Here is a 144,179-nt window from a genome sequence, read left to right on the forward strand (position 1 = left end):
TGACATTTTCTTCAAATTTTGAGCTCTAGTTTCAGATTTTTGAACATAGCGCCCTTCGATACCTAGTGCAAAAGAAGCGCCTGTTTCTCCTCTACAAGACCTATATAGTCATACCCCGTGACACCCCTCATTATTTTTCTCTAGAAGTCCTAGAATAGGCCGACCCCCCTATTTTTTTGACATTTTCTTCAAATTTTGAGCTCTAGTTTCAGATTTTTGAACATAGCGCCCTTCGATACCTAGTGCAAAAGAAGCGCCTGTTTCTCCTCTACAAGACCTATATAGTCATACCCCGTGACACCCCTCATTATTTTTCTCTAGAAGTCCTAGAATAGGCCGACCCCCCTAATTTTTTGACATTTTTTTTCAAATTTTGAGCTCTAGTTTCAGATTTTTGAACATAGCGCCCTTCGATACCTATTGCAATAGAAGCGCCTGTTTCTCCTCTACAAGACCTATATAGTCACACCCCGTGACACCCCTCATTATTTTTCTCTAGAAGTCCTAGAATAGGCCGACCCCCCTAATTTTTTGACATTTTTTCCAAATTTTGAGCTCTAGTTTCAGATTTTTGAAAATAGCGCCCGTCGATACCTAGCGCAAAAGAAGGGCCTGTTTATCCTCTACAAGACCTATATAGTCGTTCCCCGTGACACTCTCATTATTTTTCTCTAGAAGTCCTAGAATAGGCCGACCCCCCTAATTTTTTGACATTTTTTTCAAATTTTGAGCTCTAGTTTCAGATTTTTGAACATAGCGCCTTTCGATACCTAGCGCAAAAGAAGCGCCTGTTTCTCTTCTACAAGACCTATATAGTCATACCCCGTGACACCGCTCATTATTTTTCTCTAGAACTCCTGGAATAGGCCGACCCTACCCCCATTTTTTGGACATTTTTTTCGAATTTTGAGCTCTAGTTTCAGATTTTTGAACATAGCGCCCTTCGATAACTAGTGCAAAAGAAGCGCCTGTTTCTCTTCTACAAGACCTATATAGTCATACCCCGTGACACCCCTCATTATTTTTCTCTAGAAGTCCTAGAATAGGCCGACCCCCCTAATTTTTTGACATTTTTTTCAAATTTTTAGCTCTAGTTTCAGATTTTTGAACATAGCGCCCTTCGATACCTAGCGCAAAAGAAGCGCCTGTTTCTCCTCTACAAGACCTATATAGTCATTCCCCGTGACACCCCTCATTATTTTTCTCTAGAAGCCCTAGAATAGGCCGACCCCCCCAATTTTTTGACATTTTTTTCGAATCTTGAGCTCTAGTTTCAGATTTTTGAACATAGCGCCCTTCGATACCTAGTGCAAAAGAAGCGCCTGTTGCTTCTGTACAAGACCTATATAGTCATACCCCGTGACACCCCTCATTATTTTTCTCTAGAAGTCCTAGAATAGGCCGACCCCCCTAATTTTTTGACATTTTTTTCAAATTTTAGCTCTAGTTTCAGATTTTTGAACATAGCGCCCTTCGATACCTAGCGCAAAAGAAGCGCCTGTTTCTCCTCTACAACCTATATAGTCATACCCCGTGACACCCCTCATTATTTTTCTCTAGAACTCCTGGAATAGGCCGAACCTACCCCCATTTTTTGGACATTTTTTTCGAATTTTGAGCTCTAGTTTCAGATTTTTGAACATAGCGCCCTTCGATACCTAGTGCAAAAGAAGCGCCTGTTTCTCCTCTACAAGACCTATATAGTCATACCCCGTGACACCCCTCATTATTTTTCTCTAGAAGTCCTAGAATAGGCCGACCCCCCTAATTTTTTGACATTTTTTTCAAATTTTGAGCTCTAGTTTCAGATTTTTGAACATAGCGCCTTTCGATACCTAGCGCAAAAGAAGCGCCTGTTTCTTTTCTACAAGACTTTAATGGTCATTCTCCGTGACACCCCTCATTATTTTTCTGTAGATGCCCTGGAATAGGCCGACCCCCCTAATTTTTTGACATTTTTTTCGAATCTTGAGCTCTAGTTTCAGATTTTTGAACATAGCGCCCTTCGATACCTAGCGCAGAAGAAGTGCCTGTTTCTCCTCTACAACCTATATAGTCATTCCCCGTGACACCCCTCATTATTTTTCTCTAGAACTCTTGGAATAGGCCGACCCTACCCCCATTTTTTGGACATTTTTTTCGAATTTTGAGCTCTAGTTTCAGATTTTTGAACATAGCGCCCTTCGATACCTAGCGCAAAAGAAGCGCCTGTTTCTCTTGTACAAGACATATATAGTTATACCCCGTGACACCCCTCATTATTTTTCTCTAGAAGTCCTAGAATAGGCCGACCCCCCTAATTTTTTGACATTTTTTTCAAATTTTGAGCTCTAGTTTCAGATTTTTGAACATAGCGCCCTTCGATACCTAGCGCAAAAGAAGCGCCTGTTTCTCTTCTTCAAGACCTATATAGTCATTCCCCGTGACACCCCTCATTATTTTTCTCTAGAAGTCCTAGAATAGGCCGACCCCCCTAATTTTTTTAAATTTTTTCAAATTTTGAGCTCTAGTTTCAGATTTTTGAACATAGCGCCCTTCGATACCTAGCGCAAAAGAAGTGCCTGTGTCTCTTCTACAAGACCTATATAGTCATTCTCCGTGACACCCCTCATTATTTTTCTCTACAACTCCTGGAATAGGCCGACCCCCCTAATTTTTTGACATTTTTTTCGAATTTTGAGCTCTAGTTTCAGATTTTTGAACATAGCGCCCTTCGATACCTAGCGCAAAAGAAGCGTCTGTTTCTCTTCTACAAGACCTATATAGTCATTCTCCATGACACCCCTCATTATTTTTCTCTAGAACTCCTGGAATAGGCCAACCCTACCCCCATTTTTTGGATATTTTTTTCGAATTTTGAGCTCTAGTTTCAGATTTTTGAACATAGCGCCCTTCGATACCTAGCGCAAAAGAAGCGCCTGTTTCTCTTCTACAAGACCTATATAGTCATACCCCGTGACACCCCTCATTATTTTTCTCTAGAACTCCTGGAATAGGCCGACCCTACCCCCATTTTTTGGACATTTTTTTCGAACTTTGAGCTCTAGTTTCAGATTTTTGAACATAGCGCCCTTCGATACTTAGTGCAAAAGAAGCGCATGTTTCTCCTCTACAAGACATATATAGTCATACCCCGTGACACCCTCATTATTTTTCTCTAGAAGTCCTAGAATAGGCCGACCCCCCTAATTTTTTGACATTTTTTTCAAATTTTGAGCTCTAGTTTCAGATTTTTGAACATAGCGCCCTTCGATACCTAGCGCAAAAGAAGCGCCTGTTTCTCCTCTACAAGACCTATATAGTCATACCCCGTGACACTCCTCATTATTTTTCTCTAGAAGTCCTAGAATAGGCCGACCCCCCTAATTTTTTGACATTTTTTTCAAATTTTGAGCTATAGTTTCAGATTGTTGAACATAGCGCCCTTCTATACGTAGCGCAAAAGAAGCGCCTGTTTCTCCTCTACAAGACCTATATAGTCATTCCCCGTGACACCCCTCATTATTTTTCTCTAGAAGTCCTAGAATAGGCCGACCCCCCTAATTTTTTGACATTTTTTTCAAATTTTGAGCTCTAGTTTCAGATTTTTGAACATAGCGCCCTTCGATACCTAGCGCAAAAGAAGCGCCTGTGTCTCTTCTACAAGACCTATATAGTCATTCTCCGTGACACCCCTCATTATTTTTCTCTAGAACTCCTGGAATAGGCCGACCCCCTAATTTTTTGACATTTTTTTCGAATTTTGAGCTCTAGTTTCAGATTTTTGAACATAGCGCCCTTCGATACCTAGCGCAAAAGAAGCGCCTGTTTCTCTTCTACAAGACCTATATAGTCATACCCCGTGACACCCCTCATTTATTTTCTCTAGAACTCCTGGAATAGGCCAACCCTACCCCCATTTTTTGGATATTTTTTTCGAATTTTGAGCTCTAGTTTCTGATTTTTGAACATAGTGCCCTTCGATACCTAGCGCAAAAGAAGCGCCTGTTTCTCTTCTACAAGATCTATATAGTCATACCCCGTGACACCCCTCATTATTTTTCTCTAGAACTCCTGGAATAGGCCGACCCTACCCCCATTTTTTGGACATTTTTTTCGAACTTTGAGCTCTAGTTTCAGATTTTTGAACATAGCGCCCTTCGATACTTAGTGCAAAAGAAGCGCCTGTTTCTCCTCTACAAGACCTATATAGTCATACCCCGTGACACCCCTCATTATTTTTCTCTAGAAGTCCTAGAATAGGCCGACCCCCCTAATTTTTTGACATTTTTTTCAAATTTTGAGCTCTAGTTTCAGATTTTTGAACATAGCGCCCTTCGATACCTAGCGCAAAAGAAGCGCCTGTTTCCCCTCTACAAGACCTATATAGTCATTCCCCGTGACACCCCTCATTATTTTTCTCTAGAAGCCCTGGAATAGGCCGACCCTCCTAATATTTTGACATTTTTTTCAAATTTTGAGCTCTAGATTAAACAATGACATAAAAGGTGCGATATTTTACAGGGTAGGACTACTTTTACATACGTTCTAAATTGAAGAGGGTGCATAGGTGGCCCTACACCTACAAATAATCCGTTGATAGATGCATAGTTATTGTGGTACTGAATATTAACCTAAAAAGTTATGCGACTTGTTAAATCAATAGATTGGATAAAAACCATTTCAAAATTGAGTTTAAATTGCTATATTTTAACTGATTTTCTGCCTTTTTAAATATTTTTTTATTTAACGGCCGTTGTTGTCTTATTCTGTTTTTTGGTTTCTCGATATATCGCCTTATTGTTCGCTGGCTTATTGTTCGCTAGCTATTGTTCGCTAGCTTCTGCCTGGTCTTTCCAACCAAATGAATTATTGATGGTTTTGTTAACTATTCTACGGAAGCGTGTTAACGCCACAAAGGTTTACGTTATAACGCAAGTATTAGAAAAACGTTTTAACTGTGGCGCTAATACGCTTGCGTATAATTCGTCTGTGTTCTGTATTGTCAACAATTTTTGTTTATTGGTAAACATCAGTCATGTCTTCACTTGTAATGTAATCTACTCACTCATCTCTCATTCAATGAACCAGTGAGTAGTATTATATTACAAATTAGTCAAATCTTCAGTGGATTCTTGAAAAATAATCAACTGTTTCTTGAATAGATGACGTAACAACAATGGTTTAATTATCATATAATGTCTATGATGACGAGACCTGTGCGTGTAATACTTGTAATAACTATCAGAAGAAGCGCTTACGACTCCAATCTAAAATAGACTAAATAGGACCGCAGAATAATGATGAAAAATAACACATAAAACTAAAAGGGCAACGAGATTAGCCAAAAATGTACGCTTTAGATGACGACCTCCAAAGGGCATAACAGCGTACTTTGTTAAATGAGCATAACAATCAAATTGCCTCAAGTGTTTTTAATTGACATTGAGAACAACAGTTCTATATAACTACATTCCCTGTAGATTCTTCGTTCTGTTGGAGAGAAATCTTCAGCTTTTCATAAAAATGTTCTTTTGTATTGTATGGCAGATTGTCTTCATTTGGCCATTGGATATAAATAATTTTAAACCAACTACTTTTAAGTATTTCTGACATATCGCTAACTTTAATATGCTGTCGTTACTAAGGAAGACAAATCCAAAACGCTTCTATAAGAATTTAAAAAACGTAAAAAGCGCGTTATAAATAACATTTCATTTGATCAATTCGAGGAACATTTTAGAAAACTTATGTCTAAACCTTACGAAGTGAATGTTGGAACGAGTCATACTCCAGAAACAGTTTTTGAGGAACTAGATCTTCCGTTTACAGAAAAAGAACTTGATTCGTGCATCAGAAAATTAAAAAGAGACAAGTCGACTGGTTATTATGATATAATGAATGAGTATATACTGTTTGGTAAAACTTTATTGAAATCTGTACTTTGCAAACTGTTCAACAATATTTTATGTTCTGGAAATTTGCCTGAAATATGGGTGAAATTTTAATTCAAATTTTTAAGAAAGGAAATCCTGACGATCCTGGAAACTACAGAGGTATTTCGTGTGTGTCGCATTTAGGAAAACTGTTTACGTCGTTGATTAATTCAAGACTTATAACATGGTGCAAGATTAACAACACTCTGACAGATGCACAATTTGGATTTCGTCCTGGATACGGCACTTCTGATGCCATCTTCTGTCTTCATTCCCTGATTTCTAATTCATTAAGAAAAGGTAAACGCTTATATTGCTGCTTCATCGATTATATTAAAGCGTTTAATAGTGTTTTCATGTAAAATTGTGGTTGAGATTAGTTAGATGCGGCGTTACTGATAAACTTCTTACTGTAATTAAATTTATGTATTCTAAATTGAAAACTTGTATAAAGTGTAATGGAAAAATTTCAGATTTTGTTTATTGTAATACTGGCTTGGTGCAAGGGGAATCTTTATCCCCTTTATTATACTCGTTGTATGTCAATGATATGGAGGTAGAGCTAATCAGTAATTGCTCTCAGTCATATGAATTGAAATCCCTAAAAAAAAATTTACTTATGTACGCAGACGACACTGTTTTATGCAGTGAGAACATAGATGATCTGCAAAATATGATAAATGCTGTAAATTCTTCGGCAAAGGAATATGGTTTATACATTAATATGTCTAAAACTAAAGTAGTGGTGTTTAGAAATAGAGGTAGTGTAAAAAGTCAAGAAAAATGGTTTTTGAATAACAACGAAATAGATATATGTGACAGTTTTGTATATTTGGGTATTCTTTTTAATTATAATGGCAGTTTTTTACATACACAAAACATGTTAGCCAATCAAGGGAGAAAAGCTGTTTTTGCTTTATGTAGTGAAATTGTAGATGAATATTATAACTGTGCTACTGTCCTTATTTGATACCTATGTATCTAGTATACTTAATTATAGCTGTGAAGTATGGGGTAATCATAAAGCCGATGATGTAGAGAAAGTAAATTTATATATTTTAAAACGAATTCTAAAGGTTAGAAAAAATGCTGTTAATAACATGGTTTACTGTGGATTGGAACGTTATCCAATGTATTATGAAAGACAATGAAAAATGATTCAGTTTTGGTTCAAATTATTAAATACTGATAACTGTATACTTAAAGCATGTTATGAAGATATGTTGGGGAGTTCATTTAATAAACCTAATGACAAATCGAATTGGGCTTGTTCAGTCAAATATATTTAATGTGACTGATGTACCCATATTTTGACTATTTTATTTAGTGTGTCTGTTTAGTTAACGCTTCAATGTAAATATAACGGAATTTGATGAGACTGTCATCAAAGTGAGAGGGTTAGCGATATAAAACCAGGTTTAATCCACCATTTTCTACATTTGAAAATGCCTGTACCAATTCAGGAATATGACAGTTCTTGTCCATTCGTTTTTGATGCGTTTTGTTATTTGATTTGCCATGTGATTATGGACTTTCCAAATTGATTTTCCTCTAAGTTCAGTATTTTTGTGATTTTATTTTTTATGTAGTTATGGTATTCATGATGTATGACTAACACAAAGCGTAAATAATGTTGAAATATTAATACATGAGTTAAAACAAAGAATAAAGGATACCTTCATTGCTGATGTTAATGCTCTTTTTAATAATTCATCAAAATGTATACTTTATAGATATATATATGACACAGATATATTGCAATTTTATTTAGATAGACCTGTTGATCAAATATATAAAACTTTTATATGTAAATATCGTATCGCTGCCCATAGCCTAAAAATAGAGACAGGCAGATATTGCAATGTAGATAGAAAAAACAGATTATGTACTATGTGCAATAACAATATTGTAGAAGATGAATACCATGTTATTCTAGAATGTAATAGATATAGTGATGTAAGAAAACTATACATTAAGAAATATTGAACAGATATATCATGTTAAGGAGGGGTATTTGCGAAAAATACCAGTCGAGAGAATGTTAAATTTCACGAGCCGTAAGGCGAGGGAAATTCATTCTCAAGACTGGTATTTTTCGCAAATACCCCTCAATAACATGATATATCTGTTTAATTACACCGAATGTTAATGTACTAAAACGCATTGATGATCGTGACGTTACAAGCGTCCAGTCGGATAGAGTATTTTTTGGCAAATACCACGGCAGAGAGGGTAAAAAAGGCATATCCTTTTAGCAAATACCCCGGCGGCGTTAAAAATGAACGATATTCATTTGATAACAGTTAATTGGTGAAAAATACACTGGATATTAACCAATCAAAACCCCGGATTCTTACATAAGGTGTAATTATATTGCCAATATCCATCCACTCTTAAACTTATACAGTTGTTATCAGTTCACAATGTGAAAGAACTTACTAATTTAGGTAAATTTTTGTTTAATATTGAAAAAAATCGTAAAATGTAGTTGCATTATTTATTTATGATATGATTTTTTTTTCATTCTCCGCCATACTTGTATTGTGTATAATTATTGTATTTATATTTCACTGATGCATTCAAAAAATATATTGTAAAATTGTATATTCTATAAGCTGTATTGCTTCTGAATAAAGTTTTATTATCATTATACCACTAGATAAAAACCATATATCTATATTTTTCCTTTTTGAACAAAGAAATTACACGACGGGTGCCGTATGCGATGCAGGGAATGCTTACCGTTCCGGAGCAGCTGATTTCACTCCCGGTTTTTAGTGGAGTTCGTGTTGTTTCTTAATTATCATCTATAACTGTTGGTGTAAATGTCCTTTGGTTTTGTGAGTCTTTGTTTACTCCTTGGTTTTGATTGTTATTGTCTTCTTATAAATATTGGACATTTTCACAATTCCATAGTACATGTTCTATAGTTTCTATTTCTTTCTTAATTACAAAGCTGACTATTTATGACCTTAATTAAACACAAAAATTAGTTTGTAGATAATAATCTATGATTTAATCTAAATTGTAACCATTGTGATTTTGTGTTACTAGAAACTGCAAAAGGAAGTTTGAAAATTTCTCTCCGTTCTAATTCATTTAGTTCCAAAATGTCATTCCACTTTTTCTGCCCATTAGAAACCACTTTAGGTATTTACATCCAACATATATCTTTAGTTCCCTTTATTCTTTTTTAAAATAGTTTTGAACAAAAGAGGGAATAAAAGATTCTGCGGGCTTATTATCTCCCCCTGAATACAGCTTCTTTGTCTGATTTAATGCTGACATGATACTATTATACATCATATTCCCAGAAATATCAAATTTGTCTTTAATTTCCCCATTGGAGAGAAACTTTCCACTTTAACTAATCACATCATTTACAAAAACAATACCTTTATTATACCAACTTCTATAAAATACATGTGTGTTATTGATTTTTTTTATTCTTATTCATCCATAATGGACTAGAACGAAAATATTCCCGTGTAGACTTAATATCTCTTTATCTACAAAATATTGCCATGCTTTAAATACATCAATCTAAAATTTGTTTTTGACGTTTGAAATAGTGTTTATTGTAAAACTATTTCCTAGTTTGAACAATTTCTCTTTAGTTACATTTGTAAATAAGATATTTAACCATTTACAGTTAGAACTAAACAATTTTCTTATCCATGTACATTTTAAAGCTATCATAAATAGATTAATATCTATCATCTTAAAACCACCTTCCTATAATCCATTTGTAACACTTTTGTTTTAAGTGGCTAGTTCCACAAAAAATAAAAAATAGCATCATTAATTTTCTTAATCATCTAAGCATTGGGTTTGGCAATGTTAAAAAGAGATGATTTAGTATAGGAAGAATAAGAGTTTTAACCACAGATATTTTTCCAATAACTGTTAAGTTTCTTTTAGACCATGTATTAAACAAAGTTTTTATCTGAAGATACCTATCAGTATAATTTAAGTTAAAAATTTTATCAAGAAAAATATCAAAGTTTACCCCTAACAACCTAAAAGAAGTTGACCCTCATGATAAATTTCTGTTCTGACATAAAATTTCTCTACTGTATTTTTTACTTCCAATCTATACTGCTTGAGTAATGGTAAGATTTATCTTTAGTCCAGAAAGTTTTGCATACCAAACTAGATCTAATAAAGATTCTTCCATAAATTCTTCACTTCCATCCAAAATCAGTGAAGTGTCATCTGCAAACTGAGATAGTTTATGTTCAACTTGAGAGATTTCTATACCCTGTATTTTCGATTTACCTGTAACATTTATTGTCAAAATCTCTGCACATAATATAAAAAGGTACGGTGATAGTGTGTCCCAGCCTCGTACAATACCAAAGAATTCTGTTAAATGTCAACCCTGAATCACTGCAAAGCTAATATTATTGTAAAGTACTTTTATCCAATTGATTATGGAATTCCCAAAATTGAAAAAAATCAGAACTGCTAAAAAGAAAATCCATGGATACTGTATCAAAAGATTTTTCAAAGTCTATCACCAGTAATAAACCAGGTATATCTTTTCTTCAGTATACTGCAAGATATTATATATAAGTCGGATATTATCTCCAATATAACGACCACTTATGAAGCCAGTTTGATCTAAAATAATAAGTTTATCTAAAATTATTTTGCACATTTGTGGATTTTAAGAGAGCATTTGGCCTTTTTAACTTTTTTTGATTCGAGCGTCACTGATGAGTCTTTTGTAGACGAAACGCGCGTCTGGCGTATATACTAAATTTAGTCCTGGTATCTATGATAAGTTTATTTAGAACCACTGGGTCGATGCCACTGCTGGTGGAGATTTATTTCCCCGAGGGTATCACAAGCCCAGTAGTCAGCACTTTTTGTGCTGACATGAATTGTCATTGATATGATTATATTTATAAATTTACTGTTTACAAATTTTTGAATGTTTTGAAATACTAAGGCTTTTCTACCTCAGGCATAGATTACCTTAGCTGTATTTGGCAAAACTTTTAGGAATTTTGGTTCTCAATGCTCTTCAACTTCGTACTTTATTTGGCCTTTTTAACTTTTTTTGATTCGAGCGTCACTGATGAGTCTTTTGTAGACGAAACGCGCGTCTGGCGTATATACTAAATTTAGTCCTGGTATCTATGATAAGTTTATTTGACACTGTTTGGAGAACAGGGTTATGGCAAAAGTTACAAAAATCTCACATTACTGGGAAAATATTTACAGTTATTTATAATATGTATCAAAATATAAAGACATGTGTTCGATATGGTAACCAAAGTTCAACTTTCTTCAACTGTGGTGTGGGTGTTAGGCAGGGTGAAAATTTATCACCGTTTTTGTTTTCGGTGTTTTTGAATGATTTAGAAAACTTTTTTGTGGAAAATGATGTAAAAGATTTAGAATATATTTCTAAAAACTGTGAAGAATTGTTACAAGTGTTAGTTAAAATCTTTGTAATTTTGTACGCAAATGACACTGTCATTATGTCTGATAGTAAGGAAGAACTACAACATGCACTTGACGTTTTTGAAACAATATTGTAACATATGGAAACTCAAAGTTAATATAGATAAAACAAAAATTATTGTGTTTAGTAAAAAAAAAAAGGTACGAGACAACTTTGATTTTCATGTATATGGTAATGCTATAGAAGTTGTAGATTCTTACAATTATTTAGGAATAACTTTTAATTATAACGGTAATTTTTGTACTGCTAGAAAAAGGATTTTTGATCAAGCACAAAAAGCAATGTTTGCTCTCTACAGGAAGATAAAACATATATCATTGCCTATTGATATTCAGTTACAACTCTTCGATGCTGTAATCGCACCTATATTATTATATTCATCAGAGGTTTGGGGGTTTGAAAATAAACAGAATATTGAGAAAATTCAGTTGCAATTCTGTAAAAATATTCTTTGTGTTCGGAATAGTACACCAAATTTTATGGTTTACGGGGAATTAGGTCGGGTCCGTTAGATATCACTATAAAACTTAGGATGGCATAATTTTGGTGCAGAACTATTAAAACAGAGAGCAAACTGTCAAATATCCTTCTAAGACTTATGATTAAACTACATGAAACTAATCCTACCAAATTTAAATGGATTCAATATGTAAAATTTATATTTGATGATACAGGTCTTAGTTTTATATGGAACGATCAATTAGTTGTAAATATTGATTGGTTAAAAAGTATGATTAAACATGATCAGTACTATCAGCATTGGTTTTCGCAGATACATAATGCATCTAGGGGTGAATTCTATTCTTTATTCAAACTCGAGTTTGGTTTGGAACCGTATCTATTGCGATTATTACCCAAGGACAGATATTACATATCTAAACTTCGATGCTCGAATTTGAAGTTACCTATTGAGACGGGTAGATGGGCGGGGATCGCGAGGGAAAATAGAATATGTACATTATGTAATGAGGAAATAGGGGATGAGTTTCATATATTGTTTACCTGTAAAAATGCTGATGTTTCTGCTCTTAGATCAAAGTTTATACCAAATTACTATGTAATGAATCCAAGCAAGAACAAATTCACTGGCTTGTTGTCTATATGTAACGTACAAGTTCAAAGGAAATTATCAATTTTCGTGAAGTAAATCATAAAATACTTAATCTGATTATACCAATTGTCTTTTAAAATATACTATGCATTTGTGTTTCCTGTTTCCTGTTTCCTGCATTTCGTTTGTCCTGTATTATCTTATTATATTTGTATATATTGTCCTCTTGTACACAAGTATGTGTCTAAGGTTATGAATAAAATCTTATAAAAATCATATTTCGTAAAATATGTCAAATGACACAAATTTAAAAGCAACACTCTTTTTGAAATTAGATAAATTGATTCAATTTCGACTTGATTATATAAATGATTGTTTGAAGATTAGTAATACAGTCACTTGAATAGCATTTAAATGAATATGTTTTTTCTGCTTTGTATCAATTTGATGAGTTAAGCTGTTCTAAACAGATTTATAGATTGTTTGTACGTTTTTATAACAAATTGAATATGCGATTATTGAAATGAATACTGTGGATGCAGTCATTCGTTGGATACTAATTTCAACGTTTTTCATGGATTCAAAATTCAACGAATTATAAATTTTCTAGCAGGCTGTATTCAGACTTTGGTAAAACAACGAAATTACTTATCCACAAAACCGCAAGTTTTCCAAAATTCACGAAAGATGGTACTCACGAAAATAAATGAATTGAGAGTATATCAGGTCAAATGTCACTTATTTGTCACTATGCTACAATTTATAATAACCTAGTAATTGTTGAAAATTTTGAAATATCAAAATAGTGTATGATTTTGTATTATTCATGCATATAAGCCACAGAATAAAAATTAGGTCACATAACTTCCTCGTTGTTAAATTTTGTCAAATGTTTGTAAATTGAAATTGAGAAGATAAAAATCGGTAATGTTGTGCCCAAGGACATTTAAGTATTAGTGTAAAGACATAATTTCTTTGCTGTTTTATGTAGGTTCTTTTCAATTAAACGAAATTAAATAGAAAATGTATGTACATCTACATTTAGTTGAACAAGTTTATAATAGCTATATATGTCATTATCGAAACAACTATTTGTATCTAAATATTTGAAAAAAGAGTTGTTTGGTAATTATATGATTGTACAGAAAAAATTTTCGAACACATTTTCCCTTAAAAGACAGAATTTTGGGCATGGAACACGTTTGGGGTAATCTGAAGTAATGTTGCTTAAGGATGTTCGCTCCTCTTGGTTCCTATTTTTTGCCAAATTGGAATCCTCTAGTTTTATATATGTAGTGTCATTACAAATTCTGCCCACTAACTCTACTGCTGCCCACTAACTCTACTTCTGCCCACTAACTCTACTTTTCTTATCATTAATTAAGTAAATATAGTTAAAAATGTCATCTTTAAATATCTTATGAAATCCTTGTTATTTTTTAGAAAAAGGTGTGAGTGTTAAATCTATGAAAAGTCTAATTGTATTATTTCCCGCCTTTTCAATAAGTGTTATACCTCAAAAAGAAGTACACGAACCCTTCATTTTTTTCTAAATAATTTAACATATTAAAACAGTCTTTCTAAAACCTTGATATTTTAAAACAGAGTAGCAAACATGCGTAAATCAGTTTCGATCCTTCTCTTTGATTGATTGTTTTATTGATTGTTGGTTGCCTAAGGTCCAGTGGAAAATATTTCATGCATATTCAGGACGAGAACAAGTTAACAATAAATACAATAGGTAGGTTGTTGTAATAGAGGCCCTCTAGGATGATGGTCGGGGAAATTTGGACTGCCACTGGAAAATGAGGGTATATTGGATAGGGACAGAATTTTTGCCTTGCAACAGGCCACCTACAGACCCCTCAAAGAGTTGTCGCAAGGGTTCTTAACGTGCAAAGAGCGTGGCACTCTCTTTACACGAGGCATCGGATTTAACGTCCCCCTTCTGACCGGACGTGACTGCGAACTTGATACATCCCGCACAGCCAAACGGACGCCCCTCTTCGGCAAGCGTTTTACTTCCGGTCGGGAGAAGACCAAGTGACCATATTTCTATACCCAAGTCACTCTTGGGGTGCCTTCTCTTTGCATTACAGCGTTTTGCAAATGAGTCAAGCATTTCCAGTTATAACGAACAAAACGCTGTTATTACTATCTATTTGTTCTACTTGACGTTATCTCGTGTTCAGTATTGCATCTATCAGTGAAAATTCCCAAAATAATAAAAAAAAAACCACACTTTAATACTTAAACTGTGTATACTAATCATTACTGAAATATTAAAACACAATTATAATTGCTCATCAGTCTTTTTAATGTAACACTTATTAATTGAGTTGAGATAAAGTGTTCATTTTTTCATTTGTATTTTGTTTTTTGGGAATAAATTGTAGAAGTGTCCACCAACAATTGTTACCTGATTTTTTGAATATGTAACACATTCTACATCTTGATTTTTTGATTTCTTCCTTTTTAAAATCAATATTTTATTACACATAAAAAACAATTGATAGCTGTTGTCTTATTCTAAATTTATGTTATAGATTGCCTCTGTATTTTATTGGTCTACACTATGTTTACAAGAGTCTTATGAAATTTACATCAGTAGGGTCTTGATAGATTTTAAAACTTATTACCGATCAATTCTTCTAACGGGAATTATGTTTCTTTGAAGTATAATTTACATCAAAAATTGCATTGTTAGAATTGTCACGCCAACATACTTATTAAGCCATATATCAAGATAAAAACCCTTCGTATCCTTTGTGTATTGAATAGTTTTTACATTTGCAAAATTAGAAGATTGTTTCCCCTACTTTTCTTGTTCAAATCTGCCAATAATAACCATATCAACCAATTTTATATTCTAAATTTGTTTCCATCATTTTCATCAACCATTTTCATCCTTAATTTTGTCATATTTTATATTCCTTACGTCGTAACTACAATCCCCTTCCCTTTCATGAATGTGACCTACCGAATTAGATTATTTATCGGATTTGTTATCACATAAACAACACGACGGGTGCCACATGTGGAGCAGGATCTGCTTACCCTTCCGGGGCACCTGAGATCACCCCTCATTTTTGATAGGGTTCGTGTTGTTTATTCTTTAGTTTTCTATGTTGTGTCATGTGTACCATTGTTTATAGATATAGGAAGATGTGGTGTGAGTGCCAATTAGACAACTCTCCATCCAAATAACAATTTAAAAAAAAAGTTAAACCATTATAGGTCAATGTACGGCCTTCAACACGGAGCCTTGGCTCACATCGAATAACAAGCTTTAAAGGGCCCCAAAATTACTAGTATAAAACCATTCAAACGGGAAAACAAACGGTCTAATCTATATAAAAAAAGGACAGGTGCAAACATTTGCAGCGGGATTAAACGTTTTCATGGATCAAAACCTTCGCCCTTTTTCTGAAACAATAGCATAACATTTCTCTTTTTGTCTTTTTCATTTTAGGCCATGGTGTTGTCAGTTTATTTTCGATTGATGAGTTTGACTGTCCCTCTGGTATCGCTCGTCCCTCTTATATACAGACCTTTTACTGTTTATGTTTTGGTGGCCGACAAAGAACATCATTGCTTTGTTTAACAGTTTTTTTTGTTGTTGAAACAAATACCATCTGTTTAGGGTTTCTGACTTCGTAAAATACAATGCATTCTATTAAGTTTATAAGAGAAAACGTCAAAGCAGCAGCAACTAAAAACCAAACAGTTCTGTGGAAGGTTTGACACAGGAAGAAGTGGTAACTAGAACGCTCACAGAAAGGATAAAATCTCATGAGGTACGGAACATAGCTAAAACGCTTGATGGATGATTTTGCAGCTCTGATAGAAATCATTTGTACAGTCTTTATTGTATACTAGAATGATCTAAAAAGGATTATGTAAAGGTCCCCACGCATATCTATTACTAAATTTTCCATGTTAAGATCGTTAGAGAGAGGTTAAGCTTATTTGTATAGTACAAAATATGTTAGGTCAACCATTGTTAAACTTTAAGTTTGAATCGCAATAGAAAACCAGGAAGCTAGAGTTTATATAATATGCTGTGACTGCATACACTGAAATAAGTGATTTTCTCATTAAAATTGAGCTCGCAAAAAAAAACCCAAACAATAATCATGAACATCATAAAAGTTGGACTCTTTTGGATTTTAATCTCCTTAATAGAAGGTCAGTTATATATGCTTTGATAATACATTTAAATTGACAACCATGTAAAAGAATACTTTTCAAATCAAAACTTATGCCTTCCAAGTGGTACTTAGAAGGACAGCTATGTCTAAAAAGATATGTGCAACAGCTAACAAGTTATAGAGATAAACTTTATAGAGATACCTAGAGGTATAGGGGGAGGGTTGAGATCTCACAAACATGTTTAACCCCTCCGCATTTTTGCGCCTGTCATAAGTCAGGAGCCTCTGGCCTTTGTTAGTCTTGTATTATTTTAATTTTAGTTTCTTGTGTACAATTTGGAAATTAGTATGGCGTTCACTATCACTGAACTAGTATATATTTGTTTAGAGGCCAGTTGAAGGACGCCTCCGGATGCGGGAATTTCTCGCTACATTGAAGACCTGTTGGTGACCTTCTGCTGTTGTTTTTTTCTATGGTCGGGTTGTTGTCTCTTTGGCACATTCCCCATTTCCATTCTCAATTTTATAAGGTCAGTTGTATGTTTTCTAATATTAAAACATTTCGCTTTTGAACATAAACATCTTACTTAATTAAGAAAAACAAAAAAAATACTTTGATCAGTACTCATTTTACAAGGTGTTCAAGTTTTTGAAACCTAAATCTTTAAACTTGATTGGATAAATATGTGTCCAACAGCTAACAAACTATGACAAAAAATAGAGATATGTCACCATCGTTTTAGTAGAACATAAAGATACTAAAACATGCTAGCTGTTTTCATTATCTCGTAGAAACTCAAGTATGAATAAGGAGATGTGGTATGATTGACAATGTGACATCAATCACAAGACATAAAAATGATAAAGAGTGTATGAAATCGATTTATATATATATTTATGATAGACCAAGGTGGCAAGATGAGGAGTACAGTATGTTCCCATGATTATTTCAACTTGATTGAAATACACGTCCTCTATACGAAAACAATCTGCTCTTTGTGACAAAAAAATACATTCTCCATAGAATTTTTCTGTTCGAATGAACAAGCCAACAAATAAAAAGTCGTGTAAGAAAAATTAGAATGATCTCAACACCCAATATTATATGTTAGAAAAGCTACAGGTAAATCAATTAACAGATATATACTTTTAAGATGATTACATCTACAAATATCTCATCTTTGGACCCATGACCCTCAATGTTCAACAATAAACAGTTATCTAACATATCTTATTAATCATCAAATATATATAAAATGTATGTTAAGACTAATATTTCTTTACTCTTTCAGTTCAAAGTAATAGCAATAAGACGAAATGCATCTCGCAAAATACAAATGTTGATTGCAGACATTTGGGCCTGACTATGATACCTAGACACTTACCAACACATGCAACAAGTATGGATTTAAGTAGTAACAGCCTTAAAATGATCAGAGGGTTTACATTTCAGTTTTTCAAAAACATCACCGATCTTTATTTGGGATATAATGTAATACAATCAATCGATACTAATGCTTTCTATGGGTTGCATCGTCTACAAAGTCTACATCTGGAACACAATTTCTTGCAGGCTTTTCCCATTGGTATGTTCGATAAACTTAAGTGTTTGCAGCATCTTTCGATTGAATACAATAAACTACAAAATCATCATGATGACCAAATATTGGAAATGTCAAAGATTCTATCACTGACGAACCTTTCCTATGACATATATCAAGATTACAAGTTTCCAAGCCAATGGTCTACATTAAGTAAATTGAACCGTTTGGCGATTTTCCCTAGATCGTCAAAAGTGCAATTCAACAAGGAGATGTTTGCACATATTAAAATGATGTCAATCATGTCTTTGCATTTAGACAGGGTGCCGTCCATATCAGATGATTTTTTTGAAAACTTTCCTAAATTAGATTCAATATCATTATATTTAGGTGACGGTTTACCTAAAAATCCAATTGATCAAGTATTCAGATCTTTTGAGGTATTGAAACGTAGGAACATGACAAATATTGAAATTGCACACAGTAGATTTGATAATGGGTTTATTTTAAACCGGGAAAAACTGCAGTATTTATGGTCAATTTGCCTGAAACGACTGACATTGCATGAATTATATATCAAAGACATATCCTTATATGCGTTGCAAATTTTTTCTGTGCGAAGCACTTGTATTGAGTACCTAGAGATTTCTAAGAATGTTTTGTTGGATCGAGGAGTTTCTTATGTTTTTATTTTGCCGAACTTTAGAAATTTAAAAGTTTTGAAAATTACAAGCAATTGGCATCATTCGAGAAGTAAACGCTCTCAACAATCAAGATTAATTAGTTTCGTGTTACCACAAACTCTTGAAGAGTTGTATATAGGAGATAACTTAGCTTGGGATATGGCCAACATTAATATTATAAACGGTCATAATCTTCGTGTGTTGAGCTGTAAGAATTCTGTAATCTGGTCATGCGAAGGTAGTTTCGTTGGAGTTATAAATGTAGAGTATTTTGATATGTCTGGATGGACATGCGAAAAGTTGTCAGTAGACTTGTTATATGGTTTCCCAAATTTGCAGACATTGAAAGCAAGTGGGTCACGTCTAGGAAAAGGATTTGTAAACATTGCTGGAGCTGGGTCTTTCTTGAGTAAGAATCTGAGATTGCATGATATTAATCTTTCGTCTAATAAAATGAATAGTATACCAAATGGATTATTTCTGCGCCCGTTTGAGCAGTTAACATCAGTTAACATGTCGTATAACAACCTCAAAATATTTCCAAAATTTCATGCAAGTATCAAAACATTAAAAATAATTGATTTGACCTTTAATAGTTTAACATACTTCAATACCGAACAAATTGAACGAATAAAAAGGCTTGGTGAAGTTGACATATTCTTGAGGGGAAATCCCTTTCAATGCTCCTGTAAAACATTACAGTTTTTAAAGTGGCTTGGTCAATCAAAGCGAGTACCGGATATTTCAGATTTAACCTGTATAACTGAAAAGGCTTCACGTATATTTATGTCTGAAGTTATTTCCAATCTAAAGACATTTGAGATTTCATGCAAAACCAAATTCTGGTTGCCGTTTGCCGTGTCTATAACGTCCATTATCATACTTGCCATGATATTAACCGTCGTATTCTTTCGATATAAATATGCTGTTGAGTACTTTTTATTACGGATTAAAATGAAAATGAGAAATTACAAAGGATTGAAGCATGAATATACGTATGATGCTTTTATATCACATAGTCATACTGATTTGGAATGGGTCAAACAGTTCCATGATAGTGTAACTAGTATGGGATTCGAATTATGCCTAGACGCTAAGGACATTATTGTTGGTAACGGTATTGCAGAAAATGTTATGAAGGCCATCGATTCCAGTAGAAAGGTGATATTTATTATAACTCATGATTTCTTAAAGAGTACTTGGGGTTCGTATGAAATGGAAATGACCCGCATGCATGCTTTTCAGAAGGGAAGAGAAGACATGGTGATTGTTGTTGTAAAGGATGAGATAAAGGTAACTGATATGCCAGATATATTAAAGAGTATGTGGTTTAAAATTACATGTATTCAATGGCCAAACGATGGAAACCTGCCATACAATACGAAAGAAATATTTTATGAAAAGATGAAAATGTCTCTCACAAAAAAGGAAGAAACTTTAACATATTCTAGAAATTCAGTTATATAGCGGGTTTGCCATAATTTCAGAATAATACTAGTGTTCGAATTTCGAAACAATTCTTTGATGAGTAGCAATCATGTTTATATAGATGTTACAAGAAAAATAACACAAACAAAAGCATGAAAGTGGACAAACGCAGGCTAAAACTTTTATATACATGTATTCGTATTCAAAATACTACTTTTAAGTTTATTAAACGGTATACATGTTGTCTAATCGTATGCTTGTATGCTCTAAATCGTCTATCAAATGAATTGTTTTATTCTTATTGATTGTGCTATACATTAAAATTATTAGGTCAATAACAGGACAGTTTAGTTTGAGGCTGAGAAACTGGGTACGGCGATGTTCTACCGAGGTCTTCCCCTGTTTTGCGCCGAGTACAACAAAGTTTATATTTTTCTGACATTGACCTAATATTGATTTTATACTGCAACTTAACTTAATGACTTGATGTCTTTTTTAATCGTAACACAAATGTCAAACTTATTTTCATCCCCTAATCGACCCCTGATGGAGGAGAAAGTATTCCATTGTAAAATTGACATTATACAAAATATAGCTATGTAACCATGGTAACTATATTTAGGAAATAAACACAACTAGTTTCAGTATCAATCGTTTTTGTTTTTTTGTTTAGCATAAGCCTATAATAGTATCAGATACTATATTAATACAATAAATTGAACATAAAGAAATTATAAGTTGTATTGTTAAGGGCAGAATAATATTCGCGTTTGATATTCCTAAATGATATAAGGGATGTTTAGCACATTTGTTTACATTTAACAAAAAGAAGATAATAGAACAAAAGTACCCTTTGAAATATAAAACTGACTTTGTTATTGTAATTTCCATTACTAGTATGTCACTATTAGTTTGTGTTTTATCTTCCTGTTATCAATGATAATTGTATTTGAATGTGCAGATTATAATACTATTTTCTTTGTACTTTTAATTAGAGCCCGAATTTCGGTATTACAAAATTTTCAGTTTAATATTGCTTATAGAATTTTACCAAGAAATTCATTTTTATTTCATTGCTGATTTTAAGAAGTTAGAAACTAAGGAAAACATGTTCATAATTTTGGGAATTTAATGTTGAATAAAATTGTTTGCTATGAATCCTATATAGAAGGATTAAATATTATGACAGTTTCCTACATCTCAACACATACAAGTCATTTTTGTTTTGTGTGTCTGAGGATTTTATCAAGAGTAATACAGTTAAGATCATGTTTTGACTATTCAACTAATATATATATATATATACACATGTAAAAATATATTGCCAACAAAATAAAGCATTATAGGTAAGACTAAAATATCTGTGTGTAGATGGGAACTAGTGCTACCTACAGCTGTACTTACTGTTTAATGTTAGGTCCGTGAGGCATTATAAACGTTTTCACGGTGTCTACGGGTAGGATTTTATAATACTATATAGAGTTTTGCATTTGAATGTATTAGTATTGAAAGTGTTCGCAGTCACGTCGTAAGTTTGTCACATTAGTTTAAATGTTCCAGACCATTTTAGTATTTGGACCATATAGGTATTTTTCAAATCTAAATGCGAAACGTTTCAATAATGCAATACAACAGTGATGGTAAAATAAACATGTATCATTATATTATTTAATGATAAATCTGCTTCATTTTTAGAACTTTTTGTCGAAATGACTACTGATGGTAGTTTGAATAACAAAATTTATGACAAACACGATGATTTTAATTTTCCTTTAGTCAACTTTCCATTTCTGTTTAGCATCATCCCAGCGGCACCAGCATATGGAGTATATGTGTCTCAATTGTTACGTTACTCTAGAGCTAGATACGTTGATTTTTTGAACGAGGAATACTGCTTTCTCAAAAGTTGATAAGACAGGGCTATGAATCAATCAAATTAAGGTCATCACTCAATAAATTTTACGGTCGCCATCATGAGCTGATTAGCCATTATGACAAAAGTGTGTCAGAAATCATATCTGATATTCTCCCTCAGTCATAGTAACCTTCCATCATTACAGAACAGAACAAAGAAATAACACGACGGGTGTCGTATACAGTGCAGGAAATACTTACCCTTCCGGAGCACCTGATTTCACTCCCGGTTTTTAGTAGAGTTCGTGTTGTTTCTTATTCATTATTTATAACTGCTGATGTAAATGTCCTTTGATTTTTTGAGACTTTGTTTACTCCTTGGTTTTGATTGTTATTGACTTATTAACGTTAGATATTGATGCCACAGAAAGTTTTTTCTTTTACACTAAGTGTTTGTATTACTAACCTATTTGAACTCAATTGATAGGAAATATTAACTTTTTAATTTGATTTGACATTGTTTTATTTGAGATTGTTTTAATAGAATGTTTTAGTATGTAACCCGAAATTGTTTTCCCTCAACCGATTTTATGACTTTTGAACAGCGTTATATATCTGTTGCCCTTATTGTATATTTGTAAATAAATTTTTGAGTTTATTTTATTTATGTTTCTGTTCAACCAAAATCTGATATTAGAATCCTGAAAATACGATATGCTACAATACTATCCACTACACTTATCAGAAGGTGCCGACAACGACCCTCTCCTATTACACGTACATATGTGGATCTGCTAATTGAAATATTGGAGACAATTACGTCCACACGGTACAATAGCTTTGCTGCATTTGCACGTCTTGGTTGTTCATGATCCTTTGCAGTTTCATTTTCATTTTGGATAGATAATCGGCTATGACCATATGCATGAAATATGTTTACTAGTAAAATTAACTGGGTTAAACTGGTTTTCCTTTTTTAATTATCTTTTAATGATTATAATATACTAATAATCAAATGTCATTTGATAGCGTAATTTTAATGACGTGACAACTATAATTAAAAGGCCACGAAATGACAAATGCAAAACAGATTCAAACGAGAACACTAACAACCTAAATTAATGTATGTACATAAAGTGAACGAAAAACAGATATTTATAAAAAAAGAAGATGTGGTATGATTGCCAATGAGACAACTATCTACAAAAGACCAAAATGACACAGACATTAACAACTATAGGTCACCGTACGGCCTTCAACAATGAGCAAAGCCCATACCGCATAGTCAGCTATAATAGGCCCCGATAAGACAATGTAAAACAATTCAAACGAGAAAACTAACAGCCTTATTATTGTAACAAAATGAACGAAAAACAAATATGTAACACATAAACAAACGACAATCACTGAATTACAGGCTCCTGACTTAACACATCAACAAACGAAAATCACTAAATTACAGGCTCTGATTTGGTACAGGCACATACATACAGAATGTGGCGGGGTTAAAAATGTAAACTTCCCCTAACCTGTGACAGTGGTGTAACAGTACAACATAAGAACGCATTATCAAAATCAATTGAAAAAGTCTTAACTCATCAGATTGATACAAAAAGAAATACATCTAACAAAAATACAGAATGGCCGGGTACTTGTATATTCCAAACTACATAAAGGAATTACTGATATAAAGGTACTCGCATTTACTGACAGCTAGTTTAAAGCCACTATCAACTAATAAATAAAAATCCTGTATCAGTACTCATCCAATGGAGTTATCGTAAAGACTTCATAAACAGTCAGAGAAAACATGACCTTGTTTAATACTAACATACGGGTATCGACAGATTGAAGTTACGTCTTTTTGTCTTTTTGTTTTATTCATGCCATGCGTTTGTGTGCTTGTACTTTTGATAATCCAATTGATAAGGGATTTTCCATCGAAATTGGTATTTTTGTATATAATTGTTTGTTTGAGATCATGAAGACTGAATTGTTGTTATCAAGAGAAAACATGCAAAATTGTTGTTTAATTCAATATATATATATATTAACACCTGACCCTCTACATGCCTCTCGTTTCATAAGCACTCCTGGTCTTTTAAATTTTGACCTTCAGCGATCTTGATGAAGTTAGACTCTGCGTGATCATCACCTAGGATGAATAGAATTTATAAATCGTCATTATCGTTCTTTAAATCCAATATATTGAAGTTAAACATTCCTATTTTTAATGGCTTAAATGCTCAGATTACAATTGTGTTATACGATATCATTTAAATGTAATTAGAGTATGAATGCGGAAGTTTGAAATAAAGAAACCCGTTTAAAAGTACATCAATGAATTGCATGTAGGGGTAAACATTATATAAACAAGGAAGAATACTACGGTTGTTTTTTATATGTCTTTTGATTGAGTTAAGCCAATAAGATTGATATGTTATATTTTTTCTTATAATGTCACACTATTGTGTCAGCCTAGGGCAAAGTTTAAATTACATGAAACATAAGTTTAATTCACATGACACATCATATTGGTTTTAGTGTTTCCTTTGAACAGGTCTTTAGGTGTTGATGACACAATCATAGGACGTCATGTTTTATACAGATATCGTTTGAAATCAACTTCGTCAATCTTTGTGATTTTACTTTTTTTTCTCTCAGTTGTATATCTTTCTGTATAAGGAAACAAACGGTTGCATGCAACTTTTTTTGATACCACGATACACACAATGTAATAAGATTTTAGTTTAAGTTTTAAGTATTTTCACGCTTTCAGAATAAAGTCCGAATTGTATTACAAACATATATATACCTTTGAAGTAAAATAATGATGATAACGATATTTGCACCCATTCCAATCCTTTCATTGTTAAATTGTCGAGGATTTCATGGGTAAAGATAAATCACGAAGACACATTTTCTACACTATATTATGCAGTCTCGGCAAAAAATAACTAACAACCTATGAAAAAAAAAACAATTAACGAAACGTATGACACACATGAACCAATGAGCAAAGCCAAAAACGCGAACGAAAAACAAATACGTTCAAAACCCACCAACAAATGAAAACCACTGAATTACAGACTCCTGACTTGGAACAGGCACAGACATACAGAATGCGGCGGGGTTAAACATGTTAACGTCCCCTAACCTGTGACAGTGGTGTAACAGTACAACATAAGAACGCATTATCAAAATCAATTGAAAAAGTCTTAACTCATCAGATTGATACAAAAAGAAATACATCTAACAAAATTACAGAGTGGCCGGGTACTTGTATATTCGAAACTACATAAAGGAAGTACTATATAAATGTACTCGCATTTACTGACACCTAGTTCAACACCACTAACAACTAATAAATAAAAATTCTGCATCAGTTCTCATCCAATGAAGTTATCGTAAAGACGTCATAAACAGTCAGAGAAAACATGACCTTGTCTAATACCAACATACGGGTATCGACAGATTGAAGTTACGTCTTTTTGTCTTTTTGTTTTATTCATGCCATGTGTTTGTGTGCTTGTGTTTCTGATAATCCAATTGATAAGGGATTTTCCATCGAAATTGTTTTTCTGTTATTTAATTTTTTATTTGAGATCATGAAGACTGAATTGGTGAAACCATGTAAAATTGATGTTTACTTCAATATACATACTAACACCTGACCCTCTACATGCCCCTCGGTTCTTATACACCCCTGGTCTGTTAAACTTTGACCTTCAGCGATATTGATGAAGTTAAACCCTGAGTGATTATCATCTAGGTTGAATAGAATTTATAAGGCGTCATTTTCGTTCTTTAAATCAAGTATATTGAAGAAAAATATTACTATTTGTAAAGGCTTAAATGCTCAGATTACAATTGTGTTATACGATATCATTTAAATGTAATTAGAGTATGAATGCGGAAGTTTGAAATAAAGAAACCCGTTTAAAAGTACATCAATGAATTGCATGTAGGGGTAAACATTATATACACAAGGAAGAATACACCGGTTGTTTTTTATATGTCTTTTGATTGAGTTAAGCCAATAAGATTGATATGTTATATTTTTTCTTATAATGTCACACTATTGTGTCAGGTTAGGGCAAAGTTTAAATTACATGAAACATAAGTTTAATTCACATGACACATCATATTGGTTTTAGTGTTTCCCTTTGAACAGGTCTTTAGGTGTTGATGACACAATCATAGGACGTCATGTTTTATACAGATATCGTTTAAAATCAACTTCGTCAATCTTTGTGATTTTACTTTTTTTCTAAATCTCAGGTGTATATCTTTCTGTATAAGGAAACAAACGGTTTCGTGTAACCTTTTTTGATACCACGATACACACAATGTAATAAGATTTTAGTTTAAGTTTTAAGTATTTTCACGCTTTCAGAATAAAGTCCGAATTGTATTACAAACATATATATACCTTTGAAGTAAAATAATGATGATAACGATATTTGCACCCATTCCAATCCTTTCATTGTTAAATTGTCGAGGATTTCATGGGTAAAGATAAATCACGAAGACACATTTTCTACACTATATTATGCAGTCTCGGCAAAATATAACTAACAACCTATGAAAAAAACAATTAACGAAACGTATGACACACATGAACCAATGAGCAAAGCCAAAAACGCGAACGAAAAACAAATACGTTCAAAACCCATCAACAAATGAAAACCACTGAATTACAGACTCCTGACTTGGAACAGGCACAGACATACAGAATGCGGCGGGGTTAAACATGTTAACGTACCCTAACATGTGATAGTGGTGTAACAGTACACCATAAGAACGCATTATAAAAATCAGTTGAAAAAGTCTTACTCATCAGATTGATACAAAAAGAAATACATCTAACAAAATTACAGAGTGGCCGGGTACTTGTATATTCGAAACTACATAAAGGAAGTACTATATAAATGTACTCGCATTTACTGACACCTAGTTCAACACCACTAACAACTAATAAATAAAAATCCTGCATCAGTTCTCATCCAATGAAGTTATCGTAAAGACGTCATAAACAGTCAGAGAAAACATGACCTTGTCTAATACCAACATACGGGTATCGACAGATTGAAGTTACGTTTTTTTGTCTCTTTGTTTTATTCATGCCATGTGTTTGTGTGCTTGTGTTTCTGATAATCCAATTGATAAGGGATTTTCCATCGAAATTGTTTTTTTCTGTTATTCAATTTTTCATTTGAGATCATGAAGACTGAATTGGTGAAACCATGTAAAATTGATGTTTACTTCAATATACATACTAACACCTGACCCTCTACATGCCCCTCGGTTCTTATACACCCCTGGTCTGTTAAACTTTGACCTTCAGCGATATTGATGAAGTTAAACCCTGAGTGATTATCATCTAGGTTGAATAGAATTTATAAGGCGTCATTTTCGTTCTTTAAATCAAGTATATTGAAGAAAAATATTACTATTTGTAAAGGCTTAAATGCTCAGATTACAATTGTGTTATACGATATCATTTAAATGTAATTAGAGTATGAATGCGGAAGTTTGAAATAAAGAAACCCGTTTAAAAGTACATCAATGAATTGCATGTAGGGGTAAACATTATATACACAAGGAAGAATACACCGGTTGTTTTTTATATGTCTTTTGATTGAGTTAAGCCAATAAGATTGATATGTTATATTTTTTCTTATAATGTCACACTATTGTGTCAGGCTAGGGCAAAGTTTAAATTACATGAAACATAAGTTTAATTCACATGACACATCATATTGGTTTTAGTGTTTCCCTTTGAACAGGTCTTTAGGTGTTGATGACACAATCATAGGACGTCATGTTTTATACAGATATCGTTTAAAATCAACTTCGTCAATCTTTGTGATTTTACTTTTTCTCTAAATCTCAGGTGTATATCTTTCTGTATAAGGAAACAAACGGTTTCGTGTAACTTTTTTTGATACCACGATACACACAATGTAATTAGATTTTAGTTTAAGTTTTAAGTGTTTTCACGCTTTCAGAATAAAGTCCGAATTGTATTACAAACATATATATACCTTTGAAGTAAAATAATGATGATAACGATATTTGCACCCATTCCAATCCTTTCATTGTTAAATTGTCGAGGATTTCATGGTTAAAGATAAATCACAGAGACACATTTTCTACACTATATTATGCAGTCTCGGCAAAAAATATTTTTGCCACGAAAGTCAATGATCCGACAATATATTATTAAGGTTAAACAATACATGTACCACTAATATCATCAGTTCAAACGAAGAAGATGTATGCAACTATAAATCTTTGACAGTTTGTTAACAACTTGTCGTTTGTCTTTTTGTTGCACGTCAGTGGTTCTGTTGTTTTGTTGTTTTCCTCTTTTAACTGACTTGTTTCCTTCGATGTCGGTGTGTTACCCGTACTTGTTTTCTCCCAATCGATTTATGATTTTATAAGGCGATGTACGACTGTTGCCTTTATTAGGGCATCGACAGAGACACACATATTGTGTTCTGGTCAAACATGTTTCTTAGCGCTAACCTCCTCGCACCTTGGACAGCAGAACATACTGCAAACATCAGTTGACAATGGCTTAAATCAATACATAAGTACAGAACACAAATAAACTGATACAAGACCAATCGACACAAAGCACCAAATATAGGAGAACTCGCAAGTACTGACAGCTAGATCAAAGATAATGACATTTTATATAAAAATCATATTTTCCAAATCGCAGGAATATTCTGATCACCTGGTCACCAAATATGTTACCAGTATCGACAGAAGGTCAGAAGGAATAAATTTGTTATGTATTAATTAATCTAAAACAGAATCCATATTAGTCCAGTTGATACCTGTCATCACAATATATATAGTTTTTTTTATGTCCTACGTAATAGCAGGAGCAATAGCAAAGAACCGATTTATCATAAAATGTCTGTGAGGACGTGAATTGTGCGTGTAATACTTATAATAACTGAAAGTCGAAGCGCTTATGGATTAAAATTACTACACGCGTTCGGGCATTTAAAACAAGGGACTAAATAGAACAGCAGAATAAAGATGAAGCGTAAAACATGAAAACCAATAGGGTAATGCGATTATCCAAAAGTGTACGCTTTAGATGAAAATCACCAAAGGGCATAACAGAACAGCGAACTTTGTTAAATGAACATAGAAATCAAATTGCCACAAACGACACAATGAACTATAACTTGTAGACGCGCTGAAGAGCAAAAACAAAATGAATACATAAATAAATGGAAGAGTTAGAATCATAACCCTTAACAAAATAAAAACCACAGTACCGCTAAACGAGATTTGGATGCAAAATAGCATTTAAAGAGACGGCCTAAATAAATAAACTCATCATAGATATACACCCTTTAATGTACCTAGCTTTATTACATCAACACAGAATGACATAGGATAAGTCGAAAACTCCAATGACATAGTTAGAACACTCCAGTTCAAATGTCGACAACAGCTTAATTATAAAACAAAGTGTTTCAACGCTGAAAAAAGCTATTGTCACACCGTTTAGAGTTGTTACAATAATATACTCGAATCGTGTTTTTCAGTAATTCAGCACTATTATCTGAACATACCTTCAAAGAAGAAATGTTATCATTTTTATTATTGACATGAAAACAACAGTTCTATCAAACTACATTCCTTGTAGATTCTTCGTTCTGTTGGAGAGAAATCTTCAGCTTTCTGTAAAAATGTTCTTCTGTATTGTATCGCAGATTATCATCATTTGGGCATTGGATACAAATAAAAAATCTGAATATTTGATTAATTGGATTTTTAGGCAAATCATCACCTAGCCATAATGTTATTGAATCTAATTTTGGAAAAATTTCAAAAAAATCCTCCGATATGAACGGTACCTTATGTAAGTGCAAAGACGTTATTGGCATCACGTTAATGTGAGGGAATTGCACTTCTGACGATCTACGGAAAATCATCAAACGACTCAACTTACTTAATGTAGACCATTGCCCTGGAAATTGGAAATTTGGATATATGTCGAACGAAAGAGTCCTAAGTGATAGGAGTGTTGATAATTCTTTTATTTTTTTCAGTCTGGTAGTCTTTCAGTTTATTTTTATCTATTCCAAACAATTCAGGATGTCAAACACTTCACTGGGTAACATCGTCAATGAGTTTACGCCAAGATGTAGTTGGTATAGACGATATAATCCATGAAAAGCCATTTTGTCGATTGATTGTATCAGATTATACTCTAAGTGAAGCTCTATAATGTTTTGAAAATCCTGAAAGTTAAAGGCTCTGACTACTGTTATCTTGTTTCTACTAAAATCCTGACTAGTCGCATGTGTTGGTAAGTGTCTCGGTATATTTGTTAAGGCTAAACGGCTATAATCAACAATAGTGTTGTGAACGTTGCATTTCCTCTCATCTATATAACCATCAACTAGAAGGAGGAAACATATTAATCTTAGTTTCATATGTTTATTGTTTATTTTCAAATACTAGTTATGCACAGAGTTTAATTCAAATCATAGTTCTACAATACATTGTAATGTAACAAAAAGATGAAAGGGTATACTCTTTGGGAAAGGGTTAAGTCTATCATGTCGTTAATACAAATCAAAATAAAACATTAATGGATCCGTGAACGCAAGAAATTCTATACTTTATTCAATAAAATTGAGAATGGAAATGGAGAATGTGCCAAAGAGACAACAACCCGACCATAGAAAAAAACAACAGCAGAAGGTCACCAACAGGTCTTCAATGTAGCGAGAAATTCCCGCACCCGGAGGCGTCCTTCAACTGGCCCCTAAACAAATATATACTAGTTCAGTGATAATGAACGCCATACTAATTTCCAAATTGTACACAAGAAACTAAAATTAAAATAATACAAGACTAACAAAGCCCAGAGGCTCCTGACTAAGGACAGGCGCAAAAATGCAGGGAGGGGGGGGGGGGTTAAACATGTTTGTGAGATCTCAACCCTCCCCCTATACCTCTAGCCAATGTAGAAAAGTAAACGCATAACAATACGCACATTAAAATTCAGTTCAAGAGAAGTCAGAGTCTGATGTCAGAAGATGTAACCAAAGAAAATAAACAAAATGACAATAATACATAAATAACAACAGACTACTAGTAGTTAACTGACATGCCAGCATCAAACGAGTATATAATAACTATTATACTTGTATTCTTGACTTGTTACAGGCATTTAATTAAAAACAAAATGGTGCATTATACATGGTATTATAGCTAGCTAACCTCTCACTTGAATGTTTTCTCGGAAAGCCAACAAATATTTCAACGGAAATGTATTACTTACTGACGAACAATCACAGTTCTTTTCTATGCAGCTTTCTAGGTTCAATACATTAAAATATATTCATATGTTTGTGGTGTTCGTGAGATGTAAATAATGTCAACGTAATATGAAAAAAGTTAATTGCTAGGTGTGTTAAACGATTCGTTATTTTTAACTGAAAGACAAAGAGATATAGCACCAACTATTGTAAAAAAGATAAACAACTATTTTGTTATAGAAAGGGATAAATTATCTGTGTAGAAATATACTCTGGGCCAAACAAAGAGTTATCTGATATTTGTGAATGTCATATATAAATGTTGATATATGATGTTTTAACAGACAAAACCTTCTGTAGAAATTCACTATGCTTTTCGTCCAACCCGTTTGTTCCACTATTCAGAAAATGTAGACTTTATAAATCAGCTTATACTGACGAAAAAAAGGTACTAGCATTGTCTACTTACTTCAAGTTCCGCTATACATAATGTATTCTTTTTATAACAGAATGTTTATTCCCGAAAGTGAACATATTGATTTTTAATCGAACTTCAAATAAAAAAGGGACAAAAGATACCAGAGGGACTGTCAAACTCATAAATCGACAATGAACTGACAATATCAGAATTTAGTTGACCTTTTTGATAAAAGTGTAAAAATTCAAATGCTGTTTATAAATCTAAGTCATTTGGATATCTTGGATAGTTTTATAATTGCAATCGTCCCGCATACCCTGATTTGAGACATGTACACAATACATAACTCATCGTAGATACCAGGATTGACATGTCATATCATATCTATAGAATTATTGTATTGAATATACTTCAATGTATATGAATTTATTTGAGAGGAGAACTATCCACTCATAGTGTTTGATGATTACATGAACATAAAAGTAAGTTAAAAACGTTAGACATGATAAAGTACAGACTTTAATAAAGACGTTATGTCAATAAAACGAGAACTTATTTTTATTCAATTTTAGTTTATAACTTTGTATGAATAGAGACACGACATTATCAGAAGATTTAATTAACAATTACGTTTAAATTTTGTTTGTATTGTTATGTTTAATGTTTAAGTCAAACTATAATTTCTATATAAAACAGACAAAAATAACCTTTTTGTAAGTCTATCAAGATCTAAATATAAATAACTGTTATTATGATGATGTGAATGGTATTTTTTATTGTGTGCTAGATGACTGCAATGAACAGATAATTATGTCAGTGTTTTGTTTGATATATAATACACATAATATAAATACCAACTTCCTGGTGTCTTATGTCTAACCAATGAAAAACTATGATCTAAGGCTTTACACCCTCCAACATTAAATGTTTATCAAAAAACTAATTAACTATAATTAAGTTGAAAGCGTACCACAGATTAAAAAAAAATATTGAAAGTTAAAAATCCCTCCGTTACACTAGTATTTTACTGCTAAATTTGATAAGATCATTCTCGTTTTAAATTTGTCAAAAGTCTGATCAAGATCCAGCGATTTGAGGCAAGGATCTGAACATTAATTGTAAAAACATTTATTTTATATATAACAGTTCTGATTACGTCGTTTCTCTCCAAATTCGTCCCAATTGTCACATTCACAATCTTCCAGATTTCCCAAGATTTCTCCGGATCCTGCCAATTTCTCTTGACGCCGTTAATGTAGCGTTTACTTTTCTGCATTGGCTGGGGGTATAGGGGGAGGGTTGAATCTCACAAACATGTTTAACCCCGCCGCATATTTGCGCCTGTCCCAAGTCAGGGGCCCCTGGTCTTTGTTAGTCTTGTATTATTTTAACTTTAAGTTTCTTGTGTACAATTTTGAGTTTAGTATGGCGTTCATTATCACTGAACTATTATATATTTACGTCTCCGGGTGCGGGTATTTCTCGTTGCATTGAAGACCTGTTGGTGATATTCTGCTGTTGTCTTCTCTATGGTCGGGTTGTTGTCTCTTTGGCACATTCTCCATTTCCATTCTCAATTTTTATTCACAAATAAAAAAAACGAAAAATTCATTCTGCTAGCCTATTATTATGTCAACAAAAGGGCACTGCGATCCGGTAGAAATAGAAGATATATATAAGGGAGCAGGTCAGTATGACACATCGATGAGAGAGCTGAGAAAAAAATTCTCATAAGCTTTCATTAACTACAATTTGCTGCCCATATCACTGCACGATGAGTCCTGTCTCTATAGTCAAGCTCCGCATCACCAAATGAGAACTTGTTGACGACCATATCTTGATCCAGAACTGAAGTTTGTCTGAAACATGAGAGATCTGGCATTCGATTAATTTAAGTTGTAATAACGTATTTCCCAATCCACTATCAATAAATATGTTTACACTAACATTATTGACGTTGTCAAAGTACTAACCGTGCAAGAATGAAATATTATCTTAACTCTGCAGCTGGATCTGTACATGTACCTTGGTAGATAAGAATGATCAAACTTTGTCGTCCATATGTTAAAATCTCTCACATCTTGTATAAAGTGAAATAAAATAAAAATACTTAACTCCGAGGAAAATTCAGAAATGAAAGTATAAATATGTGTTAGGTTTTGTGTACTTTATGGTCATTTCCCGTTTAATATTATAAGTATACAAGATTAAACTTATACTAGTAGTTGAAATAGGAAAACAAGTTAATTTGTTTTATACTAATGACACAAATTACCAATCAGAACAATCGGCTGTGCTTGACTGACCTCTACGGACAATTTCTGATGAATTTGTTGGTCACAAGTGTTAACAAGTGCATCTATATAATGATAATTAATTAAACCTTTGTCGTGACAATCTATTCATTAACCGTGGAATCTTTTTCTAGAAGCAATGTTTCCTAAATCCGCAGCTGGAATGGACTCACTAAATTATATTCAATTGTTTCCTTTGTGTGCCTAATTCCAATGTCGTGTGTACATGTATGTGTAGCATAGGTTTAAAAAAAAAACAACAACCAAAATTCTTCAACAAAAACTTTATACTCATGGTATCATAAAACCAAACTTACTATATTTACTAGGATACTTCGTGTCGCCATAATAACTCTAGGTACAAAATATATTAAAGTTGAACATCATTTAGGACCAAAATTTCCGAAAGCATTTATCATATTTCCTTTTTCTTTTTCAATGTAACGTTCCACATTAGACTTAACACTGGTACTGTTTAACCTATATGCGCAACACGAAGGATGTTATATATGAAAAAAGATCTGCTTCATTTTCCGGTTCACTTTAGACTTTCATAATTCTAGCGTTTATGCGCAAACGAACAGACATGATAACAATATATCTTGTCTAGATTTTTAGTTAAACAATGTCAAAATTATTTAAGAAATGATTGATTTAAGCTATATGTATTGTAGTGTTAACATGGGTAGGCATTATATTCGTGATTCTTTCTTCCCGAGCGATAATGAAGGCTAAAATAGCACGTATATAATGCCTATCCATGTTAAAACTACAATAAAGTATTGCCTGCATCAATTATTTCGATTCTGATTCAGACAATTAAGGTAATAGCTATGTCCGATGGATATAAGTGTACAGCGTTTTTATAAGCTCTTCCATAAACCTCCTTTATTGTTTGTAAAAAAGCAAACGACTGGCAATGTGATTTTTCTGAAGGAGGAGTTTGAAAAGCCAGCATGAACGGCTGTCATATCGAGGTAAAAAATGTCAATTTCCATTTGCAACACATTACAGTCCTAATAAATGAATTAGTAACAACACTCATGAGCATCAGTTAAGAGATTGGACGTGTTTTAAGTTAATGAAATATATTAAATGCATGCCAATTTGATAAAATGTATTATTCGGCAGTAGTCAATAAATGCATGTGCAAACACATTTTCAAAGCGAAAGAAGCACGTCATAACAGAATTTGAATTAAGGGATGTATATCCCTAATTCCTGGTACGGGTTTTGCGTGAGGTTTAGTTTGGTTTTATCAGTGTTTTATTGTTTGTATAGTAATTTGTATTTTCAATTATAAAACAAAACTCAAAATGGAACATTATTTGTCCACTTACGCATACAGTGCATTGAATTGGCATGGTCACTGTTAACGTTTTCTTTTACTAATCAGCTGTATAAGATACTAATATGGAATCGATTGGGAAAGATGAATGTTTAAATTGGATTGTTATCTAGAATATAATTCATTCTATATAACCTTTATCTCTTTAACAACATAAACTGGTAACCAGTCATGAAAAGCTTGATCCTGTCTACTACACACTTTAACTGCCTTTTTTACAATGTATCATCGAGAAGAGAGATGGTAAAATCAAAACCTACTGCGTTGTTGGAGAGTATGTTTCATCTTTGTTGAGGATGACAATTATAATGGGTTTCCTGCTCCTAGCGTGTGCATAACCTGAATGCTGCTGTTTGAATAGTACTTGCGCTTACATTAATCCACTTACGTGAATCAAACCATTTTTCAGTCCATAACTTAAGAAAAGTTGTCCATGGTTTATTGATCTACAAGCATTATTAATATTTTCAATGCTTATTCGTGTCGGCTTTGGATTCTTATACGCATGATAAGTCATTCATATGTCGAACAATGTATGCTTTTTTTGTAGAACAATGACGAACGATACAAGAAGAAAACAATTCAACTCATGGGTGAAAAATAGACAGCACCATATCAAAAACAAAGGCAACAAAACTGAGAGTACACAAATGCATAATGTAGGAAATAGAAAATGGGCATTATTAATTTACGTTTTTTGATTGAGTTAAGCCTGCCAATTGATATTTTACCGTGTGTTTTTCTATGTTGTGATGTAATGCTATTGTATTAGAAAAAGGGAGAAGGTTTGGATCCATTAAAACGTGTAATCCCGCTGCAAATGTTTGGACCTGTCCTAAGTCACGAATCTGATGTACAGTAGTTGTCGTTAGTTTATGTTATTTATACTTGTTTCTCGTTTCTCGTTTTTTTTTATATATATTAGACCGTTGGTTTTCCCGTTTGAATTGTTTTAAACTAGTAATTTTGGGGCTCTTTATAACTTGTTGTTCGGTGTGAGCCAAGGCTCTGTGTTGAAGGCCGTACATTGACCTATAATGGTTTACTTTTTTAAATTGTTATTTGGATGGAGAGTTGTCTCATTGGCACTCACACCACATCTTCCTATATCTAACCACGTACCCAGCAACAATCGGTTATGATTGCAGATAACCTAAAGCAAGCATCGATTGCATTGGTTTATCTTTCATATAGATATGATTTACTGACCCTGATAATTTAAATATTCTTGAATTATTGTATCGTCTGATACAATGTATCTAATGTTCAGCCTCTTCCAAAATATGGTGGTGCATCGCTTCTATTCCATTGAAATCCACCTTTAAAACCTTTAATCGTTTACCTAACATTCCAATAAGTCATTAAATAACATGCATGTCGTCTAAGCGGTCTTTAGTCATAGTATGTTTTGGGGGTTTGAAATGTACAGATATGAAATCGCAACCACTTCCATTTTTTTTCAGGTTCCCGCATAATTTCCCGCAATTTATCATGATTTCGTTTGTTTGAGTTATGGAAGTCGTGAAATCCTTTATCATTCCACGTTGTATTTATTTTGGCAACATATACACTGTAATTGAAATCATAAGGATCAACATTTTGTCGTTGTGAAATATTTTTCGTGACTTAGTTCTGATTTCAAAGGCATTTCGAGAAATTTACAAACATCTATGGAATATAGACTTGAGCCGATGTGAAAGAAATATTTACTTGTATCGCTTTAACGCAAAGCTGAGACATTTGATACTAAAGAACAAAATTACCTCAACCTACATTGTGGCTTTTAATCAAAGCATGCTCCATTCTAAAATAACTATTTGCTGATCTAGTGAAATTTTCTTATTTTCATTTCTTTCAACCTCTTGGTATTTAAAATTTTCTTGTTTTAAACTTTTAGATTATCTTGTATGATGTGTCAATGCTATTCTCGTCGTTTCTCCAATATGATTGTTCTGTAACGCTGATATCTTACATGTACTGAAAACAATTTACCTTAACGAAGACAAAGTCAACGTTAAGTCTTAAACTAAGCTTATACTCTTAAAGAACACAGACACCAATATAGATAAATATACAGAAAATGGCGAAATTGTTTGAATGGGTTGATAACGGTACCAACGATTCTGAACAAATAAACTCTCATTTCGACAAGTTAGTTAGTGATGCTTTAAAATATTTGAATAGACAAATACTAATACAGACATGAATCGCAAAACCTATTTTCGAAAAAAGATATTTTTCAGTAAATCAATAGTTTTAAAATAAATTAATCAAAGATACTAGGCACAAAATGTCGAATTTAAGACGCCTGTTTCGTATTCATTTGAATCATAAACTACCATGCATGATCAGAATGTAAAGTCAAATATTAAGTTGAAGATTTTCAAAACCAAAAAATTCCAAAATATGCCAATGGTTTAGGCATTCTTTACTTTGGAGTACAAAGACTAACCCCGTGAACCCCTGGACCAAATTCAAATCAATTAAATTCAACCTCACATGGTAAGTGAAGTTGTTCAATATTTAAAGTCATAAGAAACGAGTGACAGGTGAAAAATAATGTTCTTCCAATTCTTGAACCAATGCATACAGACATCATTAACTTCGTCTTCTGTGCACTAATTTATCTTTTTTTCGTGTAAATTTCGTATAATCGTCAAATTTTGTTTCAATCGGTCAGTGTTGTTGTGAAAATATGGCAGGTAATTAAAGTTCGTGTTTTGAAGCCGAAGTTTAACGATTGTCACCTGTTTGTCAATAATCGACAAAAAATCAACAAAAAAGCATGGAAATTGAGCACGTGTTTAACATGTAAATTCAGATATTAGTTTATTTTAAGGACATCCATGCGTATTGTGATCACCGGATTTTTACGAGATGGGTCACACTGAGGTCACTTTGCATACGGAAAATATATCGGGGCAATTAAAATAAACTAAATTTCCTCTAAATATGAATAAATTAAAGAATTTTCTTCAGAAAAAAGTATATGTACATAAGTTTTATAATGAAAACTATCCATTGAGTTATAAAAAAACATACGCATTATTTATTTATTTTTTCATTTGAGGTTTCTTATGACTTTAAATACCATGAATGAACAGTGTCTCCGATAACTTAACATTTTCACTTTTAATATTATATTCATATGAATACAGGCAGAACGCAGTTACATTGAGTAACAGTAAGTTTTATAATGCACCAGGAAGTAGAGTCTCATATTACATGTTTTGAGGTGTATAACATATAAATGATTATATATCTAGTAGTTTTGACGAAAGCATTTTGAAGTGTTGACAGAAACACGAACATTATGAAATGTCTGATTCTTTATATATTGATGGCCGTACACGAGGGTAAGTCAAATTTCTTTTTTTATTTTAATTTGTGTATACAATGTATCGATTATTACGCGTTAATTTCGTCATCTCTACTTTATATAAAATACTTCATATATGGTATTTTGTGTTTGCTGCAGAACAGCAAATTGTTTTGTAACACTGAGCATGAATCAAGCTTGTTCAAAAGACAATTTTAAAAATTAGTCGTAAATGTACGACTAGTTAGTGTAGATCAAGCATAACAAAAACATGAACATCATATAAACTTATATAGAGGTATATACTTTGGCATATTTACATCCTTTCTAAAAGATTAGTTTCTGTTTGTTTTGAATATGATTTAACATAAAATTAAAACACTAGAAGACTTGTTCCTAGAAAATTTAAATGAGTGATAAATCAAAAACCTTAGCTTGATACAAAGCATGTTCTGTTTTCTGCTGCAAATGCATAAATTGTCAAGATATAAAACACTAATCGTGACTTGTCCACAGTTTAATTATAATGAAAGATACGTATCAAAATATACAAGTTTTATAGTGTAAAAATGCTCCAATGTACAGGTTATATTTGAGATATATAGACATTAAACGATTGAAAAAAAGCTAAATTAATGTTATCAAAAGGTAAGTATATAATTGCGAAGTTCAAATCATGAATTAAGTCATAGGTTCCAGGGGTTACACTAATGACTGGACCGAATGACAGGACCGAATGACAGAACCAAATGAAAAATGCTGATAACTTTTTCATTTTTCAAAGGATTGATCTAAAATTTAAAATATAATTTGAAGAATTGATTTAAGAAAAAAAATAAAAAAGTTTTGTAAGAAACTTTAGAAAACGTGACATGACCAACTCTGATAATGACAGGACCAACATCGAGAATGACAGGACCAAATAAAAATGCTAATAACTTTTTTATTTTTCAAAGGAATTATTTCAGATTTGAAATATAAAAGGGTATTTCATATTTTGAAACCAAAATGTTATAAAATATAGATTTATTTTCAAAAACTTTCGAAAACGTGACATGACCATCGCTGACTGACAGGACCAACCTTGACAATGACCGGGTCAGATGAAATTGCTTATTTCTCTTTTATTTCTCAAAATATTTTTTTGAAATTTGAAATACAATAAGATTTCATCATTTGATAAATAGATTTAAGAAAAAAATAAAAAAAAATATGTAAGAAACTTTAGAAAACGTGACATGACCAACTCTGATAATGACAGGACCAACTTCGACAATAACAGGACCAAATAAAAATGCTAATAACTTTTTTTATTTTTCAAAAGAATTAATTCAGATTTGAAACATATAATGATATGTCACATTTTAAAACATTTATGTTATAAAAAATATAGATTTATTTTCAAAAACTTTCAAAAACGTGACATGACCATCGCTGACTGACATGACCAACCTCGACAATGATCGAAACAAATGAAATTGCTAATTGTTCTTTTATTTCGCAGAATATTTCTCTGAAATTTAAAATATGTGAAGGTTATACCATTTTATACATAATTATGAGAAAGAGTTATAAAAAGCTTGCTGAAATGTGACCTAGTTAACATTGTCAATAACAGGACAATCCTCGACAATGAATGACAGGACCAAATAAAAATGCTAATTATGCATAACATTTGTCAGAATATTCCTCTCAAAGGAGTAGGTTCAGTAAGACCCCTTTTTGGCCCCAAAATATAACAGTTTTACAAAATTGTTAAAATGTAAACTTTTAGTTATTTTAAAAGAGCTTGTCTCACAGAAAACCATACAAAAGTGTCCAGGAGTGAATTTTTCAGAATCTCTTTAAATTTAGTACACACAACACTTAGGCCATGCCAATATCACTTGCAAAATATTTTGCTTAAATTTTATCGGAAAGCCGAGTTTTGTAGCGCCATCTATTTTCACCCTTTTTTTACGGGAAAATTTCCAAATTCAAGGGTTTTTTATTGATTTAAATCCACCAAATAATTAGTTCTAGCCATGAAAAATATCTATTTCGTTCAATGCATATGATAAAGCATGATTGAGAAAATAAAAAAATGTGAGTAATAAATATTTATTGGATTTTTTATAGTAGGATCTCTATGTTTATTAAACAGGTGTTTGAGGAATTGGCTATTTTACCAAATTTAGGACTTGAAGAAATGCTAAAATATAGAAAAGGTGAAGCTGTAATTAAAAGATGAATATATCAAAATGAACTACTATGATAGCTTAAAGAAATATAAAAAATCCACCTACGGCTAATATTTAGAAATATATTTTTTATATATCACTGTACGGCTACTTTTTAGAGTATTTTTATAAAAAAAATTATGTAACTAAATCTTTTTCTTAACACAAAACCACAAATTATAGTGCAATTCTTATCAAAATGAGTGATTTTATACTTCAGCTGCTGTTTCTTATTAATTCAAACCAAAATCATAGTGAAAACAATAATCAAAGTAGTAAAAGCTCTCACGGAAAGCTCCATTTAACAAATGAAAAAAAAAAATGGTTTGATTCAAAATCGAAATCCTCCAATTTGAAACTGCTTATTGCATGTTTTGTCTTTAAACATTATTATATCTGGCACTTATATGCACTTTAATATTCAAAATGAAATATAAGCACGGACATGTGCTGGATCTGCATATTTATGCAAATGTAATGTTATTGCAAATCGTACATGCTACTCATGAACATTCATTTGTTTGTAATTATGCCCGTTATTCAGTATTTTGGTCCAATAGTACCTAATATAGAGGCTGTAAAATTAGAAAAACACAAATCCTAGTCGCAACGAAAAAGTTTAATTACATGTAGGTCAGGTTTGAGAGGTGATGACAGAATAACTTGTTATAAATTTTTAACGAAAAAAAAACCATCACGATCTTTTTTTCAAGTGTAAATTACACAAAATTTTAGCTTTTTTGGTTTGTTTTAATGCAATAAGACACTGAATCCTTTACATCTCTTTTTAATAGCCCATAATGACATTCAAATCATTATCATGATTATAAAATTTATAGTTCATAAAATCATTGATACCAGTTGACTCGGCAAAAACATATCAACTTTCAGTTTACAGCAAAAGTAGCCATATCATTGTCCTTGTACTATTCTATGAATGGTCACTTCTATTCTGGCTTATAATTCTCATTGTATATTCGCAAAAACAAGATCAACACATCTAATATCTACCCTGAATAGCATAATTCCTATTTTGGTTAGTTCTTTCTATCGTCACTTATTCACTATCATTTTCAGAAACTGACACTTTGGTGGTTGAGGTTTTTACAGAAAACATGCATTGATTCTTTTAAGTTTGTTAAGTTGTTAATCGGTTTCCCAAAGTATCCAACTTGAGTAACTATTGTAGTTCATGTAATTTTGAGCTTCATTCTGACTTATTACTATGATAACATAAAATTTGGAATTTTTCCAGCCTCACAGATACATGTATAGGTACAATGTAGCTTAGCACTTGCAGTGTGAATCTTAATACTTTTCTCTTCATGCGATGTACCCTTTCAAACTGCATTTTTGTTTATGAATTTCGCTGACATTTCATTCAATATCTTACATGTATGTAACTACAAGTTCAATATACCGACCAAATTCACACATGAATATTTGCACTATAAAACCTGGCTTGTCCTATGCGCTATCCTATCAAATACTTTTAATTTCTATCCATTTGAAACATTTTGTACATGTTTTATCAAGTTTAAAATTTCTCCACAACTTCTATCATGATTTGTTCAGATCAGGACATGAACAGAAAAAAAAATGAACACGTGTGTCATGCTAAACAGTAAGTAGCTTCAACTGTTGAATTTTCATTCATAGGCGGCTTGTTTTCTTGTACATGTGGGTTATACTGCTCTAGCAACAAATAGCTTCAGAAGTATGTGCTCACTTAATAGCCTGGACAACCTAAAATATGAAAAATATTCATTGTTAAATATACAAATATAACCCTTTTGAACAGAAATCAAGTTATGACAGAAAGAAAAAAAACCATCTTATATATATTCAAAAAGTATTTTAATACAATCAACAATAATGTTGGGTTGCTGTCCCATTGACATATAATCCACACCTCATTTTACTCATGTGCATGATGTGTGGAAAATAATGATGTAATTATTCTAAATTTCAACATTAAAAATACATGTATTCCTGCCCTGAGAACAATTTCTATTTCGTATACATGGTTAAAATTGGAATGTAAACAAAATTGATTAATTTAATTTCTAATTTACTTTACTCATTTTCAAAATAACGAATTTAAATCATGAGAATAATTATGAGAGTGACGGAGTATAGTATCCTGCATAGAAATACATAGTCCCCTCTTGCTTAAAATTTCTTTATACTGGAACAAAATGCTATATACTTAAAATAATCTATAACTTGGCATGATGTATTGTAATACATATCAAGTCAATATCTTAGTTTAAACATATTTATTTGTACCAGGCCACGTCCACTTGTATGTTTGTCCATCTGATGAGTTAAGCCTTTTTCAACTGATTTTTATAGTTCGTTCTTTTGTTGTACTGTTATACCACTGCCCCAGGTAAGGGGAGGGTTGGGATCCCGCAAACATGTTTAACCCCACCACATTATTTAGGTATGTGCCTGTCCCATGTCAGGAGCCTGTAATTCAGTGGTTGTCGTTTGTTTATGTGTTGCATATTTGTTTTTCGTTCATTTTTTTTATATAAATAAGGCCGTCAGTTTTCTCGTTTGAATTGTTTTACATTGTCCTATCGGGGCCTTTTATAGCTGACTATGCGGTATGGGCTTTGCTCATTGTTGAAGGCCGTACAGTGACCTATAGTTGTTAATGTCTGTGTCATTTTGGTCTCTTGTGGAGAGTTGTCTCATTGGCAATCATACCACATCTTCTTTTTTATATTACAATACACCATGCTAAGTCAATATTTTCAAGCATGATAAATAATTATATATATAAAAGGTATTAGACATGTTTGATTGAATCAGACGAACAAAATTTGTACTTGATATGTAACCTGTCATTATAAAGGTACATACACGTACTTGTACCAATCATAAAAAAAGTGGAAAACTGATTATTTGTGTGAATTTTCTAAGGACAGACAGACAGACAGACAGACAGACAGACAGACAGACAGACAGACATATATTTTCATATTAAAACAATTTAAAAAAAACAATATTTGACAGGCAAGAATCAATGACAACTAACAGACAGACAGACAGCATATTTTCATATAAAAACAATTTACAAAAAAATGACAACCGCTGTTTTTGTTAAATTCATTCCCAGTTTATACGAATAATAAGGAACAATTTAGAGCTTGACATAGATGATACATGTACTACAACTGTTATTGTAATATTGTAATACATATGAAGGATATATACATGTATATATATATATCACCAATGTTTTGATTAGGGAAACTTTTATCATTAGATTGACTTTCATATGTCCCATTTATGTATTTGATAGTAAATTACTTGAGCCCTTAGTTTACAAAATAATCTTGCAACATTATTAATCCAAAATTCTACTGAAATATAATGCCTAAAATAGAGTTTTGGTGCGTACATTTGTACATTGTATGTCATGTAGTTTGCAATGTAAGAGACAATTGATCAGCTTCGCCATGAGCGCATGTTGCCGTTTCAAAAATGAAAGTTCAATAACTTCTCAATGCCACATCTGACAGAATGATAGACCTACAGACAAAGTAATACCATAATAATTCCCGTTAACGGGTATAAAAAGTATTAACTATTGAAATATATGTACAATGTAAATTTACATGTGTTATTATATATCTTGCCAAGATGATATTCATGATATAAATATTTATGTACATACATTTCTCGTTTTTATGTAGATCAGACCGTTCCAAGTTTTCGTTTGAATGGTTTTGCACTTGTAAATTTTCGGGCCCTTTACAGCTTGCTGTTTTGTGTGAGCCAAGGCTCTGTGTTGAAGGCCGTACCTTGACCTACATATATAATGGTTTACTTTTATTAATTGTTATTTGGATGGATAGTTGTCTCTGACATTGGCACTCGTACCACATCTTTTTATATCTATATGACAGACGGTATAATATGTATTGTGACTGCAGGTACGTTTTATACAACAAAGTATAGACTGTTCCTAGTGAGTGTTACCAAGAAAATCACCCCCTCTTCCTAGGAGTGATTTTCTTATAAATTAGGTTCGTCACAGACAATTGAGTTGTATTTGTAATCCCAAACTGTAAAAGGTTTACAGCTGCAGTTAAATTTCTTTATAATTATAGATATTGTATATGTTATATCACTAGTTTCGGCCCTTAACAGAAATTTCCACTGGGAAGTTACATGGACTCACAATACAGTCATCCAGGGGGGATGGGGGGGTTACTTTTATATGAACGGACCCCCCTTTTGCAACCCCCTGGCTATGTTGGGTATGTGTCGGCTGACCCTTCTTTAGCTCTTAATAAAAGATATGCAGCCAATGATTTATTTGTTGTATTTTATATATTATTATTATTTACCTGATGTACATGCTGTATGCTTCTGTTCAGTTTTTTGTACGGAAGTTCAAGACCTGCTTTAAACTTGACGTTCGTTGTGGTCATAATAGCAACAGCAAACTAAATTCCTTTTCCACTTAGCCTCAATATTATCTCTTGGTGTCAGCTCTACGTTTCTGCAATATCTCATTATCTGACACTCCGTGACAGGACATTTTCATGCAAACATGGCAAAGCTTCGAGCTGACAAAATGTGAGAAAACTCATGACTTGTCTCTTTACATTGCAGCATTGACATCAATACAAAGTGTGATGTATCTTTATGCCACTCAAACAGTTTATGTAAGGTCCTACTATCACAAAAAGGCTTAGTTGCTAGTTTAAGTCTACATCTCATGATCTGAGCAGTTATACCTTCTTTATAGTAGTGTGGAGAACAATATAAAGGGAGATAACTCTTGATAACACTCATTCAGTGAAAGCTACAATATCTTATTTATTTATATGTTATACCTTTGCAAATTGTTTTATATGAATAAATTTTTTTAAAATGTTCAAAATTGAACATTTAAATTGATAATAACATCATGTTTTGTTTGATATATGCCCAAAATTGGTTTAGTAAAAAATGCGGGAAAAGGCTTGAGGTGGTGTTTTAGAACAAGAAATAAGGATATTTTTCCTAATTTGCCATTGGTGGATTTTTTATATTTTTTTAATCCAATAAAAATTTGTGGAAAGAAATTTATTTCATGTATTTCTGTCTTCACCTTTTCGAAAACCATTGACTTAAACTTGGCTAGTAAATGACTTATACAAAATAATGCATTAAAGAGAGCACCCTTTAAGTGTGCAAAAAAAAAAGAAAATGCTTTATAAATGCGTAATTTATTATCTTTTAAATATATTTCCACAATATAAATGGCTAGAACCCCAATAGAACTAATTTGGTGACTTTTAAAGTACTTTCAAATAAACATATACTTGAAGGAATTTTTGGCTAGTTTTGTCCAATTATGCAAATTAGCTTGTTACTAAAAATAGACACAATTCAGAGAAGTCTCAAATATATTTTCTGGTTTCCATTGAACCTAAGATATGAAAAAAATTTAAATTTAAATGATATTAAAAAACATAAAAAATTAACTGAAAGTGAAAGTGATACTTGCGAAGGAGAAATAACTGAAGAAGAATGCACAGAAGCTATATTTAAAATGAAATTAAACCGTGCCCCAGGATTAGATGGACTAAATGTTGAATTTTACAGAAAGTTTTGGGTAGAATTAAAAACTTGAATAGTATCAACATTTAACTATTGCTATTCTAAAGGACAATTGTCCAACACACAAAAATAGGCGTTATATCACTTATTTATAAAAAAATGACCCATTGTCACTTGATAATTATCGACCTATAACACTTTTGAATTATGATGTTAAACTTCTAGCATATGTCTTGGCACAAAGACTTAAACCCCTACTTCATAAACTGGTACATTCTGATCAAAAAGGATATATAAAAAATAGGTACATTGGTTTCAACATTAGACAGATACAAGATGCTATTGACTATTCAGAAAATCTCAAAATAGATGGAGCTGTCTTATTTCTAGATTTTAGCAAAGCTTTTGACTCCCTTGAGTGGATCTTTATGTTTGAAACACTAAAAAAGTTTGGTTTTAAAGAAAGTTTTTTAAAATGGATTCAACTAATGTATTCAGATATTAAGGGATGTATAACTAATAATGGCTGGGTTTCAAGTCGTTTTAAAGCATTCCGTGGTATTAAACAAGGCTGTCCGCTTTCTTCGTTACTTTTTGTTCTTGCCGTAGAAATAATGGCTATAAAAATTAGAGAAAATAAAAATATTAAAGGATTAGAAATTAAGCTAGAAAGCAGCACCAATACACTAAAAATATGTCAACAAGCAGACGATACCACTCTGTTCCTACATTCTAAACAGGACATTACAATTGCATTAAATTTAATTGAAACATTTGGTAACTTTTCTGGCCTTAAACTTAATAGAACTAAAACTGAAGGAATATGGCTTGGCAAATTAAAGCACTGCAAAGAAAAATATGAGGATATTAATTGGAGTAATAAACCTATCAAAAGTTTAGGAATTTATTTTGGACACAACAGATTAGAATGTCAAAATCTTAATATTGAAAAACAAATATTGAAATGTGAAAAAATAATAGCTAACTGGAAGAAAAGAAAACTAAGTATATTAGGAAGAATAGTAGTAACTAAATCTTTAATTTTACCAAACTTAACATATATAGCATCAAATACTGTAATACCAAAAGATTCGCTACAAAAATTTAAAACCCTCATATATAATTTTATATGGAATGGTAAAAGAGACAAAATTAAAAGATCAACTCTTTCAACAGAGTACAAAAAAGGGGGACTTAAAATGATAGACATCGATAATTTTATAAAATCCATACACATAGGCTGGATAACAAAATTATTTAATACTGAAACAGACAATAGGACAGTTATACCAAGATATTATTTAAATAAATTTGGTAATAACTTGATAATATTTCTAATGAATCTGAAAAATATAAATGATCTAGATAAATCAATTTTCAAGAGTGTTCCAGAATTTTACCAAGAATTAATTAAAACTTGGATAAGTGTTAAAGGAGGTGGGTCATCATACCCACATGACTTTCTACAAATAAGAAAACAATTTCTATGGGGAAATAACTTTATCAGACTAAATGGAAAATGTTTATTCTTTGAAGAGTGGGTAAAAAGCAATTTGTATTTCATAAATGATATCATAGATGATAGAGGTCAAATTTCAGAAACATATATACTTTCTAAACTAAAAAACAAACAAGATTGGATCAGGCAGATATCTTGCATTAAAAAAGCTATACCAAATCAATGGCTTACAATAATAAATCAAGATAATTCAATTAAAACTAAAGTTAATATTCATAATACTATAAATAGTCTAAAAATCATGCTTAATCAAGAAATCAATTATAAAATGAGTACAAAACAAATTTATAACATTATTATAAATGAAAACAAACTGGACAAACCTATAGGAGTTATAATGTGGGAAAAAATGTTTGCCAAAAACCTGTACTTCAAACTAGAAAATTGTTTCAACTTCATTTTTAACTACTTACCTGACAATAAATTGAAAATGTTTAGATGGAAATTAATTCACTTTATACTTCCATGCAATGATTTATTAGTTAAATGGAAAATACTCACAAATAATAAATGTAATCATTGCAGTATAAAAGAAGATTATGAACATTTTTATTTTTCTTGCAGTTACAACAGCAATTTTTTATCAAAAATATCCAACCTTCTTAAATTTATAGGTTTCAATGAAAGTATTCTTAATATAGAAAATCTTGTAGTAGGATATAAAATAAATGATGAAGCTTACTATGAAATTAACTTTCTTTTGACAGTAATATTTTTTTCTATCTACAAATCATATTACATCTCTGACTCAAAAAGAACAAAAATAGATATCTTTAAAATATTCAAGGCAGAAATAAAATCTATAGTTGAAATCAATAATATAATTAAAAGAAAAACCAGTAAATTGATTTTAAAAACCCTAAACTACATAAATGATCATAAATAATAACAAGGATTTGTACAAATATCCCTGAGATCACATGACCCAAGTATTAAGTCACATGACTTGAGCATGTCAGGTGACAATAATGTACTATAATACCACGTGTTAAAAAAAAAGATAATAATGTATCATTCAATATTGTATAATACACACTTTTTTGTCTTCTTTTTTACTTTATATTTTATGTGTTTATCTTTGACAACTATGTGTAGTGCACTCTGATGTCGTGTATAATCATGTTTACCCGAGTAGTTTAGATATATCAGTCTAAAATACAACAGGTTTCAAATAAGTTAACAGTTACACTTTTATTATGATTCAAAACATCACGAAAATTATGATCAACTTACCTTTTAAAGGAGAAGGGGCTATAAGGGGCAAAATTGGCCCCACTTCAGAATCTATTGATATTTCTTTCAATTGATCTCTATGATATGAAGCTTATAAAACATCAAAAATTTTATAGTTATCTCTTGCGGTTTTCTTGTTATGACGTCGTAAAAATGGTAGGCGGACTAAGCTTAAATATCAGATTTTTACATATTTTATCCTTTTTTATGCATTGTGTACATTTTACAATAGATTACACCTTAAATAATCAACGTGAATACGTTACTACTAGTGAACCATTGTATTAATACAATGAAGAACAAAATTGATATAAAGTTTAACTATTTAATATCATTAAAATAGTTGCTATGGTAACAACAAGTTAACATTCGTTCTATGTACATGGATGACCAAATTATAGAAATTTTTCACCAGAGAAAATCTAGTTATTGTTTGTATAAAAAAGAAAATGTGATATGATTGACATTGAGACAACTGTCCACAAGAGACCAAAATAACACAGACATTAACAACTATAGGTCACCAAACGGCCTTCAACAATGAGCAAAGCCCATGCCGCATAGTCAGCTATAAAAGGCCCCGATATGACAATGTAAAACAATTCCAACGAGAAAACTAACGGCCTTATTTATTTTTCTTTTAACTTGAATAACCAAAAATGAGTTTGTGTGTACTTTTATGTACTCGGCTGATAAAAACACAAGAAGGTGGGACATATTACGCACTAGTATACATATAATATATGAATAAAGATCACAATTTCATAAACTATACATTTCAACAATATACCGGCTCAACCTTAATAAAACTGAAATATTGTTAGCACATTTTTTATTTTTTGTTGTTAAGGTGTCCTTACAATATCATGATAATGTGATTTAAAAAGACAAATGTAAAAAATTACGAAACGATGAAAAAACAATTGGATTTGATGGGACTCGAACGTACACCATCATGCCCAATGCGCAGCGTGTAGGCGATTTGACCACATTGACACAACTATTTGAAGTTAATAACTCATATTGATCATTTTGATTCATAAACGGTAGGAACAATTTTTTCCTTTATTTCTTTACTTCTTATCCAACTAAATTGTTTATATCAATGATATGGCCATTTCATCATTGTTGATTATGTCGTGGTCTAAATCATTTTTGTTTTACCAAACAGACGTTATAAATAGCGCCAAATGGAAACTGAGGTTTTCGTCTGGGGCGTGTTTTATTGGTCTCTTCTTCACATCTCCAGAATGTCTTCTGGTGGAGAGTAAAATAAAAATTAACTTTGACGTCGAATATAGCAGATTTTTGTTATGTTGGATGACATAAATCAAGTTTTCGATGACCTTTTTTTTTTTTTTTTTTTTTAGAAAATTCAGATACGTCCCGTAGACATGCATGACTGTAAAAGTGTTGTCTGTTCGTTACAATTTTCTTTGTGCTTTCCTATATCTCATTTTTTCTAAACAAACCAGGCTTAATCTCCTGCTATTTGATTTTTAAGAAAAAATCTTAAACTGCACGAAAAATCGTCAATGTTTGCAATGTTTGTCAATATGACTGATCAAAAAGTACATCTCAGTCTATACATTTTTTTTAAAAGTAACCGAACTGGATTTTTTTTTGTATAAAGCTAAGATATCTGGAAGTTCTAAATATCGTTTTTCTATAGTGCTCCATGAAGAACATCTTCTGGTCCTAACTATTATTTCTAATGCACAATTTTGATGGTCAAAACCTTCGGACTAGCATTTTTCTACAACCTTCATTGTATATGGATCTATATGTAAGTATAGAAGGTATACCAGACGTTTCTTAATAAATAAATCAGTTGGCCCGAGAACACAGTTATTTCGTAGTGCATTTCTTTTAGACAATAAATTCAAATTTAAAATATCGCACCTGCTCTTTCTCAAAAAGATTTTTACAGTGTAGTGTACTACCAGTGAGACAAATAATCTCAAAATAATAGAAACTTCTACCTGCTCTAACTCAAAATATTGACAATTCTGTGTTAAGGGGATGTAAAATTCATTTATCTCAGTTTGACAGCTTCAGACGTGATAAAATTTAACCTTTTTGAACTGGACCAAACCACTACTTAACATAAAGATTCAGCACCCAAATTTTTTGTTAACATGTAAATACATCCCCCTACTAAATATTTCATGCATTTAATTTCAAGAAATAAATTGGGAAAGTGTATCAAATAAAACATGCAAGTTATACACTGTTTACACTAGGAACTATAGACAACGAAAACCAAAGGACGATAACTGTGTCCTTGGACCAGTTGGTTGTGTACTGATTGATACTTCATTCTGGGAGAACAAGATTTATCTCAGTACTAGTTGCAACTAGTTTTGAACACATTACCAGTAATTGCAAATACTCTTAATTCAATACTCTATTGTCTTAATTCTAGTTTGCTGGGTTTTTTTTTGTGTTTGTCTCGTACCGATATTTTGAGTTAAACTAATTGCAACTGATTTGTGCAGGTTGTTTTTATATTGTACTGCTACGCTACTGTTTCAGCTTCAGGGAGGGTTGAGCGCTCACAAACATGCTGTTGTGCTGTTAAACCACTGTACTAGGTTAGGGGATGGTTGGGATCCGCGGCTTACATGTTTATCCCCGCCAAATTATGTATGTAAAAAACTATATGCTTGTCCCAAGTCAGGAGCCTGTAAGTCAGTGGTTATTGTTTGTTGCTGTGTTACTTACTTGTTTTTCGTTCATTATTTTGTACATTAATTAGGCTGTTAGTTTTCTTCTATTGATTTCGGGGCCTTTTATAGCTGAGTATGTGAAATGTTGTCTCTTTGACACATTCCCCATTTTATTATGCTTATTGTTGAAGAGCATATGGTGATAAATGGCTGTTAATTTCTGCGTCATTTAGTCTCTTGTGAGAAATTGTCTCATTGGCAATCATACCACATCTTCGTTTAAATATCAACCCCTGCCATATTCTTTATGAACCTGTCCCAAGTCAGGAGCCTGCAGTTTAGTGGTTATCGTTGGTTTATGTCTCAACTCATTTTTGATATTTTTTAAATTGATTTGTTATGTATAATTAAACCGTTAGTTTATTCGTTTAAATTGTTTCACACTTTTCATCATCAGTATCGGATTTTGTCATTATTGAAGGCCTTACAGTTGCCTGTAATTGCTAACATCCACTTCATATTTGAACTCTGGTGGATAGTTGCCATATAATCAATAATAACACATCTCTTCGTTTTTATATTATATATATCTGACGTTTAATCTCGTTTTTCCTGAATATGCATGAAATATGTGTCACTGTGCGTTAAAAATTAGCATCAATTCAAAGTTGTGTGAAATAAGAGAAAACCATCTGATATTTAATAACTTCGGTTGGGGTGGGTTCAGGAGTATTTCGTATATGAATATGGTTGCCTGCTAAGAGTCGAAAAATAGGCATGTTTAGCGACATATTAAAATGATCAATAATACCTCTTTCCTTCTTCAATCCTCATCTAATGATTTAAACTGACCACTAGCCAAATCATGAGTGTTGAAAGTAGAGTTTAACACCAATAAATCAAAATTCCTTCCCTAGAATATCAAATAGTTGGCCCTTAACTGTTATTGTCCGTGTAGTTCTTATATTCATCTAGCTTATCATCCTACAGAGATGTCCTACTAAGGCTGTCGTACCATAAAAACATGTATAACACAGCTCACATTCTAATATATCTACATTCATAATAACATTGAGAAAGGAGATGGGGAATGTGTCAAAGCGACAACCACCCGACCATAGAGCAGACAACAGCCGAAGGCTCATAATCTAGTATAATATAAGAGCATAAACCTTAAGCACGGGGAGGCTCTCTATTCATTATTGTCATTTCGACTAAACAACGCCATTTTTGTTTTGTGCCTCTGTCGACTAAACCACCTATTTAAAGGGAAGAGGTGGAAGAGAGCTAGAAAATCTTCCCAATGCAAAAAAAAAAAAAAACAGAAATCGGGACCTCTTCTGGCTCACAACCAAAGAACAAAAATACACTCCCCTGCTGTGCTGTGGAATTTTTTACGTGTTAAGTTATATATTGAAAGTTTTTTTAATTCTGTCTGTTAATATCAAGTATTTAACGAATGATACACTGATTTATATTCCGCTATAAAAAGCTTCGTAACAACAGAAACCAGTAAAATTCCATGTGTCAGTTCCGTAATCACTTACAATAAATATAGACGACAATGGCTAGGCTGTACTTGAGAGGCTATGTTATACTTTAATATGAAGAAAAACACTTTATAGTTTACTTTCTATAATGAAACTGTATTATTATCAACCATTGACAAATAATATGTTAAAAAAATACAACTGTTCCTGGTCAACCTTAGTCCGATAACGGTATATATGAAAAACGGACAACAAATTTTGGAACTTTGATGCCGGTTTTGAGCAAGTTTTCAATTAAAATTCAGTATGAGCGCAGCTTTGCCCCACTGAAATATTTCAACATAAGATGCTTTATGTTGGTATTATTGCTCTGACAAAATATTTTGTTGGGGCAAGAATGCGCTGGTACTTTTTACGTAAAAAAAGTTTGTGAAAATGAGTAAAAAATGTGAAAAGTCAACAAATATGCACGTGAAGTGTTGTCAAAACACGGCATTATGACGTCATTACTACGAAAAAACATTTTTTTCATAAAATGAATATGTCTAACGGAAAAAGAAAGCCATACACATACGAATAAGTAGAATTTGAAAAATTCTCGAAGTTGAGGCCAATTTTGTCCCTTATAGCCCCTTCTCTGTCTAAGTATTGTGAATTAAATTTATCCAAATCACAAAGATGATGATGGCAAAACGATGCACATTTATCTAATATTAAAAAACACTATCGGACGGAAGTGAAATATTCTCCGGTAAACATGAAATCATTTAAAATATTGTAATGTAACATCAATTTACTTTTATTAGATATTCTCCCTGGATACCTTATAACTAATATATCAGGGATACTTAGTGCAATGCTGTACACTAAGTAAATTGTTAACAGCAATAGAGTGCAATAAAGAATATTATCCACGTTAAAAAAAAAAAAAGATATGAAAAAAACTGCATTTGCTGGAAAAGTATTGACCAACCTCCTGGACGATTTTTCAAATTTTGCATGGTTTTCTGTGAGATAAGTTCTTAATTGGACAGTAGAATGCTTATGCTACATAAATATGGACTGTTTTTGACAATACAATGCATATATATCCGGTACTAGCACCATTAAGTTGTGCTAAATTACTGAAATCTTCACAATTCTAGCATTTTAGTTAAAATTTAGACGGTTTTCGTGTAAAACGAAAGTGGCCGCATTCGTGTTCATCCTTAATATTGAAATCTAAGTTGTATTTGATGATAATACATAACATATATAAAGGTTGAGGATGAACATGGATGCGGCCACTTCCATTTTTTCCAAATACCATCTGAAAAGTGACATTTTTCGGCATATTTGGTAGATTTTTCATATTTGAGCTTGAATCGGATCGTTTTTAATGACGAAATTTGTTAAAATCTTTCCCGTAAACTAATTAATTCAAATAAAATAGACACTTAAGTATTTAAAAAGTGGTCAAAATCTTTCGTCAGATGAACCTGAAATTTGAGGCCAAAATCGGTCCTTACCGGACCTTCTCCTTGAAATAATGACAATTTAGACCATTTTGCACATCATATAAGAAAAATTTAGAAAAAAAACGTATTGAAAGCTTGCGGTTATGTGACCTGACCAACATCGGCTATGATCCGGCCGATGAAAAAATCATAATTTCTTTCTTATTTTACTGAAATTGTTCAATTCTGATCCATAATTAGTAAGATATATCTTATAAATTCAGGAAAATATATTCTATGGTGGTTAAAAATCTTGACCTAGCTACTAAACGTATGTTGGCAGAGTCACAGGACATGCAGAGTCACAGGACAAAAAGACACGAATGATCACTATATTTAAGAAAGAGATCTTGAAATATTTACATGTTATTATATATAATCATTTTATAGTTTAAGAGATAGTTCTAACTTCATTAAACTATAGATAAATTCAGATTTATTGATTTATCATCAAAATATTCCTTGACATCCTGAAGTCCAATTTAAGCCACTTTGGAAAGGTATCAAACCTTTTAAAGTAGTCCGTGAACATGTTTGATTCAGTATATTTTATGAAAATATTTAAAACTACCAAGAAATCATGCATGCAAGGGTCGGGCATACTTCAAGAAGTGTTTATTTGTTTATTTATTATGAGGGGTAAAAAAACTATCAAGTAAGATATACCCTGAATGAATGAATGATCTTTATTCTCATAAACCAAATACATAGTTACAGAGAAGATATTACAATAATATATATTACATATATAAGATATAGCATGTGTGAAATACAAATTAATATGATAAATATTTACACAAATGATAAATAAACACATAGTTGTATTAACCAGGAGGATATACTTTCACAGAAATAGATTTAATAAATCTACAAAGTTTCTCAAGCTCAACAATATTTTGGGTTGAATATACTTGTTTGAATTTGATAACATTTATATTTTTATTACAATATTGTGGTAAGTATTTGCATATTTCATCTTTGAAATAATTACATGACATGATATAATGGTATTCATCACCAATGTCAGCTGAGGCGCAAAGGTGACACAATCTTTCAGATCTTGGGATGTTGCGCCACCTTCCCGTCTCAATGGGCAAACGGTTATTCCCACATCTAAATTTACATAAGGTTATTAATAAATTAAATGGTAGTACTGATAAAAAGTGTACAAATTTAAAAACATTTTTGTACAATCTATAACACAGCCCCTTGGGCGAATTGTTCATTTCTGTTGACCATTCTTGAATGAACTGATCCCTAATCTTTGCTGAACACTCAATACAACCCAACGTTTCTCAAATAGGTTGTGACTTTGCCATATATTTGACATTCCACAGTCATCAAAAATTTTCTTTATATATAATATCCATTTACTATCATAACCATAGTTATTGAGATTTACATATAACAGGTTATATAATAAACATGATAGTTTGCTCTCTTTCCCTTCTTGTAAACGACGCCAGAAATTAATCATGCGTGACTTGACGGAAACTGAAATCGGGTATCTTCTCAATTCCCCATATATGTTTGCAAAAATGCAAACGAACTCTCTCAAGAATATCTAAATTTTCAAATCCCCATATCTCACACCCATAAGTTAGTATAGGAACAATAGCCTTATCAAACATATCGAGTTGGCACTCGATCGACAAGTTATTTAATCTGGATTTTTTTATTACAGCATACATTGCTTTAATCGCCTGGTCACGTAGATATTTTCTGGTGAAAAGAAATGAGCCACTTCTAGAAAAAATAATACCAAGATATTTATAGCTACTGACTATCTCAATTTCATTTCCATCTATATTAAATAACAAATTTCTAGGTATTCTACCTTTTGAAAATATCATAATTTTCGTTTTATTTATATTCATTTTCAATTTCCATTGTTTACAATATTCTGAAAATTTGTCCAACATACATTGTAAATCATGGCTAGATTCAGCAAGTAGCAATGTGTCATCAGCATACAATAACAGAAAAAATTTGAAATATACAAAAGTTCATTTTCAATATCTTTTGTTACAGACTGAATTCCTTCAATATTAGAATTTTCTAAAAATTCTTGTTTATCGTTTAGATACAAGGAGTAAGTAAAGGAGAAAGGTTTTCCCCTTGTCTAACTCCTGTTTCACAAGCAAAGACATCAGAAACTTCTGAATCATGAACAATTCTAGATTTGACATCATCATACATATTTTTAATAATTCTTAGAAATTTTCCGTTCACATGGTTTAATATCAGTTTGAAAAATATACTCAAGCATACATGGAAATAATTATTTACTGTTTTGAAAATATTAATAAAACAACGACATGAACTATTATGTGATTTTAATTACTGTCATCACAATCTTTATTGAATTATCAACTTATGTCACACCTTTTGTTTGTTACCTTATAATTTTTTTCAGACGTGTCAGATTATGACCGGTAATTAATATACAAAATATTCTGAATGAATGAATGAATGATCTTTATTCTCATCAAACCAAATACATAGTTACAGAGAAGATATTACAATGATATATATAACATATATAAGATATAGCATGTGTGAAATATCTATTAATATGATAAATATTGACACAAAAGATAAATAAACATATAGTTGTACTAACCAGGAGGATACCCTTTCACAGAAATAGATTTAATAAATCTACAAAGTTTCTCAGGCTCAACTGCAATATTTCTACAACTCGGTTTAATACAATATACCAATAAAAATTTCAAATAACGCGGTGGGCGTTTGCAGACCGAACGTTTTCACCAAGTTAGCTTCTTTCCCTTATTTTCTAAAAACTTTTAAATCATTCAATCTTAATGTGTGTTTTTTAATTATTATTATTAATTTCAACCAGGATTTCTATAGTAGGAACTATAAGGTCATTTCACGTTTTCACAATAAAAAAAAATCTAGATTTTTTTCATTAATTGATGTATTAAAAGATGATATCTTATTATATTTTAAATCTGACATAATTCCTTTTCAAAATTAAAAAGTGAATATATATATAGCATTTTTATTATTTGATCCTGTCCTTGTCGAGGTTTGTCCTGCCATTGTCAGTGTTGGTCAGGTCACATTACAGCAAGCTTTTAATACTTTTTTTCTATATAGTTCCTATCTTTATGTATAAAATGGTTAAATCTGATTATATCTCAAATTTCAGAAAAATATTTTTTAGAAATAAAAAGTAATTATAACAATTTCATCTGGTCCTGTCATTGTCGAGGTTGGTCCTGTCAGTCAGCGATGGTCATGTCACGTTTAAACTTTCTATATTTTTTTATAACATTTATTTTTCAAAATATGACATATTATTTTATATTTCAAATATGAGAGAATTCCTTTGAAAAATAAAAAAAGTTATTAGCGTTTTTATTTGGTCCTGTCATTATCAGAGTTGGTCATGTCACGTTTTCTAAAGTTTCTTACAATTTTAAATACTTTTTTTCTTAAATCTATTTATCAAATGATGTAATCTCATTATATTTCAAATTTCAGAAAGATATTTTAAGAAATAAAAGAGAAATTAGCAATTTTATTTGGTCCGGTCATTGTTGAGGTTGGTCATGTCAGTCAGCGATGGTCATGTCAGGTTTTCGAAAGTTTTTGAAAATAAATCTATATTTTTTATAACATTTTTGTTTCAAAATATGACATACCATTTTATATTTCAAATCTGAAATAATAAATCTGAAAAATAAAAAAGTTATTAGCATTTTTATTTGGTCCTGTCATTCTCGATGTTGGTCCTGTCATTATCAGAGTTGGTCATGTGACGTTCTCTAAAGTTTCTTACAAAACTTTTTAATCTTTTTTCTTAAATCTATTTATCAAATGATGAAATCTTATTATGTTTAAAATTTGAGATCAATCCTTTGAGAAATGAAAAAGTTATTAGCATTTTTCATTTGGTCCTGTCATTCGGTCCTGTCATTCGGTCCAGTCATTAGTGTAACACAGGTTCCAGTCATTCATACATTGTATGTTGCCACATTCAGGAAACTACCAAAATGTATCAGAGACATGTATATGGTAGCAACCTGGATCTCTAAGTATCAAGATAAAAGCGATACAACTTTGAAAAGAGAAGTTTTTGTCTTATCTATAACACTAAAATAACGAGGTCCAATTTGTCAGCCGTCATCAGGTAAAAACGACAAATCAGAGAATTCAATTTTATATATAGCCAATATAGGACAATTATGGTGTTGATTAAAAATTACACCACTCCAGACCCATTTGTTTTCCACATAATTAATGTTGCCAATAATTAACAAGTTCCGGGTCGAATCCGATACTGATACCAATAGTATATTCACTTGTTACCTTATCTGTACGTTCCGCATCTGACAGGCGCTCCACAAAACGGTGCAATTCGGATTTTGCTATATACACGGGTCATAATCACAGGGTTGACACTACTAAATTCAATCATTGTCAAATTGTTCCCTATTGTAGTATTTTAATCAGTAAGACTTTTTAAGATGACAATACGAATACTAAAATTATGGACTTAAAATAAGGCGTATAGGTACAGTTTTCAATTTATTAGCGGGCATGACGTAAACCAGCGAATCAAAGAATTCTTTATTTATAACCTAAAATAGGACAATGCTGTTGATTAAAAAATACTCCATTCCAGGATGTTTTGTTTTCCAAATAATTAATATTACCAATAATTGATAAGTTCCAGGTCGACGGGTTCAAACAGAAAGATTTTGAAAACAGAGAAAACTGTGCGTCTCATAATCGGCATGACTTTTTCAGATGACAATCCCAATACTAAGATAAGGCTTACGCATTGTTATATACTTTTGTTCAGTCACGGACGCGCGATATCACGGGTGTGTTCTAGTTTATATAGAAAAATACAAGCCAGCAGGTGGTGTGGCGCACAACGAATATTCGTCCGAAAACTGCTTATCTGTTCCAATATCAATCCACTTGTTCCCGATCAAAAGTTCAACCAATTTGAATTATATCAACTTTGTATTTATTATGTTTTGTATTTCACAAAGAAGCTTTTCCTAACGGGAATGATTGTGCATGATGTTCATATGATGAAATCATAATCTTTCATTCAGTTTAATTGAAGTCTGGAGCTGGCATGTCAGTTTACTGCTAGTAGTCTGTTGTTATTTATGTATTATTGTCATTTTGTTTATTTTCTTTGGTTACATCTTCTGACATCAGACTCGGACTTCTCTTGAACTGAACTTTAATGTGCGTATTGTTATGCGTTTACTTTTCTACATTGGTTAGAGGTATAGGGGGAGGGTTGAGATCTCACAAACATGTTTAACCCCGCCGCATTTTTGCGCCTGTCCCAAGTCAGGAGCCTCTGGCCTTTGTTAGTCTTGTATTATTTTAATTTTAGTTTCTTGTGTACTATTTGGAAATTAGTATGGCGTTCATTATCACTGGACTAGTATATATTTGTCTAGGGGCCAGCTGAAGGACGCCTCCGGGTGCGGGAATTTCTCGCTACATTGAACACCTGTTGGTGACCCTCTGCTGTTGTTTTTTACAAAAAATATGATACAACTGATTAACGTAAAAGTTTATCTCCCTACCTGATTAAGACTGCTGATTTAATTTGTTGGTCATCTTGAGATTTAAATACACAAAGACAGAAAACTCAAGGATATATTTGTAACATATGGAATAATGTGGCGGTATAAGCTAGATTTTCACTCTCGCTTTGGATTCCTAGTTCTTTCTTTATACATTGGGAATAAATATGTGTTATCTTTAAAGCATATCATGCTTTGTCTTATGGGACAATACCATGTTTGTTGTGACGCTTATTTTTAATATGAAATGATTTCCTTGTTCTTGCTTGGTACGATTTAACTATAAAAAGATAAAGGGGGCACAGTTGAATATACATCCAATCCGAATGGGATGTTCTGGACTTTGAAACATTTTAGAATCGTGTATTACCTGTTAAAACAATGTAACAGTATGTACACAATTGGTGAGTATCAGAAAATGGTAAAAAGTCATTTGACATAATGATGTCTTAATATAAGTAGATACACTTGCTGGAAATTTGAAAATAACGATTGAAGCTTTAATGTTTCTCCAGGACAATATATATGTATCTTTCGACGATAAAGTGTATCTAATGTTAGTATGTATTTCTATGGGCAGTAAATGTGGCCCTCTGATAGCATATTTATTCTTGTATTGCTATGAATATCAGTTTCTGTAAAAATTAATAGAAACAGGTCATTGTTACATTTGGTATATACATTCAACAATATCTATCGTTATGTTGATGACATTTGTTCGTTAGATAATCCAGAGTTCTCTAAATATACTTCCGAAATTTACCCCAAGGAAAGTTCGTTAAATAAATAAAACACAAATAGCAGTTCTTTCCTGTATTGATTTAGACATTTCAATATGTAAGAAACGACTCCATATTAAAATTTAGGAAAAAGAGACGATTTTTGTTCTGTTATTTTAATTTTTCTTTTTTGTAGACGGCGATATTCCTTTTATTTCTTCTTGCAGTGTTTATTTTTGTTCGTTTTGTCCTTTTGTGTAGAAGTAGTGAAATCATAGATTTTAACAAACGTAATCGCTACATCACTAGCAAATCATTAAGTCAGGGAATGCGGGTCATACATTTAATAAACTTTTACTAAATTCTTTAATAAATATGAGTATTTGATAACAGACGCTTGGTGTACATGTACCTATAGCAAAATATAAAAGTCGCAAAGTATAAAAAACAGTATGCAATTCGAAACTTGTTAAAGAGACTAGTCGGCCAAACGTAACCAACATATATGCTATCAAGTAATCTTCTGAATTATAGTGTTGCAATCAGATTGTTTTAATAGTTTATAATTTCTAAGAAACAGATAAAAGAGAGTAACAAAATCCTTTTTCTATAGCATGTATTTTAAAATATTACTAATACAATGGTAATTATCGGACAAATACTTAGCAACACGCGTTTGAAGATACATTGATATAGGAAGATGAGGTTTGAGTTTCAATGAGAGAACTCTCCATCAAAGTAACAATTTATAAAAGTAAACCATTATAGGTCAAGTTACGGTCTTCAACATGGAGCCATGGCTCACACCGAACAACAAGGTATAAAGGGCCCCAAAAAAAACTACTAGTGTTAAACATTCAAACGGGAAAATCAACGGTCTTACTGTATCTATGTAAAAACTAGAAACAAGAAACACTAATGAATCACATAACCAGACGACAACCACTGACCAAGATTGCTTACAACGACCTCTACCACTTGACCAAATCGAAATTGTTTATAGTATTGTTTGCTGATGTAAATTATGTTGTTGAACTATCATGTGAATTATAATCTGCACATAAATATCATTTTTTGCAGTTAAATGTTACAGTACGGAGACGAAATGCAACGTGCAAAATAAAATGGTTGATTGCAGACATTTGAATATGACCATAGTACCTAGTAACCTACCAGTTTACGCAACTAGCATCAATTTAAGTAGAAACAGCATACAAATAGTTCTTGGTTTTACATTTCAGTATTTTAAAAATCTAACCGAACTTGATCTTAGTTCTAATTTGATACAATCTATTAACAAGAATGCTTTCCATGGGTTGCATAGCTTACAAAGTTTACACCTGGATCACAATTTCTTACAAGTGTTACCAATTGGAATGTTTGAAAACCTGATTTGTTTGCAGCATCTTTGGATTGATCACAATAAACTACAATATAATCAGGATGAACAAATGACGGAGACGTCCAAGATGTCATCACTAAGGAGCCTTTATTTTGATATATATCCAGATTTCAAGTTTCCCAGCAAATGGTCAACATTAAGTAATTTGACTCACTTGGAGATTTTTGCTAGATCGGCAAAAGTGAAATTCAACAAGGAGATGTTCACTCACATTAAAAAAATACCAATAACTTTTTTGCACTTGGAGAAGGTGCCGTCCATATCGGAGGATTTTTTTGAACACTTTCCTAAATTAGATTCATTATCATTATGGCTAGGTCACGATTTACCTACAAATCCAATTGATCAAGTATTCAAATCTTTTGGGGTATTTAAAAGTAGGAATATGACAAATATTGAAATTGCATACAGTAGATTTGATAACGGGTTTATTCTAAACTGGAACAGATTGAAATATTTATGTTCAATATGCTTGAAACGACTAACATTGCATGATTTATATATTAAAGAAATATCCTTATATGCGATGCAAGTATTTTCGGTTCGAAGCACTTGTCTTGAGTACTTAGAGATTTCTAAAAATCTTTTATTGGACCAAGGGGGTTCTTTGTTTACCTTTGTGCAGAACTTTGAAAATTTAAAAGTTTTGAAAAGTAGTAGTAATAAGCATCATTCGAGAGGTAAACGCTCACAAGCATCAATATTATTTAGTGTCACATTACCACAAACTCTTGAAGAGTTGTATATAGAAGATAACATAGATGACGATTTGGTTGATATTAAATTGATGAACGGTCATAATTTACGCGTGTTGAGCTTCAAGAACTGTAAATTCTGGTCATGCGAAGGTAGTTTCTCAGGAGTTATAAATGTAGAGTATTTTGATATGTCTGGATGGTCATGCGAAAAACTGTCAATCGACTTGTTATATGGTTTCCCAAATTTGCAGACATTGAAGGCCAGTGGGTCACTAGGAAAAGGATTTGCAAACATTGCTCGAGCTGGGTCTTTCTTGAGTAAGAATCTGAAATTGCAAGATATTAATTTTTCATCTAATAGGATAAACAGTATACCAAATGGATTATTTTTGCACCCGTTTGAGCAGTTATCATCAGTAAACATGTCGTATAACAATCTCACAATATTTCCTAAATTTCATGCAAGTATTCAAGCACTAAAAAAAATTGATATGACTTTTAACGGTATTACACACTTCAATGATGAAGACATTGAACAAATTGAAAACCTTGGAGGAGTCGGTATACTCCTGAGAGGTAATCCCTTTCAATGTTCCTGTAAAACATTGCAGTTTTTAAAATGGTTAAGTGAGACAAACCAAGTACAGGATATCTTGCATCTCACCTGTGTAACTGATAAGGCTTCCCGTAGATTTATGTCTGAGGTTATTTCCAACCTAAAGACATTTGAGATTTCATGCAAAACAAAAATCTGGTTGGCGTTTGCTATATTTATAACCTCCATTGTCATAATTGCCACAATAACAACCGTTATAATTTTTCGATATAAATATGCTTTGGAGTACTTTTTATTGAGATTCAAAATGAAAATGAAAAAGTACAAAGAATTCAGACAAGAGTATACGTATGATGCTTTTATATCATACAGTCATACTGATTCGGAATGGGTTAAAGATTTCCATGACAATTTAAAGAGTATGGGATTCGAATTATGTCTGGACGCCAAAGACTTTATTGCTGGTTACGGTATAGCAGAAAATGTGGTCAATGCAATAGATTCAAGTAGAAAGGTTATATTCGTTATAACTGATAATTTCTTAAAGAGTACTTGGGGATCGTATGAAATGGAAATGACCCGTATGCATGCTTTTCAGAAGGGAAGAGAAGACATGGTGATTGTTGTCGTAAGGGATAATATCAAGGTAACAGATATGCCGGAAACAATGAAGAATATGTGGTTTAAAATTACATGTATCCAATGGCCAAACAATGACAACCTGCCATACAATACGGAGGAAATATTTTATGAAAAGATGAAAATGTCTCTGAAAATAAAGGAAGAAACTACTTTGCTATATTCCAGAAATTCAGCCGTATAAAAAGTTTGCCATCATTTCAGAACAATTATCAAATTAAGAAAAAAATCGTTGGTTGGTAGAAATGATATGTTTTTATAGATGTGATAAGAACCATGACACAAGGAAAAGCAGGAGGAGAGCATATCCTCAGGCTATGATTTGTATATAAATGTGGTCTTATTCTTAATACAACTGTTACGTAACGGTTATATATGTAGCCTGACCATTTTCTCTTATGCTTGTAAGCGTATCACATACTTGTTTTCCTTTTGATTGTGTTATAAATCATTTTAATTTTTTTTGCACGGTCAAACTTTTAGTTGTGATTGTTCTTGTGGTTGATATTGCAGAAACACGTGTTGTACTCACAGAATATATTTGTTTTATTGTTGTTTGCTATTAATGTATATCAGAATCAGATATGTATCAAACATATGCTTGATTGATTGATGGTGTTAAACGCATTGTTTAGTTTTATTGATTATTTAGTGTCGGTCAGTTTCTAATCGTGGAGGAAACCAAAGTACACAGAGAGAACAATCGAATTTGTATCCTGTTTTTAGTGAGTGAACTTCTTATGCAAATTAGCTAACCAGTCCGCGACGCATATAAGATAAACATTCCTATCGATTATCGAAACCTGGTGTGCTGTTGTAAATTCATTTGAATGTGTCCGCTGTTATTCTGCGGTACACATGTAATAATGTACTGTTATATTATTCAGTTATGTACTTATGTGCTAAGTTCTCTTGTTTATACCGCATTCCTGTTACGTAGTGTGTCAATTAACCGATATGTTTAACATTGATATGTACGCGAGAGTTAACAAAACAACTAGGTGCAACCAACCATGTATCTTTAAAATGTAAAACATGGCAGTTGTTATCTATAGTCAGTTTCTATGTATTTTAGCGTTTATTTTTGTTGTAGCTCAATGTTTTAGTTGTTCCGGTTTTTTCCCTCTTTTATTGGACGTGTTTCCCTCGGTTTTAGCTTTTTACCCGAATATGTGTTTGCGTTTAAGACCATGTTATGTAAATTCACATGTTATATCATAAAAAATAAAACTATTTAAAAGAACTTATCATTTGGAAATAATGCCTAAAGTTACATCTAAATACTTATTATCAAATCTAAAAAAAAAAAATGCTATTGTTGGCTGTTTTACAATTTAGCATTTAAAACAAGAAGTTTGAATATATTCAGTTAATTTGTTTGCACCATTTAGAATTATTTAACCAAGGAAAAATGGACGAAAGATTATTTTATGACATTAAAACTCAAAGGTCAAAAATTCACTGACAACGCCATAGTTAAAAATAAATAAGACCGATGGACAAACAATAGAAAACAAAACAAAACGTAGAAAACTAAAGACTCAGAAACACAAGCCCACAAACAGCTGGGATTGATCTCATGTGCTCTGAAAGGGTATGAACTGCTATTCCGTAGGAGGAACCAGACGTGTTGCTCATGGAAACAGGATCAGTAGTTAATACATTAAGAACATATCCGCTAGTATATGTTGAAAGGATATTCCACAACAGTGTACCAAATCTTCCTAAAACTTAATGATTTTAACTTGATCTTTTGCAACTATTGGTTTAAAAGCTTAAATCCTCTATCAAGGAATCATGATGGGAAATACAAACCCTTGAATATCGTTTCGACTCCATATATATGCAGGCGTTAATGAATTGTTGCTATATAGAAATGCAACAATTGAAAAATAAATAATGTCTTGTCATAAAATTTTGTTTTCAACCTACGCACATACTCAAATACCAGATGTAAGTCAAGACATGAGGCATATTTAACTGTATCTGTTGTATTCTTTGTATCAAGTTTGATGGCGTAGATGAGTTCAACGTAGTCAACAAATTAAAGCAGAAAGTAAGGTTAATGATTCTTCCTTCCTACCCAGTTCTTGAAAGAAGTCAGTCGCATACAAAGAAGAAGTCGGCAAAAATAGGGGAACAGTTTGTTTCTATTCGAATGGCAATTGTGTGTTCAAAACCACGTCCTCCAAACGTAACAAATATGTTGTTAATCAAGAAATGAATCATCTGTTTTATGACAGATTCAGAGAATTTGTTTATTTGAGTTAGAGTGATGATTTACAAAGTAGAACAAACAAGATAGTTGTATATATTTTGACTATTGTTTTTATAAAACAAAGCAGAACCAACTCGTTCAATTTTACATAACGTTTGGAATGGGAAATATTTGCAAAGTGTAGAAACGTCACATGTTTTAATACTATTGCAAGATGAAAGAGCATTCTGAGAACGCATTTACTCTAAAAGATTTAAATTTTTTTTGATTATCCTCATCTGGTGCACACCAACTAATTTAATTAGTTCCACAAGGAATTTTAATACCTGTTTTGCTTGCTGATAAAATTGACGATAATAATTTAGAAAGAGGTTTCGTGAAAGACCAAGCGATATACTGTTGTTTGTAAAGACACTTTTGCGGTTTAGGTAACCAATATAAAGATGGAAGACCAAGCAATATACTGTTGTTTGTAAAGATACTTTTGCGGTTTAGGTATCCAATATAGAGATGGAAGACCAAGCAATATATTGTTGTTTGTAAAGACACTTTTGCCGTTTAGGTATCCAATATAGAGATGGAAGACCAAGCAATATACTGTTGTTTGTAAAGACACTTTTGCCGTTTAGGTATCCAATATAGAGATAGAGATGGAAGACCAAGCAATATATTCTTGTTTGTAAAGACACTTTGCAGTTTAGGTATCCAATACAGAGATGGAAGATCTAGTTGAAATTCTAACGAAACAAAGAACATGATATTTATCAAAGGGTTTTACCGTTCTTTAAATAAAAAAAAATGAAAATAAAATCAACTTCATGTTGAAGGTTTCGATTATAATCCAGTCATACGATACAACTTCGTATGAATTCGGAAGATTAAATAAGAGAAAAAAACTCATTGTAATGTAAATCAATTAAATGCAATTGGGGTAATCATTATAAATACAAGGAAGGACACAATAAAACTCCTTAAATTTCGCAATTGAACTTTTTGATAATGTTCATGTCGGAGTGTAAAGAAAAATCACGAAGCCACTGAACTCAAAAAAGGAAAAGTCAAATCGATGGGTCCCTAATCAAATGACAATGAGTCAAAAGCACAAACACATCAAACGAATGGAAATTAACTGTCATATTCCTGACTTGCATTTTTTATTAAATGTATTTCCGCATGTAGAAATGGTTGATTTAACCTGGTTTTATGGCTAGGTTAACATGACATCTGTATGTTACAGCCGACTTTAAGACTTGGTTTTTTTCTCTAATTGTTGAAGGTTGTACGGATGCCTTTAATTATTGACATCCACATTATTTGAACTTTGATGGATAGTTGTTTCTTTGAAAATCATACAAAATGTACTTCGATCAACGCTTTAACACCCATATGAAATTACAAAAAGCACAAATTAATTTTTATGTGAGTATAAAGTAATTATTGTATGGCTAAACTGATTGGACAGACTAAACTGGTAAATGCCTTATCTTTTCCTTTAGATATATAACAAATGATAAAAACTGCTCACAGTTACTTTATTTGATCTATGGCTTACAGTTGTGTCATTGGCAATAGTACTACAACTCCGGTCTATTTCGTATATATCATTTGTTTAGCAGATTTTTTTTTTTTTTTTTTGGGAGGGAGGGAAATGTGTTTCACCATCTTAGGTTTGATAAGCAGAATACAAATAAGCAATGTATAAACAGATTTGTTTGTCTTTTAAAAAGAAAGAGTTTGGTATGAGGAAACGGACGAATTACTGTGCCAAATTTTTTTAAAATTTAACATGTACAATGAAATAACAAAAAAAAAACATTATTGAACGTAATACTTTCAAAGACGGTGAACAATACATGCATGGTGTCCTTTTGAACTTAAAAGAAAATCAAGGTAAACACTATCTAATTATATTAGAATAGTACTATACACAGAGAAGTTGATAGGCATGGGACATACATTGGTCTGCATACAAAACACTGATACTAGTATCTGCTCACTTAAATTTTCTCTCAATCATTTAGATTAAAGAATCATGAACATTATTAATATTATACTTCTTTGGATCGTAACAGCCTTAAAAGAAGGTAAATTAATTCATTTATTTTATTTATTAGATATAGGAAGATGTGGTGTGAGTGCCAATGAGACAACTCTCCATACAAATAACAATTTAAAAGGTAAACCATTATAGGTTAAAGTACGGCCTTCAACATATTTCCAGTGGATATTCAGTAGATCATTGATGACTGTTTAAGGTTTAGACCATGTACATTTCAACTGATATATGCGATGTCTTCAATAGTTTACAAAACACTTACACTTACACGTTTATCGTCATGTTTGATGATCAAATTAACACAATTTGTCTGTGTTTGTTGATTACGCAATGTTTGGTATTGTCTTTGCATTTTGTACGGTTAAATATATTTGTATTTATTTAAGCGGTTTTTATATGTGACTTACAAACAGGAGCTAGCAGTTTTTGTTTTACGATATATACTAGTATAGATTGAAAATTTACAAATGTGTTATGTTCTACATTGGTCCATATCATAAGTTTTGAATTCTTAAAGGAGCACTAGCTATTAGATATGTAAAAGAAAAATTAAGAATGATTTATTTTTGTTTCAATCATTAATAAAAGACTTCAGACATGATCTTCTTTGGAAGAAAGATAAGAAGTTAGCAATATCCTCTTACTCTACATTCCGCTATATAGATGAGGTTCTTTCACTAAATAATTCAAAACTTGGTGACTATGTTGAACGCATCTATCCCATCGAACTTAAGATTAAGGAAACTACAAATACAGTTAAGTCGGCCTCATATCTTAACTTACAACTAGATATTTACAATGATAATCTGTTGAAAACAAATCTTTACGACAAAAGAGATGATTTCAGCTTTCCAATTGTGAACTTTCCATTTCTAAGTAGCAACATTCCAGCAGCACCTGCAAACGGGACATGGTAGATTGTGGTTTGTCATAATGTCGTCTAATCTTTTATTACCAAACGTGACTTATTCCCGATTGTGACTGTTTTGCTGAGTGTAAATTCGCATTACTATAAGACGTGTTACGGTACTTGTCTATCCCAAATTCATGTATTTAGTTTAAATGTTTAATGTTATATTTGTAATTCTCATCGGATTTTGTCAAATGTGTTGACGTCTTTTCTATTATATTTATGTGTTATGGAAAGAAAAATTAATCACCGCCTTCATTTATTAGATTTAATTTTGGTCAACGTAATCTGTACGATAATTTACGTTTCAAGTTGGATTCATAACAAACTGGACATATATATACTATAGTTAATTGCTATTAATAAGTATTGGAATATGCATTGTGTTTAAATGCAATATCAGTATTTAGTTCTATTATAATCATTAATAGTTAATGATTATATGTTACTTTTGAGTTATAGTTTTTCATATGCGACGTCATTTTTCTGCTGTTTCAGAAATTTCATAAATTCAAATGTGACGTATTTTTGGTGCCTTTTCGCCATCGTATGTGACGTCATTTTTTACTGCGTTGAGGCCTGGACTGAGTCGGGTGTGTCTATTCTGTGTTAGTCTTTGCATTATGTATTCGTGTTTGTTTTCTGTAATGAGTTAATACTTCAGTTTCATTATGTATATCTGTTATATTCATTTGATAACATTTACTGTTTGCAATAGCATTAATTGTTCTAAATAATAAGGATGTTCTTATCCCAAGCATAAACACATAGCCGTATTTGACACAACCTTTTTCAACTTTTGATCTTCAGTGCTGTACAACTTTGTACTTTTTTTCACTTTCGATCTTTTATATCTGGGCGTCACTGATGAGTCTTATGTGGACGAGGCGCGTTTTTTGCGTATTGAATTTTAAACCTGATGTTTTTTGTTATCCATTAATCATGTGTTTCTTTGTTTAATACGTTCTCCTATTTATTTGTTTTGTAGTCCTGTAATATTATGTTGTCATGTCAATGTTATATTTAACATACCCTTTAAAGTGCGAGGTTTGGCATGCCACAACACCAGGTTCAACCCACCATTTTTTCCTTTAAAAATGTCCTGTACACAGTCAGGAATATGGCCATTGTTATATTATTGTTCGTTTCTGTGTATGTTACATTTTAACGTTGCGTCGTTTGTTTTCTCTTATTTTTGAGTGTAATTTCACATTGCGATATGACGTGTCATGGTACTTGTCTATCCCAAATTCATGCATTTGGTTTTGATGTTATATTTGTTATTCTCGTGGGATTTTGTCTGATGCTTGGTCCGTTTCTGTGTGTGTTACATTTTAGTATTGTGTCGTTGTTCTCTTATATTTAATGCGTTTTCCTCGGTTTTAGTTAGTTAACCCGATTTTGTTTTTTGTCCATGGATTTATGAGTTTTGAACATTGGTATACTACTGTTGCCTTTAATTATATATATCTCCCAATTGATACAACATTCCAGTGCTTGCATTTCTTATCATGATTTTCTGGATAGAGGGTTGCTGCTCAAAGGAAGCTATTAAACCAAGAGTTCCAAATGGGGAAGTTGAAATCCACCCTTCGTAAATTTTACGGACGCCATCACGAGTTGGTGGACCGTTATGGAATAACCGTTACACAAATTATATCGGATATTTCCTTACGTCGTTACTACAGTCCCCTTTCCTTTCATGAATGTGATCTACCGAATTAGACTATCTACTGGATTTGTTATCACATAAGCCACAAGACGGGTGCCACATATGGAGCATGATCTGCTTATCCTTCCGGAGCACCTGAGATCATCCCTAGTTTTTGGTGGGGTTCGTGTTGCTTATTCTTTAATTTTTATATCTTGTGTCATGTGTACTATTGTTTGTCTGTGTGTCTTTTTATTTTATTTTAAGCCATGGCGTTGTCAGTTTATTTTAGATTTATGAATTTGACTGTCCTTTTGGTATCTTTCGTCCCTCTGTTATACCAGTATGATTCAATTTATTCAAATTAAGTAAAACATTCAGAATGATCTATTTACTTGTGAATGAATAATTCGACCTCATTGAATCCGTATTCATGTGAACTAAAATATAACCCCTTAGCTAGAGATGGTTAACTCAATCATTGGTCATGCTAGGTTATTTATAGGGAAGGATGTCAACATTGAAATGGGAAACAAATGTAAGTCATTTCATTGACTGAGTCGATCCACAAAAAATCATTCTTATACAGGTAATAACGATACTTACGACATATTTGTAAGCCAAGGCCGTCACGATTAAATTACACACAAAGTGAAGCTACGCATTAGCGAGCCTATACCCTTCAAATTGTTTATTTAAAGGATTTTATAACTTGAATAAATATTTTACCGGATTATGAATCAAATACGAGATTTTGAATCACATCAATGAGCAAGTATTTGACAGGTAGTGCCGCGTTAACCAATACGAAAAGAGTTGTTACAAAGTTTAATGTTCTTTTTGGTTTATCTGAAGGATTTTGATGAACTGTAATTATAATAAGGTTTGTAAAGATCTTTTATTTGTCTAGTATTTACATCAAAAATTATATCAATACTTATATTTTTGCAGCTAAAGGTAATAGCAATGAAACGAAATGCAACGTTCAAAACACCATTGTTGATTGTTGCAATTTAGCTTTCACCACAGTACCCAGGCACCTACCAGTAATTGCGACTAATCTGAACTTAAGTAGAAACAGCATCAAAATAGTCGAAGGCTTTACCTTTCAGTCTTTGCGATACCTCACCGACCTTAATTTGGAAAGAAATGGTATACAGTTAATCGAGATAAATGCTTTTCATGGGTTAAATCGTCTACGGAGTCTACATCTCAGATCCAATTTTATAAAATTATTTCCCGACGACATGTTCGACAGACTGAATGGTGTGTTAAGCTTGAGGAACAACGTCATCTGGTCTTGTAAAGGTGGCTTTACAGGAACTATACATGTAGAGTATTTTGATATGTCTGGATGGAGATGCAAAAAGCTGTCATTTAAATTATTATATGGTTTTCCAAATTTGAAAACGTGGAAAGCAATTGGGTCACGTCTAGGCCCTGGATTTGTCAACACTGCTGGAGCTGGGTCTTTTTTAAGTAAGAATCTGAGATTGCAAGATATTAATCTTTCGTCTAATATGACAAACAGTATACCAGATGGACTATTTGTGCGGCGGTTTCAGCAGTTATTATCAGTTAACATGTCGTATAACAACCTCACAATATTTCCTAAATTTCATGCAAGCATCAAAACATTAAAAATAATTGATTTGACATTTAACAGTATAACACATCTCAAAAACAAAGACATTAAACAAATTGAAAAGCTCGGAGAAGTTGACATATTCCTGAAAGGAAATCCCTTTCAATGTTCCTGTAAGACATTACAGTTTTTAAAGTTTTTAGGTCAATCCAAACGAGTACCGGATTTCTTAGATCTGACATGTGTAACTGAAAAGGCTTCTAGAAGGTTTATGTCTGAAGTTATTTCCAACCTTAAGACATTTGAGATTTCCTGCAAAATGAAATTCTGGTTGCCGTTTGCCGTGTCTATAACCTCCATCATCATACTTGCCATGATATTAACCGTCGTATTCTTTCGATATAAATATGCTGTTGAGTACTTTGTATTGCGATTTAAAATGAAAATGAGAAATTACAAAGAATTGAGGCAGCAGTATGCTTATGATGCTTTTATATCATACAGTCATGCAGATTCAGAATGGGTTAAAGATTTCTATGATATGGTAAATAGCACGGGCCTCGAATTTTGTCTGGACGCCAAGGACTTTATTGCTGGTAACAGTATAGCAGAAAATGTGATCAATGCAATCGATTCCAGCAGAAAGGTTATATTTATTATAACTCGTAATTTTCTAAAGAATACTTGGGGTTCGTATGAAATGGAAATGACCCGTATGCATGCTTTTCAGAAGGGACGAGAAGACATGGTGATTGTTGTTGTAAAGGATGAGATAAAGATAACAGATATGCCGGAAATATTAAAGAGAATGTGGTCTAAAATTACATGTATCCAATGGCCAAACGATGACAACCTGCCATACAATACGGAGGAAATATTTTATGAAAAGATTAAAATGTCTCTGAAAAAGAAGGAAGAAAGTACTTTACTGTTTTCTAGAAATTAAGTTGTATAGAGTGTTTTTCGTCATTTCCTAACAATACTTATATTAAAATTGCGAAACATTTCTTTGGTGAGTAGCAAATTCTGTTTATATAGATGTGATAAAAACAGTAATACAAGAGAGAGCGGAAAGTGGACAAACGCAGGCTTAAACTTGTTTATAGATGTAGTTGTATTCAAAATTCTACTTTGAAGTTTATCACACGGTTTAGATGTTGTCTTACAATTTACTTGAATGCTCTTTAGCGTCTTTCAATGTTGTATTTATATTAATTGTGCTATAAATCGTGTCTGTTTTTTTGCACGGTCAAAATTTTATCATAATTGTTCTCGTGATTGATATTGCAGAAACATGTGTTTTAATATTTGTTTGATTGTCGTTTGTCATTTGTGTATATATGTATCAGAGATGTATCAAAGCTAACTGAACATATATAGGTAAATATGGATTGATAATTGTCTCATTGACAATCATACCAGATCTTCTTATATCTAAATAAGTACAGCATAATGTGAGGACAAACTAATATTCGCGTATGCTATGCTTAATTGATAAGTGGTTCTAAAGTATGTCATTGGCAGTTCTTGTTTTATCTTCCCGTAATAAATGGAAATGGTATTTAAATGTGCATATTAATATGATTACTTGTTACCTTATGCTTTTTTTAGAGCAACTCATTCGTTATTAAAAAATGTTCAGTTTAAGATTGCTTGTAGGATTCTACCATTGTAGACGCTAGAAACTGGGGAACAATGTTCACAATTTTTGGAAATGTAATGTTGTATAAAATTGTTTGTTATCCATTATATGTTGATTAAATATTATGACAGTTTCTAACGTTTCAATGCATAAAAGTAATTTTGTGTGTGTCTAAGTATGTTATTAACACTAATACATGTAAACAAATGCTCTGGCTATTCAACTTATATATATACATATGTTAAAATATTGCCCACAAAATAAAGCATGGTTGGTTAGACTTCTGAAATATATGTGTGTAGATGGGATTTAGTTTAACTAGATTTATACATTGCAACAACATTACTTACTGTTTGATGTTAGGTTCAAAAGGCATTATAAAGGTTTTTGGGGTGTTTACGGATGGGGTTTTATGGAACTATTTTAAGTTTGGCATTTAAATGTATTAGTATCGAAGATTGTTACAGTAACGTTGAATCGATGTTCATCACATCAGTTTCTTTGTTCCGGACTATATGAGTATTTGGACAATTTAGTTTTTTTGTTTTTTTGCTCTTTGTTGAAGGCCGTACGGTGACCTATAGTTGTTAATTTCTGTGTCATTTTGGTCTCTTGTGGAGAGTTGTCGCAACATGGCAATAATACCACATCTTCTTTTGTTTTGTAATCAATGAATTTTGTAAAAGATTTAACGACTGGAGAATTTCAGAAAAGGTATCAAAAGTTCACATGAATAATGTTAGCGCTTATCTGTATATTATGAACATTCATTACTATATAAATAAAATGTATTTACTTTCAATTCTAAGTTTACTAATCGATCCATGGTGGTCATTGATATAGTATACAGACCCTCTATATTTAATAAACTCTGTGATCGCCGTGGATAGTTAACTTGAAAATGATAGCAGATACAATTCTGAAAATACACTTTATTCGTAGTATATGTATGTTCAAAGTATACAGTTTGTTTATGTGTTACATATTTGTTTTTCGTTTATTTTTTGTACATAAATAAGGCCGCTAGTTTTCTCGTTTGCATTGTTTTACATTGTCATTTCGGGGCCTTTTGAAGCTGAGCATGCGGTATGGGCTTTGCTCTTTGTTGAAGGCCGTACGGTGACCTATAGTTGTTAATTTCTGTGTCATTTTGGTCTCTTGTGGAGAGTTGTCGCAACATGGCAATCATATCACATCTTCTTTTTTTTGTAATCAATGAATTTTGTTAAAGATTTAACGACTGGAGAATTTCAGAAAAGGTATCAAAAGTTCACATGAATAATGTTAGCGCTTATCTGTATATTATGAACATTCATTACTATATAAATAAAGTGTATTTACTTTCAATTCTAAGTTTACTAATCGATCCATGGTGGTCATTGATATAGTATACAGACCCTCTCTATTTAATAAACTCTGTGACCGCCGTGGATAGTTAATTTGAAAATGATAGCAGATACAATTCTGAAAATACACTTTATTCGTAGTATATGTATGTTCAAAGTATACAGAAAAACGCAAACCGGAAGTCTAATCTGACTTAAAATTTCGTCCAATGACGGGAAAATATCCGGATGAGTTTTTTCTCGTTTTTCTCCCAAAATAACTCAATCTGAGTAATCATATAAATGGATGACAAATGCAACTATGCACTGTACCTATAGGACACAGAGGCGTGTTGATTAATTTATTGTGGAAAGAAGAGAAGCGACACCCAAAATGAGGTCTTCTCGTTTAATAGTATAGATATTTAACATTGCCATTAAAGTGCGAGGTTTGGCATGCCACAAAACCAGGTTCAGCCCACCATTTTTATCTTTAAAGATATCCTGTACCAAGTCAGGAAAATGGCCATCGTTATATTATAGTTCGTTTCTGTGTGTGTAACATTTTAACGTTGTGTTTCCGTTGTGTCGTTTGTTTTCTCTTAGATTTGAGTGTGAATTCACATTACTATAAGACGTGTCACGGTACTTTTCTATCCCAAACTCATGTATTTGGTTTTGATGTTATAATTGTTATTCTCATCGGATTTTGTTTAATGCTTCGTCCGCTTCTATGTGTGTTACATGTTAATGTTGTGTCGTTGTTCTCCTCTTATATTTAATGCGTTTCCCTCCGTTTTAGTTTGTTACCCAGATTTTGTTTTTTGTCCATAGATTTACGAGTTTTGAACAGCAGTATACTACTGTTGCCTTCATTTATCTATATCTTCATCATTGAAAAACGCTTAAAAATACCGATTTCATGTTTTTAATACACACGATAATGTATATCAAATTACATACCTATTTTTTACTTTTACCACACATAATATACATATGGAAATTATCTTTTCTATTTCTGGTGAGAAATTTAATCTAAAGTTTAACATTTTAAATAATTGTGACTTTCCTACTATATGATCAATGTTCTTATCACCTGTGTACTCTGTGTGTAAACCACACCGGCAAAAAATGTTCGGACTCGATGGTATTTAACATTCGGCGCAATGACTGAACATTAATAGACAGAAGAATGACTGCACATCCTTATTTTTTTTTTATGATATCGAAGAATATATATACAAATACAAATATTTTCTATTGTGAGATGCAATATTTTCTACAACCGTTCTATATTAACAAAGAAATAAGTAAAAATGCACGTCAAAATGACAAATGGAGTGAACCTTGCCTCGAAATTGTTTAATTTCTCGGTAAATTGTTCACATTGTACGGAAAGAAAGGTACGGGAAGATAGATACTGACACAGAGATTGCAAGACTTGTCATTATGAACATCTCAATACTTGTATTTCGGAGTATGGAACGAAAGAAATGGGTCATGTCAAAATGGAACTGGCCGGTTTTGTCAATGTTTACCACCCAGTTTAGTTATAGATTTCACAATGCATAACCCGGTTTGGTATAATAAAAAAAATCATAATCGCATTACATTATAATTGATAATTTAACTTCAGCGTTAAAAAGGAGTTTTGTGGGTCGTTGGAAAACAAGTTCTTTCACATGGCAACGGCTTATTATTTATATGATCAGTCCCAGACTAAATAAATAATAAGCAAACACATGAATTACTACTCTTATAGAACACAAATAATTTTAATTTTACTTTGCATTCAAAATTTTTCAAAAGCAGAATAGATAAAAATGAAGGTTATAACGCAAATTGAGGTTAAAGCTCACAAATATGCGTTTTCTATATGAATTATGGAAAATATGTTTAAACTTGAAATTAGATTTTACAGTCTTAAAAATCGAAACACGCAATTGATATGTGATTTCCTCGCACAATAGGATGGGCAACTTTATAAGTAATCTAATCATTTTATTTATGTAATCTTTTCTATGATCGTTTAAAATAAATCTTCTTAAGGATAATCCCCTAAGGGTGACTGGGGAATAGAAATATGATCTCTTGGTCTTCACCCGACCGGCAGTAGAACGCTTGCCGAAGTTGGGCGTCCGTTTAGCTGTGCGCGATGTATTAAGTTCGCAGTCATGTCCAGTCAAAATGGGGACGTTAAATCCGAAGTCTCGTGTAAAGAGAGTGCCACGCTCCTTGCACGTTAAGAACCCTTGCAACAACTCTTTGAGGGTCCGTAGATGGCCTGTTGCAAGGCAAATTTCTGTCCCTATCCAATATATCCTCATTTTCCAGTGGCAGTCCAAATTTCACCGACTATAATCTCAAATGGCCACTTTTATGACAAGACCTAGCTATTGTATTTATTGTGAACTTGTTCTCGTCCTAAATATGCATGAAATATTTGCCATTGGACGTTAAGCAACAAACAATCAAGCAATCTTAAGGATAAACATTGATAATAAAACAAATGTATATGCATGCATAATCAACATAGAAAATGAATGTGTATAGGAAGAAAAGGATTACAACTACCAAGTATGGAACGCCGGAACTGTCTTATAGTGTAAATATTTAATGTGTTTTGTCGCTTTGCCTTTACGTCCTGTCATTGCTTCTTTATGTTATGTGCAGATGCCTTTCTTTCCTGACACGGCATCTCTGTGTTATGTCAAATTAGTAATTTGTTTGGTCAAACAATTGCATGATATGTTATTTCTAAACTTTGTTGTGTAAAATATGCATTACATTATGCTGTAACTACTATATATTCTGTGAATATTTCGAAACTTTATGATCAACCACCTTTACATTCTCTCATATTTTATCTATGTTGTGTCTATTCTTCTTTTACGAAAGTCAGTTAATAATTGCGTCCTGTCTCAAGTGTTATATTATTATGTCAAATGTTCTAAACGTTTTGTTTTGATACACCTTTGTTCTTGTTCTATGTAAATCTCATGATTTTATAGTCTTTTGGCGTTATGTTGTGTTTATACATATGTATCTCCAGTGAAAAACACAACACATCATGGTATAGGTCCTATGCGTTTTGCCGAACAATTGATACTCTCTGTGAGCATTCATTACGTCATGTGCAAATGCCTTTTACATTGTGTGCAAACAACTAATACGTTTTGTGCAAACCTCGTTTACCTAATGTGCAAACATCGTTCACCCTATATGTGCAAACATCGTTTACCTTATGTGCAAACACCTATTACGTTATGAGCAAATACCTATTAAGTTATGTATAAAAACTACATCATTATGTGCAAACACTTTTACGTTATGTGCAAATACCGCTTAAATTATGTGCAAACACCATGTAAGTTATGTGCAAATGCCTATTACATTATGTTCAAACATATATTACGTTATGTTCAAACACCTATTACGTTATGTCCAAACACCTATTACGTTATGTGCAAACACCTATTACGTTCTGGTAAACGTTTTTTTGACACAGATTAAAACAAAACGCATCAATGATATGCATTTTGAAAATGAAGAAAATTAAAAGTTTGACCTTTCTAACAAACTGTGGATTTTTCTAATTATATTGATTGGTGTAAAAATGCTATATACATACAATGTATCTAGTTTTATGGGAAATTATTTTGCTCTACTTTAAGAGTGTGCGTTATGCATCCATGCTTTGAAAATTTGTTCACTTTACTTGTTGAAAATTTTAACAAATATACAGACACGACTTTGGTTTCCAAGAGGTGCAACCGAAAGGACCAATACGATATAAAAAGGAAGATGTGGTACGAATGCCGATGTGACAACTCTTCACAAGAGACCAGGATTCTTTGTTATTACCCTCCCAGTAGAGTTTTCATTTAGCGAGAAACGTGTACTAGATTAATGCTACAAATGTAATGACGTCTCCCACGATTCATGTAGCAGCTAAGGAATCCTACAAAATGTTTAAGATTTTATTTTCGTTCATTTCCTTTAACAGTTGTGAATATTATTCTGAATAACCTTCCTAAGACTTATTATTTCCTCCGTCCCTGACAAGCCGTGTTGAGACGGGTTGGTGTCCTGAAAAGGGTGGTCAGGTGACCTGCCCCTCTTATCTGACAATCTAACAGGGATGTTGGAAAAATTTGATCCGATTTTTGATCAGACAGGTAGAAGGGTGTAACAAAAGGATGCATTTTCTCTAAAAAAAACTATTTTTTTCATATTAAAAACTGCCTTATCCTGTAATCCACAAAAATGACGCATACACATATTTCTTCTGAATGAAAGGGTTATCAGCCTTGTTTTACCTTCACTGGCCATACTCGAAATTAAATCCCGCAACTTGAAACTCCAGATAATGACTTTCATTTATCCGTATTTGGTCCGGTAACTTTTCGAACCGTGTCATCTAGAACGATACAAAAAAATACATATTTTAGTAAATTGTTATTGTTTTCTTCTATTTTTTTTTTATAAGTGATGTGCATATCGTTTCTTTTGTTGTCTATAAGAATGAATAAATAATTTCGTTGCTAAAATGGTCATCATAACATAATTTTCCCTTTGAATTTCAGAAAAAAAAATGACTATCTATAACAAACATGTGGTATGAATGCCAATGAGACAATTCTCCACGAGAGAGGATTTGCTGCACATCATTATTTTGAGAAATCTTATTTTAAAAAAATATAAAATTTCATACAAATATATTCTATTGGATCTAAATATTATCATTCTAAAATATGTTTTGACAGTTTCCGTTAAATATTGCGATTTTTAGATATATCGGTCCCCCTTTTCTCGGCTACTGTTAAAGCGAGACGTTATTATTTTTTATTAATAGCTAGCGAGGCATGAAGTTCATATGATTCAATCCAAATAATCCTCAATGTGCGGAAACAATCTTGAATTGATGCAATCTTGTTCGCCTTGAAATCGACGTAACATATTTAGTCAAAATTCTTTTAAAAAATCACCTATATATATAACGAAAAGAAAACTGTGACAGACTTTAACACGAAAGAGAAGGCTTAAATTCTTCTGTAATTTTCCTGCTACTGATTATAAGTTAAGAAAGTTCACTTGTCATGTTTTTGTATTGTTGGAATTTCGGAACCCTCTTGTTCATCCGTTTAAAGCACCATGAAACAATTGCCAGCTAACTCCTAGTTTTAGAAATCTTTAAATGTGCAGTATGTCATTGATACGATTTGAGTTCTCAAAATGAATCAAGATAAAATAAGGATAATAAGACATTTGTAAAGAAATATAAAACCCTTGTTATGTTTTATTACTTTTTGAGAACATCTTTATGTTAAAGATATGAATCAAAGTACTGAAGTACTGAACATTGGATGACCGCAAGTTCTTGTGGACAGTCACAAGCACTTGTCTCAGAAAACCAAATCACATCTCTTTACCTGAAAGTGACGTTAAAGTACAGATATATATCTTTTCTGTTCGTGGATGATAAATTCAACCTCATCGTAGAAGTGATACAAATCAGTAAACTTTTTATTTTGTTATACATTATTTTAATATTTTTAAATTACAGTTACATGTATATATAATTTTCTTCCATTTGTATATCATTCTATTGCACTATATTAATTATAGTGTTGTGCAGGTGCATGGTGCACACTCTTCTGTAATAATTCGATTTTTCTAATAGATTGAATTTGAGTGGGCATTCATATTTTCCAGCAAAACATTCAATGTCCCACGCAGAGAGAGGGAGCAAAGACAGATAACTCTGCATGGGAGATTGCAAACGTTCTTGAGGTATTCTTTCGCATGCGGTAACACTTTTTCTGTAAATGTGTATAAATATTAAAGATTTTTACTTTATTTATGTTTCTAACGAGTTTAACGACATTTTCATATTATTAATTTATGTTCAAAAAAATATATTTTTAGGAGTATCCATTTGAAATGAATTAACAAGTGATAAGGAATGTAATTTTGCACTCGATAATGTCCGCATATTTTTTATTATCATGTTTATAGATCGGTTACAATCTCAAAACGAAGGTTACGTAATGGAAATTTAGGCGACAGCAATACACATGAATGCCCACACGGTTATCCGATGTAAAATGAATAGAGAAGTTGTTCATTGAGATATCATTAGATAAACAAACACACAGACCTATTTTTTTTCTTTTTGCTTTCTCATTCAATGGCCAGTGGCGGAACCAGAATTTTTGAAAATGATGGAGCTGCGTTTTTTGGTTATATAAGCAGTTTGATTAATAGGGGGCTCGGGACTCAATTTTGCCAAACTCCCTGCTAATTCAAAAAAAAATACAAGATTAGAGGTTGCGAGAAAATATCTTCGTCCTCGGTCAATATCATCTGAATAGACGCATATATAATGTGTTGACCTTGTCAAAAGTCTATAATTCATAAATGTAATTCGGCGCCTTCCAAAATCATATGTTATGATTATGTATGCAAGATATTGCGACCTATGAAATGACCCGCTTGGTGTAGATGAAAGAGACCATTACATAAATAAGGCCGTTAGTGCTCTCGTTTGAATTGTTTTACATAATCTTTTCGGGGCCTTTTATTGTTGACTATGCGGTATGGGCTTTGTTCATTGTTATAGGCTGTACGGTATCCTAAAGTTGTTAATTTCTGTGTCATTTTGGTCTCTTGTGGAGAGGTGTCTCATTGACAATCATACCACGTCTTCTCTTTTTTATACCAACTTATTTTCCGTTCACATTTTCCGTAAAGAAATAAGGTTGCATTTTGTTTTTTACATGTAGCTTTTTTTTGCTTCGAATAACAGGGCAGAGCTTTTATTTCAGTCGATATACACGCCATCTTGAAATAATTACTTGTCACATATAAATTCTGTTTGGTTGCTTTATGATGTGGCTGATATTCAGCAACAACTATTGGCTTAAATGAGATAAATAATTACAGACTGTTCTCTTCTGAGGATATTAAGCCATCAAATGCCGGAAAGTTAACTATGTGTATTACATTTCAGATCAAATGTTATTAATTCATGGTCGTTTTATTATGCATATATTACACACTGAAATTGAAAATATCAATCATTGATACGTCTGTATTTGCATTGCTAATCTGCAATATGCACGATTTGTTTGCTAAAAAATGTTCCTGTACAATGTTTTCAAAAATGCATTAAATATATTTTATGACTTTTGTCAATCTAGGCACACCTCCAGAGAGACACACCTCGAGAATCGTGTCTATATATTTGTGAATATTTTAATTTTCAACAAGTAAAGTGAACAAAATATAAAAAGAATGGATGTTTAACGCACACTCTTTAAGTAGAACAAAAAACTAAATATGTATATAACATTTTTATATCAATCAATATATAAAATACTACATTTCCAAGACTAAATCAACAACCTGATGCACACATATTACCTTCAGTTCACATTCAGCATCCAATGGATATTACCTTGAAAAAGAATACAGCAAAGTAGTTCAGAGCTTTTTAGAAAGCTGAAACTTATAATTTTCTTAATTTTCAAAGTGTATATCACTGATGCGTTTTGTTTTAATCTGTGTCAAAAAAGCGTTTACCAGAACGTGTTGGCACATAACGTAATTGGTGTTTGTACATAACGTAATAGGTGTTTGCACCTAACGTAATAGATGTTTGGACATAATGTAATAGGCATTTGCACATAGCGTAATCGGTGTTTGCACATAATGTAAGCGGTATTTGCACATAACGTAATAGTGTTTGCACATAATGAGTTAGTTGTTATACATAACTTAATAGGTATTTTCACATAACTCAATAGGTGTTTGCACATAAGGTTAACTATGTTTGCACATAGGGTAAACGATGTTTGCACATAGGGGGAACGAGGTTTGCACAAAAGGTAAACGAGGTTTGCACAAAAGGCATAAGTTGTGTTCACATAATGTAAAAGGCATTTGCACATGCCGTAATGAATGCTCACAGAGAGTATCAATTGTTCGACAAAACGCATAGGAACTATACCATGATGTGTTGTGTTTTTCACTGGAGATACATATGTATAAACACAACATAACGCCAAAAGACTATAATATCATGAGGTTTACATAGAACAAAGGTGTATCAAAACAAAACCGTTAGAACATTCGGCATAACAATCACATTTGAGACAGGACACAATTTTTAACTGACTTACGTAAAAGTAGAATAGACACAACATAGATAAAATATGAGAGAATGTAAAGGTGGTTGATCATAAGGTTTCGAAGTATTCACAGAATATATAGTAGTTAAAGCATGATGTAATGCCTATTGTACACAACAAACTTTATCAATGACAAATCATACTACTGTTTGACCAAACACATAACTAATTTGATATAACACAGAGATGCCGTGTCATGAAATACAGACATTTGCACATAACATAAATAAAAAACGACAGGATGTAAAGACAAAGCGACAGAACACATTAAATATTTACACTATAAGACAGTTCCGGCGTTCCATAACCATGCATTAAAATAAAATGTATTTATCACTAAGTGTAACTATACTACTATGTGTACATAAGTAAGAAATCAGAAACAGGGACACAGAAAAAATCGGATTATGTGAGTTTGATTATGTTTATTATAAACATTATCATTGATATTTTTAAACAAGCGAGACCAAGTGATTCGAATTCATAGCGTTTGAATTATTTGTATAAAGCTGCATATGTCAAAAGTTTGAAAGTTTTACTGCAACATATACAAGTATGGAACACAGATCCAACGATTTTTTTTCTATTTGCCATATATCCATTGCCCTTGCCCTTGACCTCATTTCTATACTAAATGTCTTTGGCCACATGACGATTCATGTGACCGTGAACTTATTTCCTTGATTAATTGGTAAATGTTAAGGGTTTTGTGTTGTTGGTTTTAATAATTATATTGTGTTCATGTCTGTCTGGCAGGATTCATTAGACCTCGACTTAAATGGTTCCAAAACAATCGGTAAAGTTTCTGTGATATTTTTTTTTATCTTACAGACCTTCAAAATAAATAGAATTGCGATAATTTAGGCATTTGTGACATGTCAGTGCGTACATTTAAGTATAAATATTATGGTTGGGTTTTCTTTGTTGTTGAAATAAAAACGCCAGTGAAGTTGTTTGCTATGTCCGATCAAATTATATCGTTCGTGAAATTTAAAATTTTCAGTTGTTACACCTTTTTTTCAATTCAAGATCGGTGCAATTTGGTTTGGAATGTTTGGTTGCTTTTAGCTCACTTGACCCAACAGGAAAAGTAATTTTTTTCAACAATTGGCACCGGTCGACCGTTGTTTATTATCTTTCAATACAATTTTTTACATAAATAGTCACATCAAAAATTACTAGGCTGCATTTAACAAACCTTATAAAAAATCACGTGTCTTTTTTAATTATAATTAGTGTATATAGTTTAAAAGTTCACTGTGACCCCGCTTGTCAACCAAGATTGCCGTCATGGCTAAAAAAATAAACATCGGGGGAAATGCAAGTGCGTGATGTTAATTATTTAAAAACAGCCATAGACATAAAAAATTCGAAAGGGCCAGATGATTATCTTCTCAATGTTGAGCTCAACCATTTGTCCATTTACCTCAAAATGTTCACATTACTTCTTAAAGGAGTTAATGCATTGCCCTTAAATGACGAATTTGGAATTCTTTTTAACAATGTCTATCTATTATTTTCATATAAAAGTGATATAGCAAAAATGATATGAGAAGACAAGATATACAAATAAGTCGACTTGGCCGATATCCTTATAAAACTTATTGACCTTAGATTTAGAGTTTTTTTTCCATTTCTTTGCGTTTTTACACGCCCGTTACAATTTTGACAGGACGTAGTATTGTATACATCCGTCCGTTTGTCTGTACTTCATTCCATCCGTCAGTGTCTCCATTTGTTAGTCATTCTGTCCGTCCTTCCGTCTATTTATCCGTTTATCCTTCTGTCTAGCGTAAAAAGGTCGCATCGTAACTTCTCATAAGTGTTTAACGATTTGTAAACCTTTTAGTGAAAATCAAATGAAATCTTTTTGAGTTACAGGACATTGTAAGTAAAACAGGAGTGTGTTTTTTTAACATGTCGCGCCATATCTCAAAAACGATGTATCATTATTGGATCAAACTTTACACATTTCTTAGTTATATTAATCTTAACTTCTGCATACTTTTTGGTGATGTTTTTTTTTTTTTTTGTACAACAAAAAAAGGGGGTCACATATTGCGATGCATCTCAAAACCTATATAAAAAAAAATATCATAATGTTATAAAGTAATTAGATATCAGTGTTTGCTATTGAGTATTTATATTCCATTTAAAATTAGTTAGAAGATAAGTGAAATAAGGGATACGCCTTTCATTAGGAAAATGTGTATTACTATATATACATATGATTACCTTTGTCCAAAAGTGCCCGTTTAAAATAAATTTAAACACTTTACAATAAATATATATTCAAATTCTTTCGAAAGAAAATTTTCAGATCCGTGTTAATGTTTCTTTTCATAAATTGTTGGTTTAAAAACAATTAAAAAAAACGGGTGATATATATATATAAACGAAACCGGGTGATTGTGTAGTAAACAACATTGAAAAAACAGGTGTATTTTAATTTGACATGACCCATTTATTTCGTTCCATACTCAGAAATACAAGTATTGAGATGTTCATAATGACAAGTCTTGCAATCTCCGTGTCAGTATCTATCTTCTCGTACCTTTCTTTCCGTACTATGTGAACAATTTAACGAGAAATTAAACGATTTCGAGGCAAGTCATTTTGACGTGCATTTTTACTTATTTCTCCGTTAATATAGAACGGTTATAGAAAATAATGCATCTCACATTAGAAAATATTTGTATATGTATATATATTCTTCGATATCATAAAAAAATAAGAAAATAAGGAGAAACCTATCTTTCTTCTGTCTATTGATGTTCAGTCATTGTGCCGGATGTTAGATACCATCGAGTCCGAACAATTTCTGCCGGTGTGGTTTAGACACAGTGGTGTATGACTTAAGTAAAATATATGGGTATCCATGTTTGAAATCGACCGTTATCCGGCTAATCACATGTTTATGTCCGTCTTTCCTATAATTCAATTTATATAAATCAATACCATTGTTTTTTCATCAACGATTTTCGATACTCATAAAAGTTTTAATTGATATTCTTGTTAGTTCCAATATTATGTACTTCACATTACGTCATACTTTGTGTTTGTATAGGTATCGTTTAACTCGATTGTAATCGAAGCTTGAAGGAGCAACTAGGTCAATCTATGTTATTTTACTTTTTTTCTAAATCTCAGATGAAGATCTTCCTGTATAAGGGAAGAAAAGGGTATTATGTTGTAACTAAATTCCATTTCGTCTTTTGATACTACAATACACACAACGTAATTAAATTTGAAAATTTATAATTTATTTTTGTTCACGCCTTCAGAATCGAATCAAAGCTGTAGTACTAAAATATATATACATTTTCAGTAAAATAATCAAAAATTAATAATAATAACGATATTTGGTCTCATTATTATGGATTTATTACCTTTTACCGATTGCTGATAAAGAACATAATTGATTTGTTTAACAGTATATTTTCATTTAATATTTGAAACTTTTTTTTCTATTTCGCAAAAACAATTCATTAATGATCATTAATTTTTAACTTTTTTGATGTGCCTTGTTAATATTTCAATATGTTTTATTACCAAGCTTATGTTTTGCAAATACTATCTGTTTCAGGGTTTCTGACTCCATCATTAAGTTAATAAGCATAAATACAAAAAAAAAAAATAGACAAAACTAAAAAATACAGCAACGAAAAACAAACAGTTCATATACTATAAAGGTTTGACACAGGCGGAACTGATAACTAAGTTTAAAAAGGGGTATACTCTCATCAGGTACGGAACCTAGATCTCTAAAATTAAACACTTTATGGAGTATTTAGTAACACTGAAAGCAATTATTTGTACACTGAATACTATAAAAGATCTAAACTACGAATATGTAAACATCCCCACGCATATCTAGCCATGTCATATTCGTAAAAGAGGTGTAGTATGGATAGAATTACATGCTATTACTCTTTTTTATTTCGTATGTATAGTGTTAGGTCTGTTTGTAATAAAATAATATATTTTAGGTAAACCATAGTTAGTATTTAAACTTTAAATTTTAGTTGCAATAAAACATCAGGAAGTTGGAATTCATATAACAGGCATGTGACTGCATACACTTGAATAAGTAATTTTGTCACTAAAATAATCACACAAAAAATGAGTATGAACATCATAGGAGTTGGACTATTTTGGATCTTACTATCCTTAAAAGAAGGTCAGTTGTATATGTGTTTATATAAGATTTCAATGTATAACTTGACAAATTTGTAAAAGGAACTCTGTTAAAGGTAAGAATTGTGCCTGCCAAAAAAAGGAAAATCACAAAAATACTGAACTCCGAGGACAAATCAACACGGAGAGTCCCTAATCAAATGGCAAAATCAAATGATAAAACACATCAAATGAATAAATTACAACTGTCATATTTCTGACTTGGTACAGGCTTTTTCAAATGTAGAAAATGGTGGATTGAACCTGGTTTTATAGTGCTAAACCTGTCACTTGTATGACAGTCGCATCAAATTCCGTTACTTTGCAAGTGATACTTAGTAGTACAGTTATTGTTGTTTTACTTAATTTAGTTAATTGTATGCGTTAAAAATACAAAAGTTGAATCCTAAGATTTATTGTACAAAAATATGTGCAACTGCTAACAAACTCTAAAATTAGAAATATGTCACCATCTTTATAGATAGTGAATCATGCTAGCTTTTTTCTTATCTCTTATTATTTCCCCTATGAATGAGAAGATGTGGTATGATTGACATTAAAACAACTATCTACAAGATATAAAAATCACATATAGAGTGTATGACATCAATTAAAATATATAATGGAACAAATTGGCAAGATGATGAGTACAGTATGTTCCTATGATTCCACAGTTTTTGAAAAACACGTCCTCCATACGAAAACATAATGCTTTCAGTAAAGAAATCATACATAATCGTATACATCCTACAGAATATTGTTCTGTTCAAATCAACAAACAAACGAATAAAAACCGTGTAAGACAAAGTAGAATGACATCCATACCCGATATTGTATGTAAGAAAAGCTACAAGAAAATCAATGATTTTATACTTTAAAGATGATGACAGATACACATGTCTCAATTTTAAACCCTCCACTCTTAATTGTTCACGATAAACAGTTATCTAACATGTTTTATTTATCATGAACTATATGGCATGTACGTTCAGATCAATATTTATTTACTCTTGCAGTTCAAAGTAAAAGAAATAAAACGGAATGTATCGAGCAAAATACAAATGTTGATTGCAGACTTGAGATTTCTTGCAAAACGAAGTTCTGGTTGCCATTTGCCGTGTCTATAACCTCAATTATCATATTTGCCATAATATTAACCGTCGTACTAGTTCGATATAGATATGCTGTTAAGGACTTTTTATTGAAATTTAAAATGAAAATGAGAAATTATAAAGAATTGAACCATGAATATACTTATGATGCTTTTATATCATATAGTCATAAAGATTCGGAATGGATTAAACAGTTCCATGACAAGATCAGCAGTATGGGCTTCGATTTATGTCTGGATGCCAAGGACTTTATTGCTGGTCCAGGTATTGCAGGAAATATTGTAAATGCAATAGAATCCAGCAGAAAAGTGGTATTTATTGTAACTCTAAATTTCTTAAAGAGTACTTGGGGATCGTATGAAATGGAAATGACCCGTATGCATGCATTTCAGAAGGGAAGAGAAGACATGGTGATTGTTGTTGTAAAGGATGAGATAAAGATATCCGATATGCTGGAAGTATTAAAAAATATGTGGTTTAAGATAACATGTATCCAATGGCCGAACGATGACAACCTGCCATACAATACGGAGGAAATATTTTATGAAAAGATGAAAATGTCTCTCCAAAGGAGGGAGGATACCACTTTACTTTATTCTAGAAATTCAGTTGTATAGAGCCTTTGTCATTATTTCAGTAATAATAAATAATAATAAGTTTTATTTATATAAGTTGGAGTCAAGTCATACGTTTTGGATTAATAGTGATTAAAATATTTCAATGAGACTGAAGAATTATTTTTGTTGTTATGACAAATAATAATTTTACCTTGCGTAGCCGTGCGCAAAATGTATTTTTGTTTTGGTGGGGTTCGTGTTGTTTATTCTTTAGTTTTCTGTGTTGTGTCGTGTGTGCTATTGTTTGTCGATTTGTCTTTTTTATTTTTAGCCATGGCATTGTCAGTTTATTTTAGATTTATGAGTTTGACTGTCCCTTTGGTATCTTTCGTCCCTCTTTTAAGTTACCGCTCACATTCATCCAAGTTCTGATTAATGAATAGTCATGTATGAAAAGCATAAACATATAATTGTTTACTTTTATAAATTGTGACTTGGATGGAGAGTTGTCTTATTGACACTCATACCACATCTTCTGATATCTAATATCTTTGCTGACTGCTCTTGGTTGTTCTGCATTCCTTTCACTTAGTGTGTCCTTTTAGTGGTGGTTTAACATTAACATATAAGTGAGAGTTCGGCTAGCCATACAACCAGGTATAACCCACCATGTTTCCGTAAAAGGTCAAAATGTCGCAGATGTAACCTATAGTTTGCTTCTATATATTAGGGTTCATGGACATACCTCTCATACGCGCACGTAGTGGAAGTCATTTTATTTTAGCTCTAATTTTAATAAACCTTTTGACCGGTAAATCAAATATATATTTTGGAAATTTATTGGTATTTTATTTTGAGATCACGAAGAGTATTTGTTTTTTCTTATCAAAAAGAAAACTTGTGCCTGTCCTAAGTCAGGAGCCTGTAATTCAGTGGTTGTCATTTGTGTATGTGTTACATATTTGTTTTTCGTTCATTTTCTTTACATAAATAAGGCCGTTAGTTTTCCCGTTTGAATTGTTTTACATTGTCTTATCGGAGTCTATCATAGCTGACTATGCGGTATGGGCTTTGCTCATTGTTGATGGCCGTACGGTTACCTATAGTTGTTAATGTCTGTGTCATTTTGGTCTTTTGTGGATAGTTGTCTCATTGACAATCATACCACATCTTCTTTTTTATATGTAAAAATAGGTACGAATGATACCTTCAGGACAATCATAGTTCGAAAACACACTGACAACGCCATAGCTAAAAAATAAAATCAATAGAAAAACAGTAAAAAAAAAGAACGTAAAAAACTAAAGACTGAGCAACACGAACCCCGTAAAAGACTGGGATGATCTCAGGTGCTTTGAAAGAGTATGCAATCCTTCTCAAAAGGCGGCACCAGAAGTGTTACTTATTTTAGTACAAACCTAGAAATAAGTCTTTTTTGGAAGATCGCATACGAGAAAGGGGAACTTGATTAATTTCGACATTAAGGAAGCTGGCTTGTCATGTTTTGGATTTTTTTGTCAGATTTTCGGAATCCTCTGGTTTTATCCATTTGAATGTCTTGACAAAATTTGCCCGGTGATCCCCATTTTTCCGTTTGTAAATCTTTTACATGTATAATGATAAGCCATCTGTAAAAGTTTTATAAAATTTTAATTACTTTTTAACAGTTTTTGATAACTTCAACTTGTCAATGATAAAGCTATGAAAAGTCAAGAATATTTTCCCGCCAAAATTTCATTGGCTAATATCTCGAAAACAAGCACGGTGACCTATATATTTTGTTTTGCTCTTTGGATTCCTTCATTAATCCCTTATCAATATAAACTAGTGTTTTGAAAAGTTAATTACTTTGAAACCGAGAAGCGAACTCCTTTAAGAACATATCCGCTAGTATCTGTGAAATGGATTTCCACAACAGTCTACTAAATCTTCCGAAACTTCAGAAGGAAGAATTTTAACTTGGTCACTTTGATCGCTTGGTTTAATAGCTTCAATCATTTATCAAATTAAACATGATAGGAAATACAAACCCTGGAACAATCAAGTTTAAAAACAAGTATGTAACTGATGAATGGGGATTAAGCGAAAACAACGTCTTTGTCTGAACCAGATAAAAAGAAATGTTTATAGTACCTTACAAGATTTTGTAATTCTATATGCAGACGCTACTGGAATGTGGCTATATAGCAATGGAAAGTTCAAAATTTGAAAACAAAAATGACTTTTTATAAACTTTTGTTTTCAACCTACCCGCATGGTCAAATACCAGTCTAAGATGTAAGTCAAGTTATGAGACAGACTTTTTCAACTGATTTTTTATAGTTAGTTCTTTTGTTATACTGTTAAACCACTGTCCATGGTTAGGGGAGGATTGAGATCCCGCTGACATGTTAACCCCGCCACATTCTGTATGTAAGTGCCTGTCCAAAGTCGGAAGCCTGTAATTCAGTGCTTTCCGTTTGTTTATGTGTTACATATCAGTTTTTCGTTCAATTTTGTACATAAATAAGGCCGTTAGTTTTCTCGTTTGATTTTTCTTTTACATTGTAATTTCTGGGGCTATTATAGCTGACTATGCGGTATGAGCTTTGCTCAATGTTGAAGGCCTATAGTTGTTAATTTCTGTATCATTTTGGTCTCTTATGGAGAGTTGTGGCATTGGCAAACATACCACATCTTTTTTGTTTTGTATATACTAACAGTATCTGTTGCTTTATTTATATTACATTTGATGGGATATATATATGTTCAACGTAGTAAACAAATTAAAGCGGAAAGTAAAATTAAAGGATTCTTTCTTCCTTAGCTGTTCCTATAAGATGTCAGCTTCATAAAAAAAAAGTAACAAGTCTGAGAGAAGAGGGGCACAGTTTTGATTCTCGGAAATTGACAATTGTTTGTTTAAAAACACGTCCTCCAAACGTAACAAATATTGACTAGAGGTATAGGGGAGATGTTGAGATCTCATAAACATGTTTAACCCCGCCGCATTTTACGCCTGTCCCAAGTCAGAAGCCTCTGGCCTTTGTTAGTCATGTATTATTTTCAATTATTGTTTCTTGTGTACTTGGAGTTTAGTATGGCGTTCATTATCACTGAACTAGTACATATTTATTTAGGGGCCAGCTGAAAGACGCCTCCAGGTGCGGGAATTTCTCGCTACATTGAAGACCTGTTGGTGACCTTCTGAGGTTGTCTTTTCTATGGTCGGGTTGTTGTCTCTTTGACACATTCCCCATTTCCATTCTTAATTTTATTTTTATGTCAATCAAGAAATCAAGCATTTTGATTATGTCAGTTTCAGAGAATTTGTTTTTTGAATAGGAAGGAGGACAAGATAGTTGTATCTACGTAGGACAATTTTTATCAAACAAAGCAGAACCAACTCTTTCAATGTTTCATTAAGTTTGGAATGGGAATTACTTGTGTAAAGTGTTGAAAGGTCAAATGTTATAGTGCAACCTTTGCGGATTGGTATACGTCGGTGAAACGAAAGGAAGGCTTAACAAACGTATGTGCGGTCATAGATCAGACATTAACCTTAATGCTAACGACATTCTATACCAGCATTTCAATCAGCCCGATCATTCCATCGTTTCTATGACAGTTCGCATTATCGAAAAGATATACCATAGCTCTAACAATCCTAATCTTTCAACGACTCTCCGTAGACAAAAAGAAGACTACTGGATTAGACAATTGGGAACTGCAACACCTTATGGCTGCAATGACAAAATTGATGGTATAGGTATTCTATCTAGTCCTTCGTGTAACTCGGTGAATGTGATGAATATTTTCAACTCGACTCCTCGACGTAGACGCAGTCATGGTCATCGTCATTATACATCACCTTCTCTGCATGATGTCTCTATTAATGACTTGCTGCCATTCATACAAAAGCCGTTAGGTATTCATAACATTCGCACGAAACTTTATTCATTACCCCTTTCAAAACTTCATTCTCTGTTCAATTTATGTTTGGAATCCACTGTTACAAACCCTCATTCAAACCAATACAAACTTGAAGCTATAATTTCGGATATTGCAAGTCACAGACTTTTCAAGCCAGTTCGCATTGGAAAAGATGAAAAAGAGAAAAGATTTTTTCTTAATCTTTCCTTTGCCAACAAAGGTCTCGATGGCGTCAACCTAGGCAATATCCTTCATCATAAATTAGTACAATCGAAAATACCTCCTTATTTCAAAGACCAGTCTGTACCAATAATTTCTTATACCTATACCAAACCTATTGCAACTAAAATTTTCAATTACAAACGCGTTTTGCAGGATCTCGATATTGACGACTTCAAGTCTAAACCTCCTGATTGCACTTGTGCTAGTTCCAAATTCACATATAATCCTGCTGGCCACGTTATTACCGGTGACCTTAACATTGTTAATAACACTTCTCTACGAAATATGTTATCGAAAGGTCCCAAATATCGTGAGCCTAAATCCATCAATTGGAAATACAACTTTAAAATTTTGATGGATTCAGTCGAGGATTATGCCAGGCAATGGGCTAAGCGCGAGAAGGAAGACGTAGACACTCTTTCCGAATGGATTAAGGCAGTGAGGTCGTTGATACAAATCAGAATTAAGAAACTGAATGGGTCCATCAATGCCCATGCTACGTCATTCTTTAAAGACCCAAATGTTGCAAAACACCTATCCGACCTCCATGACAAATATGTTGTTGTCCCCGCAGATAAAGCCCCAAATAACATCGTTTTTGTGTGTAAAAGTCACTACATCAACTGCTTGATAAACGAATTAGGTATTGACAATTCACTTGGAAACTCAACATATACCCTCACGACACTTACCAAAGAGGAAATCCTGGATAATCATAGGTCTGTTCTATGTTCCTTTGGAATTTCAACCAAAGATGAAGAACTGGATCTTCCATCACTGTATTGGATACCTAAACTACATAAGTGTCCTTACAAACAACGGTATATTGCTGGGTCTTCCAAGTGCTCCACGAAACCTCTTTCTAAATTATTAACATCTATTTTATCAGCAATCAAAGACGGGCTTCAAAGTTATTGTGAAACTGCCTATTCTAGAGGTGGCGTGAATCAGATGTGGATACTTAAAAATTCAAAAGATCTTTTAGAGTACATACAATCTAACTCTCTTTCATCTTGTAACAGTATTAAAACATTTGACTTTTCTACTCTGTACACAAGTATTCCACATTCCAAACTAAAAGACAAATTGAAAGAGTTGGTATTACTTTGCTTCATAAAAAAGAATGGCCAACGTAGATACAAGTATCTTGTCTTAGGGAGGGATAAATCCTACTTTGTAAAGAATCACTCTGATTCAAACAAAAAATTCTCTGAAACTGATATTATCAAGATGCTTGATTTCTTGATTGACAACATATTTGTTACGTTCGGAGGACGTGTTTTTCAACAGAATGTCGGCATTCCAATGGGAACAAACTGTGCCCCTCTACTCGCCGACTTGTTTCTTTATTATTATGAGGCTGACTTCATGCAGGAACTTCTTAGGAAGAAAGACAAGAAGTTAGCAATATCCTTTAACTTTACTTTCCGCTATATAGATGATGTTCTTTCACTAAACAATTCAAAATTTGGTGACTATGTGGAACGCATCTATCCAATCGAACTAGAGATAAAGGATACTACAGATACAATTAAGTCGGCTTCATATCTTGACTTACATCTAGAAATTGACAATGAGGGTCGGTTGAAAACAAAACTTTACGACAAAAGAGATGATTTCAGCTTTCCAATTGTGAACTTTCCATTTCTAAGTAGCAACATTCCAGCAGCACCTGCATACGGGGTATATATCTCCCAATTGATACGATATTCCCGTGCTTGCATTTCCTATCATGATTTTCTTGATAGAAGTTTGCTGCTCACAAGGAAGCTATTAAACCAAGAGTTCCAAATAGTGAAGTTGAAATCATCCCTTCGTAAATTTTACGGACGCCATCACGAGTTGGTTGACCGTTATGGAATAACCGTTTCACAAATGATATCGGATATGTTCCTTACGTCGTAACTACAATCCCCTTCCCTTTCATGAATATGACCTACCGAATTAGACTATTTACCGGATTTGTAATCACATAAGCAACACGACGGGTGCCACATGTGGAGCAGGATCTGCTTACCCTTCCGGAGCACCTGAGATCACTCCTAGTTTTTGGTGGGGTTCGTGTTGTTTATTCTTTAGTTTTCTATGTTGTGTCGTGTGTACTATTGTTTTTCTGTTTGTCTTTTTCATTGTTAGCCATGGAGTTGTCAGTTTGTTTTAGATTTATGAGTTTGACTGTCCCTTTGGTATCTTTCGTCCCTCTTTTATAATAATATTGCAAGATTAAAGAGTCTTCTTAGAGCGTATGAACTATACAAAGTAAAGTCATTAAAATACTGAACTCCGAGGAAAATTCAAAACGGAAAGTCCCTAATCAAAAAGCAAACCCAAAAGCTTAAACACATCAAACGCATAGATAGCAACTATCATATTCTTGACTTGGTACATGCATTCTCTTATGCAGAAAATAGTGGATTGAACCTGATTTTATAGCTAGCAACACCTCTCATTTGTATGACAGTCGCATCAAATTCCATTACATTGAAAACAACGCGTTAACAATACAGACAGATATAGTAGGTACAAATCTCAAAAATATGGGTACAGCAGTCAACATCTTCATCTTAATCACTAAAAACACAAATAATGTAACAAAAAGGCACAAAATGGCATATAGTCCAAGCATATTAGCTTAGAATTAAAAAACAAGAATACACAAATTTAACATCGTACAATAACACAATGACAGGCTGTATAAGTACAGAGCGACGTTATGTGTGTATCAAAGAAACTTAAAAAGGCATATAGACAAAGCACACAGCAAAAATGAAAGACAAGCATGGTTTACAATAGCACAATAACGGGATGCATACATACAGAGCCACACTGTATGTATCACATTAACACCAAAAAGCTTTCAGACAAAGCATTTTAGCAAAAATTAACACAAATACGAGAATATCATTAACAATAACATTATGACAGGATGTACAAGTACCACAAGTATATTAATCATTTTTTTTTCTCAATAAAAACAAGTAAATAATTTGCAAAGATGCACAAAAAGGCATATAAAGAGGTTTCGTTGAATACCAAGCAATATACCGTGTTTTGTAAGAGAAAGTACGCAATTTACGTATCCAATACAGTGCTGACGGATCAAGTTGCAATTACAAAGAACAAAGAATAGACCTATGGTTATTCAATATTCCTCTTTAGTAAATGTCGAGGGGTATATGTTTAGTTTCCTAATGAATTATTATACCTGATTCATTTATCATGCAGTTTATCTAATGTTATGTTCACACAAGAACCTTGTTGTTTAGGGGGTTTACTTGCGTCGACAACACCATATTTGTCATGGAAGTAGGTCAAATGGTTTGCAACATTTTGTTTTTTTAAGATTGATGTAACATGGGCATAAATAGACTACAAGTTAATTCTGCTTATACATCCCTGACTTTTTTAAAATGACTTTCAGTATTCATGATAAAGGTATTACCACTTTGGACGAATATTATGTATAATATGGTATTATCGGTCTTTTAATCAAAGAAGGTGGACACTAAATCCACTTTATCTTAAAGGTTCCGATTACAATCGAGACATACGATACCGATTAAATATAATTAGAACTTCATATGAATGCGGAAGATTGAAATAGAGAACAAAACCATTGAAAAATACACCAATAAAATGCAAGTCGGGTATACATTATATACACGGGAAAGAACACAACTAGACTACTTACATTGCATTGTGTTCATATCGGTGTACAAAGTAAAATCACCAAAATATCGAACACCGAGGAAAACTTTAAATGGAGAGTCCCACAAAACCAGATTCTACCCACCATTTTTTCTTTACAAAATGCCCTGTACCAAGTTAGGAATATGGCTATTGTTATATCATAGTTCGTTTCTGTGTGTGTTACCTTTTAACGTTGTGTTTCGTTTTCGTGTGTGTTACCTTTTAACGTTGTGTTTCGTTTCTGTGTGTGTTTCCTTTTAACGTTGTGTTTCTTTTGTGTCGTTTTTTTCTCTTATTTTTTAGTGTGAATTCACATTATTATACGACGTGTCAAGGTACTTTCTAACCCAAATTCATGTATTTATTTTTGATGTTATATTTGTTATTCTCATCAGATTTTGTCTAATGCTTAGTTCGTGTCTGTGTATGTTACATTTTAAAAATGTTGTGTCGTTTTTCTCCTCTTATATTTAATGCGTTTCCCTTGGTTTTTGTTTGTAACCCGAATTTGGTTTTTTTCTATCGATTTATGAGTTTTGAAGGTACATATAAACTAGAGGCTCTAAAGAGCCTGTGTCGCTCACCTTGGTCTACATTGTATGTGAATATTAAACAAAGGAAGCAGATGGATTCATGACAAAATTGTGTTTTGGTGATGGTGATGTGTTTGTACATCTTACTTTACTAAACAGTCTTGCTGCTTACAATTATATCTATCTATAATGAACTTGGCCCAGTAGTTTCAGTGGAAAATGTTAAGGTTTATGTACCCTTCTGTAGCCATTTTTGTACGAATTTTTCAAACCTCAATTGTATCAAAACTAAAGATATAATAAATAACAGAGATAGGCCATTTAGTACATGTTCCAAGGGGACACTTGATGCAAAGCATTATTTTTTACTGTTTCTTTGCATTTGATAGAAAAAGAGGACTTTGTGGCAAATAAATCAAGATTGTTATAGAAAATCCACAGCCTTTAATACAGAGATTTTTGTTATAAAATTTGAAACATAAATTACTCACTTGATTTTCTATGATGTGCTAGTGTTTATTTTTTACAAAAAGTTCTAAGTAACCTGTAAATTCCAAAACACCTCGTGCTGAGTCACTTAAGTCGAGCGCACCCTAAAAGGTGTACTTGATTTTGACCATATTTATACTTGTCTTAACCAATAACTATATTTTTAAACTTGTTTTAAGGAAATCAATGCTAGCACTGCATGCAATAATCCTATATCTATCAGTCATCAAATTGCCAAATATGAGAGTACAAGGATAAAGGCTGTGGATTTTCTATAAAAATCTTGATTTATTTGCCACAAAGTCCTCGTTTTCTATTAAATGCAATGGAACAGTAAAAAATAATGCTTTGCATCAAGTTTCCCCTTGGAATATGTACAAAATGGCCTGTCTCTATTATTCATAATATCTGTAGTTTTGATACAATTGAAGTTTGAAAAGTTCGTACAAAAATGGCTACAGAAGGGTACATAAACCTTAATAAAAATTTACAAATTTTATGAAAATTGTTAAAAGTTGACTATAAAGGACAATAACTCCTTAGAGGGTCAATTGACCATTTCGGTCATGTTGACTTATTTGTAAATCTTACTTTGCTGAACAGTATTGCTGTTTACAGTTTATCTCTATCTATGATAATATTCAAGATAATAACCAAAAACAGTAAAAATTCCTTGAAATTACCAATTCAGGGGCAGCAACCCAACCACCGGTTATCCGATTCATCTGAAAATTTCAGGGCAGATAGATCTTGACCTGATAACCAATTTTATCCCATGTCAGATTGCACTTAATGCTTTGTTTTTTGAATTATCAGCCAAAAACTGCATTTTACTCCTATGTTCTATTTTTAGCTGTGGGGGCCATTTTGGTAGGACATTTTTGAAACTAGATACCCAAATGATGATTGTGGCCACGTTTGGTTTAAATTGGCCCAGTTGTTTCAGAGGAGAAGATTTTTGTAAAAATTAACTAAGATTTACGAAAAATGGCTAAAAATTGACTATAAAGGGCAATAACTCCTAAAGGAGTCGACTGACCATTTCGGTCTCGTGACTTTTTTGTAGATCTTACTTTGCTGAACATTATTGCTGTTTACAGTTTATCTCTATCTATGATAATATTCAAGATAATAACCAAAAACAGTAAAATTTCCTTAAAATTACCATTTCAGGGGCAGCAACCCAACAACAGGTTGTCCGATTCATCTGAAAATTTCAGGGCAGATAGACCTGATAAGCAATTTTACCGCGTGTAAGATTTGCTCTAAATGCTTTTGTTTTTGAGTTATAAGCCAAAAACTGCATTATACCCCTATGTTCTATTTTTAGCCATGGCGGCCATCTTGTTTGGTTGGCCGGGTCACCGGACACATTTGTTAAACAAGATACCCCAATGATGATTGTGGCCAAGTTTAATTTAATTTGGCCCAGTAGTTTCAGAGGAGAAGATTTTTGTAAAAGTTAACGACGACGGACGACGACGGACGACGGACGCAAAGTGATGGGAAAAGCTCACTTGGCTCTTCGGGCCAGGTGAGTTAAAAACTGCAAGTTTGGTGTACATCATATTCATCAGGAAGTAAAATAATCTTACTATTCAATTGAACCAGGACGATCAGTTGAAGTAATTCAATACGAAATGACCTAACATACGTAGCAAGTTAATTGTAGATTTAAGTTAAGAATATAAGCCTTATATCTTACTATAAAACACTATTTAAGACTTCAAAAAAGGTAAACAAAATCAAACAAACAACATGGTTTTTTTTAAGATTTCTTCCTTCAAGTGAATGAATTGTTTTATTAATAAACTTTATTAGCATTATCCTCCATGTTTCCTCTTTCTGAGTAGTAAAGCCGTACATTGAACTATAATGGTTTACTTTTATAAATTGTTATTTGGATGGAGAGTTATCTCATTGGCACTCATACCACATCTTCCTATATCAAATAACACATAAACAAAAGACAAAATTAATTACAGTTGAAAGTCAAAAAGCATCATTGCTTCATATGTACATTTGGATAGAGAGTTGTCTCATTGGCACTCATACCACATCTTCCTATACATATGAAGACACAGCGTATTGGTATCAGTAAATTTGCGTTCAGCATGGAAAACTTAATATATTTTCCCGTTAATACCTTGACATGCGTTTTGTGTCTCAAAATGACAAAAGACGATGATAGTCCAGCAATATTTTGGGACAATTGATCACTTTGTGGTAAAAGCATGAAACTTTGCACAGTGTTAGTTATGATGCTTATAAATATTTTTGGATATGGAGCCATCAAAAAAATTTCCACAATGGCCGCCAATTTCAAAATGGCCGCCAACAGTCATGAAGAAGAGTCTAAAAATATAGTATAATTTATCATTGGAAAATAAAAACACAAAACTTTGCATATTGCTAGTTATGATGATAATTAATCATTTCTGAATATGGAACACTCAAAAATAATTCCATAATGGCCGCCAATTTCAAAATGGTGGCCAACAGTCATGAGGCAGAGTCCAAAACTATGGCTTAATTTATCATTCGAAAATAAAAGCACAACACGTTGCATATTGCTAGTTATACATTTATATTGCTTATTAATCTTTTATGAATATGGAACAATAAAAAATAATGCCATCATGGCCGACAAATTCAAAATGGCCGCAAACAGTCATGATGCAGATCCACAAAAATGGTATAATTGATCATTTGAAAATTAAAGCACAAAACTTTGCATATTGCTTGCTATGATGCTTATTAATCTTTTATGAATATGGAACAATAAAAAATAATTCCATAATGGCCGACAAATTCAAAATGGTGGCTAACAGTCAAGAGGCAGAGTCAAAAAAATGGCTTAATTTATCATTCGAAAATAAAAGCACAACACTTTGCATATTGCTAGTTATACATTTATATTGCTTATTAATCTTTTATGAATATGGAACAATAAAAAATAATGCCATAATGGCCGACAAATTCAAAATGGCCGTCAAAAGTCTTATTATCAGAAACCATAAACATTCTTGCTTTCAAATATGACACTGGTCCTGCATTGGAGATAATCAATTGTGCAACATATCAAATGCAGCTACGTTTGTTTCGTACTGTTATTTTCGCATCAAATTAGGAATTTAAAGGAACCTTCCCAAAGTGATGTCAGGAAAATTCTGTACCCCAGTCATTGCTTTCTTTGGTCAGCACGATTCAGTTTGGACCCAACATTTAGGATCGTTTATATTCTCAGTCGACATTAACGAATAGCACAGCGCTTCTGATGTATAGATGTACAAAGAAACTATCAAACCGTCACATAAAAAGTAAAATCACAAAAATACTGAACTTATAGAAAAATCAACCTGGAAAGTTCATAATCATATGGTAAAATCAAATAACAAAACGCATCAAAAACGAATGGACAAGAACGGTCATAAAAGATCATGAACCTACAGTTTGTGCTTATTTGGGAATCGTAGTCCTCTGTAAGACTAGAAAACGTGATCTACATGAAGTAGATACTTTCTTCAAACTTGGACTAATTGTGTCCTACCACCGAGTGTAAGAAATTTCAACTTCCATGGCTTATGATCGTTATGTAAAAGACGGTATAGTTTGCCCTACCAATCTACTACAAAATATATTTACTTCATCTGCTGTAGACAATATTGATCACAATCCAATCAGTATATCGTCAAAAGATTCATTCGATGGTACAGGTATATCTTTATTCCAACATATTTCAGAAGATGTTCAAGGCGTTGTTCAAACATTTCTCCAATCTGAACCTATGTTGAAATGCCAGTCAAAGAGAGTTTTTCTTTTACCATTACCAAAGAGTTATTCTAATCTTCCACCAGCTGTACTAAGATTCAACGAACCAGATATCCCATTAGTTGAAGGAGAACTTTCAATTGATATGTCCTCATTCCCAGCTGCATCAAAAGGGAAACTCAAATGGCTGAAACATGTTGCAGAAAAATCAAGTGTTAAGGCTAAAGTGGGTACAAATATATCATGGTCCGCCTATCATGCTGTAGTACTGCCAGATGCGAATAAATTACTAGCGGTGTCTTCCCTTCTACCTCTGTTTCATGAGCAAGCAAAATCTGTTGCATTGATACGACACTCATTGAACATTATTCGTAACGCTGTTTGAAAGCTAAATCCAGGCCAAACTCCAGTTGTTTCTTTTGACCAACCCCTTTTCACAATAACAAAACAAATATAATGAAACTGGCCTCAGATGTATGGCGAGGATCACTTTGTAATGACGCTCGGTGGCCTACACATAGAAATGGCTGCGTTCAAAGCATTTGGTAGTTGGTTTGAAGATAGTGAATGGACAAGTGTTTTAGAAAATGCGCAGGTTACATCACCAGGTACTGCTGATTCAGCCCTAAAGGCTTCTCCTGTTACAACAACACGTAGAACACACCAAGTTACAGCATACACACTTTACCGTTTATTGTCAAACGCGTACTGCCAGTACAAAGATGTTTTGAGGTATGATGAAGTTATCTTAGAATTTGAAGAGTGGTGTTTGGAACTATCTAAACAATCTCCTTACTTTAAATTCTGGTATATAACTCTCAAATTTGAATTTACATTATTAATATTTATAAGGTCTATACGTGAGGCTAACTTTTTATTATATATTGAAGCTCTCTCAAAGATCATTCCTTGGTTCTTTGACTTGGATCACACCAACTATTCACGATGGCTGCCAATTCGTCTGCGTGATACGCTTCAGTTGCCAAAAAAGAATCCAGAAACCAACAGAGCAATCCTTAGCGGCAACCCTTTTTGTCACCAAGACCGAGAAGAAATTTTCCTGTTTGGCTTTTAATCAAGCGGACGACCAAATAATGCGTATGTTAAAGCAGATTGTGGTGCTGTTGACGGAAAATCCAGATGAATGGTTGCTGGGCCTGAAGTGGCTAGTTTTGTAAATGAATTTGAAAATGTCACTGAATGCTTTGTATATACTAACGAATCTAATAAACCTCATCATGAACAAATATTATCCTTCCAAGAACCATTCCAAACAGACTGCAGATTGAATAGCTGTGGATAGGTTTTGGCACTAGGAAGAACTTACGATATATCCGTTCATGGACTGTGCCTTGCCCTAGGACCATTGAATCTAAAGTCTTTCCACTGTGTCATGCTTTTATCGGTTGTGACATAGCCTCAGCTTTTTTCTGTGAAAGGTAAGAAATCAGCTTGGGACACATGGTCCGTATATGAGGAGATTTCAGAAGCATTTTTAAAAGTAACGGTATGTTGTGCTTTTGTATGATCGGTCTAGTACAAATTATACGATGAATGAGTTAAGAAAATAGTTATTCACACAGAAGACAAGAACAATTGACAATATCCCTCCAACACGTGATGAACTTCAACATACGAAACGTACAGCTTACCAAGGTAGTGTTATTTTGGGAATAGTTTAGGTGCAAATCCAAGTATGCCATCACCAGATTTATTTGGTTGGCAAAGACTTGATGGTACTTGGGTACCATTCTTTTCTGTGCTTGCTGACACTTCAATGTCATGCCAAGATCTCATCCACTGTACAGTAAGAAATGATGTCGAGGAGCATGTAAATGCTTGAAAGCAGCATTAAATTGTACAGCATTATGCAACTACTCAACGGACTGTGAAACAACGGACTGTGATTGAGTCACTGTGCTTTATTTTGATTTTCCTGTACTTTGATCATATTGTCATTATAATTTTAATATATGTTAACTTTATGTTAAATAGCTACTTGGGAGTTTTTTTTTTATTTCTTACCTTATTTCTGAAAAATAAATTCTCTTTGTAGAATTAAATACTGCATATGTTGTTTTTTTTTTTTTTCATTTCAGGAAAATTGTTAAATTTTCTAGGGTTATTACCTGTAACTGTGGGGGAAAAAAACTCTTCAAAGATGCCATTTTGAGTTGAATCGACCATTTTTATTTCATAGCTAATGTCACTTGTTACATTAAATAATAATATGTTTGTATATACGTGCTTGTATTGAAAAAAATGATCCATTATTTTTTAATAATTTTTATACCATATTTAAAAAGAAACGTAAAATTTTGACATGTTAAACGGCGCCATTTTGAATATTGCCGCCATTTTGGAAATATAATCTATGCACGTATGTTTTGTTGATACACTGAAGGCCTTTATTTATATCCAATGACCAGTTTCACGGATTTGGTAACTTTCTATCACACAATGATGGTGTACACATACGAGTACTGTCAAACTTAGACATTTTGACGCGCCATTTTGAATTTGGACGCCATTTTGATGATTTCTTTATTATAAGTTTTACAAAAATAATAACTGACATATCTTAATTGTATTTCATTAAGTTTGTTACATCTTCTGAACTCATTAAAATTGAAAGTCTTCATCACATGAATGATGTTATACTTATGTCGGCCATCTTGAATTTAGCGGCCATATTGGATTTTTTTTTCGTGGCTCCATATCTGAATTTTGTCTATATCCCTTAATCTTTTATTATGCCAAGTTTCATGCTTTTACCATAAAGTGATCAATTATTCTGATATCCGCTGGACTATGAAGGAAGACTATGAAAGTATATTCTAAATGCAAAAATGTCTTTATAAGTTAATGTGTTGTTTCAAACTTTTGATTTAAATCAAACGTGTATTCCAATATATTCGATTCCAGTGTGGATTACAAAGACGATATGGTTATAGCAGCTTATAATGACAAGTTGTATAACGTAGTCAACTGATATGACTCCCTTATTTTTGCTGAGATTTATTTCCCATTAGGTAAATGGTAAAAATAAATAGTGAAGTCTGTACGGTTGATATCGAGGGAAAATATACACTATACACAATATAGTATTTCTCAAATTGATGCATTTAACTGCTTTCATCCACCTCATTTAAGCGTGGTGGATAGCTGTCTCATTGTCAGGCATACCCTATTTCTATATTTTTATATAGATGAAATGAGTTTGTAAATTTTTTATGATAACATATACAGGTTATCTAGTGTACATTAGAAAATTCGAGCCGTTGCCTACAGTCAAGGTTTAGAACAAAATTTAAAAAAGAACTATGTTTTAACATTAATACTCGAAGTCTCCTATTAAAGTAATATGAAACTTCAAATTAAAAAAAAAGGATGCATGTGTTTTCTATTTCTAAACGGCTAGGTTTTTTTTAAATTAAACTTATACTTTTGTCTGAAGAAATTCTTTAGTTTGACGAAATTGAGAAGACATTTACTTTTTTAAATTGTTGGCTTCCAGAAAACAATAAGCCCGCGTTTTGACTCGTAAAATCCGGTGATCGCAATACACAAGTGCGGAGGGGAATACAAAATTGGTAGAGAGAGTCATCAAACGTAAACATTGCTCCGTCATCGAAATAAACAATATATTATTGTAATTGTTAAACACGTGCTCACCTCAAAATCCACTCTTCTTTGTTGATTGTGTACAAAGGGTACAATTGGTAAACGTCGACTTCAAAACACAACCTTTAATGAGCTGTCATATTATCACACCGCGCTGAAGTAAGTCCATTATTCATAGTTCATTATTCAAAATTCAATAATGAATAATGAAATAGTTCACTATTCACTATTCAATGTTTTGAAAATGAATAATGAATAATGAAATAGTTTATGTTTCATTATTCAACTTGAAGCGGTAAATAGTGAAATAAAAATATAAAAAATTGACTGTGACACTATAGCTATATCCCGTATTTCTAAATTCGTCATTTTGGTGTTATCTAACAAATATTCAAATAAATAAAATAAATAAATAAAAAGCCTCTTTCAATTTTGATTTGATATATATATCTAGTTCCTAGTTTCGGAGGATAAATTAGTGGGTTTTTCTAACTATTTTTAACAGAAATTCCTTGGTTCAATGTATGGACGACCTGATTACCAAAACATATTTTTTTCAAAATTGAAATACTCTACGTGGTCTTTCTTTTTTTAAATTTTCACTGGACCTTTGCTATTTACATCATTTAATAAATAATGGATAAAACAAGTCGTTCGGGCCGCAATGACCATTAGAGGGGTTACGGAGGACCTAAATGCCAAAATACGCATGAAAATTAAGAAATAGCCAATTTTGAATAATGAAATGGATATTTTGAATAATGGAATGGACTGCTGCGACCCTTTAGCCCCTAAAAACAGATATACCTGATACCTCATTCGAAAGCTTATTACGAGAGGAACAAAATGTATATAGTGAATATGTTCCGCAACGAATATTAGAGTAGGAACGAAGGATTGAAATACCGAAATACGCTTGAACATTGATAATTAGCCAATTTTGAATAATGAAATATATATTTTGAATAATGGAATGGATTGTTCTGACCCCTTAGCCCCTAATTACAGAGATACCTTATACCTCATTTGAAAGCTAATTACGAGAGGAACAAAATGTATATAGTCAATATGTTCCTCAACGAATATTATAGGAGTCACGAAGGATTTAAATACTGAAATACGCTTGAACATTGAGCAATAGCTTATTTTGAATAATGGAATGGACTGCTGCAACCCTTCAGTCCTTAATCAAGGCAATATTTATACACCAAATTAAAGCTTATTGATAGAGGAATAACCTGAGTATAAATGATATGTGTCGCAATGACCATTATAGGGGTTACGGAGGACCTAAATGCAAAAATACGCATGAAAATTAAGAAATAGCCAATTTTGAATAATGAAATGGATATTTTGAATAATGGAATGGACTGCTGCGACCCTTTAGCCCCTAATAACAGATATACCTGATATCTCATTCGAAAGCTTATTACGAGAGGAACAACATGTTTATAGTCAATATGTTCCTCAACGAATATTAGAGGAGTAACGAAGGATTTAAATACTGAAATACGCTTGAACATTGAGAAATAGCTTATTTTGAATAATGGAATGGACTGCTGCAACCCTTCAGTCCTTAATCAAGGCAATATTTATACACCAAATTAAAGCTTATTGATAGAGAAATAAACTGAGTATAAATGATATGTGCCGCAATTACCATTAGGGGGGTTACGGAGGACCTAAATGCAAAAATACGCATGAAAATTAAGAAATAGCCAATTTTGAATAATGAAATGGATATTTTGGATAATGGAATGGACTGCTGCGACCCTTTAGCCCCTAATAACAGATATACCAGATACTTCATTCGAAAGCTTATTACGAGAGGAACAAAATGGATATACAACGAATATTAGAGTAGTAACGAAGGAGCTACCTGATATTTGTGAATGTCATATATAAATGTTGATATATGATGTTTTAACAGACAAAACAGAAATTCACTGTGCTTTTCGTCCAACCCATTTGTTCCACAATTCACAAAATGCAGACTTTATAAATCAGCTTATACTGAAGAAAAAAGATACTAGCGTTGTCCACTTACTTCAAGTTCCGCTATACACAATGCATAAAATTGAGAATGGAAATGGGGAATGTGTCAAAGAGACAACAACCCGACAAAATAAAAAACAACAGCAGAGGGTCACCAACAGGTCTTCAATGTAGCGAGAAATTCTGCATTCTTTTTATAACAGAAAGTTTATTCCCGAAAGTGAACATATTCATTTTTAATCGAACTTCAAATAAAAGAGGGACGAAAGATACCAGAGGGACTGTCAAACTCATAAATCGACAATAAACTGACAACGCCATGGCTAAAAATGAAAAGGACAAACAGACAAACAATAGTACACAAAACACAACATAGAAACTTGCGAATAAACAACACGAACCCCACCAAACACTTGGGGTGATCTCAGGTGCTCCGGAAAGGACAACAGATCCTGCTCCACATGTGGCACCCGTCGTGTTGCTTATGAGATAACAAATCCGGTAAATAGTCTAATTCGGTAGGTCACATTTTTTATATCAATCAGCGTTTTTTGGGGACAATATCAGAATTTAGTTGACCGTTTTGCTAAAAGTGTAAAAGTTTAAATAAAGGATCCCACATATACTCGTAGTTATGCTTATATAAATATGTTTTAACACATATACAAATGGTGGGCTATGTAGGTTGTATGTTAACTTAAGTTAACATTCGGGGGAATTAACACATTGTTAATTGTGAACTATCTATTGTTATCCATCAATAGTTGGTCAATTAAAATACATCTCTCTACATTCTGGGCCTGGATCTCCATCGTAAAGTGTTGCTGCCTAAAATGCAGGTATTGAACCAAGGTAAATCAAGAATGATTTTTCCAGCGTATTTAGGGGACAATATCAGAATTTAGTTGACCTTTTTGATAAAAGTGTAAAAATTCAAATGCTGTTTATAAATCTAAGTCATTTGGATATCTTGGATAGTTTTTATAATTTCAATCGTCCCGCATACCCTGATTTGAGACATGTACACACTACATAACTCATCGTAGATACCAGGATTGACATGTCATATCATATCTATAGAATTATTGTATTGAATATACTTCAATGTATATGGATTTATTTGAGAGGAGAACTATCCACTCATAGTGTTTGATGATTACATGAACATAAAAGTAAGTTAAAAAGTTAGACATGATAAAGTACAGACTTTAATAAAGTCGTTATGTCAATAAAACGAGAACTTATTTTTATTCAATTTTAGTTTTTAACTATGTATGAATAGAGGCACGACATTATCAGAAGATTTAATTAACAATTACGTTTAAATTTTGTTTGTATTGTTATGTTTAATGTTTATGTCAAACGATAATTTCTAAATAAAACAGACAAAAATAACCTTTTTGTAAGTCTATCAAGATCTAAATATAAATAACTGTTATTATGATGATGTGAATGTTATTTTTTATTGTGTGCTAGATGACTGCAATGAACAGATACTTATGTCAGTGTTTTGTTTGATATATAATACACATAATATAAATACCAACTTCCTGGTGTCTTATGTCTACCCAATGAAAAACTATGATCTAAGGCTGTACACCCTCAAACATTAAATGTTTATCAAAAAAGGAAACTATTAACTATAATTAAGTTGAAAGCGTACCACAGATTAAAAAAAAAATATTGAAAGTTAAAAATCCCTCCGTTACACTAGTATTTTACTGCTAAATTTGATAAGATCATTCTCGTTTTAAATTTGTCAAAAGTCTGATCAAGATCCTGCGATTTGAGGCAAGGATCTGAACATTAATTGTAAAAACATTTATTTTATATATATAACAGTTCTGATTAAGTCGTTTCTCTCCAAATTCGTCCCAATTGTCACATTCACAATCTTCCAGATTTCCCAAGATTTCTCCGGATCCTGCCAATTTCTCTTGACGCCGTTAATGTAGCGTTTACTTTTCTGCATTGGCTGGAGGTATAGGGGGAGGGTTGAGATCTCATAAACATGTTTAACCCCGCCGCATTTTTGCGCCTGTCCCAAGTCAGGAGCCTCTGGCCTTTGTTAGTCTTGAATTATTTTAACTTTAAGTTTCTTGTGTACAATTTGGAGTTTAGTATGGCGTTCATTATCACTGAACTATTATATATTTGTTTAGGGGCCAGCTGAAGGACGTCTCCGGGTGCGGGTATTTCTCGTTGCATTGAAGACCTGTTGGTGATATTCTGCTGTTGTCTTCTTTATGGTCGGGTTGTTGTCTCTTTGGCACATTCTCCATTTCCATTCTCAATTTTTATTCACAAATAAATGGACGAAAAATTCATTCTGCTAGCCTATTATTATGTCAACAAGGGCACTGCGATCCGGTAGAAATAGAAGATATATATATGGGAGCAGGTCAGTATGACACATCGATGAGAGAGCTGAGAAAAAAATTCTCATAAGCTTTCATTAACTACAATTTGCTGCCCATATCACTGTACGATGAGTCCTGTCTCTATAGTCAAGCTCCGCATCACTAAATGAGAACTTGTTGGAGACCCGATCTTGATCCAGAACTGAAATTTGTCTGAAACATGAGAGATCTGGCATTCGATTAATTTAAGTTGTAATAACGTATTTCCCAATCCACTATCAATAAATATGTTTACATTAACATTATTGACGTTGTCAAAGTACTAACCGTGCAAGAATGAAATATTATCTTAACTCTGCAGCTGGATCTGTACATGTGTCTTGGTAGATAAGAATAATCAAACTTTGTCGTCCATATGTTAAAATCTCTCACATCTTATATAAAGTAAAACAAAATAAAAATACTTAACTCCGAGGAAAATTCAGAAATGAAAGTATAAATATGTGTTAGGTTTTGTGTACTTTATGGTCATTTCCCGTTTAATATTATAAGTATACAAGATTAAACTTATACTAGTAGTTGAAATAGGAAAACAAGTTAATTTGTTTTATACTAATGACACAAATTACCAATCAGAACAATCGGCTGTGCTTGACTGACCTCTACGGACAATTTCTGATGAATTTGTTGGTCACAAGTGTTAACAAGTGCATTTATATAATGATAATTAATTAAACCTTTGTCGTGACAATCTATTCATTAACCGTTGAATCTTTTTCTAGAAGCAATGTTTCCTAAATCCGCAGCCGGAATGGACTCACTAAATTATATTCAATTGTTTCCTTTGTGTGCCTAATTCCAATGTCGTGTGTACATGTATGTGTAGCATAGGTTTAAAAAAAAACAACCAAAATTCTTCAACAAAAACTTTATACTCATGGTATCATAAAACCGAACTTACTATATTTACTAGGATACTTTGTGTCGCCATAATAACTCTGGGTACATAATATATTAAAGTTGAACATAATTTAGAACCAAAATTTCCAAAAGCATTTATCATATTTCCTTTTTCTTTTTCAATGTAACGTTCCACATTAGACTTAACACTGGTAATGTTTAACCTATATGCGCAACACGAAGGGTGTTACATATGAAAAAAGATCTGCTTCATTTTCCGGTTCACTTTAGACTTTCATAATTCTAGCGTTTATGCGCAAAAGTACACACATGATAACAATATATCTTGTCTAGAGTTTTAGTTAAACGATGTCAAAATTATTTAGGAAATGATTGATTCAAGTTATATGTATTGTAGTGTTAACATGGGTAGGCATTATATTCGTGATTCTTTCTTCCCGAGTGATAATGAAGGCTAAAATAGCACGTATATAATGCCTATCCATGTTAAAACTACAATAAAGTATTGCCTGCATCAATTATTTCGATTCTGATTCAGACAATTAAGGTAATAGCTATGTCCGATGTATATAAGTGTACAGCGTTTTTGTAAGCTCTTCCATAAACCTCCTTTTTTGTTTGTAAAAAAGCAAACGACTGGCAATGTAATTTTTCTGAGAGAGGAGTTTGAAAAGCAAGCATGAACGGCTGTCATATCGAGGTCAAAAATGTCAATTTCCATTTGCAACACATTACAGTCCTAATAAATGAATTAGTAACAAAATGAGCATCAGTTAAGAGATTGGAAGTGTTTTAATGTAATGAAATATATTAAATGCATGCCAATTTGATAAAATGTATTATTCGGCAGTAGTCAATAAACGCATGTGCAAACAAATTTTATTGGATTTAGAGCATGGGTTTATTCACAAAGCGAAAGAAGCACGTCGTAACATAATTTGAATTAAGGGATGTATATCCCTAATTCCCGGTACGGGGTTTGCGTAAGGTTTAGTTTGGTTTTATCAGTGTTTTATTGTTTGTATAGTAATTTGTATTTTCAATTATAAAACAAAACTCAAAATGGAACATTATTTGTCCACTTACGCATACAGTGCATTGAATTGGCATGGTCACTGTTAACGTTTTTCTTTTACTAATCAGCTGTATACATAAGATACTAATATGGAATCGATTGGGAAAGATGAATGTTTAAATTGGATTGTTATCTAGAATAAAATTCATTCTATATTACCTTTATCTCTTTAATAACATAAACTGGTAACCAGTCATGAAAAGCTTGATCCTGTCTACTACACACTTTAACTGCCTTTTTTACAATGTATCATCGAGAAGAGAGATGGTAAAATCAAAACCTAATACGTTGTTGGAGAGTATATTTCATCTTTGTTGAGGATGACAATTATAATGGGTTTCCTGCTCCTAGCGTGTGCATAACCTGAATGCTGCTGTTTGAATAGTACTTGCGCTTACATTAATCCACTTACGTGAATCAAACCATTTTTCAGTCCATAACTTAAGAAAAGTTGTCCATGGTTTATTGATCTACAAGCATTATTATTATTTTCAATGCTTATTCGTGTCGGCTTTGGATTCTTATACGCATTTATATGTCGAACAGTGTATGCTATTTTTGTAGAACAGAGACGAACGATACAAGAAAAAAACAATTCAACTCATGGGTGAAAAATAGACAGCACCATATCAAAAACAAAGGCAACAAAACTGACAGTACACAAATGCATAATGTAGGAAATAGAAAATGGGCATTATTAATTTACGTTTTTTGATTGAGTTAAGCCTGCCAATTGATATTTTACCGTGTGTTTTTCTATGATGTGATGTCATGCTATTGTATTAGAAAAAGGGAGAAGGTTTGGATCCATTAAAACGTTTTATCCCGCTGCAAATGTTTGAACCTGTCCTAAGTCACGAATCTGATGTACAGTAGTTGTCGTTTGCTTATGTTATTTATACGTGTTTATCGTTTCACGTTTTTTTTATATATATTAGACCGTTGGTTTTCCCGTTTGAATGGTTTTACACTAGTAATTTTGGGGCTCTTTATAGCATGTTGTTCGGTGTGAGCCAAGGCTCCGTGTTGAAGGCCGTACATTGACCTATAATGGTTTACTTTTTTTTAAATTGTTATTTGGATGGAGAGTTGTCTCATTGGCACTCACACCACATCTTCCTATATCTAACCACGTACCCAGCAACAATCGGTTATGATTGCAGATAATCTAAAGCAAGCATCGATTGCATTGGTTTATCTTTCATATAGATATGATTTACTGACCCTGATAATTTATTCTTGAATTTTTGTATCGCCTGATACAATGTATCTAATGTTCAGCCTCTTCCAAAATATGGTGGTGCTTCGCTTCTATTCTATTGAAATCCACCTTTAAAACCTTTAATCGTTTACATAACATTCCAATAAGTCATTAAATAACATGCATGTCGTCTAAGCGGTCTTTAGTCATAGTATGTTTTGGGGGTTTGAAATTTACAGATATGAAATCGCAATCACTTCCATATAGAAATAGAAATCATAGGTATAACAAATTTTATACTTTGCACATTATGTAGGAAAAAAATCAAATCAATTTAATTCAACCTCACATGGTAAGGGAAGTTTTTCAATCTTTAAAGTCATAAGAAACGAGTGACAGGTGAAAAATAATGTTCTTCCAATTCTTGAACCAATGCATTAGACATCATTAACTTAGTCTTCTGTGCACGAATTTATCCTTTTTTTTTCGTGTAAATTTCGTATAATCGTCAATTTTTTTTCAATCGGTCAGTGTTGTTGTGAAAATATGGCAGGTAATCAAAGTTCGTGTTTTGAAGCCGAAGTTTAACGATTGTCACCTGTTTGTTAATTATCGACAAAAAATCAACAAAAAAGCATGGAAATTGAGCACGTGTTTAACATGTAAATTCAGATATTAGTTTATTTTAAGGACATCCATGCGTATTGTGATCACCGGATTTTTACGAGATGGGTCACATTGAGGTCACTTTGCATACGAAAAATATGTCGGGGCAATTAAAATAAAGTAAACTTCTTCTAAATATGAATAAATTAAAGAATTTTCTTCAGAAAAAAGTATATGTACATAAGTTTTATAATGAAAACTATCCATTGAGTTATAAAAAAAACATACGCATTATTTATTTATTTTTTTATTTTAGGTTTCTTATTACTTAAAATACCATGAATGAACAGTGTCTCCGATAACTTAACATTTTAACTGTTAATATTTTGTTCATATTAATACAGACAGCACGCATCTACATTGAGTATCAATAAGTTTTATAACACACCAGGAAGCTGAGTATCATATTACATGTATAGAGGTGTATAACAATAAATAATTAGATATCTAGTCTTTGTAACATTCTTACGAAAGTATTAGAAAGTGTTAACAGAAACACGAACATTATGAATTTCCTGATTCTTTATATATTGATGGCCGTACACGAGGGTAAGTCAGATTTCATTTTTTTTATATTTATTTTTGTATACGATGTATCGATTATTACGCGTTAATTTCGTCATCTCTACTTTATATAAAATACTTCATATATGATTTTTTGTGTTTGTTGCAGAACAGCAAATTGTTCGAAAGACCATTTTAAAAATTAGTCGTAAACGTACGACTTAGTGTAGATCAAGCATAACTAAAACATGAAATCATATGAACTTATTTAGAGGTATATACTTTTGCATATCTACATCCTTTCAAAAAGATTAGTTTCTGTTTGTTTTGAATGAGATTTACTATAAAATTAAAACACTAGAAGACTTGTTCCTCGAAAACTTAAATGAGTGATAAATCAAAACCCTTAGCTTGATACAAAGCATGTTCTGTTTTCTGCTGCAAATGCATAAATTGTCAAGATATAAAACACTGGTCGTGACTTGTCCACAGTCTAATTATAATTAAAGATACGTATCAAAATATCAAAGTCCTTATACTGTGAAAATGCTCCAATGTAAAGGTTATATTTGAGATATATAGACAGTAAACGATTGAAAAAAAGATAAGTTAATGTTATCAAAAGGGAAGTATATAATTACGAAGTTCAAATCATAAATTAAGTCACAGGTTCCAGTATGTTCATATGTTGCCACATTCAGGAAACTATCAAAATGTACCAGAGAAATTAGAGTATGTATATGGTAGCAACCTGGATCTCTAAGTATCAAGGTAAAAGAGATACAACTTTGAAATGAGAAGGTTTTGTCTTATTTATATAGAAAAAGACAAGCCGGCAGATGGTGTGGCGCACAAAGAATATTCCTCGGAAAACTGCTTATCTGTTCCAATATCAATCCACTTGTTCCCGATCAAAAGTTCAACCAATTTTAATGATATTAACTCGGTGTATTTGTTATTGGAATCAGTTTTGTACTTCACAAAGAAGTTTTTATCTTACAAAAAGTGATATAAGTTGCTACAATTGCCATGTTTTGAAGAAAGAAAAAAACAGAAATATTGTCGTTATTAAAATACATGGGTTATAGACATGTTTAGCTTGGATAAATTAAAAAAATATGATACAACTGCTTAACGTTAAAGATTATCTCCCTACCTGATTAACACTGCTGATTTAATATTTTGGTCATCTTGAGATTTAAATACACAAAGACAGAAAACTCAAGGATATATTTGTGACATATGAAATAATGTGGCGGTATAAGCTAGATTTTCACTCTCGCTTTGGATTCCTAGTTCTTTCTGTATACATTGGAAATAAGTATGTGTTATCTTTAAAGTATATCATGCTTTGTCTTATAGGACAATAACATGTTTGTTGTGACACTTATTTTTAATATGAAATGATTTCCTTGTTCTTGCTTGGTACGATTTAACTATAAAAAGATGAAGGGGGTACATTTGAATATACATCCAATCCGAATGGAATGTTCTGGACTTTGAAACATTTTAGAATCGTGTATTACCTGTTAAAACAATGTAACAGTATGTACACAATTGGTGAGTATCAGAAAATGGTAAAAAGTCATTTGACATAATGATGTCTTAATATAAGTAGATACACTTGCTGGAAATGTGAAAATAACGATTGAAGCTTTAATGTTTCTCCTGGACAATATATATGTACCTTTCGACGATAAAGTGTATCTAATGTTAGTATGTAAGTCTATGGGCAGGAAATGTGGCCATCTGATAGCATATTAATTCTTGTATTGCTATGAATCTCAGTATCTGTAAAAATTAATAGAAACAGGTCATTGTTACATTTGGTATATACATTCAACAATACCTATCGTTATCTTGATGACATTTGTTCGTTAGATAATCCAGAGTTCTCTAAATATACTTCCGAAATTTACCCCAAGGAAAGTTCCTTAAATAAATAATACACAAATAGCAGTTCTTTTATTGATTTTGATTTTTCTATATGTAAGAAACGACTCCATATTAAAATTTAGGAAAAAGAGACGATTTTTGTTCCGTTTTTTTAATTTTTCTTTTTTGTAGACGACGATATTCCTTTGATTTCTTCTTGCAGTGTTTATTTTTGTTCGTTATGTCCGTTTGTGTAGTAGTAGTGAATCATAGATTTTAACGTAATCACTACATCACTAGCAAATCAGTAAGTCAGGGAATGCGGGTCATACATTTATTAAACTTTTACTAAATTCTTTAAAAAATATGAGTATTTGATAACAGACGTTTGGTGTACCTAATGTGAAAAATATAAAAGTCGCAAAGTATAAAAAAAAAAACAGTACGCAATTCGAAGTTTGTTAAAGAGACTCGTCGGCCAAACGTAACCCACATATATGCTATCAAGTAATCTTCTGAATTATAGTGTTGCAATCAGATTGTTTTAAAAAAAACTATAGTTTATAATTTCTAAGAAACAGATAAAAGAGGGTAACAAAATACTTTTTCTATAGTATGTGTTTTAAAATATTACTAATACAATGGTAATTATTGGACAAATATTTAGCAGCACGCGTTTGAAGATACATTGATATAGGAAGATGAGGTTTGAGTTTCAATGAGAGAACTCTCCATCAAAGTAACAATGTAAAAAAGTAAACCATTATAGGTCAAGGTACGGTCTTCAACACGGAGCCTTGGCTCACACCGAACAACAAGCTATAAAGGGCCCCAAAAAAACTACTAGTGTTAAACATTCAAACGGGAAAATCAACGGTCTTACTGTATCTATGTAAAAACTAGAAACAAGAAACACTAATGAACCACATAACCAGACGACAACTACTGACCAAGATTGCTTACAACGACCTCTACCACTTGAACAAATCGAAGGATGTTTATGATATTGTTTGCTGAAGTAAATTATGTTGTTGAACTATGATGTGAATTATAATCTGCACACAAATATCATTTTTTGCAGGTCAATGTTACAGTACCAAGACGAAATGCAACGTGCAAAATAAAATGGTTGATTGCAGACATTTGACTATGACCATAGTACCTAGTAACCTACCGGTTTACGCAACTAGCATCAATTTAAGTAGAAACAGCATACAAATAGTTCTTGGTTTTACATTTCAGTATTTTAAAAATCTAACCGAACTTGATCTTAGTTCTAATTTGATACAATCAATTAACAAGAATGCTTTCCATGGGTTGCATAGCTTACAAAGTTTACACCTGGATCACAATTTCTTACAAGTGTTACCAATTGGAATGTTTGAAAACCTGATTTGTTTGCAGCATCTTTGGATTGATCACAATAAACTACAATATAATCAGGATGAACAAATGACGGCGACGTCCAAGATGTCATCACTAAGGAGCCTTTATTTTGAGATATATCCAGATTTCAAGTTTCCCAGCAAATGGTCAACATTAAGTAATTTGACTCACTTGGAGATTTTTGCTAGATCGGCAAAAGTGAAATTCAACAAGGAGATGTTCACTCACATTAAAAAAATACCAATAACTTTTTTGCACTTGGAGAAGGTGCCGTCCATATCGGAGGATTTTTTTGAACACTTTCCTAAATTAGATTCAATATCATTATGGCTAGGTAACGATTTACCTACAAATCCAATTGATCAAGTATTCAAATCTTTTGGGGTATTTAAAAGTAGAAATATGACAAATATTGAAATTGCATACAGTAGATTTGATAACGGGTTTATTCTAAACTGGAACAGATTGCAATATTTATGTTCAATATGCTTGAAACGACTAACATTGCATCATTTATATATTAAAGAAATATCCTTATATGCGATGCAAGTATTTTCGGTTCGAAGCACTTGTCTTGAGTACTTAGAGATTTCTAAAAATCTTTTGTTGGACCAAGGGGGTTCTTTGTTTACCATTGTGCAGAACTTTGAAAATTTAAAAGTTTTGAAAAGTATTGGTAATAAGCATCATTCGAGAGGTAAACGCTCACAAGCATCAATATTATTTAGTCTCATATTACCACAAACTCTTGAAGAGTTGTATATAGAAGATAACATAGATGACGATTTGGTTGATATTAAATTTATGAACGGTCATAATTTACGCGTGTTGAGCTTCAAGAACTGTAAATTCTTGTCATGCGAAGGTAGTTTCTCAGGAGTTATAAATGTAGAGTATTTTGATATGTCTGGATGGTCATGCGAAAAACTGTCAATCGACTTGTTATATGGTTTCCCAAATTTGCAGACATTGAAGGCCAGTGGGTCACTAGGAAAAGGATTTGCAAACATTGCTCGAGCTGGGTCTTTCTTGAGTAAGAATCTGAAATTGCAAGATATTAATCTTTCATCTAATAGGATAAACAGTATACCAAATGGATTATTTTTGCACCCGTTTGAGCAGTTATCATCAGTAAACATGTCGTATAACAATCTCACAATATTTCCTAAATTTCATGCAAGTATTCAAGCACTAAAAAAAATTGATATGACTTTTAACGGTATTACACACTTCAATGATGAAGACATTGAACAAATTGAAAACCTTGGAGGAGTCGGTATACTCCTGAGAGGTAATCCCTTTCAATGTTCCTGTAAAACATTGCAGTTTTTAAAATGGTTAAGTGAGACAAACCAAGTACAGGATATCTTGCATCTCACCTGTGTAACTGATAAGGCTTCCCGTAGATTTATGTCTGAGGTTATTTCCAACCTAAAGACATTTGAGATTTCATGCAAAACAAAAATCTGGTTGGCGTTTGCTATATTTATAACCTCCATTGTCATAATTGCCACAATAACAACCGTTATAATTTTTCGATATAAATATGCTTTGGAGTACTTTTTATTGAGATTCAAAATGAAAATGAAAAAGTACAAAGAATTCAGACAAGAGTATACGTATGATGCTTTTATATCATACAGTCATACTGATTCGGAATGGGTTAAAGATTTCCATGACAATTTAAAGAGTATGGGATTCGAATTATGTCTGGACGCCAAAGACTTTATTGCTGGTTACGGTATAGCAGAAAATATGGTCAATGCAATCGATTCAAGTAGAAAGGTTATATTCGTTATAACTGATAATTTCTTAAAGAGTACTTGGGGATCGTATGAAATGGAAATGACCCGTATGCATGCTTTTCAGAAGGGAAGAGAAGACATGGTGATTGTTGTCGTAAGGGATAATATCAAGGTAACAGATATGCCGGAAACAATGAAGAATAAGTGGTTTAAAATTACATGTATCCAATGGCCAAACAATGACAACCTGCCATACAATACGGAGGAAATATTTTATGAAAAGATGAAAATGTCTCTGAAAATAAAGGAAGAAACTACTTTGCTATATTCCAGAAATTCAGCCGTATAAAAAGTTTGCCATCATTTCAGAACAATTATCAAATTAAGAAAAAAATCGTTGGTTGGTAGAAATGATATGTTTTTATAGATGTGATAAGAACCATGACACAAGGAAAAGCAGGAGGAGAGCATATCCTCAGGCTATGATTTGTATATAAATGTGGTCTTATTCTTAATACAACTGTTACGTAACGGTTATATATGTAGCCTGACCATTTTCTCTTATGCTTGTAAGCGTATCACATACTTGTTTTCCTTTTGATTGTGTTATAAATCATTTTTATATTTTTTGCACGGTCAAACTTTTAGTTGTGATTGTTCTTGTGGTTGATATTGCAGAAACACGTGTTGTACTCACAGAATATATTTGTTTTATTGTTGTTTGTTATTAATGTATATCAGAATCAGATATGTATCAAACATATGCTTGATTGATTGATGGTGTTAAACGCATTGTTTAGTTTTATTGATTATTTAGTGTCGGTCAGTTTCTACTCGTGGAGGAAACCAAAGTACACAGAGAGAACAATCGAATTTGTATCCTGTTTTTAGTGAGTGAACTTCTGATGCAAATTAGCTAACCAGTCCGCGACGCATATAAGATAAACATTCCTATCGATTATCGAAACCTGGTGTGCTGTTGTAAATTCATTTGAATGTGTCCGCTGTTATTCTGTGGTACACATGTAATAATGTACTGTTATATTATTCAGTTATGTACTTATGTGCTAAGTGCTCTTGCTTATACCGCATTCCTGTTACGTAGTGTGTCAATTTACCGATATGTTTAACATTGATATGTACGCGAGAGTTAACAAAACAACTAGGTGCAACCAACCATGTATCTGTAAAATGTAAAACATGACAGTTGTTATCTATAGTCAGTTTCTATGTATTTTAGCGTTTATTTTTGTTGTAGCTCAATGTTTTAGTTGTTCCGGTTTTTTCCCTCTTTTATTGGACGTGTTTCCCTCGGTTTTAGCTTTTTACCCGAATATGTGTTTGCGTTTAAGACCATGTTATGTAAATTCACATGTTATATCATAAAAAATAAAACTATTTAAAAGAACTTATCATTTGGAAATAATGCCTAAAGTTACATCTAAATACTTATTATCAAATCTAAAAAAAAAAGCTATTGTTGGCTGATTTACAATTTAGCATTTAAAGCAAGAAGTTTGAATATATTCAGTTAATTTGTTTGCACCATTTAGAATTATTTAACCAAGGAAAAATGGACGAAAGATTATTTTATGACATTAAAACTCAAAGGTCAAAAATTCACTGACAACGCCATAGTTAAAAATAAATAAGACCGAGAGACAAACAATAGTAAAGAAAACGTAGAAAACTAAAGACTCAGAAACATGAGCCCACAAACAGCTGGGATTGATCTCATGTGCTCTGAAAGGGTATGAACTGCTATTCCGTAGGAGGAACCAGACGTGTTGCTCATGGAAACAGGATCAGTAGTTAATACATTAAGAACATATCCGCTAGTATATGTGGAAAGCATATTCCACAACAGTGTACCAAATCTTCCTAAAAGTTAATGATTTTAACTTTATCACTTGCAACTATTGGTTTAAAAGCTTCAATCCTATATTAAGGAATCATGATGGTAAATACAAACCCTCGAATATCGTTTCGACTCCATATATATGCAGGCGCTACTGAATTGTTGCTATATAGAAATGCAACAATTGAAAAATAAATAATGTTTTGTCATAAAATTTTGTTTTCAACCTACGCACATATTCAAATACCAGATGTAAGTCAAGACATGATGCATTTTTAACTGTATCTGTTGTATTCTTTGTATCAAGTTTGATGGCGTAGATGAGTTCAACGTAGTCAACAAATTAAAGCAGAAAGTAAGGTTAATGATTCTTCCTTCCTAACCAGTTCTTGAAAGAAGTCAGTCGCATACAAAGAAGAAGTCGGCAAAAATAGGGGAACAGTTTGTTTCTATTGGAATGGCAATTGTGTGTTCAAAACCACGTCCTCCAAACGTAATAAATATGTTGTTAATCAAGAAATGAATCATCTGTTTTATGACAGAGTCAGAGAATTTGTTTATTTGAGTTAGAGTGATGATTTACAAAGTAGAACAAAACAAGATAGTTGTATATATTATATTTTTATAAAACAAAGCAGAACCAACTCGTTCAATTTTACATTACGTTTGGAATGGGAAATATTTACAAAGTGTAGAAACATCACATGTTTTAATACTATTGCAAGATGAAAGAGCATTCTGAGAACGCATTTACTCTAAAATGTTTTTGATAATCCTCATCTGGTGCACACCACCTAATTTAATTAGTTCCACAATGAATTTTAATACCTGTTTTGCTTGCTGATAAAATTGACGATAATAATTTAGAAAGAGGCTTCGTGAAAGACCGAGCAATATACTGTTGTTTGTAAAGACACTTTGCAGTTAAGGTATCCAATATAGCGATGGAAGACCAAGCAATATACTGTTGTTTGTAAAGACACTTTTGGGGTTTAGGTAACCAATATAGAGATAGAAGACCGAGCAATATACTGTTGTTTGTAAAGACACTTTTGCGGTTTAGGTATCCAATATAGTGATGGAAGACCAAGCAATATATTGTTGTGTGTAAAGACACTTTTGCCGTTTAGGTATCCAATATAGATATGGAAGACCAAGCAATATACTGTTGTTTGTAAAGACACTTTTGCCGTTCAGGTCTTCAATATAGAGAAAGAGATGGAATACCAAGCAATATATTGTTGTTAGTAAAGACACTTTTGCCGTTTATGTATTCAATATAGAGATGGAAGACCAAGCAATATACTGTTGTTTGTAAAGACACTTTTGGGGTTTAGGTATCCAATTTAGAGATGGAAGACCAAGCAATATACTGTTGTTTGTAAAGACACTTTTGCCGTTTAGGTATCCAATATAGAGATGGAAGACCAAGCAATATACTGTTGTTTGTAAAGACACTTTTGCCGTTTAGGTATCCAATATAGAGATGGAATACCAAGCAATATACTGTTGTTTGTAAAGACACTTTTGTCGTTTAAGTATCCAACATAAAGATGGAAGACCAAGCAATATACTGTTGTTTGTAAAGACACTTTTGCCGTTTAGGTATCCAATATAGAGATGGAATACCAAGCAATATACTGCTGTTTGTAAAGACACTTATGCCGTTTAGGTATCCAATATAGATATGGAAGACCAAGCAATATACTGTTGTTTGTAAAGACACTTTTGCCGTTTAGGTATCCAATATAGAGATGGAAGACCAAGCAATATACTGTTGTTTGTAAAGACACTTTTGCCGTTTAGGTATCCAATATAGAGATAGAGCTGGAAGACCAAGCAATATACTGTTTTTTGTAAAGACACTTTTGCCGTTTAGGTATCCAATATAGAGATGGAATACCAAGCAATATACTATTGTTTGTAAAGACACTTTTGCCGTTTAGGTATCCAATATAGAGATGGAATACCAAGCAATATACTGTTGTTTGTAAAGACACTTTTACCGTTTAGGTATCCAATATAGAGATGGAAGACCAAGCAATATACTGTTGTTTGTAAAGACACTTTTGCCGTTTAGGTATCCAATATAGAGATGGAAGACCAAGCAATATACTGTTGTTTGTAAAGACACTTTTGCCGTTTAGGTATCCAATTTGAGATGGAAGACCAAGCAAAATACTGTTGTTTGTAAAGACACTTTTGTGGTTTAGTTATCCAATATGGAAATGGAAGACCAAGCAATATACTGTTGTTTGATAGAGGATTGCTGCTCACAAGGAAGCTATTAAACCAAGAGTTCCAAATGGTGAAGTTGAAAGCATTCCTTCGTAAATTTTACGGACGCCATCACGATATGGAATAACCGTTACACAAATGATATCAGATATTTTCTTACGTCGAAACTACAATCCCCTTCCCTTTCATGAATGTGACCTACCGAATTAGACTATTTACTGGATTTGTTATTACATAAGCAACAATACGGGTGCCACATATGGAGCATGATCTGCTTACCATTGCGGAGCACCTGAGATCACCCCTAGTTTTGGTGGGGTTAGTTTTATATGTTGTGTCATGTGTACTATTGTTTGTCTGTGTGTCTTTTTATTTTATTTTAAGCCATGGCGTTGTCAGTTTATTTTAGATTTATGAGTTTGACTGTCCTTTTGGTATCTTTCGTCCCTCTGTTATACCAGTATGATTCAATTTATTCAAATTAAGAAAAACCTTCAGAATGATCTATTTACTTGTGACTGAATAATTCGACCTCATTAAATCCGTATTCATGTGAACTAAAATATAACCCCTTCGCTAGAGATGGTTAACTCAATCATTGGTCATGCTAGGTTATTTATAGGGAAGGATGTCAACATTGAAATTGGAAACAAAGGTAAGTCATTTCATTGACTGAGTCAATCCACAAAAAAATCATTCTTATACAGGTAATAACGATAATTACGACATATTTGTAAGCTATAATAAGAAATTAAACAGACCAAGGCCGTCACGATTTAATTACACACAAAGCGAAGCTACGCATAAGCGAGCCCATGCCCTTCCTTTTGTTTATTTAAAGGATTTTAAAACTTGAATAAATGTTTTACCGGATTATGAATCAAATACGATAATTTGAATCAAATCAATGAGCAAGTAGTGCTGCTTTAACCAATACGAAAAGAGTTGTAACAAATGTTCTTTGTGGTTTATCTGAAGGATTTTGATGAACTGTAATTAAAATAAGGTTTGTAAAAATCTTTTATTCAACTAGTATTTACATCAAAAATTATATCAATACTTATATTTTTGCAACTAAAGGTTATAGCAATGAAACGAAATGCAACGTTCAAAACGCCAATGTTAATTATTGCAATTTTGCCTTGACCACAAAAACCAAGGCAACTACCAGTAAACGCGACTAATCTGGACTTAAGTAGAAACAGCATCAAAATAGTCAAAGGCTTTACCTTTCAGTCTTTGCGATAACTCACCGACCTTAATTTGGAAAGAAATGGTATACAGTTAATCGAGATAAATGCTTTTTATGGGTTACATCGTCTACTGAGTCTACATCTTTGCCTCAATTCTATAAAATTATTTGTCGACGACATGTTCGACAGACTGAATGGTTTGCAAGAGTTGTCAGTTGACAGCAATAAACTACAATACTTACAAGATTATAAAATAACAAAAATATTAAACATCTTGTCATTGTGGAAATTTTCGTTTGACGTATATCCAAATTTCAAATTTCCCAGTGAATGGGGTACGATAGGTAAGTTGACAGATTTGGGGATTTACGCTAGGTCAGCAAAAGTCTAATTCAACAAGGCAATGTTCGCTCATGTTAACGTGATGCCAATCATGTCTCTGTCCATATTTATTGTGCCGTTCATATCGGAGGATTTTTTCGAACATTTTCCTCAATTAAAATCAATAACACTTTCGATAGGTAGTGATATTCCTAAAAATCCAATAGACCAAGTATTCAAATTTTTCCATGGAAGGAACATCACAAATATTGAAATAAGGTTTGGCAGATTTGATAATGTGTTTTAATTTAAATCACAGGAGAATGAAGTATTTATGGTCAATTTGTTTGAAACGACTAACATTGAGTAACACATATATTAAAGACATACCTATATATGCACTGCATGTATTTTCTGTTCGAAGTACATGTCTTGAGTACCTGAAAATTTCCTATAATACTATCATGGACGAAGGAGGTACTTTCATTACACTAATTCAGATCTTTGAAAATTTGAAAGTTTTTAAATATATAAGTAATTGGCGTCGTACGAGAAGTAAACGCTCGCCACCATCAAGATTTTATACATTTAAATTTATGTTGCCAAAAACTCTTAAAGAGCTGTATATAGAAGATAACATTGTGACCGATATGACTAAATGGTCATAATCTTCATGTGTTAAGCTTGAGGAACAACGTCATCTGGTCATGCAAAGGTGGCTTCACAGGAGTTATAAATGTAGAGTATTTCGATATGTCTTGATGGAATTACGTAAAGCTGTCAATAAATTTGCTATATGGTTTTCTTAATTTAAAGACATTTAAAGCTAGTGGGTCACGTCTAGGAAATGGATTTGTAAACCTTGCTGGAGCTGGGTCTTTCTTGAGTAAGAATCTGAAATTGCAAGATATTAATCTTTCGTCTAATAAATAAATAGTTTACCAAATGGACTATTTTTGCACCCGTTTGAGAATTTATTATCAGTTAACCTAACGCATAACAATATCACAATATTTCCGAAGTTTCATGAAAGTATTAAAACTTTACAACAGATTGATTTGAGCTTTAACAGTATAACACACCTCAATAACGAAGACATAGATCAAATTGAAAAACTTAGCGAAGTTGACATTATCTTGAGAGGAAATCCGTTTCAATGTTCTTGTAAAACATTACAGTTTTTAAAGTGGTTAGGTCAGACAAATCGAGTATCGGATATTCCGGATTTAACCTGTGTAACTGAAAAGGCTTCACGTAGGTTAATGTCTGACGTTATCTCCAAGCTGAAGACATTTGAGATGTCATGCAAAACTGAATTCTGGTTGCCGTTTGCTGTGTCTATAACCTCCATTGTCGGACTTGCCATAATATTAACCGTCGTATTCTTACGATAAAAACAGCTGTTGAATACTTTTTATTGCAATTTAAAATGAAAATGAGACATTATAAAGAATTGAACCATGAATATACTTATGATGCTTGTATATCCTATAGTCATACAGATTCGGAATGGATTAAACATTTCCATAATAAGGTCAGTGATATGGGCTTCGAATTATGTCTGGACGCCAAGGACTTCATTGCTGGTAACGGTATTGCAGAAAACGTTATAAATGCTATCGATTCCAGTAGAAAGGTTATATTCATTATAACTCACGATTTCTTACAGAGTGAATTGGGATCGTATGAAATGCAAATGACTCGTAGGCATGCATTTCATAAGGGCAGAAAATGTAATCAATGCCATCGACTCAAGCAGAAAGGTTATATTCATTACACTACAAACCTTTAAAGTCTGAAACGGCCTATATATGTACTCGACTGTACTGATTTTTACTCGACCAGTCTGAATTGGTCTGACTTTTACTTAATATTACTCGACCCCAGTCTGAACCATACTCGACCGTACTGAATCGTTTGTAAAGACACTTTTACCGTTTAGGTATCCAATATAGAGATGGAAGACCAAGCAATATACTGTTGTTTGTAAAGACACTTTTGCCGTTTAGGTATCCAATATAGAGATGGAAGACCAAGCAATATACTGTTGTTTGTAAAGACACTTTTGCCGTTTAGGTATCCAATTTGAGATGGAAGACCAAGCAAAATACTGTTGTTTGTAAAGACACTTTTGTGGTTTAGTTATCCAATATGGAAATGGAAGACCAAGCAATATACTGTTGTTTGATAGAGGATTGCTGCTCACAAGGAAGCTATTAAACCAAGAGTTCCAAATGGTGAAGTTGAAAGCATTCCTTCGTAAATTTTACGGACGCCATCACGATATGGAATAACCGTTACACAAATGATATCAGATATTTTCTTACGTCGAAACTACAATCCCCTTCCCTTTCATGAATGTGACCTACCGAATTAGACTATTTACTGGATTTGTTATTACATAAGCAACAATACGGGTGCCACATATGGAGCATGATCTGCTTACCATTGCGGAGCACCTGAGATCACCCCTAGTTTTGGTGGGGTTAGTTTTATATGTTGTGTCATGTGTACTATTGTTTGTCTGTGTGTCTTTTTATTTTATTTTAAGCCATGGCGTTGTCAGTTTATTTTAGATTTATGAGTTTGACTGTCCTTTTGGTATCTTTCGTCCCTCTCTTATACCAGTATGATTCAATTTATTCAAATTAAGAAAAACCTTCAGAATGATCTATTTACTTGTGACTGAATAATTCGACCTCATTAAATCCGTATTCATGTGAACTAAAATATAACCCCTTCGCTAGAGATGGTTAACTCAATCATTGGTCATGCTAGGTTATTTATAGGGAAGGATGTCAACATTGAAATTGGAAACAAAGGTAAGTCATTTCATTGACTGAGTCAATCCACAAAAAATCATTCTTATACAGGTAATAACGATAATTACGACATATTTGTAAGCTATAATAAGAAATTAAACAGACCAAGGCCGTCACGATTTAATTACACACAAAGCGAAGCTACGCATAAGCGAGCCCATGCCCTTCCTTTTGTTTATTTAAAGGATTTTAAAACTTGAATAAATGTTTTACCGGATTATGAATCAAATACGATAATTTGAATCAAATCAATGAGCAAGTAGTGCTGCTTTAACCAATACGAAAAGAGTTGTAACAAATGTTCTTTGTGGTTTATCTGAAGGATTTTGATGAACTGTAATTAAAATAAGGTTTGTAAAAATCTTTTATTCAACTAGTATTTACATCAAAAATTATATCAATACTTATATTTTTGCAACTAAAGGTTATAGCAATGAAACGAAATGCAACGTTCAAAACGCCAATGTTAATTATTGCAATTTTGCCTTGACCACAAAAACCAAGGCAACTACCAGTAAACGCGACTAATCTGGACTTAAGTAGAAACAGCATCAAAATAGTCAATGGCTTTACCTTTCAGTCTTTGCGATAACTCACCGACCTTAATTTGGAAAGAAATGGTATACAGTTAATCGAGATAAATGCTTTTTATGGGTTACATCGTCTACTGAGTCTACATCTTTGCCTCAATTCTATAAAATTATTTGTCGACGACATGTTCGACAGACTGAATGGTTTGCAAGAGTTGTCAGTTGACAGCAATAAACTACAATACTTACAAGATTATAAAATAACAAAAATATTAAACATCTTGTCATTGTGGAAATTTTCGTTTGACGTATATCCAAATTTCAAATTTCCCAGTGAATGGGGTACGATAGGTAAGTTGACAGATTTGGGGATTTACGCTAGGTCAGCAAAAGTCTAATTCAACAAGGCAATGTTCGCTCATGTTAACGTGATGCCAATCATGTCTCTGTCCATATTTATTGTGCCGTTCATATCGGAGGATTTTTTCGAACATTTTCCTCAATTAAAATCAATAACACTTTCGATAGGTAGTGATATTCCTAAAAATCCAATAGACCAAGTATTCAAATTTTTCCATGGAAGGAACATCACAAATATTGAAATAAGGTTTGGCAGATTTGATAATGGGTTTTAATTTAAATCACAGGAGAATGAAGTATTTATGGTCAATTTGTTTGAAACGACTAACATTGAGTAACACATATATTAAAGACATACCTATATATGCACTGCATGTATTTTCTGTTCGAAGTACATGTCTTGAGTACCTGAAAATTTCCTATAATACTATCATGGACGAAGGAGGTACTTTCATTACACTAATTCAGATCTTTGAAAATTTGAAAGTTTTTAAATATATAAGTAATTGGCGTCGTACGAGAAGTAAACGCTCGCCACCATCAAGATTTTATACATTTAAATTTATGTTGCCAAAAACTCTTAAAGAGCTGTATATAGAAGATAACATTGTGACCGATATGACTAAATGGTCATAATCTTCATGTGTTAAGCTTGAGGAACAACGTCATCTGGTCATGCAAAGGTGGCTTCACAGGAGTTATAAATGTAGAGTATTTCGATATGTCTTGATGGAATTACGTAAAGCTGTCAATAAATTTGCTATATGGTTTTCTTAATTTAAAGACATTTAAAGCTAGTGGGTCACGTCTAGGAAATGGATTTGTAAACCTTGCTGGAGCTGGGTCTTTCTTGAGTAAGAATCTGAAATTGCAAGATATTAATCTTTCGTCTAATAAATAAATAGTATACCAAATGGACTATTTTTGCACCCGTTTGAGAATTTATTATCAGTTAACCTAACGCATAACAATATCACAATATTTCCGAAGTTTCATGAAAGTATTAAAACTTTACAACAGATTGATTTGAGCTTTAACAGTATAACACACCTCAATAACGAAGACATAGATCAAATTGAAAAACTTAGCGAAGTTGACATTATCTTGAGAGGAAATCCGTTTCAATGTTCTTGTAAAACATTACAGTTTTTAAAGTGGTTAGGTCAGACAAATCGAGTATCGGATATTCCGGATTTAACCTGTGTAACTGAAAAGGCTTCACGTAGGTTAATGTCTGACGTTATCTCCAAGCTGAAGACATTTGAGATGTCATGCAAAACTGAATTCTGGTTGCCGTTTGCTGTGTCTATAACCTCCATTGTCGGACTTGCCATAATATTAACCGTCGTATTCTTACGATAAAAACAGCTGTTGAATACTTTTTATTGCAATTTAAAATGAAAATGAGACATTATAAAGAATTGAACCATGAATATACTTATGATGCTTGTATATCCTATAGTCATACAGATTCGGAATGGATTAAACATTTCCATAATAAGGTCAGTGATATGGGCTTCGAATTATGTCTGGACGCCAAGGACTTCATTGCTGGTAACGGTATTGCAGAAAACGTTATAAATGCTATCGATTCCAGTAGAAAGGTTATATTCATTATAACTCACGATTTCTTACAGAGTGAATTGGGATCGTATGAAATGCAAATGACTCGTAGGCATGCATTTCATAAGGGCAGAAAATGTAATCAATGCCATCGACTCAAGCAGAAAGGTTATATTCATTACACTACAAACCTTTAAAGTCTGAAACGGCCTATATATGTACTCGACTGTACTGATTTTTACTCGACCAGTCTGAATTGGTCTGACTTTTACTTAATATTACTCGACCCCAGTCTGAACCATACTCGACCGTACTGAATCGTACTTGACCCTTATATTTGCCGTTGAAAATAGTCTGAACTATTACTTGACCAGTCTGAAACAATCTTAACGCATTCTCGACCTGTCCTCGACCTATTTTTTGCCGTCTAAACCATACTTAACAAAAGGTCTGAACAATACTCGACAAGTCTGAACCATACTCGACCAGTCTGAACCATACTAGACCAAAAATCTATTATTATATTTAGGATAAAAAAATATATTTATATACAATTTATGTCAAAAAGGGATACAATTAAATAAATAAATAAAAATGATTAGTAGTGAAATATAAAGTATTACCTCTGCTTTGGGCAAACTCATAAATAAGATCACACCTGGTCAGAGATATTTAATTCTAAATAGCATTTATTCAAAATTGCAACATCCTGTTTAACTTAAATAACAAGGCCTTTCGAATATACTAGATAAGTAATACGCGAATTTAAGAAAATAGGTCTTTCTTTTTACATGTGAAACACACATGTACTGAGGTAATAAAACCATATTAAAGTGCTTTGTGTATGCCATGTCTTTAATTTGACAAAAGTAACTTAAACTAAATTAAATAATTTTTTACTGCTACATTAGAACTTATTTCCTTTTTTAAAAAGGTTATCAAGGATTGCTATGGAAATTCTATTATCATGATTATATTAAATTCTTGGTTTAATAAAACAAAACAATTAAGGTCTCATTTTTTTTTAATTTATTTAATTGTTTCATATACTATTATATGTATATATATCAATTAAAAAAACATTCCCTGCATTATTAACTAAACTCAACTGACATCATAAATCTATACTAGGCTTAAGTTAATGGTGAAAATAGTCTAGTTACCATAAAATACTTCCGAAATATTCATAAAATTTTGAATAATATTGAAAACATTAGTCACAATTCATTTTTTAGGTTATTTGATCAGCTTGTTTTATTTATATTTTAAAGTTGATATATATTATTATGTAATTGTTGATTAATATTGTGTTATATTATGATTGATTATTGTGAAATTTCAATACTTTTTTGAATACATTTTTAATTTCATTCTTATTAACATTATTTCCTAAATTGATAAAATTCAGTTGACAGATACAAAGAATAGGTCTAGGTTTGTTAAGACTTGTTCGAGTATGGTTCAGACTTGGTCGAGTACGGTTCAGACTAGGTCGAGTACGGTTCAGACTAGGTCGAGTATGGTTCAGACTCGTATAAAATGGTTAACTACTGGTCAAGTACAAATTCAGACTGTTAAGTATGGGCCAGACTACAGTCGAGTATTATCAAGTAAATTTCAGATCAATTCAGACTGGTCGAGTAAAAATCAGTACAGTCGAGTACAGATATAGGCCATTTCAGACTTTTATTGGTTTGTAGTGTTATAACTAACGATTTCCTAAAGAGTACTTGGTATGGGGCTCGTATGAAATGGAAATGACTCGCATGCATGCATGGCCAAACGTTGACAACCTGTCATACAGTACGGAGGAAATATTTTATGAAAAGATGAAAATGTCTCTCACAAAGAAGGAAGAAACTTTAATACATTATAGAAATTCATCTATATAGATTGTTCGTCATCATTTCTGAACAAGACAAGTGTTTGAATTTCGAAACAAGTCTTTGATGAGTAGCAATTATATTTATATAGATGTTACAAGAGCAATTACATAAACGAGAGCAGAAAGAGGACAAACGCAGGCTTTGCCTATTTGTTAACCCTGTATGCTAACATTGCCTAGGTAAATTATAAAATTGTTTGTATGGACATTGAACGACAAATCTATGTGACGTATAAAATTTTCTGACGTTAGACACACAATTCAATGAATGTGTTTGTAGATAGATGTTTTTGTGTTCTGTTAAATTGTTCCTTTTAAAATTGTTATACGATGATGACTGATGTACCCATATGTTGACTATTTTATTTATTGTGTCTGTTTAGTTAACGCATCAATGTAAATATAACGGATTTTGATTAGACTGTCACCAATGTGAGAGGGTTAGCGCTATAAAACCAGGTTTAATCCACCATTTTCTACATTTGAAAATGCCTGTACCAAGTCAGGAATATGACAGTTCTTGTCCATTCGTTTTTTATGCGTTTTGTTATTTGATTTAGCCATATGATTATGGACTTTCCGAATTGATTTTCCTTTAAGTTCAGTATTTTTGTGATGTTACTTTTTAAACTTGTATAGAAATGTTGTAATACTGAAAATACTACTTTAAAGTTTATTAAGGAAGTTCGTTTGTCATATTTTGGAATTTTTGTCAGATTTTCGGAATCCTCAGGTTTCTTCTATAATTTGCCCATTGACCCCCATTTTTCTTTTTATAAATCTTATACATGTATGATGATAGGCCATCTGTGAAAGTCTTATACAATTTTAATTATTTCCTTATAATTTTTGAGATCTTTAACTTGTCAATGATATAGCAATGATAAGTCAAGAGAGAATTTTTTCCCTCCAAATTTCAATGGCTTATATCTCGAAAACAAGCCATTGACCTATATATATTTTGGCCTTTTGATTCCTTTATTTATATCTATAAATATAAACTAGTGTTTTGAAAAAAGTTAATTATTTTAAAACTGAGAAGCGAACTCCCTTAAACGGTATATGTGTTTCTTACCGTATGCTTGTATGCTCTAAATCTTCTATCAACTGAATTGTTTTATTCATATTGATTGTAGGTTATGCATGTTCCTGTGAATAATTATTGATATTTCAGGAACACATGTTGTACTCACAGACTCTGTTTGTTTTGATGTTGTTTAACATAAGTGTATATTCTGATATTATTATCAGATAATTATCAATACCATAAACTGAACATAATTTTTTTTATAGATTATATGGGTAAGTACATCATAAGTTAAGGGCAACATACTATTCGCGGTTCTTATATAGCAACAACTGTGGCTTTATTTTAGTACGATTTACAAAATAATAAAATACAACGCCAAGTATATGAATACATTTACATTTTATTTTGATATACCACCTTTTCGTTCATCCGATCGTTTGCAGGTTAAATGTTTTGGTCAAGGTACTTTTTTATGAAGTTGAAGTCCAATCATCTTCAAACTTGGTAGACGTGTGCCCTATGATATAATCTTTCTAATTTGTAAGATTATCATAGAAACTGATAGTGAAAGTGGGGCATCCGTGAACAATGGACATATTCTTGTTCTCTAAGTTTTTGAATCACTTATCTGTTTGTATTCATTTAATTTGAAATACTATTCTTTTTCATGTCATTTGACATTTATTTTATTTAAATATTATATCTTCTAAAATAAATTGTTGAGTTTATATGATTGTTTGTCCCCGTTCAGTCAAACTCTGATATCAGTTATCCCGAGAATCAAAAAGGGACGAGTAAACAAAGTACTAGCTACTACAATTATTGGAAGGTGTCGAAAACGACCCTCTGCTGTTACACGTGCATGTCTGTTACGGGTTTCAATTACTTCAACACGTTCCCATAACTTTCCTGCATTTACACGTCTATGTTGTGCACGAGCATTTGTAATTACAACTTTTGCTTAGGAGGGAAAGTATAATGACCCTAGTTATAAAATGTGTTTAAAAAAATTTTCACTAGTAGGGGTTAAACCGCTTCTCTTCATTCATATAATCTTTTAATAATTTTAGTATTATCTAAATGCATTTCATAGCGTCATGTGAATGACGTCACAACTTGAATAGTATTGTGTTAGGCTGAGTGCAATATAAAGAGTAAACGTGTTAATTACAACCACCATACGCGAGTACATAAAACTGTATGCACACTTAAGTAAAAAACATTATATTGCAAGAGACCAGAATTTGTAACTTTGACCAATTTATCACATTTCTGTATTTGTTTTGTTCATATGCAATTGAATTTAGAGTAGAAATAAGCAAAATTCGGAGATAATTTCATAAGTGTAACAAATACTTTATAAGGAAAGGATGTGGCATGATTGCTAACGAGAAAACTATTTACCTAAATTCAAATTAATTGGATGTAATCAGTTATAGGCAACCATATAGCTTCAAAAATGAGAACAACTCATACCGTATGGAAGGATGGCCCTACCATGAAAAATATGAAACAATTACAAACATAAAAAAAACTAACAACCTATGAAAAAAAAAATTAACGAAACGTATGACACACATGAACCAATGAGCAAAGCCAAAAACGCGAACGAAAAACAAATACGTTCAAAACCCATCAACAAATGAAAACCACTGAATTACAGACTCCTGACTTGGAACAGGCACATACATACAGAATGCGGCGGGGTTAAACATGTTAACGTCCCCTAACATGTGATAGTGGTGTAACAGTACACCATAAGAACGCATTATAAAAATCAGTTGAAAAAGTCTTACTCATCAGATTGATACAAAAAGAAATACATCTAACAAAATTACAGAGTGGCCGGGTACTTGTATATTCGAAACTACATAAAGGAAGTACTATATAAATGTACTCGCATTTACTGACACCTAGTTCAACACCACTAACAACTAATAAATAAAAATTCTGCATCAGTTCTCATCCAATGAAGTTATCGTAAAGACGTCATAAACAGTCAGAACGAACATGACCGTGTCTAATACCAACATACGGGTATCGACAGATTGAAGTTACGTCTTTTTGTCTTTTTGTTTTATTCATGTCATGTGTTTGTGTGCTTGTGTTTCTGATAATCCAATTGATAAGGGATTTCCCATCGAAATTGTTTTTCTGTTATTTAATTTTTTATTTGAGATTATGAAGACTGAATTGGTGAAAACATGTAACATTGATGTTTACTTCAATATACATACTAACACCTGACCATCTACATGCCCCTCGGTTCTTATACACCCCTGGTCTGTTGTTAAACTTTGACCTTCAGCGATATTGATGAAGTTAAACCCTGAGTGATTATCATCTAGGTTGAATAGAATTTATAAAGCGTCATTTTAGTTCTTTAAATCAAGTATATTGAAGAAAAATATTACTATTTGTAAAGGCTTAAATGCTCAGATTACAATTGTGTCATACGATATCATTTAAATGTAATTAGAGTATGAATGCGGAAGTTTGAAATAAAGAAACCTGTTTAAAAGTACATCAATGAAATGTAAGTGGGGGTAAACATTATATAAACAAGGAAGAATACTACGGTTGTTTTTTTATGCCCCACCTACGATAGTAGAGGGGCATTATGTTTTCTGGTCTGTGCGGCCGTTCGTCTGTCCGTCCGTCCTTCCGTCTGTCCCGCTTCAGGTTAAAGTTTTTGGTCAAGGTAGTTTTTGATGAAGTTGAAGTCCAATCGACTTCAAACTTGGTACACATGTTCCCTATGATATGATCTTTCTAATTTTAATGCCAAATTAGAGATATAACTCCAATTTCACGGTCCAATGAACATAGAAAATGACAGTGCGAGTGGGGCATTCGTGTACTGAGGACACATTCTTGTTATATGTCTTTTGATTGAGTTAAGCCAATAAGATTGATGTGTTATATTTTTTCTATAATGTCACGCTATTGTGTCAGACTAGGGCAAAGTTTAAATTACATGAAACATAAGTTTAATTCACATGACACATCATATTGGTTTTAGTGTTTCCCTTTGAACAGGTCTTTAGGTGTTGATGACACAATCATAGGACGTCATGTTTTATACAGATATCGTTTAAAATCAACTTCGTCAATCTTTGTGATTTTACTTTTTTTCTAAATCTCAGGTGTATATCTTTCTGTATAAGGAAACAAACGGTTTCGTGTAACTTTTTTTGATACCACGATACACACAATGTAATAAGATTTTAGTTTAAGTTTTAAGTATTTTTACGCTTTCAGAATAAAGTCCGAATTGTATTACAAACATATATATACCTTTGAAGTAAAATAATGATGATAACGATATTTGCACCCATTCCAATCCTTTCATTGTTAAATTGTCGAGGATTTCATGGGTAAAGATAAATCACGAAGACACATTTTCTACACTATATTATGCAGTCTCGGCAAAAAATAACTAACAACCTATGAAAAAAAAACAATAAACGAAACGTATGACACACATGAACCAATGAGCAAAGCCAAAAACGCGAACGAAAAACAAATACGTTCAAAACCCATCAACAAATGAAAACCACTGAATTACAGACTCCTGACTTGGAACAGGCACAGACATACAGAATGCGGCGGGGTTAAACATGTTAACGTCCCCTAACATGTGATAGTGGTGTAACAGTACACCATAAGAACGCATTATAAAAATCAGTTGAAAAAGTCTTACTCATCAGATTGATACAAAAAGAAATACATCTAACAAAATTACAGAGTGGCCGGGTACTTGTATATTCGAAACTACATAAAGGAAGTACTATATAAATGTACTCGCATTTACTGACACCTACTTCAACACCACTAACAACTAATAAATAAAAATTCTGCATCAGTTCTCATCCAATGAAGTTATCGTAAAGACGTCATAAACAGTCAGAACGAACATGACCGTGTCTAATACCAACATACGGGTATCGACAGATTGAAGTTACGTCTTTTTGTCTTTTTGTTTTATTCATGTCATGTGTTTGTGTGCTTGTGTTTCTGATAATCCAATTGATAAGGGATTTCCCATCGAAATTGTTTTTCTGTTATTTAATTTTTTATTTGAGATCATGAAGACTGAATTGGTGAAAACATGTAACATTGATGTTTACTTCAATATACATACTAACACCTGACCATCTACATGCCCCTCGGTTCTTATACACCCCTGGTCTGTTGTTAAACTTTGACCTTCAGCGATATTGATGAAGTTAAACCCTGAGTGATTATCATCTAGGTTGAATAGAATTTATAAAGCGTCATTTTCGTTCTTTAAATCAAGTATATTGAAGAAAAATATTACTATTTGTAAAGGCTTAAATGCTCAGATTACAATTGTGTCATACGATATCATTTAAATGTAATTAGAGTATGAATGCGGAAGTTTGAAATAAAGAAACCTGTTTAAAAGTACATCAATGAAATGTAAGTGGGGGTAAACATTATATAAACAAGGAAGAATACTACGGTTGTTTGTTTATGCCCCACCTACGATAGTAGAGGGGCATTATGTTTTCTGGTCTGTGCGGCCGTTCGTCTGTCCGTCCGTCCTTCCGTCTGTCCCGCTTCAGGTTAAAGTTTTTGGTCAAGGTAGTTTTTGATGAAGTTGAAGTCCAATCGACTTCAAACTTGGTACACATGTTCCCTATGATATGATCTTTCTAATTTTAATGCCAAATTAGAGATATAACTCCAATTTCACGGTCCAATGAACATAGAAAATGACAGTGCGAGTGGGGCATTCGTGTACTGAGGACACATTCTTGTTATATGTCTTTTGATTGAGTTAAGCCAATAAGATTGATGTGTTATATTTTTTCTATAATGTCACGCTATTGTGTCAGACTAGGGCAAAGTTTAAATTACATGAAACATAAGTTTAATTCACATGACACATCATATTGGTTTTAGTGTTTCCCTTTGAACAGGTCTTTAGGTGTTGATGACACAATCATAGGACGTCATGTTTTATACAGATATCGTTTAAAATCAACTTCGTCAATCTTTGTGATTTTACTTTTTTTCTAAATCTCAGGTGTATATCTTTCTGTATAAGGAAACAAACGGTTTCATGTAACTTTTTTTGATACCACGATACACACAATGTAATAAGATTTTAGTTTAAGTTTTAAGTATTTTTACGCTTTCAGAATAAAGTCCGAATTGTATTACAAACATATATATACCTTTGAAGTAAAATAATGATGATAACGATATTTGCACCCATTCCAATCCTTTCATTGTTAAATTGTCGAGGATTTCATGGGTAAAGATAAATCACGAGGACACATTTTCTACACTATATTATGCAGTCTCGGCAAAAAATAACTAACAACCTATGATCAAAAAACAATTAACGAAACGTATGACACACATGAACCAATGAGCAAAGCCAAAAACGCGAACGAAAAACAAATACGTTCAAAACCCATCAACAAATGAAAACCACTGAATTACAGACTCCTGACTTGGAACAGGCACAGACATACAAAATGCGGCGGGGTTAAACATGTTAACGTCCCCTAACATGTGATAGTGGTGTAACAGTACACCATTAGAACGCATTATAAAAATCAGTTAAAAAAGTCTTACTCATCAGATTGATACAAAAAGAAATACATCTAACAAAATTACAGAGTGGCCGGGTACTTGTATATTCGAAACTACACAAAGGAAGTACTATATAAATGTACTCGCATTTACTGACACCTAGTTCAACACCACTAACAACTAATAAATAAAAATCCTGCATCAGTTCTCATCCAATGAAGTTTTCGCAAAGACGTCATAAACAGTCAGAACGAACATGACCTTGTCTAATACCAACATACGGGTATCGACAGATTGAAGTTACATCTTTTTGTCTCTTTGTTTTATTCATGCCATGTGTTTGTGTGCTTGTGTTTCTGATAATCCAATTCATAAGGGATTTTCCATCGAAATTGTTTTTCTGTTATTTAATTTTTCATTTGAGATCATGAAGACTGAATTGGTGAAAACATGTAACATTGATGTTTACTTCAATATACATACTAACACCTGACCCTCTACATGCCCCTCGGCTCTTATACACCCCTGGTCTGTTAAACTTTGACCTTCAGCGATATTGATGAAGTTAAACCCTGAGTGATTATCATCTAGGTTGAATAGAATTTATAAAGCGTCATTTTCGTTCTTTAATTCAAGTATATTGAAGAAAAATATTACTATTTGTAAAGGCTTAAATGCTCAGATTACAATTGTGTCATACGATATCATTCAAATGTTATTAGAGTATGAATGCGGAAGTTTGAAATAGAGAAACCCGTTTAAAAGTACATCAATGAAATGTAAGTGGGTGTAAACATTATATACACAAGGAAGAATACAACGGTTGTTTTTTTATATGTCTTTTGATTGAGTTAAGCCACTAAGATTGATATGTTATATTTTTTTTTCTTATAATGTCACACTATTGCGTCAGGCTAGGGCAAAGTTTAAGTTACATGAAACATAAGTTTAATTCACATGACACATCATATTGGTTTTAGTGTTTCCCTTTGAACAGGTCTTTATGTGTTGATGACACAATCATAGGACGCCATGTTTTATACAGATATCGTTAAAAATCAACTTCGTCAATCTTTGTGATTTTACTTTTTTTCTAAATCTAAGGTGTATATCTTTCTGTATAAGGAAACAAACGGTTTCGTGTAACTTTTTTTGATACCACGATACACACAATGTAATAAGATTTTAGTTTAAGTTTTAAGTATTTTCACGCTTTCAGAATAAAGTCTGAATTGTATTACAAACATATATATACCTTTGAAGTAAAATAATGATGATAACGATATTTGCACCTATTCCAATCCTTTCATTGTTAAATTGTCGAGGATTTCATGGGTAAAGATAAATCACAGAGACACATTTTCTACACTATATTATGCAGTCTCGGCAAAAAATATTTTTGCCACGAAAGTCAATGATCCGACAATATATTATTAAGGTTAAACAATACATGTACCACTAATATCATCAGTTCAAACGAAGAAGATGTATGCAACTATAAATCTTTGACAGTTTGTTAACAACTTGTCGTTTGTCTTTTTGTTGAACGTCAGTGGTTCTGTTGTTTTGTTGTTTTCCTCTTTTAACTGATTTGTTTCCTTCGATGTCGGTGTGTTACCCGTACTTGTTTTCTCCCAATCGATTTATGATTTTATAAGGCGATGTACGACTGTTGCCTTTATTAGGGCATCGACAGACACACACATATTGTGTTCTGGTCAAACATGTTTCTTAGCGCTAACCTCCTCGCACCTTGGACAACAGAACATACTGCAAACATCAGTTGACAATGGCTTAAATCAATACATAAGTACAGAACACAAATAAACTGATACAAGACCAATCGACACAAAGCACCAAATATAGGAGAACTCGCAAGTACTGACAGCTAGATCAAAGATAATGACATTTTATATAAAAATCATATTTTCCAAATCGCCGGAATATTCTGATCACCTGGTCACCAAATATGTTACCAGTATCGACAGAAGGTCAAAAGGAATAAATTTGTTATGTATTAATTAATCTAAAACAGAATCTATATTAGTACAGTTGATACCTGTCATCACAATATATATAGTTTTTTTTTATGTCCTACGTAATAGCAGGAGCAATAGCAAAGAACCAATTTATCATAAAATGTCTGTGAGGACGTGAATTGTGCGTGTAATACTTATAATAACTAAAAGTCGAAGCGCTTATGGCTTAAAATTACTACACGCGTTCGAGCATTTAAAACAAGGGACTAAATAGAACAACAGAATAAAGATGAAGCGTAAAACATGAAAACCAATAGGGTAATGCGATTATCCAAAAGTGTACGCTTTAGATGAAAACCACCAAAGGGCATAACAGAACAGCGAACTTTGTTAAATGAACATAGAAATCAAATTGCCACAAACGACACAATGAACTATAACTTGTAGACGCGCTGAAGAGCAAAAACAAAATGAATATATAAATAAATGGAAGAGTTAGAATCATAACACTTAACAAAATAAAAACCACAGTACCGCTAAACGAGATTTGGATGCAAAATAGCATTTAAAGAGACGGCCTAAATAAATAAACTCATCATAGATATACACCCTTTAATGTAACTAGCTTTATAACATCAACACAGAATGACATAGGATAAGTCGAAAACTCCAATGACATAGTTAGAACACTCCAGTTCAAATGTCGACAACAGCTTAATTATAAAACAAAGTGTTTCAACGCTGAAAAAAAGCTATTGTCACACCGTTTAGAGTTGTTACAATAATATACTCGAATCGTGTTTTTCAGTAATTCAGCACTATTATCTGAATATACCTTCAAAGAAGAAATGTTATCATTTTTATTATTGACATGAAAACAACAGTTCTATCAAACTACATTCCTTGTAGATTCTTCGTTCTGTTGGAGAGAAATCTTCAGCTTTCTGTAAAAATGTTCTTCTGTATTGTATCGCAGATTATCATCATTTGGGCATTGGATACAAATAAAAAATCTGAATATTTGATTAATTGGATTTTTAGGCAAATCATCACCTAGCCATAATGTTATTGAATCTAATTTTGGAAAAAATTCAAAAAAATCCTCCGATATGAACGGTACCTTATGTAAGTGCAAAGACGTTATTGGCATCACGTTAATGTGAGGGAATTGCACTTTTGACGATCTACGGAAAATCATCAAACGACTCAACTTACTTAATGTAGACCATTGCCCTGGAAATTGGAAATTTGGATATATGTCGAACGAAAGAGTCCTAAGTGATAGGAGTGTTGATAATTCTTTTATTTTTTCAGTCTGGTAGTCTTTCAGTTTATTGTTATCTATTCCAAACAATTCATGTTGTCAAACACTCCACTGGGTAACATCGTCAATGAGTTTACGCCAAGATGTAGTTGGTGTAGACGATATAATCCATGAAAAGCCATTTTGTCGATTGATTGTATCAGATTATACTCTAAGTGAAGCTCTATAATGTTTTGAAAATCCTGAAAGTTAAAGGCTCTGACTACTGTTATCTTGTTTCTACTAAAATCCTGACTAGTCGCATGTGTTGGTAAGTGTCTCGGTATATTTGTTAAGGCTTAACGGCTATAATCAACAATAGTGTTGTGAACGTTGCATTTCCTCTCATCTATATAACCATCAACTAGAAGGAGGAAACATATTAATCTTAGTTTCATATGTTTATTGTTTATTTTTAAATACTAGTTATGCACAGAGTTTAATTCAAATCATAGTTCTACAATACATTGTAATGTAACAAAAAGATGACAGGGTATACTCTTTGGGAAAGGGTTAAGTCTATCATGTCGTTAATACAAATCAAAATAAAACATTAATGGATCCGTGAACGCAAGAAATTCTATACTTTATTCAATAAAATTGAGAATGGAAATGGGGAATGTGCCAAAGAGACAACAACCCGACCATAGAAAAAAACAACAGCAGAAGGTCACCAACAGGTCTTCAATGTAGCGAGAAATTCCCGCACCCGGAGGCGTCCTTCAACTGGCCCCTAAACAAATATATACTAGTTCAGTGATAATGAACGCCATACTAATTTCCAAATTGTACACAAGAAATTAAAATTAAAATAATACAAGACTAACAAAGCCCAGAGGCTCCTGACTAAGGACAGGCGCAAAAATGCGGGGAGGGGGGGGGGGGGGTTAAACATGTTTGTGAGATCTCAACCCTCCCCCTATACCTCTAGCCAATGTAGAAAAGTAAACGCATAACAATACGCACATTAAAATTCAGTTCAAGAGAAGTCAGAGTCTGATGTCAGAAGATGTAACCAAAAAAAATAAACAAAATGACAATAATACATAAATAACAACAGACTACTAGTAGTTAACTGACATGCCAGCATCAAACGAGTATATAATAACTATTATACTTGTATTCTTGACTTGTTACAGGCATTTAATTAAAAACAAAATGGTGCATTATACATGGTATTATAGCTAGCTAACCTCTCACTTGAATGTTTTCTCAGAAAGCCAACAAATATTTCAACGGAAATGTATTACTTACTGACGGTTCTTTTCTATGCAGCTTTCTAGGTTCAATACATTAAAATATATTCATATGTTTGTGGTGTTCGTGAGATGTGAATAATGTCAACGTAATATGAAAAAAGTTAATTGCTAGGTGTGTTAAACGATTCGTGAATCTTCTATTCTATTGGCTAGGGATGCAACATACATGACAAAGTATTTGTTAAACGACATACCCCTTGGAAATTATGAAACAGTGAGTATACCAACATGTTCCAAAGACCTGTTTAAGTAAATACAAACTGGGTCACTCCCCTCGTGAAAAAAAGTATACCACACAACTGACCTGTCT

General features: G+C 32.5%; 2 protein-coding genes and 1 long non-coding RNA gene across 5 annotated transcripts; all 3 read left to right on the plus strand.

Annotated features, from left to right (window-relative positions):
• Positions 1-16,492: 16,492 nt before the first annotated feature.
• On the plus strand, positions 16,493-21,070 carry LOC139493399 (uncharacterized). The gene is made up of 2 exons (XR_011656993.1): positions 16,493-16,627; positions 17,883-21,070. It is a non-coding gene; the product is annotated as an uncharacterized lncRNA (long non-coding RNA).
• A 17,527-nt stretch (positions 21,071-38,597) lies between these two features.
• On the plus strand, positions 38,598-121,368 carry LOC139493396 (toll-like receptor 4). Of its 3 annotated transcripts, none has more exons than XM_071281773.1 (2): positions 38,598-38,814; positions 62,353-65,810. In XM_071281773.1, the coding sequence occupies exons 1-2, from the start codon at positions 38,772-38,774 to the stop codon at positions 64,749-64,751; spliced, it is 2,442 nt and encodes an 813-aa protein (XP_071137874.1). In that variant the 5' UTR covers positions 38,598-38,771; the 3' UTR covers positions 64,752-65,810. The 3 variants fall into 3 exon arrangements, with proteins under 3 accessions (XP_071137874.1, XP_071137873.1, XP_071137872.1); XM_071281772.1 differs by lacking the exon at positions 62,353-65,810 and adding an exon at positions 117,911-121,368 and having other exon boundaries at positions 38,629-38,814; XM_071281771.1 differs by lacking the exons at positions 38,598-38,814; positions 62,353-65,810 and adding exons at positions 114,853-114,999; positions 117,911-121,368.
• On the plus strand, positions 72,359-75,024 carry LOC139493397 (toll-like receptor 4). The gene has a single exon (XM_071281774.1). The coding sequence runs from the start codon at positions 72,650-72,652 to the stop codon at positions 73,931-73,933; it is 1,284 nt and encodes a 427-aa protein (XP_071137875.1). The 5' UTR covers positions 72,359-72,649; the 3' UTR covers positions 73,934-75,024.
• Positions 121,369-144,179: the final 22,811 nt, after the last annotated feature.

This window comes from Mytilus edulis, chromosome 10 (assembly GCF_963676685.1).
Source record: "Mytilus edulis chromosome 10, xbMytEdul2.2, whole genome shotgun sequence".
In the NCBI taxonomy this organism is placed as follows: Eukaryota; Metazoa; Mollusca; class Bivalvia; order Mytilida; family Mytilidae; genus Mytilus; species Mytilus edulis.

What these genes read in the sequence shown, in the direction of transcription:
- LOC139493396 (XM_071281773.1), top strand. Translation starts at nt 38,772, where the DNA reads ATGAAATGTCTGATTCTTTATATATTGATGGCCGTACACGAGG. An exon ending in ATTGATGGCCGTACACGAGG is followed by an intron (nt 38,815 to 62,352) that starts GTAAGTCAAATT and finishes CATTTTTTGCAG; the next exon opens with TTAAATGTTACAGTACGGAG.
- LOC139493397 (XM_071281774.1), top strand. Translation starts at nt 72,650, where the DNA reads ATGTTCGACAGACTGAATGGTGTGTTAAGCTTGAGGAACAACGTCATC.